This window comes from Neolamprologus multifasciatus, chromosome 7 (genome assembly GCF_963576455.1).
Source record: "Neolamprologus multifasciatus chromosome 7, fNeoMul1.2, whole genome shotgun sequence".
NCBI classification, from domain to species: Eukaryota; Metazoa; Chordata; class Actinopteri; order Cichliformes; family Cichlidae; genus Neolamprologus; species Neolamprologus multifasciatus.
Window position 1 is genome coordinate 22,763,871 of NC_140445.1, and position 134,956 is coordinate 22,898,826.

The 134,956-nt window shown below is 41.7% G+C and overlaps 8 protein-coding genes and 1 long non-coding RNA gene across 28 annotated transcripts; 4 read left to right on the top strand and 5 right to left on the bottom strand.

Annotated features, from left to right (window-relative positions):
- Positions 1 to 590: 590 nt before the first annotated feature.
- sapcd2 (suppressor APC domain containing 2) lies at positions 591 to 19,469 on the top strand. 2 transcript variants are annotated; one of them, XM_085166534.1, is made up of 6 exons: positions 591 to 6,230; positions 9,235 to 9,368; positions 13,919 to 14,065; positions 15,883 to 15,984; positions 16,718 to 16,837; positions 16,940 to 19,469. In XM_085166534.1, the coding sequence occupies exons 1-6, from the start codon at positions 5,441 to 5,443 to the stop codon at positions 17,066 to 17,068; spliced, it is 1,422 nt and encodes a 473-aa protein (XP_085022660.1). In that variant the 5' UTR covers positions 591 to 5,440; the 3' UTR covers positions 17,069 to 19,469. The 2 variants fall into 2 exon arrangements, with proteins under 2 accessions (XP_085022660.1, XP_085022661.1); XM_085166535.1 differs by having other exon boundaries at positions 16,721 to 16,837.
- Positions 19,470 to 24,337: 4,868 nt separating this feature from the next.
- hcar2 (hydroxycarboxylic acid receptor 2-) lies at positions 24,338 to 27,476 on the top strand. Its single transcript, XM_085166536.1, has one exon. It carries the CDS (start codon positions 24,937 to 24,939, stop codon positions 25,819 to 25,821), a length of 885 nt encoding a protein of 294 aa, XP_085022662.1. The 5' UTR covers positions 24,338 to 24,936; the 3' UTR covers positions 25,822 to 27,476.
- Positions 27,477 to 29,018: 1,542 nt separating this feature from the next.
- Positions 29,019 to 32,397, bottom strand: LOC146514240 (uncharacterized). Its single transcript, XM_085166533.1, has 2 exons — positions 32,199 to 32,397; positions 29,019 to 31,026 (listed from the first exon to the last, which is right to left on the bottom strand). The coding sequence occupies exons 1-2, from the start codon at positions 32,395 to 32,397 to the stop codon at positions 29,435 to 29,437; spliced, it is 1,791 nt and encodes a 596-aa protein (XP_085022659.1). The 3' UTR covers positions 29,019 to 29,434.
- Positions 32,398 to 32,443: 46 nt separating this feature from the next.
- Positions 32,444 to 47,253, top strand: LOC146514241 (uncharacterized). Of its 15 annotated transcripts, none has more exons than XM_085166516.1 (20): positions 32,444 to 32,557; positions 34,269 to 34,385; positions 34,582 to 34,640; positions 34,785 to 35,143; positions 35,303 to 35,460; positions 36,164 to 36,809; positions 37,165 to 37,237; positions 37,346 to 37,676; positions 39,268 to 40,200; positions 41,354 to 41,434; positions 41,535 to 41,647; positions 41,747 to 41,805; positions 41,899 to 41,988; positions 42,080 to 42,123; positions 42,205 to 42,371; positions 43,987 to 44,057; positions 44,175 to 44,320; positions 44,418 to 44,562; positions 45,924 to 46,061; positions 46,136 to 47,253. In XM_085166516.1, the coding sequence occupies exons 6-20, from the start codon at positions 36,315 to 36,317 to the stop codon at positions 46,421 to 46,423; spliced, it is 3,174 nt and encodes a 1,057-aa protein (XP_085022642.1). In that variant the 5' UTR covers positions 32,444 to 32,557; positions 34,269 to 34,385; positions 34,582 to 34,640; positions 34,785 to 35,143; positions 35,303 to 35,460; positions 36,164 to 36,314; the 3' UTR covers positions 46,424 to 47,253. The 15 variants fall into 15 exon arrangements, with proteins under 15 accessions (XP_085022642.1, XP_085022647.1, XP_085022653.1 ...); XM_085166521.1 differs by having other exon boundaries at positions 34,310 to 34,385; XM_085166517.1 differs by having other exon boundaries at positions 32,457 to 32,557; positions 34,272 to 34,385.
- An 8,329-nt stretch (positions 47,254 to 55,582) lies between these two features.
- pax8 (paired box 8) lies at positions 55,583 to 65,497 on the bottom strand. Of its 3 annotated transcripts, none has more exons than XM_085166993.1 (12): positions 65,215 to 65,497; positions 63,227 to 63,380; positions 61,463 to 61,604; positions 61,134 to 61,331; positions 60,909 to 60,985; positions 60,604 to 60,729; positions 59,623 to 59,798; positions 59,423 to 59,543; positions 58,937 to 59,191; positions 58,624 to 58,725; positions 57,400 to 57,489; positions 55,583 to 56,633 (listed from the first exon to the last, which is right to left on the bottom strand). In XM_085166993.1, exons 2-12 carry the CDS (start codon positions 63,246 to 63,248, stop codon positions 56,563 to 56,565), a joined length of 1,380 nt encoding a protein of 459 aa, XP_085023119.1. In that variant the 5' UTR covers positions 63,249 to 63,380; positions 65,215 to 65,497; the 3' UTR covers positions 55,583 to 56,562. The 3 variants fall into 3 exon arrangements, with proteins under 3 accessions (XP_085023119.1, XP_085023118.1, XP_085023120.1); XM_085166992.1 differs by having other exon boundaries at positions 61,463 to 61,628; XM_085166994.1 differs by lacking the exon at positions 58,937 to 59,191 and having other exon boundaries at positions 61,463 to 61,628.
- Positions 65,498 to 72,239: 6,742 nt separating this feature from the next.
- LOC146514243 (uncharacterized) lies at positions 72,240 to 82,145 on the bottom strand. The gene is made up of 3 exons (XR_014875161.1): positions 78,007 to 82,145; positions 77,669 to 77,816; positions 72,240 to 77,538 (listed from the first exon to the last, which is right to left on the bottom strand). It is a non-coding gene; the product is annotated as an uncharacterized LOC146514243 (long non-coding RNA).
- Positions 82,146 to 87,550: 5,405 nt separating this feature from the next.
- LOC146514244 (ADP-ribosylation factor-like protein 3) lies at positions 87,551 to 91,269 on the bottom strand. 2 transcript variants are annotated; one of them, XM_085167000.1, is made up of 6 exons: positions 91,054 to 91,219; positions 89,777 to 89,920; positions 89,549 to 89,665; positions 89,416 to 89,466; positions 89,017 to 89,202; positions 87,551 to 87,827 (listed from the first exon to the last, which is right to left on the bottom strand). In XM_085167000.1, exons 1-6 carry the CDS (start codon positions 91,054 to 91,056, stop codon positions 87,777 to 87,779), a joined length of 552 nt encoding a protein of 183 aa, XP_085023126.1. In that variant the 5' UTR covers positions 91,057 to 91,219; the 3' UTR covers positions 87,551 to 87,776. The 2 variants fall into 2 exon arrangements, with proteins under 2 accessions (XP_085023126.1, XP_085023124.1); XM_085166998.1 differs by lacking the exon at positions 87,551 to 87,827 and having other exon boundaries at positions 88,529 to 89,202; positions 91,054 to 91,269.
- A 1,222-nt stretch (positions 91,270 to 92,491) lies between these two features.
- wbp1 (WW domain binding protein 1) lies at positions 92,492 to 101,902 on the top strand. The gene is made up of 4 exons (XM_085166997.1): positions 92,492 to 92,746; positions 93,820 to 93,922; positions 94,990 to 95,157; positions 96,119 to 101,902. Exons 1-4 carry the CDS (start codon positions 92,684 to 92,686, stop codon positions 96,637 to 96,639), a joined length of 855 nt encoding a protein of 284 aa, XP_085023123.1. The 5' UTR covers positions 92,492 to 92,683; the 3' UTR covers positions 96,640 to 101,902.
- lman2la (lectin, mannose-binding 2-like a) lies at positions 101,598 to 113,377 on the bottom strand. 2 transcript variants are annotated; one of them, XM_085166995.1, is made up of 9 exons: positions 113,009 to 113,261; positions 112,595 to 112,713; positions 110,253 to 110,370; positions 108,473 to 108,555; positions 108,336 to 108,368; positions 107,854 to 108,015; positions 107,628 to 107,742; positions 106,655 to 106,780; positions 101,598 to 106,572 (listed from the first exon to the last, which is right to left on the bottom strand). In XM_085166995.1, exons 1-9 carry the CDS (start codon positions 113,253 to 113,255, stop codon positions 106,430 to 106,432), a joined length of 1,146 nt encoding a protein of 381 aa, XP_085023121.1. In that variant the 5' UTR covers positions 113,256 to 113,261; the 3' UTR covers positions 101,598 to 106,429. The 2 variants fall into 2 exon arrangements, with proteins under 2 accessions (XP_085023121.1, XP_085023122.1); XM_085166996.1 differs by lacking the exon at positions 108,336 to 108,368 and having other exon boundaries at positions 113,009 to 113,377.
- Between the last annotated feature and the right edge of the window lie 21,579 nt (positions 113,378 to 134,956).

Sequence of the window (134,956 nt, forward strand, 5' to 3'; positions counted from 1 at the left end):
GACAGATGATAAATTAAATAGATTTTAAGTAGATGCTTGTGCATTCTTAAAGTCTTATATGTTGAATTGAACTCTGTGATCTGTTCAAAGCCTCCCAGTCAGTGCTGTTGTCCATGCCTGTCTGACTGTACATGATGTTATTAGCACAAACACTTTAAAGGTGACGTTTAGGACTTCAGCAATAATACAGACAGCAATGTAGTTAGCAATAAAACAGTTTTATTGGGAATTAACTTAAAAAACAAACAAACATCTGTCTCCTATTTTCTGTCACACAGGAAAGAAGCATCAATATCTGATGAGAAGACTTATTTATTTCTTTTTGGGTTTTTTTTTTCAACAGGAGAAGAATATCTCTAACAAGTTGATTTGTTCACATCTTAATTTTTAAGTGAAATGTGCATTTTGAGTTTATACACTATGTATATAAGGCGACCATCCTTTTGCAGTATTTTTGTGTGGTGTGTTTTTCCTGTCTTAACAAAAGGGGATCAAAGGTGTTTAAGTTCACCTAGGATGATTTGTTTTAATTTTCACATGGTCTTACAGAGGTGATGCGAATTGAAACATGCATTTTTTTTTTTTTTTTTGGGGGGGGGGGGGGTGCTGCTGGAAAAAAGCTTGAAAAGGGACCTTGAAAGTACTTAAAAAGTACTTGAATTTCACCCTGAAAAAGGTGTATGAACCCTGTATTGATATTTGGATGTGTTGGGTTGTCGTGCAAGAGTCGTTCACAGTAGCAGCATATTAATCCTGACAACATTTAGCTTTCAGCCCCTGGACGTCTAATGGTTCAGGTGTGCTGTAATAGAGTCTTTAGGTTACCTTTTTTGTCTGCATTACGACAGACTGAGAAGAATTCAGTGTTTTTCCTGTGGAAGTTTTTTGCTTTAACTCTATTCTGCTAATAACCTTGTAATATTTTCTTCAATAATATGTAAAAATTACAAAGTGTTCTGTTTTTCATTATTTAAACGATACGGCCACTATTTAAAATATACAGTACCAGAACCAAACATTTATTTCATACATTGCATTCATTCCACACGTCCACGCATCAGATTGAGGAAGAAAGGAGACTTAAGTGATTTTAAATGTGGCGTGGTTGTTGGTGCCAGAAGCATCTGAGTGTTTCAGAAATTGCTGGGATTTCCTCACTCAGCCATCTCTAAAATTTACAGAGAATGGTTGAAAATGAGAAAATGACTTATTGATACCAGAGGTCAGAGGAAAATGACCAGGCTACTTTAAGCTATTGTAGATGGACAACAGCAGCAGAAGACTGCTGCTATTAGGCTACTTTCATGCAAAAAGAAGACTTGCATTGTCATGCCAGATGCAAAACAAAATCTAATGTAAATATGAATAGACTCGAGCTATTTATATAACAACCAACTAAATACTGCAAATCCTGCATTACTGAGACTGCATTATTTTACGATTACAAGGATACCTCGAAACTGGGGACCATAAATATTCACAAAGATAGAATTCTATCAATATGGGATTGTTTAGTGGACGCAAACATGAGCAGTCTGACTATTCTGTTTTCTCCAGACTTATTTGCACAATAAGGCATTAGTAGTGTAAATTCTGAACCATGCAGTGCAACCCATTGAAACAATAGAGTCTTTCAAGCATACTTTTAATACCTTAAGTGAATGAAAAATCCAAAGTTCAAGCCTTCGAAATATAGAGGATTATTCTGAGAGCTGGAAACACAAACTCAAACCAGAGATGTGGAAAGCATGTTTGAGAGAGACAGCGGATATGGGAGATTCTCATAGTAAATGAAAATCTGAATAATGAACCATTTTGGCTTCGGTATAATATTCCTTTTATTTTTCCTACTGCTCAGCTTGAGTCAACCCCCACTCTTTTAATTCCTCTTGCTCTCTTCCTCCCACAATATTTCAGATTTGATTTAACACCTCCAGCATTTGAAGGTTTTGAAGTCTCTTTGTGTCTTTCCAAAAAAATAAAATAAAAATCATGCATCATGTACTGAATAAGCTCTCAAATCCTTTGTCACATGCACACCAATACTGCTGAAGGGGAAGACTTTGAGAATCAGAGCAAACAGGAGATAATGAGAGGAGAGAGAGTGTTACATGAGAGGACTGACTGGCCAGTGAAGCAGAGGATCAGTACATGACCACAAACCCCCCCCCCCCAAAAAAAACCTTAAACAGCATTATGGACTGGCCTTTCGGGCACCCTCAGCAACAACTGGCATGATTAACAATGCCCAGTGTTTGTTGGTTCGAGTCTGTCTGTGTGTCTGGCACATGCATGACAACATGAGAGGGAGAGATGGGGGAGAGCAGGAGTGAGCTCTCAGTTGTCTGACCCTGTGAGCAATTACGCTGAGCTGTAGCTGGACAGTGCATCCATCTCTCCTATTTCTTTCACTCTCTTTCAATGGTTACATAAAAATTGAGCCAGGGATGCAAAAAAATCCTAAAAAAGATCTTGGCCTCACAGTGGAAAAATCAAAACCTCTTTAATTTTTTGGCTCTTCTCTTTTGCCTGCAGTGGCGATCAATCCACAGAAATCGATGTGTTAAGAAGAAGAACTGGTGTGTGATTGACGTGCACTGGAGGGGCAGGGGGTGGTATTGATTATGTGTCCTGACTGTGCATTTGGTACACGAGGCAAGGAAAGCGTGCAATTTAAAATCTGGACCAACAGGAAAAATAACTGTAAAGTAAGCATTAGGTGGTAATTACAACACATTCTTTAGGACACGGCATGTTTCAGGTAAATCACCAGTTCGCCCTGTGTTGATGACAATGGTAAGGAAAGTTCAAGCCTGGGCAGGTCAGAGATAAACATACATCTGTGCACACAGTTTTTCCATGTTACTCACTGCTAAAGTAGGAGGAAAAGTGTCAGAAAAGATGATGTGTTTTGACTCTGTGTAAACATTGGATATAAAGACTGAGTCAACTCACTGAAAGAAAACCTTGTCATAATGCATGTTACATAATATTTAAGCTGATGTATGATGAAGGAAGTCATAAAGATGCATAGCACACCCTGTAACCTGATTTAAAGGTCAGCCTTTAAATCAGGTTACTAACTATTCCTATTTACATAGTGACAGAATCTCCCCTGTTAAAGGTGTATAACAATAATCTTTTATCTGATGAGAATGGTTCTTGTGCCATTTCAGTGTTGATGGACGTCAATCAACCATAACATTCTTTTAAAACATTTGGTGCTTGTGGTCAGTCTGCAGGGTCACGTTCTACATGGGTTTTCCTCATATTTGAAAAATATAGACCTTTTCTGTTCATGTGGGAAACCCTTATCCCCAGCTTCCGTTAACTGTGGTGTCCCTCAAGGATCCGTTTTAGGTCCTCTTTTTTTCATGATATATGTTACCTCCTTGGCTTCATCTTTCAAAAACACAAAATTGACAATCACTGTTTTGCAGATGACACACATTTTTATCTATCTACCACACCTAAACAGTGACCACTCCATTAAGAACATATTTGACTGGGTGGTTTGAAATCCTGAATGGCAAAAAAAAAAAATCCTTCAGCTAACGAACCGAAAAACTGAAGTTTTTCTATTCAGCTTGGATTGTTTTTTATCCAGATGTGGACAAACTGTAGTGAAAAATGTTGTTTTTTTAAATGTAGATTTCCTTGACTTTTAAATTAAATCTGGAAATTTTGTTATGGGAAGCTTTTACCATATGAGAACCATGACTAAATTAAAACCAGCTTTGACAACAAAAGATTTTGAAACAGTTATCCACACCTTTATTACCTTTTGAGTGTACTACTGGAACTCCCTGTAGGATTGCCCAATTCCACTCTCACTCACTCTGGTTTGCAGATAATTCAGAATATGGCTGTTTGTCAAGAACACAAAGGATCGTCTCACATAAAAAAAAACAACATTCTGATGATCCCCAGGCCTTTTGGGAAAATATTCTGTAGACTGGAGATAAAATAATAATAATAATAATAATTTTGGAAGATTTGTGTTGCGTCACATCTGGCATAAAACTAAAACAGCATTTCATAAAACATAAAAAGAGCAATGCAGCAACATGGTGGTGGTAGTGTGATGGTCTGGGGCTGCATTGTTGCTTCAGGACCTAAACAAAGGCATATTTGATGAAAACATGAACTCTGTTCTCTACCAAACAAATTCTGAAATAGAATGACTGGTCATCACGGGACAATAATCTGAAAAGATACTAGCAAGTCCACCTCTGAATTAATAAAATAAATAAATAAAATAAAGGTTTTGTAGTGGAATAGTGAAATTTCGGACTTCAATCTAATTGACATGTTTTAGCATGACCTTAAACAGACTGTTTATGCTCCAAAACTCTACAATTCTGCAAAGAAGTATGAGCCAATTTCCTCCACTGTGATGCAGAGACATGTTTCCAGATATTGCAAATGCTTGACTGCAGTTCTTGTTGCCAAGGTCGGCACAACCATTTATTAGGTTTAGGGGACACATATCAAGACCTTTAAATCATAATTTAAAAACAGCATTTGTATTTATTCTGGCTTTCTTTGTCTAATATCAAAAATATTGAATGATTAAAACATGTTAATGTGACAAATATGCAAAACAAAAATTAAGAAACCAGGAAGAGAGCAAATACTTTTATTGCAATACTTGGCACTGCTGCCTGCAATGAATATCTAGACCATGCATGCAGGCACCAGAATGACGAGGAGATGATAACTTGAATACCTGCAACAAGCAACTTTCTACTTTCTTGTAGAATACTTGCCTTTATTTTTGCCTGCTAGACTTCTTTATGGGGCACAGAAGTATTTTTTATGCACAGTCGGTATGTGTTAGTCAGTTTAATGCAGACAAAGAGATACAGTCTAAATGACTATTATTAAATTGAGATATAAGAAACTTATATCAACAGCCTATTTTATTTAACTTGGAAGTTTAAAGGTATTTAATGTTAAACAAAGGGGTTCTGTATCGGATATGACGTGTGTAAGGTGAAAGTTTGCACGTCTTTTTTATTTAAAAACGCCCTGTATGTAATTATATCCAGGCTTTATGAATAACGTCTGCGCAGCTTTAGTAATAACAAAAGCACAACTCAAACTGGAGCCTACCTCAGGTCAGAGCCAATGAGCGCGGAGCTCGAGCACACCGCGGCCAATGGCTGGTCCCGGGACGCTCGCGCACAACCGTTTGAAGGGCGGTCCTGGGCAGAAAAAGGAAAGTATGGATCTCAGAGCGGCGGAGGTAGTTATTCCCGAAAAATATGCAGCGGAGGCGTTTTGGAGGATAAAGGTTAATGAACATATATGTTTTCTTGCTCAGTAAGTAAGCGGGGGTTTATTTTACACTCTGTATCTCCAGCTTTGCGTTTACGTGCAGTTAGGCAACCCGTGTAGTGTGTTTTTGACTGATTAGCTGGGGACTATCAATACCTTCATGGCTTTGATCGCGACTGACCAGAGCTGCAAGCTGAACGGGACTTCAGTGATTTACGGCAGAGCTGGTTCGAGGAAAGAGGTGTTTCGGGGACCCGCGGACGGCTTTAAAACTGCCAAAATGCAGCCCAAAGAAAGTGAGTATTCAACAGATGGTTTGCCCAAAGCCTTTCTGCATAGCCTGAGGACCCTCTTTGACATTTTGGATGACGGTGGTCGGGGCTACGTCCATATCTCAGAGATCGAGAGCCGCTGGCAGGGCGCAGACACTCGGGACCTGCCAGGCGGAGTGCTGGGCTGCCTCAGGAGGGTTACACCACCGCATGGCTGCCTCACTTTTGAGCGCTTTGTTGCCGGGCTCCGGTACTCCATGCTCAACCCGGAGAACAGCTCCAACTTCAAGGCCCAGGCGGCCGTGCACCCACAGCAGGCTCCGAAGCAGCACCACAAACTCGCACCACTGTCCAAATGCAATGTCGGGACTCGGGTTGAGAACAAGGTCCGCCCGCTGGGGCCGAGTAACGTAACAAACACCCAGCAGCACCGGGCACCCCCTCAGCAGAACCGGGCCAGGCCGGAGGAAGGGTCCGGGTACCCGGCGTGTGGACCGGTGCGGTACAGCGCGGGCCTCGATAGACCCGGGCGGAGTTTGGAGCGGATTCCCATCGCTCCAGAGGGTGGGTGTTACCGCACCGACACGAGCCATGTTACCAACCCGGCACAGCACCAGCAAAGCAGGGGCAGGTCCATTGAGTCGCTGGCACTGGAGTCTCCACAGCTCCAGAGACCAAGTAAGTGCCACCAGAAAACTGCATGTGTGTGAGGGGGGCAGAGAGTTCATGCAGGACTCATTATGTCATCATTTATAACAGCAACTCATAACTGCTCACTGAAAACAGATCCAGATTTGCTCAGTTTATACAATATGCTGCTTTCATGTAATTATATGAAATTCCACGACCTCAGAAAATTCTAGCCAGAGCGATGAATCTTTTAAAATGTTAATAACTTACTAATAAATGCCAGACATAATTATCAAAGTCCAGTATGATGGCTTTAAATTAGTCTGACTGGCAGAGATTGATCTGAGGTCTGTAAAACAAAAACATTTCTGGCATTTCTTAATCAAAATTAACAATCATTTATTAATGTGCTCCCAGATATTTTGGGGGGGTGCATTAACTAAATCGATTTTTATTGTTCCAAAACTAAAGCATCTAATCTGCATCTGAGAAGCTGCTAATTAAGAACACCAGAGCTCAGAAGTAATGACACTAAATTTCTGTGATGAGTCCTTACATTGCATGCATAACCTGAGCTGATATGTCCACTGCAGTCCTACGCTCTTCATTCCCCTATTATAATTTGACTGGGGCTACTGAACCGTGATGTCCACACAAGTGCACAATATCTTCAGAGTTTCTTGCAAGTCACTGTTTGTTATTCAGCTGGGGTTTTCCACATGATCAAAAAGGGAACATTGAAGAGAGTCCAGTAACAGTCTCTGGGATTTTGATAGCACATTATGGCATTATGTCATGGCTTAAACAGAGGCTCTGCTGCAGTCACGAGTGCTTAGATGAATAATTGCCATCGTTAACCCTAAGATAGGTCAGAGATTATGTTAGAAACTATAGAGATTTAGAGTTTCATATGAGTCTTCAGTATTTAGCTTTCTGGTCTTACACCACTACTGTGGTGAAATTCTTTAATATATACATGCTGTCATATATGGAACAACAGTTCTTTTTGCCCTTTCATATAGTCACATACACTCAGCTTGAGTCTATTCGAGTTTGCATCATATCTGTACACTCAGGCCTGTGTGGAGCTACAATAAGAGTGACACTCTTGCCATCTCTCTGTTGAGCCCTCAGGGCTTTAACTGCATATACCATTTGAGAACAGTGTGAATTCTGATTTTCACTCATGCTCAGATGCAAAAAAAAAATTAGGTGCTGACTACGATCCGGATTCCAAAATCAGAAAAAGTTTGCATGCTGATATAATGGCGCATTAATGGCAGAAATATTAAAGCATCAAAGCAAGAGTGTGCAGCTTATGTGTCCGCACACTTTGGGGTATAATACAGACTGACCAGCAGTGTTCATGCTGTAATCTCTCACATGCAGCCAAACCCTGTTGGATTAGTCCAGATTACAGCACACAGGCCAGGACTTTCTGAATCACGGCAGCAGTGAAATCCTCCTCAACGCCGTGAACTTCATCACATATCCCAGACACTCACTCTGTCTTTCCCTGTCTCCTGGTTTACTGAAAGCTGCGCACTCAAATCTAAAAATCTGATGATGATAAAATACTACAGAGTACCACTGAGATGTGGTACATATAGATTTTGAATAGTTTGGAGATAGTGCCCACTTAACGAGAACCTGCATGTACTTCAGCTGTGACAGCATGATCTTGGAAAGAGGAAAACATTCACTTAACTCCACATTCATAGGTATAGAGGCCAGGAGAAGAGTTAAAGTAGATGTGGGCAAAAGAATAAGGATGATTTTTAATTAGATTAGACTGATACCAGCGCTGCTGTCGATTCAGTTCACAGCTTTGATTCTTTATTGATTCGCTCACTGATTCCTGATTATTATTCATGTGGAAAAAAGCAGGCCTGTGCAGATTTAGTGTCAGTGATGCAAGAGTTTCATTAACTCTGTCTGAATGGAGTGTAGAAACAGTATTTTAAAAAAAGGGCTTGACTGCCTCAAGTTTGACGTCACTGTTTTGCAATTTGCTACTGTTAGACAAACATTCAAGCATTGATGAAAGAATGTGATACACCTCAAGGGAAGAGATTGTGACGGATTAGACAATCTGGAACCAGTTCGCAACCTGAAACGCTTCTCTGTCCCTACAGAGAAACCTTATTAGATCTATAGAGTAACTGGAAGCAGATCTACTCCTGCTTGGACTGCAGTATGTGAAATCAAAGTCTGTCCGTTTTTTAAGAAATAATCCTAACCCGATGTCTTCTGTCAGTCCTTCACTTGTTAAACATTAAAGTGCTGCACACTGCTGGCTTTAGAAGCACCAACAAGGCTCAGGAAACAGCTCAGATGCTCTACATCCCTATAAGCATTCACACAAGGGACAATGACCATATGCACACTTTAAAATAAAACAGAAAATAGAAATACGGCCACATCAGTGCACATTTACAGAGTGCAGCTCCCTCCTGTGGTAAAAACTGGCAGCCCAAATACATCAGTTCAAGCATTTTCTTACTCTTTGTGAACTGTTAGAGTAACATGCATTCTCATATGCGACGTTTTTCATCTGAAAGTACTTTGGAAATCAGAGTATGACAAACAATTAAATAAATAAATAAAAAATCTTTTAAAATTACTGGAAAAAAAGCAGCTAGTGTCCAAAGAAAACATTTGATTTGGAAGACCTTCAAATAGCCTGAAGAGATATTGCTCAAGACAACAAAAAATTACAAGAAAGTTTCCTAGAAGGAAATGAGGAGTGGCTCAAGAGGAACAGAGTGTTGGTGTGACAGAGGAGGATGCTGAGGATAGTGTGAGATGGAGGCAGATGATCCATTGTGGCGACCCTTAAAGCGAGCAGCCAAAAGAAGAATAATTATAGAAGAAGTATGTCATAGTGCAGCAAAGAATATGAGTATTTTTACTTTACTGTGCAAGATTGTCACTTTTTCAAATGTTTTTACAGCGCAGTGTGTTGTGTTTTTAATCCACTGTCATCAGGAATAACTGAGTGCACGCCAGACTGCATTGCTATGCTGAAACTGTCTGTTTCACGTTTGTCTAGGTGTTGTGAAATCAGGTTTGCCGAGATCTCAGAGTGAATCAGCTACAGGATTTACCGGCGGCTCAAGGCGACACGGGCGGAGCCGGGAAGAGCAGAGGAGGCATACCATTTCCAATGGAGTGGATTACGGAATGGTTGGTGAATGAAAAGCACACAAACACATTCGTGTCAGGTTTTTATGAAGTTACCATGCAAACGGGAATAAACAGACCAGCTGGAAAATGTTACATGTTTAAGCCTGTTTGGAAAAACAAAGATAAGTTAAGCAGTGACCCTTAAGCCATATACTCGTTGTAGTTTAGCAGGCGGCCCTTTTCACTGTTTTATTTGTGCTGGAGTTTCATAGAGAGACTGAGGCCTGTGTGGAAACTTAATGTGAAACAGACAAATATCTATTTTGACAAGTTTAGAAAACATTTCCAGAGCAGGCTCTATTCTGCTTCACCTCCTATTGGCCCACACATTCCCCTCCCATCCCTCTGCCCCCTGCTTCCCCCTCTGACTCTGCCCCTCCCACCCTCTGGTCCAGCGCTCGCTCTCCCTCTCTCCCCCTGCCTCAATGTTTTCCACTCTTTCCAGCTCACCTCTTCTCCCTCTTCTTTTTGCGTGTTTTTGTCAGCGTCTCCGTGTCTTTCTTTTTCCCCTGGCCTCTGTGTCTGGAGAAATTTACTGACCGGCTCCCCTCCTTCCTCTATCCCAGCCCCTTTCCTCCTCCTCCCCTCACTCCCCTCTGTCCCTCCCACCCCAGGCCGGCTTGGCCCGCTGCTGCCCTGATGGTAGTGAGCCGAGTCGGGCCCAGGGGCCTGGTAGAAGTAGAGGACTCGCTTGGCAGGCCTGGCCCAGCTTTAACGGCTGTGTGGGCGGCCTACACTACCGTCTTCATCCCCCTCAGCAGTAGCCTCTACAGCAGCAAGGCCCTGCACTTTTTCCTCTGGGTGAGTAGGTCATGAGGGATGGAGAAGGAGAGGGAGAGATAGTCAAAGAGGATAGAGGCATTTAGAGGCTATCTGTGAGATGGTTACACTGTTGAAGATTTTGTATTGGTATTTAATTGTGTCAGCGTCAGTAAAGTTTTCCCAGTAGCTTTTTGATGTATGAGCTGAAATGGAGAGTAGAAATTAATGATTTGTACTTATGAGGGGTTTTTTTGTGCCCAAAATTGTGAGAAAGTTACAAAGTAACAAAGATTTTTTGGTGGTTACAGTGTCTCCATTGTGAGGATTTGATACAGTTTGAGTGTAAGTTTGACTTTTTGGGTTATGATTAAAAAAAAAAAAGTCTCTAAGAAGTCTGATTAATTAAAGAAAATGTAACTAAATGATGTGAGTTAGCTGGTTGACAGAGCATGCCATTTTAAACCATTTCTTCACCAATGTGTGCACTTCCTGCCTTAGTTTCTTTAATATTCAGGTATATTAAATATGTCAGGAAAGGAGACTTGCCAATTAATCAAATGATCAGAATAAGTCTTCATAAATATCCGCACGGAAGCACAAGTCTTCCATAACCCTTTAAGCTTTTTGCTGTTCTACTTCTTCTGTGAGTATTTTCTCTTTTTTGCACCCTTTGGGAGATTTGATACTGATGCTTCATTCTAAACATGGACTCCCCCCTCCGACCATTTCATTATCAGAGGCCCCCTCCTCTCCTCTTTATTTGTGAACACTCTCACTTTAGTGCGAGTGAGAGTGAGTTTTGATGAAGGTCGTCAGGCAGTGTTTCCTGCATGTTTACTGGTGTATGAGCGATGATCTGTGGAATGTAGGGAGCTGTGCAGGGTTGGCTGGATGGATGGAGCCATGGGTGGATAGATAGACATAGATGACACACCAGGTGGCTGAATGCCAACAGTGAGGCCTTGACTGTGGCAGCTTGCTGCATGGACAGCCTGGTCAGCACAACTCATTGCAGCCTTGCTGGGCTGCAAACACACACACACACACACACACACACACACACACACACACACACACACACACACACACACACACACACACACACACACACTTTTTCTCTCACACATCTCTTCCTCTCTGTCTCTCTTTCACAAACACTGGGGTGGCTATAGCTGAAGTGCTGTTTACCCCATTCTTAGGTTGCTGTGCGGTTGCCATAGGGCTGGGGGTGATTGCTCCTCTAAACATTGTTCATGATGGGAGAGAGTCCCACACAATTGGTGTGGCGCCATTGTCTCAGCCAGCACAAAAGAGCGTGCTGCGGATGCCCTTGTGAAAGGACTGGAGTTTGTCTACCATGCAGAGTGCTGGCAAAAAAATAAAAATAAATCAGTGATTAGATTTCATCTTGATTCGAAAGCTGTCTTAGGCTACATTCACACTGCAGGTCTTAATGCTCAATTCCGATTTTTTGATCAAATCCGATTTTTTTTGTCTGCGTGTTCACACTACAAATACAATGCGACAGCAAACACGCTCTAGTGTGAACGCTCAAAGCGGCCCGCATGCGCAAAAGAAGACTTCACACACAACGCGCTCTGTTTAGACCCAGAGCAAACAATATTGTTTGACAGATAGAATAGAATAGAATAGAATTCAACTTTATTGTCATTGCACATGCACAGGTACAGGGCAACGAAATGCAGTTTGCATCCATCCAGAAGTGCTTTAGTGATATAGATATATTACAATATATATTAGCAATAATATAGATATGTAAGTATATTACAGAAATGGGTCTATTATGGTATGTTATAATGTACACGGTATGAAGTATGTTATGAATATTCTATAACTATAAGTATGTACAGGCTGTAGTGAGTACAAGCTATGTACAGGCTATGAACAGGATATAAATATGAAATAAAAAACTATACAGAAATCTGAGATATACAGTTACACAGAAATGTGAACTATGCAAGTTATAAACAGTTGTAGGATTAAAAATTATCGTATGTACAGAATGATTATTTACACAGAGCTATACAGTAGTGCAGTTAAGATAAGTGAGATATGTGGATAATTTCTACAGAGGCTATATAAAGTGCTAGTGGTTGTGAGTGGTGGTTCAGTCCATGTTATTATTGTGTGTTTGAGGGTACAGTTGTCCATTGTGTGTGTGTGTAGGTGGTTGTGGGTGTGTGTATGTCCAGTCCATGAGTTTAATGTGGGTCAGATGTCAGGAGGCAGAGTTCAGGAGTCTGACAGCTGTGGGGAAGAAGCTGTTCCGGTACCTGGTGGTCTTAGTCCAGAGGCTCCTGTAGCGCCTCCCAGAGGGCCGGAGGGTGAAGAGTCTATGTGATGGGTGACTGGGGTCTTTGATCATTTTCCCAGCCCTTTTCAGACACCGCTTCCTGTAGATGTCTTTTATGGTAGGAAGTGGTGCTCTGGCGATGCGCTAGGCGGTTTTCACGACCCTCTGCAACGCCTTCCGGTCCGAGGCAGAGCAGTTCCCGTACCAGACTGTTATACAGTTGGTCAGGATGCTCTCGATGGTGCAGCGATAGAAGTTCACCAGGATGTCTGAGGACAGGTGGTTCCTCCTCAGAGTCCTCAAGAAGAAGAGGCGCTGGTGAGCCTTCTTGACCAGCTTGGAGCAGTTGGTCGTCCAGATGAGATCCTCGGAGATGTGGACTCCCAGGAACTTGAAGCTGCTCACACGCTCCACAGCCGTCCCCTTAATGTGGATGGGTGGATGTGGGTCAGCATTCCTCCTGTAGTCCACGATGAGCTACTTAGTCTTCTCGGTGTTAAGCAGCAGGTTGTTTCTGTCGCACCACTCAGCCAGACGATCCACCTCCTCCCTGTAGGCGGCCTCATCGTTGTCACTGATGAGGCCAATCACCGTGGTGTCATCTGCAAACTTAATGATGGTGTTAGAACCATCAGCAGGTCTGCAGTCGTGGGTGAAGAGGGAGTAGAGGAAAGTGGATGCCATGTTGGATGAGTGGTGAATACCTAGGTGTGAGGAACAGGGAGAGATGGTCCGATTGTCCAATGTGGGGGAGGGGTGTGGCCGTTAAGATGGTCGTTAATATAAAGACTTCGGACTTTACATTTTCCAATTTTTGCTTTAAGTCATTTTGTTATTTACATAATAATGTAAATAACCTAATAATTATCCTTATTGCTGTTTAAGAGGGGAGCAGTACTTCAAAGGATAGTTGCAGATTTCTGTCAGAATCTGCAGATTATACAGTACAAATAAAATGTTCACGTTTCTCCAATGTTGTCTTCCCAGCAGTTTCACTGACATCTACACGGGATGGCCAGGAAGCGATCGCGATGTCTTCTCGGGCGCTTCTCCGGCACTGATAATTGGCTCCTGTCTTGTGTTGGTGACGTAAAAGACGGATTTAATGCGACCTGACCGTTCAAACAGCCGTCGCTTTCTAAAACATCGGATATGTATCGGATTCAGTACCACATACGAAAGTGACCCAGATCGGATTTGAAAATATCGGATTTGCGCCGTTCACACTGTCATAGCATGATCGGATATGGGTCGCATAGGGTCAAAAAAATCAGATTTGATGCGCTTTCGCCTGCAGTGTGAACGTAGCCTTAGTGATGTCACGAAACTTAAATGTTTTATTCATTAGAGTCTCAGTGGGGAATATATCCAGAAATTAACTTCAGGCGAGTTTGTTTTAGGTTCTTAACCAAGCTTTTCTCTTCCTCTTTCTTTTCACTCTCCTACATCTGCTTTTCAATTTCAACTCACGCAGTTGAAGCAAATGAAAGAGCTGGAGCAGGAGAAGGATTCCCTGCTGGCGGGCCTGGAAGTGGTGGAGCGGGCCCGAGAATGGTACCAGGACCAAATCCACAATGTCACAGAGAGACAGCGGCACATCGGCCAAAGCTCACACTGTGCGGTCAGTTCAAACACTACTGTGAAACAGCTACAAAGTGTGATATGCATTTAAAATAAAACTTACAGACCATGTTGCATCGCAAGACGGTGTTTCTGAAATATCTAGAATAAGGACTAATTGTTTACAACATACAATTATAAATTTTTAGTCTGTGAAATGAATGAAAACACTAAGAATGAGGCTGTGATTGTCTCAGTAATTTGTTGTGATATTGCATTCAGTGTGAACTGGAGGTTGCACGGTTTGAGTGCTCTCCTGGCTCTTCGTGAAAATTGAAGTAGGCAACATGTTTTATTTATTTATTTTTTCAATTAACACAAGTTGCCCAACAGGGATCTACGACCATGCACTATTTCAGGCTTTAGAAAATCTAGTTAATTATGGGCGACTTCAGGGAATCACATTTCTTAAAAGATCAGCTGAATATTATGAAGCATTAGAAAAAGTACAAAAGACTGTATTCTATTATTGTAAAGTCTTTACCTTTCAATATAAAGCACCTTAAGGCAACTGCTGTGATTTCACGATATGAATAAAAATGTGAATATAAATAATAGACATGGTGATGGAGCTGATTAAAGAGAGGACTTTCATGTCAGAAAGTTGGGTTTGAAATGTTGTATTTATTTGTTTTTTAATTGAAGGGCTTATAGTAAGCTGCAGGATGATGGTAGACTCTTTATTTTCTTATTTCTGCCTACTGCAGCTTTGATATGATTTGACTTTGCTTCAAATCAGTTATTAATTAATCAACTTTGCTCACCTCGTGTCACAGAAGTATGACATTTTTTCAGTCATTCATATAGACTGTATATAAAAGATGGATGTGGCTAACATCTGATACTTTTTTGAAGTCACTAAATTAGTAGTGCATTGTTAGTCACAGAGTAAAAGAAAGTGCTTACTGAGCACATAAATCAAAGTCACTTTCACAGTGGTAGGCTGTAATGGTACTGGAGGTGGGGTGAGGGGTCGTAAGTTTTTTTTTAAAAATATAATAATAACAACAACAATAATATGAATAATAAAATATATAAGATTATATAAGAAATAAGAATTTAAGATTTTAAAAAATATATAAATACAAAGGAATTCATAATGTTAAAAATGGCAACTTAAAAAAACTAGTAGCATAAGCTCATATATACATATATACATTTTTTCCCCCATTATGTTTTTCTTTTGAAATCCTGGGGGAAAAAACATTGGGATCTAAAAGTGACTTATTATTTTTCATTTTTCTGACCAATTTTTGATCTTAAACTTGTCTTATCTTTTGTTATTAGCTTGAAAGAAATTTAAATGAGAAAGTAAGGCTGTTGATGGAAAATCATCAGGATTAATGAATGAGAACACATAGGAAATGCTTTATTTTCCACAGAGTCTCAGTTTTAAGGTTGGGCGGATTAAGCAGTGTGAAGTTTGGGAATGGCTGCTACATACAAAAAGAAGTGACCCCCTGCTGGAAATTAGAAAGAATGCAGGTTTAAGGCACTACTTCCATCTTTTATATACAACTTTCTGCTATAGCCTTTCCAGTCACTGCTTGTAAATGTGAGCGAGAAATGCAGGAAACTGATAATTTAAGGGCAGGAGAAGAGTAATTCAGTTACCTCAGACAAAATAAAAATATGTAACAAAGCTTGGTTTATGTCTCTGCAACTGTTTTTCAAGCACTTTTACCTGATTGGACACAATTTTTCACCTGAGCTTACAAATGCTTTGTCAAGTCACCATCCCAGCTTGCCATGGGATCTTTCTTTCTCTTGATGCTTGAATGTCATCCTGATCGTTTTTTCATGCTCTCTTGTTTGCAGGATTTTTTCACAGAAGCCAATCAGAGTCGCATGAATGCTCTCATTCCCAAATTACAAGAAGCCAACCGCTGCCTTAATGAGCTTATTTCCTGCACGGGAATGGTGAGTTTATCTTTTGTTTTTCTTTGTTTTAGGATTTAAGTAGAGTCAGGCATTGCTAATGATTTGGGATTTATTAGTGTAATCTAATTACAACCCCTAAGTTTGGATTTAAACTTTTCTCGACCTTTTCAAAATATCCAATAGCCAGAACATGCTTAGCACGCCCAGCTCCTGAGGAACTCTTTATGTGGGGTTTCAATATTGTCTTCCTCTGTTGTCTGTAGATAAAATGCAATGTCAGCCTGTGTAAATTGTGTAATGTTGTAATGTAATGTAATGTATGTGTTTGTAATGAGCCAACCACAACCCTACGGGGCCTGAATATTTGCTACTCTAATGAAAGACTTGGGGTTAAGAATCAGTACTTTTTAGAATAAAATCCCAGAGAGTCACAAAACCTGAGAAACAGTATGCTTATAATCATTTAGCTGTAATAAAGGACGTGGGTCTCGGCATTATCAGAGTTTTATTAAATGACATCAAATGAAAGAAATTACATAAAAATAAGTGGAATGTATTTAAAACCTAATTTTGTCCTACTCAGAGTATCTCTTTTCTTTTTGTTACCTGGAAATGTTGAATGCAGTAAATATTTCTAAAAATAATAATAAATAGCCTGAAGCAGGCAAAGCAGTTAAAGGGAAACCAGGTTAATGTTCAACATTTTAAATTTGTTACTCTGTGACACACTGTGGCAGAGCTGAAGTGTAACAGGTTCCTGTTCGTTTCTTAGCAGCCATTTCCTTCCAGCGGCGCTCAGACAGCAGCTCTCTCAGCTAACGCCCAGCCTCCTGCTCCAGCTCCTCCACAAGCCATCCAGAGACTGAAGGACCAGAACCGCCTCCTCACGCAGGTTTTATATATTTAATGTGTCACCAATAACCAACCAAACATACTCTTTGTTTTTTTGTTTTTAAGCCTGCACACTTATTTTCTCTTCTACCTTTTCTTTAAGGAGGTGACGGAGAAAAGCGAGCGGATCACCCAGCTGGAGCAGGAGAAGTCGGCTTTGATAAAGCAGCTTTTTGAGGCCCGAGCCCGCAGTGCACAAGACACAAGCACCTTGGATTCCACCTTTATCTGAAAAAAAAAAAGAAATAAAAAGGAAACTCCACCCAACACCAAACGTCAGCTAGGAGACATCACGATGATGTCATATCAGCACGCCGGTAATCTGAAACTGACTCCTGTTTACCCAGCTGCCCATTCGGGACAGTGATGCACCTTTAGCCATAAATGCGAGCACTCCAACCCAAATCAAACCACGCACTGCTGCTAGATGCGAGCGCTCCTGATCCTAACCCTGATCCTGTCTAAATCCGTTTTCTTTTTTTTCTTTTTTTACTTCTCGTTGTACGAGTACTGCAGTAACACTCCTGGTAGGGTTAGAAAAAAAAGAAGACTAGAACTTGAGGCTCATGGTCCCATCACTCCATTTCTTGCAGGATTAGAGGATCTCCACTGCACAACAAACAAATAACAAGAACGTTTACATTCACCGGGAGTCCACCATCGCTCCTTAAGTGGCGGTTTGAGAAGCTATTGGACAGTGGAAGTGGCAGGGAGGAGACATTTCTCTTGGAATAAAACGCCATACTCTTAAAAAAGGAAAACAAATCATTAGCTGGATACACTTGCTGTGACCTACATACATTTTTTTTAAGTTTGGTACTTTTATTTCAATCTGTATAAGAGACACCGTGTCCCCAACTTTCAGTATTTCTCCCCTTTGATGTAAATGAATCCTCAATAGCACGTTTCCCTGGTTTCACAGTGTTTGATTTCAACTGCTGACAGAGATGAATTACTGAAAGAGCGGTTTGTATTTCATAGTAGCGTGTTAAATGTTCCTCAATTTTTAAATGTTATTATCTTTTTTTAAAGACTGGAGAAAAAAAAATGGAAGGATAGCTTACTATCCAATGAGATGCAGCGGCAGAGGTGGATTAGGGAAATTTGGAAGTTTGCATGTGGAAGAAAGCTGCGGAGCATGAACGTAGTATATGGTGAATGTTTTGGAAAAGCTGCTGCCAGAAAAAAAACCCAGTAACCCAGTACAGATAAACAAAATAAGCACTGATCACTCCGATACAATGGAGTGTTCTGTTGGGAAATATTATTCCCTAGAATTTGCGCTGGTGTTGCTTTGACTTATAACATTTGCCTAAACACTCCTGATGGTTAAACTGATAGCAGCGGCCTGCCACTCTGCAAACGCCGCTGAAGATGCTCAAGGAGCATGGCAGACATCTGGCTTCCAGCCTCGCTGATGCAGGACAAGCTAGGGCTGTGCGATATGACCAGAATCTCATATCCCGATATAAGAGTTCTATCGTCCGATAATGATATAAATCACAAAAATGTAACATTTTCTGTAAATTCTGTGAATCTCGGGCAGCTCGACTTGCGGGAAGTGTTTCCAGCTGCGCGTCATGTAGCTGGAGTCGAGTGTTTTAACCGATGCATGAAATGATACATTTTTAGACATAAGTTGTAAAGGCCGCCGTTTTCTTTGTGAGTATTTATTACACGGCGTGCTGCGGGGAAAAGCCTGTTCTAACGTTTGAGTCTAAGGTTTATTTTTTAGCACCTGGCGGCTCTTTTTTACTTCTCATCCGTAAATAATCTGCTCTTTCACGTGATTCAGTTTATTTTGAAAAGTCTCAACAGGATCTTGAGCTTTATTGTGAAAGGTTTATGTGGAACATAAACAAGCGGACACGCGATGCTGTTACCGTCGTTGTTGCTAACGACAACGCATAAAAACAGGCGCTTGTCCGTCTGTTGTGTGGTTATATTAAATATAAGAGAAAGAGAGAACTTTAAGAAATTAATATAGCCACTACAGTGACCATCAAAACGATGAAAAAATATTGCCGTAAACTGTTTATTTTGTGACACCAGGAAACAAACAATAGCCTAAAATGAAACGATAGACGTTTTTATATCGTCATCCGATATATATCGTTATATCAAACAGCCCTAGGACAAGCTTGATCCACAGAGGCCCAAACGATCTGGTGCCAGACACCCCTGGAGGACCTTCCTCGATGATCTGAGGGATCAGATTTTAGGATTTAGAAGCCAGGTGGGGGAACTATACTAAATCACTCTATTCTCTGAAAAGATTTCACTTTGAATCTTAGAGATTAAAACGCTAGCACAGATGTGAAAACCCTGTTTTGTCCTTTTGTGTTTTTGTCCTTTTACCAGCAGTCTGCAAGTTTACAGGAGTACTGTTTAGTTTGTGGGTGGAAATATAAATAATTAAACACATTATGGTTTAATAGCAACTGTATGGTACTGCTGGGATGTCTGCGTATAACACAGTTTCTGTGCCGTGTGGGTGTCCAGCCCCAACTTGTTTGATTGTATGTTTCTTGCTGCTCAAATTGCATGATGTGTGAAACTCTTTTTCCTTCTGCTTTCTATTGAGAGGACTCAGACTTCAGGTTAAATGTCAGAAATAAACATGACAGTGATGACACTGGTTCTGTGATTCTTCAAGATGCACTTAAACACTTAAATTAAAGAATAAACATTATAAAAACAGCACACTATGACAGAAACGGATGATAGTTGTTTGAATCTGAGCTCTTTTCATATCAATTATCTTTCAATGTGCACAAAGCTTATTTAAAAGAAAAGTGGATGCTGATGCAAACGCAATATCAGCTTGTCTCTATATCAGAAAAGATGAGCAGCTCTGTGGTCTTACTTCTCTTTTTCTGCTTCCATATTTTGATGCAGTTTGCTAGTCACGAACTGCAATTGCAATTTACACAACAAAGCAGTTAAATATCTTTATAAAAGAAAAACTCAAGTAGAACTGATATTCAAGGATAATCTGGCCCGTTTAGCTCTGCTGTGAATTCTGGTCATAATTCCAGGAGATTTCCCTTGTTGGCTGTTAGTGATGATTACCTGATGTAATTAATGCAACACATTTGCACTTCTCCCTTAGATGGCAACAACTCACTGCCTTTATGCATGTAGACACGATCCAGATGACCTGCTGAAGTTTAAACTGAACTTCAGAATAGGGAAGAAAGAGGATTTAAGTGACTTTAAATGGGGTGTGGGTTTCTTTTAGAGCCAAACAGGCTGACCGACTGGGATTTTCCCAAACAGCCATGCCTAAGGTCTTTTAGAGGATGGTCTGCAAAAAAGAAAATATTAAGTGAGCAGCAGTTCTCAGGGAGAAAATGTCTTGTTAGAAATCAGGAAAATAGACTGCTGCAAGCTGATAGGAAGGCTCAAATAACAGCTAATTACAACCAAGTATGCAAAAGACCACAACAAGTTGAACATTAACTACAGCATGAGAAGACCACACCGTGCACCACTCTCATCAGTTAAGAAAGCTACAATTCACATGGACTAACCAAAATTGGACAGTCAAAGTCAGGGAAAACCATTGCCTGGTCTGAAGAATCTGGATTTCTGGTGTGTATTTGGATGGTAGGGTCAGATTTTGTTGCACAGTACATGAATATTTAGGTTTGTGGTGCTGTAATGGTGTGTCCCCTTGGGACCAACTGAGCATCATTTAAAGGAACCTAATCCAAGAGAGGAACCGTTGTTGTATCTACACATAACTTTGGTACTAGCAGCCTGTTGCAAAAATGCATGATTTATTTCCATGTCTTTAGTTCAATCTGCAAAAAATGCCAAAGATAGCACAGTTTGACAGGCATAAAACAGTATTTGTGCACCAACAAGCTGATTCCCAAAGAGCTATTAACTGAAAACTTGGCATATGTCAGTGTGGTATGCAGTCTGTCCTTAAAAGATTTCTGGAAGATGGACAAGTGGAGGACAAAAAAGAACCACGAGGAATAAAATGAATCCTATCTACAGAAAACGTACAGTATCTAAAGTTCATATCCTTAATAAATAAGACAAAGACACAGGACTGAGCGATACATCTAGACCTTCAGTGGATCCATCTACTGTTCACTGAAAGCACTTCAGAAATAGCTTCAGTGGAAAGGTGGAGAAACGCCTGAGGTATGCCAAACATCACAAAAACTGGACTGAAAACCAGTGACAACAGGTGGAGGCTCTCAGAGGTGTTGGAGATCTTGTGAAAATCTACAGAATTACACAGAAATGTGCCGTCAAATTCTGATCCACTGTGCAATACCATCTGGAAAACGTTTTATTGGCAATGGCTTCATTTTTTAGCATGACAATGATCCCAAACACATAGCAAATGCAGTACAAACATAACTGGATAGAAAAACAGTGAAGCATTCATGGATTGGCCTCCCCAGAGCCCAGACCTCATCATTATTGAAGCAGTGTGGGATCATGTGGACAGAGAACAGAACAAAAGGCATCCAACATCCAAAGAAGAGCTTTGAAGAAGCCTGGAAAACTATTCCAAAAAACTATTTAAACAAAATACAGGAAAGCTGCCTAAGAGAGTTCAGGCTGTGTTAAAGAATGAATGTGAATCCTTCAATTCACACTATTTTCTCCTAGAAGAAATTGTAAATAAAATACTTTATAAAGACGCTGTACTGTCATGGACTGCAAAACCTTGGCGGTCCAAACAATGCAACTCAGTGTGACGTTTAATGTCAAACTGCTCGCAGCCAGATGGTCATACGATGCAACAGATGTGGAAACTCACACTGTTCCTGGGCAGGTCTGTGTGCGCACAAGGAGGCTCGCCAAGTCTAATTTATACTCGAGTCACCGTCGACACCGATGAGGGATATGAGTGTGATCGTTATCTGCACAGGAACAGCATAGATATAAAGGTCTAGGTCTAGGTGCTCTACAATATGACCAAGGTAAGAGTCTTTGAACTTGATGAAAAACACTAATATTCATTTAAAAGTTATGTGAAGCCACAAAAAGTGTCTGGATTCAGAAAACAGCTGACATGTTGCTGTCATTGCCATCTGCTTTTGTTCTTTCTGATGATAGAGTATCAGAGCAAACCTGTGGAAATCTTCCATCTTTCATGAGGGAGAAACACCTGACAACAACACACACACAAACTCAAAGGTAAACAAACTTCAGCAGGCACCTTGTAAAGCTGTTCAAACAACCCAAACCACTGAAACGTTATAAATGAGCAGGACGCCATGAAGGGACTGACAGAATGATTTACAGGCATTTACATGTTCAGAGACCGTAAACTTCACAGCGGTCTTTTAAATTTATTGTGATTAGTTGTGAAAAGGTCAAAGGTCACCTGAGAGGTAATTCTGTAATCCTCCACATCAAAGGTTTCCATAGATCCTCAAAGCATTCATGGTGTAACTGTGAATCACTGCGTGAGGTGACGTGCAGTATTTCAGTAGGAATAGGGACGCGTCCCCCGTTTGGCGTGCTTGATAACCCACCCGGTAGACATCACACCGTGAAACCTGACAGTCTCATGTAACCTGTTACACATGTTACACCAATCAGAAGTGATTTTTCTGGACTGTTGCATCAGTTGTTTACTGCCGATTTTCCGTCAGGCACCATTAGTTTGTTGCATCATTGCCAATCGCTGTGAATGGATGACGACTTGCCGCAACATCTGCTCCTCCCTTAATCTTTGTTTTAACCTGGGGTTTTTTTCTTTAGCTGTTTATTTCAAACCGCTTCAACTACCTTTCACCCATTCGAGAAATTACTTGCGTTAGTTTTGTCAGTGTTAATTTTAAAGGTGGTGCACGCGGGCCCAAAAAGACATCGTGGCATCCAGAGGGAGAGCCTCAGCCTCCACGCCCTCATCTCCACACTGTGATTGGATGATCCCCGAAGTGTTGGCTCATGTTCCTTCATATGTTTCTTAATCATTTAGAGGTAGGGGCTCTCAAACTGGAAAATACATAAACAGGAGACACATGAATGATTCGTGGAGATTTTGGGCACCAGCCGCTTCAGGAAGACATTAATCAGGTGAGCACCTGGTAACTCCCGATCGCTAGATTACAGTAGAAACAGTTTTGCTTAAGTGTCTGCATCCTGTGTTAGCTCATAAGTCTTGGTGGCCATGTTTTCTTCATTGGCTAGCGCTGCAACCTTTATGAGCACTTTTGTTCTGCATGAAATGGAGCTCTGTTCAGCTCAGGCTGCACATTTACATGCCACAAATACTAATGGTGTGGTGAATGGAAATATGCACAAACCCACACACACAATTCCAGCAGCTGTTTATTGAATGTTTTATAATATTATGCACAGTCACATCACAGCTCTGTGGGGGGGGGGGGGGGGGGGGGGTGTAAAAACTTTGTATATGAGGTTGCGAGGCTATTGAGGGTGTCATACTTGAACAGTTAAAGGCAAAAGAGGCTGAGAGGTAAGACGATTTCTGTTCATAACAATATGAATAAAGGGTGAGAGGTGTATTATTACTGAATTAATCAGCTGTAACTCATTCTGTTTATGATATTTCTAACATTAGCCAGCTGTTATTAGTAAAAAAAAATTAAATAAGACTTCAGTTTTACTTGCAGCATCAGGATGTTCACTTGGGTGTTGAAGAGTTTTTTTTAACCCTGTTAAAAAAAAGGTAAAAAAAAAAAAAAGATCCAACCAGTTATTCTTCACGTGTTCATTTATCTCTGGCTCAAGTGTCAAAAATACAAAAATAGATGCCGTGCTGCTGTAAATGCTAACGCATATATTGTGACTAGGGATGCAACGATACCAATTTTTTCAAACCGATACGATACCGATACTTGGATCTGAGTACTTGCCGATACAGAGTACAAAAACCGATACTTCTACCCCACACACACGCACACACAAATGCAATGAATTGGAAGACAGGTTTTATTTTATTCTCTGCTGATAATAAATAATATCTTAATAAAAATGACCACAAAAAAAATTCAAGTGAAAAATAAGCACTTCTGTTAAATTATTGTGTCCACATTGTAATTTAACAAAATATCACTGAACTATTGGCACTGTCTCAAGCTTTCGGAATAATAAATAAACACTTCTGTTTGGAATAAAATAAATACAAATTAGGTTTGAGAATAAAATAAACTTTTAAATTGTTGCAGAGTGTCCATATTGTAAAGAAACAAACAAAATAATGAAAGTATTTGGCATTGACCAACGAATTCCCCATCTGCCCTGGATCATCAGTCCACTGTGCCGTTAAACCGAGGACTGACATCGCCTACACACTGCTTGTCTTTACCTCTTTAGAAAGTTTTGGCACCATTATCTCCCTGATGTGTGGGCGGTTGGGAATTTCATATGGCAGCTCGAGTATGCTGAGAAGATGGTGCAATCCTATGTTTTCCACGACTGGCAGTGGCTGGTCGTCCAGAGCGATAAAATGAGTCAGAGCCTCTGTTATTTTAACTATTTTAATTTTATTTTAGATTTTCTCTTGACATTTTTCATCGCTTTTCCAAAACCTGAGTTAAAGTTGGCTGTTCCGGTCCACACTGCTGACATTTTGTTTAGCCTAGCTACAGCAGCCTCCAGTTTCTCTTTTTTTATCTGGAGCTGCCAGTCTCAGTGCCTAACCCTGTGCCTGTTTAGCGCGGGATGTCCCCCTAGTGGTCAATCTAAAAAACTACAACAGAAATGACAAGCCACCCTCTGATTAATGAAATAAGTCGGTATCGGTTCATGGTATCGGTTAACTTTTACGAGTATGAGTACACACACATTTTACAGTATCGGCCCCGATACCCGATACCAGTATCAGTGCATCCCTAATTGTGACAGTATAACTCCCAATATAGCAACAAAATTAGCCACACATATCTTAAGCTTAAAGAGACAGTAAAGTGAAATGTTAAAGCAGCAGTAGGATAGCAACAGCTCTATGTCAACTCGCCTCTACCAACCCTCACCCTGAAACACTTTAATACTGTGTTACTGCTTGACTGTTGATTCTAACGGGCCTTGCTGGCCTCTTATCTTACAGATCTTTGCACATCTTCTCAATACTTCCCTTTCTGATCTAGTTGAGAGGTCATGGAGGTTTTCTACGTCAATTCGTCTCTGCTCTTCATCTCTCAAAGACCGCTCAACTCCACTGCGGTTGAGAAGACAGTGTACGAGTCCTGCAGAAACATGCCTGCTGTACTTATCTGGTATCTGAGCCTGCAGTTCACTAACATGTTCCTAGGCATCCCAGCCAACGTCACGGTGCTGTGGCTCATCCACAAGAACAAACGCGACTCTTCCACCTCTGACATCTTCATCCTTCATCTGGCAGTTCTGGACGTCCTCTTCTGTCTCATCCCTCCCCTGGAGCTCGTAAATCTCGTCTTCCTCACCACGACTACCAGCACCTGGTACGTCCTGCGCTTCTTCTACGGCATGAAAGACTCCTCGCCCCTCTTCCTCTCCTGCATCTGCCTGGACCGCTACATGGCCGTGGTCCACCCCATCATCTTCACTAAACTCAAAGACCGTCTGCACAGGGCAGTCCTGGCCATTGTGGTCTGGCTGATCATTCTGGCCTATGCAGCTGCCAAATGCACAGGAAACATCGTTAACTTTGACAAGGTCTTCACGGTGATGATCCTCGGAGCGTTCGCCTTCATGGTGTACTGCAACGTAGCGATCCTCTGGGTGCTGAGGCAGCCGCGGCCTGGCGGAGATACCATGCATCCCGTGAAGAAGAAAGCCTTCAAGATGGTCCTCATTATCCTGGCCATCATAGTGTTCAACTACTTCCCACCTGTCGCACTCTTCCCCTTCAAAGAGTACTTTTCCCCCGATGTGTTTCGCTGCTATATTCACTACACCGCCTTCGGCTTGATGGACTTCAGCAGCACCATTCAGCCTGTGCTGTATCTGTCCAAGGAGGGGCTGCCATGGAGCATCACCTGCAGCCAGAGGAGCAACACTTAAATCCAGCGGGGCTACATGTATGTTGGATGTATTCGAACAAATGCACTGCTCCTGCTTGATTGCATGTTGAAAATTATGATTAATGAAACATTTACCAGTGAGGTAAAAAGATCTAAGCGCCCTACAAGACCCCAGAATTTTGAAGTTCTTGGTTTAATTAACAAGAAAGGTCAGACCTACAGATAGCTCTGAAATAATACATCTTTAAGGGCTGTGGGAAGTTGTAAAAATCATTGTTATTTTACTAGATATCATAGGATAATTAATAAAGGAATGAGTATCTTAGAGGTTAGTTAGTGACACCCTCAAACAGCAGTTACAGTGGGTGCTGTCAGTAGGTGTGCTGTGACACTTTATGTGATTTCACTCTGCCACTGTTTTCTTTAATTCAATTTTTAAAAGAAAACCATGCACACCTATTGCTTTATATATCTGATTAAATAAACCTTTTCGTCCTCGCGTGTAGCCATGTCCTCAGTTTGAGTCGCAAACTACAAGGAATCTAATGCACATGAGCGCAGACAACAGAGACTAATTGCATTTAAGGCAACGAGGAACGCCAGCGATAAAATTTCATGTTTGGAAATCAGGCAAAAACAATTGTGGACAGATATGAGCACACGTTGGTGAGATGAAGTCGCCGCTTCCTTTTGGCAATATTTTACATATTCAAACCTCAGATACCTGCAGTCTGACCGCGATGGGGCAACAGGTCATAAATCCCTTTCATAAAGATGATAAATTTTCACATGCAGCGTCCCTGAAATTCACGGTGCCACGATCTTCCCTTTAAATTCACACAAATACTTGATACTTGTAGCAGCAGTGGAATATTTGATGGTGTTGTGGAAAATCTAACAATAACCTGCAACACACCCAGTGAGCTTGATTTGAAGTGGATTTAATAAACACATTGCAATGTGGAGAGAGCATCCCAGTGAAACACTAGGTCCATCTCTGAATTGTGGCCACCGCCCTAACATCTTATATACAGAGACACAGACAAAGAACATTCCACAAACTCTTACATGTTGGCCCCTCTCACGGGGGGGGGGGCTATACCTCCTCCCTCACAGAGCCAATTAAGACCTTGTTTTCTGCTTGGCCGTCACCTAAAGATTTACATCCCTGATAAGCAGAAGGAGTCCCACTATCTGTTTAACGTCTCCCATTACAACGGCCTCACTGCGTTAACATTCCACATGCAACTGGTGACAGGAGTGCTCTTACTATAGTAAAGTGAGAAAGTGATATTACTGTAACTAATGTGATATGATTAAATGTGTGATTAATACATGAGAAAAGAAATCTGCCACCACAATGGCTGAAAGGACTTGAAGCTAGAAGACAGGGAATGTGTAACCATTTTGCACAGAAGCTATTATCTAATTATTCAAGGCTCCTTATTTTATGATTTTAAAATAAACTTTTTTTTAAACTATCAGTAAAATCTACACTCAGTAACTCTAAGGTGGGTTTTGTTTTCCTAAACGTATTAAAATGAAGCTCCAATTTTCTCACATTTGTTTAGTAGAAATCACTCTAGCTGCGCTTACAGCCCAGTCTTTATGTTTCTGCAAGCATTGCACACCTGGATTCTAGCACTGTTACATACCTATCAATGCACGAGACACTTCAGTGAAAGTAAAAGCAGTTCACCTTACCACAATCTGAATACCACACTGTGGTGTGTTTTATTTTCATCGTGCACTGAATGTGTTTGAATGTTACTGTGTTTTGTGCTTTTTTTAAACGTATAAAAGCTCAATAAAACATGAAAATCTGTTTTTGTTAATGCATCTCTTTAATTTAGACACAGATCACAAAAACAGGCTTTAAGTAGCACACAGACAGACAAATCTGTTTATATAAACTGATATACAACAAGCAGGTCCCACAACAATCATGAAGATGGGCTTTTACCCAGCCGTAATGTAACTGTTAGCAAGCCTAAGCTAATCCTCTAAGATCAGCATGACTTACAAAACAGTTACAATATTTATAGAAACATTTTTTTAGTGACGTTATTACACAAATACATTCCTCTCAGGTCAAAGGATCATGTGCTACTTCTATAGTTAAAGCTATATACAGCATTAAATTAATCAAATTTGACCACGCTGCTTATTATTAAGTGAATACGCCTGTGAGTGACATAATTATAGTGTTATTCTGGTGCTGCCCCCCTGTGGGCAAATCATGTTAAATTAAAAATTTTAGACAGAGCCACTGTTGAATTTAATCTCGTAGCAACGACTTAGTGTCTTAAACAAAGTCAATAATTTGTCTTTCAAAGTAAAGCATTTTTAAAAACAAGTCACCATAATGGTAACATAGAGGTACATTAAAAAAACAGTGTGTTATGACAGACAGGGCTACAAAGGAAACAGATTTTCTTCCATTTACAATAGATTAATACAGCACAGACTGGACAACAGTGTATTGCACTGAAACACACACACACACACACACATCCTCAACATCAGTATCAGTAGTTGCACAAATTAATGTTAACTTCAGTTCCACTTACAGGCTTTTTAGAGCTTTTAACCACAGCTCACAGTACTTGCTGTACTGTGAAGAAACCTTCAGAGTTTGTTGTTTTCATGCCAGAATTAAATGATAGATTTTTTTTTTCTGCAGATGAGGCTTTAGAGGTTCATACAATGAAGCAGGATTTGGGCTTATCAAGGTAACTTCAGGATTAACCCTGTGTTTTAGCATTAACGGGGTTCATGCTGAAACACGTGGTTAACGGGGGTATATCACTAGGGGTTTATCACTACGGTAACTCCAGAGGGAATAATCTTTCAGATCAAACTCCACTGACCAGTCAGCTCTCTGGAAAACCGGATCAACAATCCTGGAAGATCCCTCAGTGCAACAACACTAAGAATGTTTGTAGTTTTTAAAGAGCATGTAAAATCTTTATATTTATGTGACAAGCACCAGTAAGAAATACTATAAGAAAATTATATGCACATTTTTTCCTTTATTACAACCATATTATGACAATGTAACAATATTATTGTTTTATAAGCATTCATATATGGTCAACATATATGATCCTAGAGAGGGCGGTGTGTTCAAATCTGCACGCCGGCTAGTTTGGCTTTTATTTTCTATTACATTTTAAGTTTTTTAATTATGATAAGTCAAGTGATGGACTCGTGACCAGCGCCCTTGCAACCCTAAACTGGATTTTGTTTTTTCAATAGATGGAGAATTTATGAGACACTAGCAGAACAGCATTTACATTAGGAGTTTGTGCTTAGTGGTTCTAGACGACTTTGGCACCTGAAGTCACAACTGGCTCTGTTGCTTATGTAAATGCAAGGTTTTTTTTCTGCTTTCTGATCAAGTTAAAAATCCGCCACTTACTCAGCCTCCTGTCTCACATCCTTTCACTGGAATTCCCCCTAAGCTGAGATATAAAAGGTGACAGCTCATGCACCTCATTTACATGTAGTACACTCAAACTCTGTCTGCAGAAGTAGGCAGCTAGATGTGCTTAAAAAACCCTAAAAAAGCTTGTAAGTGTACCATTATCGCATTGATTACAGTCACATACAGTACTCATTGTCAGTTTTTAAATGACTCACCTCCTACAGTTTTAATTTCTAAGAGTGTCTGAAAGCATCTCTGAGGCTGCGGGTCGGTCCGAGTTCCTTTCAGCCCGACACGTGCCTCCTTCACTCTGAGCCTCCTGCTCTTTTGTTACGTGCATCTTCAGGTGCTTCTTCAGGGAGGACTGGTCAGTGTAGGTCTTCCCGCACTGACTACAGAGGAAGATCTTCTCCTTGGTGTGGACCAGCTCATGTCTCTTCAGGTGACCGGACCTGCTAAAGCTCTTGCTACAGTATGAGCAGCTGTACTCCTTCTCGCCCGTGTGAGTCCTCTGGTGCAATTTAAGGCTGCTGGCCACTGTAAACTTCTTGCCGCACTCGTTGCAGCTGTACGGTCTTTCCCCCGTGTGCATCCGCATGTGGATAGTGAGGTGGCCCGCCTGGCTGAAGGTCTTCTTGCACAGCTCGCAGCTGTACGGCCTCTCTCCAGTGTGGATCCTGTAATGTGTTTTCAGGTCACCCAGGCCGTTGAACCTCTTACCACACTGGGCGCAGCAATACGGCTTCTCACCAGTGTGGATCCGCTCGTGGATGCGCAGGTTTCCCGCGTTGCTGAATGTTTTGCCACACTCCTGGCAGCCGTATGGCCTCTCCCCGGTGTGGGTCCGCAGGTGGACTTTCAGCTGGTTGTGCTCGTTGAAGCGCTTCCCGCAATGCGAGCAACAATATGGCTTCTCTCCGGTGTGGATGCGTTTGTGTATCCGGAGCTGGCTGGGGTGAGCGTAGGTTTTACTGCACAGATTGCAGCTGTAGGGTCTTTCTCCCGTGTGAGTGCGCTTGTGGGCTTTGAGGAGGTCGGCCCGGCTGAAGCATTTTCCGCAGTAGCTGCAGCTGTGAGCCTTCTCGCCGCTGTGGGTCTTGATGTGGATGTTGAGCGAGGTCGCTCGACTAAATGTTTTGGGACAGGTGGGACAACGCAAAAAGTTGTCACAAACTTCTAAAAACTCCTCTACAGGAACAGCAGGTAAATCGTCTCCTTTAGGGGTCACTGCTTCTGGCTCAGACACATGCCTCCTCCCCGCCGCTGAATCCCCCTCTGCTTCTGGGTAATTTTTTGACGCATACCTCAGTTCATGCTGGTGGAAACTGTCCCCGTTCTGCTCCTCTTCCTCTGTCTTTATGAACTGACCATCCTGCATGTATTGATCTGAAACAATGGTGACTTTAACATCGCCTTCATCACCACCGTACTCATGCCTGGGCCCCGGGGATGGCTGCTGATGTGCGTATTCATCACGACTGTCACACCTGACCTCTGTGCTCTCATTTTTTATTGGCTTCATTGTCAAATTCAGAAGCGCTGACGCCTGAGAGAGATCAATAGCCTGGCTTTCATCCATATCTGACTTTATGGATATCCCAGTTTCCATACCTGTTGAGTTCACACACAAATGCTGTACTGTGTGGTTAGTCTGCAGAAAAAGGGTTGAAGGTGGCAATCCCCCCCTCATCTTTTCTTTGCTCTTCCTCTTGACACTCTTCTTGTCACTGCTGCATATGGACACCTTGAACATACCATTGGGATGACTCCCCCATTCTGCAGCTGAGAAGTTTTCAGTGGCCTCTTCTTCATGTCGATCTGTGAATGTCAAGCAAAATAATGAGCAAAGCAGCAGCTTTTAACACAGCTAAATGTATGAATAGTATACATTAGTAAGTAGAATTGACCTAACCCCACTGACTGCATGTCTCTGGACTGTGGGAGAACATCAAACTGCACACTGAAAAGCCCCGGCCAGATGGTCGATTTGAACCCAGGACCTTGCTGTGAGGCAACAGTACTTTCTTGCTATGTTTGCACATGTTTCAATAAATCCCTGCATCTACTTTCCAGTTTTTCTGGCAAAAAATATAAATAAATGATAGGTTGCTCAAGATGTTTCCATTTTTTGCTGGTTCTATACTAATTAGCATCCATACTATACACAGTATTACTACTACATATTACAGTTTCCATAATTGCCCTTTACAGCGTTGGCTATAAATGCATTGTGTGGTGAATTTGCGCATCAAAAATCTATTTTATGCACAAATATATAAATCCAACTGCTTAAACTATTGTTTGTTTGTTTTATTTTATAATTATGGTCATTTTATTTGGGGGAAGGCCTAAACCTCGTAGCACAAAATCTGCTTTTTACCTCATAAACATTTTGGCACTGAAACTAATTGCTGTGTTCTTTACTGATAAATAATTGGACAGTTTTGCCAATTATTCAGTCATTTTTTCGGCAACAAACAGTTGAAATAAGTTAAGTTTAATAATCATAATTGATAGAGGATTCAGTTTTCTTCTCATATTTCATTTTCTTCTTCCGGCTGCTCCCTGTAGGTGTCACCACAGTTGAACATCTGCTTCCTCTCTGTCCCTAGCATTCTCCTCTGTCACACCAACCCTCTGCCATGTCCTCCTTCACTACATCTACGATTCTCCTCTGAGGTCTTCCTCTTTTCCTCCTGCCTGGTAGCCCCAGCTCTTCATCATCCTTTGTCCAGTATATCCACTATCCCTCATCAAACCATCTCAACCTCACTTGTCTAACTTTGTCTCCAAACTAAACCTGAGAGTCCAGTCAAAAAAAGTAAAGTAATCAGCTGAAGTTGCAGCTGTAAAACACGCACAGCTCCATTATTTGCATGTGAATGTTCATGGGTATAGTGTCACGTGGTTCCCTTGTACATAAGTCTATCTGATGATGGTCCGGGGCATGCTTTAACTAACATGTCATGAGCGACAGCAGGTCACCATACCTCCAGGTGCAGACTCTGTGCTCGTCTGTGCAAAAAGCAGCCGCTTCAGGCCCTCGTTTTCAGACTCGATCCTTTGTATTGTGCCCTGGTACTCGGACAGTGTCCGGTCAACTGAGTCCAGGATGTCGCTCACCGTGGCTTTAAAAATCTCATTCAGTGAAGACTCTAGGAACGTTTTCAGATCCCCGGTCTTGGCCATTGTAGCCTGAGCGGACACAGCTGCACACACTTCACCAGATGTGTGTTTGCGCAAGGTTGAAAGTCTCTGGGTAAAAGTGGGTGTGTGCGACCCTGCTGCCGTGTGCGGAACAAACAAAGCAGAGAGGAGAGGACGATTCTGCTTGAAAGACGACTCCCAGGTTTGTAGCGCCCCTGCTGGTGTGGAGGGCAATTGACTGTTTGTGTTTGTACAATAGTGTTAAAGTTTCTTTAACAGCAACAAACGTACTTGTAGGAGCAGTAATAATCCGCATTACCCCAGCGGCAAGGATGTTCACCTAAAATGTTAGGTAATACTAATATTTTGATACCAAAGGCCATCCTGATGCTAATAATGCTAATAAATTTCTAGAGTATAGGTAACAAAGCAGTTCCTGGGGATTCATATTTATATGTTAAATATATAAACCAACTTAACGGTTTAAAAACTGTAACAGGGAATAAAAAACTTAGTAAAACATCAGTTATTCGTTAGCAAACTCTTGCTATGAGTTACTGCAGTTAACGTTAACTGCTAACGAAGCTAACAGAGTGCTAATGCTAATAATATTAATGACATTTAGAGACATTTAGAGATAAAAATTGACATGTTAATATGGCTATCACCGGACATTTTTATGTATATATTTGTAGGACTTTCAATAAAATTCTTCATCTTTACGTTGCAAATTAAATTGAATGAAACTACCATAGATAGTTGATCACCTAGCATTTTTTCGTATGTATACAGGAAACAGACGAACTTAAAGAAACATTTAATTTTATGAGCATTTTTCATGACTGATATGGGCAATTTTCACAAATGTAACACATATGTCAAAGTGCAGGCCCGTGCAGTCACAGAAGGAGTCACAGCTCCTTCATGGTACTGCAGCAAGGTGCCAATAATAACAATTAGATAGTATAGCTAAACATTTACACTTTTCATTCATAAACACAGAATTTGTATACACCCAAATACAGGCTATCCTCTTGCTTGGTACTTGTTGGACTGGCTTCTGTGAAAGAGCTGAGTAGACAGCTTCTAAAGGAAACATTACATTTGCAAGTCAGTATCCAGCCAACCTTCCAGGAAAACAGTAACAGTAAAACAGACAAAGTTGAGTGATTGATACCTTATCACCCTATTGATACCTTGAAAAGGTCTATAGCTAGGTTACATTGACATTACATTGATTATTGTTGCTCTATGTTTATAATAGATACTTGTGCTTGTGCTAGTTTTAGTTAAACAGGTGTATGATTGGATGTGGTGCTATCATTTGTAGGCCATTAACACTAGAAATTATACACAAACAACACCTGTCTCAATGGTTATTCTTGTTTTGTCACATAGGCAGTTTTTTGCTGGTTTTACAACTAGTGAGATACGGAGAGGCCATTTTACGTGGTTCCTCACCCCAAGTTTTTTATTTTATTTTTTATTTTTTAAAGATATTTCTTTGTATTTTACACCAGTGAAATAAAAGGCATACGCACAACTCTCTGAGTGATTTGATGCTAAATATAGGATGAATTAATATGAGAGAGAGGAATGTCTTAAAAAATGCCTTGTATGTGTCAAACAGGCTTTTCTGCTCACAGTTGGCACCAGCAGAAAGAGTAACTGCTAATGAGTCTGGATACCTTCTGGTTTTTCCACATTGTTCCTAGTGGCATCTGAAAGAATGAAGTCGGGCCACTCCCCTTACCTCACTGGTGTCTCTGTGGCTGTGTGTGTATGTGTGTGTGTTTGCATGCATGCCTTTAGGCCAGTGGGGCGGGGGCCAGGCCTCTCAGGTGTCCTTTTAGTTCCTGAGTCATCTGCCAATCACAATGAACCTTTCCTTCCTCCTTGTTGCTGCCATTCAGCAGATCTTTTCCTCCTTTCCCTCCCTTCACTTGCTGTTCAGAGCGAAAAAAACGACGCAGGGAGACGTAACCACAAGTTTGGTCTGGTCAATATGGACAGGAAGCATGATGAAGAAGGTAAGGGAAGATGGTCCAGACTTGGGCTTGTAACCTACACTTAAAGGCTGCCAGGTGGATATGAGACTTGTTTGCGATACACAGCTCTGAGGCTTACTTGCAGGCTTCTCTGTGTCTGCGTGTTGAGTGGCTGTTTCTGTGAGTGCACAGCGATATAAAGCCGGTATAACACAGTGGTTTGCTTTTCTCTCCACAGGACTTAAGAACTCACAAGCTGGCTGATCATATTGTGTCACTTTAAAGAACCCAGAGGGGGTAAGTCACGCTTCACATTTGAAAATATTCCTCCTATAATGAGATTGGTTTTACTTTTATTTCTCTGAATACTAGTGTTATTATTAAGCCATTTTAAAACTTTTACTTCATTCAACGTGCCTGTGTTCCCTTTTTTCCCTCTAGTATCTTTTTTTCCGTTACCATTTATACTTCTTCTTTAATTTGTGTTAACCATCCCCCTAGCATGTAATTTTGGTGAGTATATTCCCATGCAATCTAAGCAACTTCTCGTGACCACACTCAGCTCAGTCAAAATATGTCTAAATGTTTTGGCTGAAGTCACCAAGTTTTATTCTTGTTCTCTCTTTTATTGTGTCCGAGGAATGTTTCCGCAAAGCTTCACAGCCGTCTGGCTTTCACTGGTAAAGTTTTTATCATCAACAATGCTACCGCATATAATCTGGTGCAAAACTGTTGCTGTATGAAACAAAAGTCTATCAAGGAGAGATTGAAATCAGGACAGCGCCATTGATGTTCAATGTGTGAGGGCTGCACGTTACTTTTTAATTTTTATGCCGTGCATTTTTATTACCGTCTGGAGAAATTTAAAGAAAAAGAAAAGCAACAATTTAAGCATTTTGTTTTCAAACGCAATGTGACTCATTTAGAGTTTTCTCTCTTTGTTGCCTCCCATAATGTAGCGCCTGCTGCACACTGACAGGAACTGAGAAGTGAGCACCCACACAGGAAATGTGGTCTATCCCGGATGTTGGTTATCTGACGTGAATAAAATAATGAAGATAGACTGAAACTTGTCAATAAAAAGGCATCTTCCAGAGAGAGAGTGGCATAGATGAAGGTGACATTAAAGTAGTTGAATAATACTGATTATTATTTCCTCCCAAAGTGCAAAGGCAGATGGTACTTTGGCCTCTGTGTTGACAGGAGAGACACCCATGACACTCTTTTGTTTGTGTCGATAACAAGAATTGTAATTAAAGCAGAGACCTGGCTTTATCCACAAGCCAGGTTCGCAGTGCGATTTGGCGATAAAACGATAAACGCAGAATGTAGACAGTTAAACTGCTCACCAGAAGCAACCCCTCAGCCCCTCCCTAGGCCTCGATTCTCTATCCTCACCATGTACACATCTGACTCTCTCTTGCTTGGCTGATTTTCTGTGGTCAGGAAGTACAAGCGTGCTTCTGTGACATTTTACTTAAAGCCTGCTGCACTGCATAACTGCAAACACTCACCAAGAGTTTGAGATCCTTGCCAAATGAACATGATGGGATAAAAATAAAATTACAGACAAGACTGGATTATGTTGCCATACAAGTGGTGAGTGCAGTTTAACTATAATGATAATCTGTATTTGAATGGCGGCAGTTTCTTTACAAGTAAATATAGCAGAGTTTTATGAATGGCTTTTTGTCTGTCAGCTAATCATCTCCCCCCGGGGGTGTTTCTCCATTTTCTTTTTAATGCGAGATTCAAAGAGCTTTAAAACGTGGTAGTAGTTTGATCTTTTGTAATTTTTTCCTTTTTTAAAATTGTTACAGATCTGTGAAAGGCAGCACCCGGAAGGGGGCTCACCTTAAAAAGTTCCTGTCTGTCATTCGGCCAACGAGGACATTTTGTAGCCATACATCTGCAGATTTTATACCTCTCACCACAACCCACAAATACACTGATAACTACTGAGAGGCGCTTATGGAGGAGGACAGCTTGTGCACCTCTCAGACAGTTGCTACAGATTCAGTGCTTCAGCAAGAATCAAGTAACGGTATAGATCATCAGTCCATCAATGGGGAAGAGGAGGCAGCAGCATTGTCGGATCAGGCCAATCTCAGCCCTAAGGAGGGCTGTGATGCCTCTGAGGAGGCGGAACAGTGGGGCCAAATGATGTGGCCAGTGTGTCATGTCAACTGTACCAGCCCCCCACTTTCCTTTGCTACAGTTCAATGGGACATGCCCAATCCCGCTGCAGAGCCGCCTCTGCTCATGACTGACAGCAGCTCAGCCAATGAGCTGGACTTTGAGGATGTCAGCGCTGTGACGAATGAAGGCAGCACTTCCCCATCACTTCACGAGTCTCAAGAGGATGTCAGCGCTGAGCTTTTCAAAGCAGAGAGCAGGGAGGAAGAAGCTGGCCTCGATCCACAGCCTCTGAATTCAGAACCTGAATGGACAGGAAGTGACACTGAGGTAAGGTTTTTTTTTAAATTTTATTTATTTTTAGATAGATAAATAAATAAAGATAGATAGATATAAAGAAGGTGTGTGTGAGGTTGTTAGGTTGTTTAGGATTTTCTTTTTCCTGAGTGAATGTTCACACGTTTACCTACAGTTTCCTGTATCGTTAACCCTTTCTTTACTGAGCATAACTCAGCATCTCTGTCTTTGGGTTGTTGTGGCAGGTTGAGCAGAGTTAGGTGAATCAGGGTGGATGTAATGTTAGTCAGATGAGCCTCAGCATGTATCTTCCTGCTCGCAAACCCACGGGCAATCACAAGTTTTTCTCTCACAACTAATGTTCAGTGGCTCGTCTTGCGATTTTCAGCCATGTGATGCTGCAGATGTGCAAGAGCTGGAGACACGGTGGAAAGAAGACGAGCTTGTAGAGAGTAATAACGGTATGTATCACTCAGAGTTGTTGTTAAACATTCATGGCCTTGATGGCTTGCCTTTCAGTAATATTTTCTATAAGTTAACTGCATGCAGTCGTATTCACACGCTTCTAGTCCCATTGAGAGCAGAATCGGAAGAAGAGGAGGGTCGCTCAGTGACATCACATCCCGCTGAAACTGAGGAACTAATCGATACTGCTCTGGGAACTGGAAGCTCGGATGAATATGTGGACAGCTTTGTAGATTTAAAGCTAGAAGAGGAACAGAAAGACTCCTGTGTTCTGCTGACTGGGCAGGAGGAGTCAGGAGAGTCGGAGGAAAAGCGAACTTCAGCAAATGGTGACAAAACCGAGGAAGAGAACGAGCAGCGGGGCGAGGTAGAAGAAGGGCAGAGTGAGGCAAACGCATCCTGCAGTGAAGAAAGTGTCATTTGTCTGATGAATGTGTGAGTATCATGAGCTTGAAAAAGAGGAACAGGAAGCATGTGCTAACATTAAACCCACTGAGTGAAAAGTGTGAATAAATCATCTGTAAAACGCTGTTGATATTCTATATCGTCGCTTGATTCTGAAACCAAAAAACCAAGCTCGGTATGTTTAACACCGAATGCATGACAGAACATCGTTTAATCATTTCTGACACCAAGTCAGCAATGATTTTTCAAAAAAAGCTTTCTGGGTGAGGTCGACTTATTACAGTAACTAAATAAAACCAAGAAAAATCTTTAAGTCTACAAGATTGAGAACTTGACATTGTTCACAACATGTCAGTAAATTTAAAGGAGATTTGTTCAGCATTTAATGAAAAATGAAAAATATGTTTGTAGAATGGCAGCTCAAATATAATTATCACATTATTTTTCTTAAAAAGAGTGTGACTGGGTATTAGGTCCATACTGAAAGAACCAGAGACACAACATCTTGAAAGTACTAGTAAATGTTGTCTCGTCTCCCGAGAGGAGGATGTTTTCATACCCATACAAAAAATTTCTGCTTTCTGGCCAAAGTATTAAATTCTTACTGACCTTTTGATAGTCAATTCTGCATTTTATTTAAATTCCGGTAACAAAATCTGCCACAATCATACTCTCAGCTACTCCTGTCTTCCTCAAAGTGGGTCGACAAAGAAGGATCCACGCTAGCTTTTGACCCCATGAGGCTGGGTTTGGGTCTCCTCCCAGTCCCAATTCTACATTGCTCACTCAGAAAATTTAAGTTATTCTGACTGCTGTCCATTCACAAGAAACAATTTCTCCTAATTTAACCATGTAGTCTAAACTGTATGCAGATTTTCCAAGGAAACGAGTTTGCATAATTTTTTAAAGAAATGTTAATTTAGATATTATGATGAGGGAGTTGCATAGCAACATAACAGCTCCTATGCAACATAACGATTGCTGTGCAACTGAGTGTGGAGGCGATATATTTTGATATATTTCCTGGTAATTTCTAATAATAGCTCAATACTGCTTTTAATAATAAATGCCACCACTGTTGATTTTAGGTGACGAATATTAGAATAGTAGGTAGTTAAACTGTAAAAATAGAACAATGATGGCACTGACACCTATCAAATGGTGCTATCACAACTCCAAAAGACCCGAAGATTGAGGTTGGTATGTAATGGTATGTCTTTAACGCCTACGTGCTGTTAGCTAAATATATTTCTTTGACCGAAGACCTCCTACTCCTTATCCGGGTTTTTGTGATATAACATTTAATGGTTACTAATACAGAGTTTCTCAGCTGCATTTTGATGTTTCTATGTTGCATTTAAATTATTTTGTCATCTAACACCAAACAAGTTGCGAGCATGATTTATAAGAGCAGCTTTATTTAAAGTAGTGGTGTTGACAGAAGCCACACAGAGAAACAAGTCAGTAAATATCATGCAGAAGAGGTTGATTGACATCTCTGGCCCTTGCTAACTGCGTATCCTTCCATTGTGTGTCATGCAAGTTTTTTTTTTTTTTTTTTTACTGTATTGTAGTATTTTTTTGCAATAACTGCACTGCATATTTCGTGCACACTTTTTAGGGAGGTACATCCAGAGCCCCTTCCAACTGATGACACTGGAGTGTCGACAGAGGCAGATAAGCTAGTGGATCTGCCATCCCCAGAGCTTTTCGAGGAAAGCCTGCAGTTCAGCGCTGAAGAGGACCAAGAGATACTGAACCAGTTACATGAAGATCTCACCAGTCGGACAGAAATGTGTGAAGATGTCGACCAGAACGTGGAGCCTGAACAGCCAGAAGCTGTGGACAACGACGAGGGAGCAGCATTACAGGTTTTAGAAAATGCAGAGAGGATAGAAAACAAACAAGAGCTGGTTGAAAAACTGGAGGATTTAAATTGTTTAGAGCAACAAGACTGTTTTCAAACAGCTTTGCAGGACACAGACGCTTCACTGCAGCTTGAGGTGCAGGACAGAGAGCCTGAGCAGCTCGGGGTGACTGAAAACCCAGAGCAGATACCAGTAGAGGGGTCACATGAAATCGAGGAAGACGCTGACCACTTAGAACCACCCCAGCATCTGGAAGAGTCACCAGAGATGGAACTGACAGACCAGGTAATCCAACCTGACGATGCAGAGCAGCCAGAGGAGTCTCCTCAGTTGGAGCAGGCTGTTTGTGTTGAAGCTGAAGACCCTGGAAAGGCAGGGCAGCAAGAAGAGACAGCACCTTCAGAAGACGATAAGGAACCAGTAAATACAACCGAAACTCAGGAGGAGTTAAATCAGGAGGAAAAACAGGGTGAGACTTCAGATCTAACAGAAGATGTTAGGGGGACTGAGGATGGAGATTTAGAAACAGTAGTGGCAAACGGAAAGCAGCCCACGCCCCTGGAGACAGCAGTGCCTCTTATGAATGGAGGCGAGGTGGACAGAGAGAAGGCCCGCATCCTCGCTGAAAAGCTGTTCAAGTTGGACGAGATTCAACGTGGAGATGTGGTGAAGCACTTAGACAAAGAGTAAGAGTATATCTTTTAATAGATTTGAATCATTTTAGTCTTTTGGTGGTGGCTCCACAGAAGAGCCCCAAGATCCGTATGTTTGCAAATGTGTGCTCAAACACAACAGATTATATCTATGTCGAATTTTATTTTTGTGACACATTTACAGTTTCCAACTAGTGAAACGCTTTAAATTAACCATAACCAGGTTACTTAAATGCATGTTCAAATACTAAAGAAATCCAGAAGTGGAGAGTTCGACAAATCTTCACACCTTTTTAAATGCAAAAGCATCCATTATTATTATGATTATATTATAATTTAAGCGTGCATACGTGTAGTAAATATCTCATAATTTTAATCTACTTTGAGTCCTATCTGTTTTTGTGCAGAATACTTTAAAAAATGTAAAAGAAAATTCTGAATTTTGGACATATGTTTGTGTCTATGCTAGCTACCACCTGTCACCACTGCCAGGTGACAGAAGTAGGCTATGACGCACATATTATATGTTTTTTTTAAGTCAGCATATGGGTTTCACATTTTTTCAGATGTATATAAATAAATATAAATGTTACTAATCATCTAGTTTTCTGCCAAAGGCGGTGGGCCACTGCTATATATTGTATATTTTAAATTATTTCATTTATGATCTTAAATCATCATAATTTGCCCAAAAGAAACAACTTTGCGTTGTTTCAAAGGTGCTGATTTACTCTCAGCACCTTAGGGTTAGGCGCTGAGAGCAGGCAGGAGCAGCCAGGGATCGAACACCAACCTTCTGAGTAGTAAATGACCTCCTCTACCTCCTCAGTTGCAGCCACCCCAAACATATGAAACCTTAAGACCTAAAAGGCCCGCCTGAATTAAAGCTCACTCTGCCCTCAAATTGAAAAGGTTCTGTATTTCCACCTGTTGAGACCTTTAAATAAAAGCCCCATAACATTGAGTCACTGAAGCTGTTGCGGAGTGTGGTTGGGTAAGGGGGTTTGGGTGTGTTAATGCTTTGCCGTTGTATTGAAGAAGTCAGTATTTTTTCGTAACACCACATCCTTCCCCATGGAATAAAATTACAGATGAATGTGGCAGATAAATAAAGCGGTGACAGTGCTGACGTAGTTAATTTTTTCTTCTTCTCTCTTTTATTTATTCATCAATTGTTTTTATTTAGTAACGACTTCAGCCGCGCTGTCGGAGAGGAATACCTGAAGTTCTTTGACTTCACCGGCCAAACTCTGGATCACTCCCTGAGGTAATAAAACAAACAGAAGCTTGGATTGCCTCCACCGACATCTCCTTTTAAAACGGAGAGGTTCAGAGAGCGTCTCCTAGTCATTTTCTTTCTTTCTTAGGTCTTTTCTCAAAGTGGTGGTGCTGATAGGAGAGACGCAGGAGAGAGAGCGCGTGCTGCAGCATTTCTCCTGCCGCTTCCATCAGTGCAACCCTGACTCCTTTTCCTCCTCAGGTGAGCTTGTTGTGTTGTGCTGCGAGATACAGAGATAGTAACTTACATTTAACGGATTCTTGTGTCAACATAACTTTTCTGTTTTTGTAATGTCCTCAGGGGCTGTGTTGGCTCTGACATGTGCCCTGATGCTTCTCAACACTGACTTGCATGGACAGGTAGCAGACATTTGTGGCATTTAGAGCAACCATTGTAAGCTTTGTGCTGTAATCAAACATGTGTTGTGTGTGTGTGTGTGTGTGTGTTGACAGCATGTAGGAAAATCCATGTCGTCTTCTAAGTTTGTGTCAAACCTGGATGGAATGAATGATGGAGCGAACTTCAACAAAGATCTCTTGAAAGTAATACTTTCCTAGATTTTCAGTTTTTCCTTTGGAGAGCTCCTTGAGAAAAGTTCAGTCCTGATTGATGAAGCTTTTTCTCTCTTTGCAGAGTCTTTACAACTCCATAAAGAACGAGCCGCTGGAATGGGCTGTGTAAGTAAAGCGGTTGTGCGTTAGTCCTCCTCGATTTTAATGCGTGATCTCACTCGCATATTCTTCCATTTTATGTCAAAGTGATGAGGATGAGCTGAAGAAAGTGGTGAATGAAGATCCGGGCGACAATCCACGGCTGCGTTCAAAGGTTAACCCCTTCCTGGACGTTCCTCATGACAAAAAGGCTGCCGTCGTCAAAAACGGGTTTCTCCAGAGAAAGCTACACGCTGACATCGATGGCAAACGCAGTGAGTGCGACACAGATACACATCTGAGATTCACGCTGCAGTATTAGATACACCATCTACACATTACAGCTACAGAAGCTGCTCATGCCACGAAGCTCCCAGTGCACTGTTTCTGTGCACCAGAGGAGGTTTGGAGCTCTGCAGTTATTATGTCAACGGAGCATCGCTGACTTTTGCTCACAAAGCGCCTCAGCACACTGTGACTTCACGTGGTCTTCCACTTTGTGGCTAAGTTGCTGTGATGTCTAAATGCTGCCACTTTGCAATAATTCCACTTCCACAACTAGTCATGAAATATCTGTGAGGAAGGGACTTCCTAACAAAGTATTCCTTCCTCAGGATGCTTTCCATGTTTTAGAACACAGAGATTTCCCAGTTTTTTGATAAATAAGGTATGTTTTATCCCATCTGGTCTGAAACTGTAGATTTTAAACAATAAAAGTGAAACTGAAAAGACTAAATCTGCTCTGGAAACCAACAAAATCTTAAATTAATTTGAAAATAAACTAAAAATAATCCCTAAACTTTACTCTTTACTTGCTTCAAACATATAACGCTCTTAAAAAAATGGAAATAAAATGTATAGATGTGCGCATGAGTACAGTTATTTTGAATTATCAAGAATATTTTGTAAACGTTTGATGTTTTGTCGTTCCAGTCTGTTCCCCAGAGTTACCGCTTAACCTCGTGAGGCAGAACTCGAGATTTTACAGTCACTGGCCACTTTATTAAGTACACAGGTTCAACTGCTCGGTAACACAAAGGTCTAACCATCCAGTCGCATAGCAAAAACTCATGTGAATAAGATCACACAATGAAGTTCAAAACAAACATTAGAATGAAATGAGATGAGGTTGGTTGTTCATGACAGACGGGATCATCTCATATTTCAGAAACTGCTGACCTTCTGGGATTTTCCCCACACAACCACCTCTACGGTTTACAGTAAATGGGCTGAAAAAAGGAGACTGTGCAGTAAGCAGCAGTTGATGCCAGAGGTCAGATGTATTGATGCAGCAGCTGAGTGATGCTGTCATGTCAGCGTAAAGCGTAATCTCTGAGGAATGTTTCCAGCAAATTGTTGAATCTGTGCCATGAAGACTTAAAGCAGGTCTGAAAGCAAAAGCAAAGTGAAACTAATAAATTTCCCACAAAGGTTTATTTAACTAAACTGTGATTTAGCGATACAGTCAGATATTGTTTTGAACGCTTAGCTGTAAAAGGCTAAGCGTTCAAAACAACGCTTAGCCTTCCCTGCCGGGTGGTCGGCACGGACACCTGAGTTTATAAATGCAAGAAGTTGAGAATGAGGCGATGTAGGATTTGAAATTGACACCATAGGTGCATCTACTAAAAATCTCGAAAAACAGGTTTGAATCTCAGTGACCTTGAACAAGATTTTCAGAATGTTCTGAAAATCTTGTGAATGCGATAATTCGAGAAGGAAATCAGCTATGATTTTAAGATTTATACCATATGTGCATCTGAAGGCTGAGGGCTAACACTGACAGCCGCCAGTATTTTTTTGCAGGAGGAGGTTTGGCGACTTTTAAAGAAGTTAACGTCTCCTTTGCATGAGTTTTGTTACTAACTGTTGGATGTTTCTGTGTGGTAGCACCATGGGGAAAGAGAAGCTGGAAGACTTTTGATGGAGTGCTTAAAGGAATGGTCCTTTACTTACAGAAGGTCAGTAACTCCATTCCTGCTTTGTTAATAGTGTAACAGAGTCTATTATCCAGAATATTGCATCATTTCCTGCGTTTTGTGATTGTGCGTTTCTTTATGTTCCTTCTTATGTGTTAGAATGATTATCGAAGGGATCAGCACATTATAGAGGAGGTGGTGAGCGTGCATCACTCTCTGGCTGAACCAGCAGCCGATTACACCAAAAAGCCACACGTCTTCCGTTTGCAGACGGCCGACTGGAGGGTTTTTCTCTTTCAGGCCTCGTAAGTCGCAGCACGTCCAAGCTGAGCACACATATGTGGGTTTGTGCCAAAGAGTCCAATGGCCGGTGTCAGAACAGTCATTTGTTTTTCTTCTCAGGTCCAAAGCGGAGATGAATTCGTGGATCAGCCGCATCAACTTAGTCTCGGCTCTTCACTCGTCGCCTCCGTTCCCCGCTGCCGTCGGCTCCCAGAGGAAGTTCCGCAGACCGATCCTCCCCGCGTCGCAGTCGGCTGAGACTCTGGTACACACACACCGAGCTGTCCACTCAGACAAACCACCACTTTGTGTTTGTGTTTTGCTGTGGACATGCTTCATTAACCTTCACGTGACTGAGTAGGCCTGTTATATTTTAATTTGTTTTTAATGGCTCCATTTGTGGTTCCTTTAGTCTAGAATAATGTTCTAATGTATTTACTTACAGTTTTCAATCATCTTGAGACAAAAAGGAGTTAAAAATACCAAATTAGGTTTATTTAGATAACCCTTGTCTTTTACTTCTCATAAAACAAGTGTTCCTTCGTTCGATAATATTAGAAAAATTTACATTTTAATGTATTTTGGTGTCTCCCACGGCCAGCATAAACATAAATGCTACAGTGATATCACTTCTTTGTTTCTTAAGTCCTGTTTTGAAGATTAGCCTTTTCTGCAATCTTGGTTTCAAGAAAACGGATAACACGAGGAGGAGCTGGTTAGACTGGGAAACCACTGACTCAGTTGTCAGCAAATAAACATACCACAGATAATCCTCCATTTTGAAATATAGTATGACAAAGACTTACAAAATAAACCTCATTTTTTTAGTCATTATGAGCTGAAATTAGAGAGAATTAGACTCATCAGGAAAGTGTTTGGCAACCACAGCTAATGACCTCCAGATAGAATGCAGGATTTTAGGCCAGTCCACATGGGCTTTATTTTTTCCAACCTGGGAGCTACGTCCATGTTTTACACCAGCAATGTGTAACTCGTTTTACATCGCCCACTTTGACCTTAAGTGGGGCAGACCAGTGAAAATCCCCTTTTCAGTGTAAAGACGTTTAACTACACATTGAATCCCTCAGATATCGTCATAGGAGAAAAAAGAAGTGCAGTTACAAAAATGCTGCTGTAGTAAATGGAGGAAAGCTGTCAGCATGACTCTTTGGGCTTAAATTGTAAGAAATAGATGTGTAAAATTACAGAAAAAGGTTCTAGCGCATATGTCTCGATGCATGCTCAATCATCCGGGTAAGGGAATCCGTTCTAGGAACTAATTCATTTGTGACTTCACTAAATGTTTGTTTTGTTTGACATTTTATCAACAGGACAAGTTGTAAAATCTATGAAAATACAGTACAGTACAGAAGTCTATGCCCTCCTTATAATTTTCCACTGGGCCAGGTTGGCCCCCCAGCCCTATGTTTGACACCCCTACTGTCTGTGGTGGCTGTAAATATTGAAACCATTAGAGGCATTTTATACATTTTGTATTTCAGTAGACGCCTAGTGTGTCCAGCTATAGTGTGTCCGATAGTGCTTCCCTGCTGTTGTTTCTGTTGGTTCCTCACCAGTGTTTGCCACATATATTTACATGAAGCCTCTCATGTGTTCCCTGTGCAGGAGCATCAGCTTCAGTCTCATGCAAAAATGCTGGAGTCCTTCAAGGTGGACCTCGAAAACCAGCAGCAAAGCACGCTGGACGGCAAAAAGGCCAAAGCCCGGGATATGGAGGAGCACCTGCAGTATCTGCAGCATGAGGTGAGATGGACCCAGGATTTTATATCCATATATGATTATATTAATTGAGCCACTCATCAGCCTGTGTCCCACAGATATGTCGCTATGATACCTACATTCGGGTGCTGGAGGGGTGGAAGAGCGTGAAAAAGACAGGCGACAGCGAGTTAAACGCACCAGACCTGAACTCGTTTGATAAAGCTGTATGCGCTGACTCTCTGGGAGAGGAAGATGATGTGGAAGGCATGCTTAAAAAGTCCCACTCAAGCCCTTCTCTGGAATTGGAGGTGGCGCCTGCAACGGTGGTCAAAGTCAGACGAAACATCTCTGAGAGACGGACGTATCGCAAGCCCATCATTCCTCGATGGAACAAAGAGGTCTGAAAGCTGCTTCGCTCACAGATCACACGACCAGTTTATATCCTTTGAAAGTTTAGATTCATACACGCCGGAGGTGCGCTGACGTTACTCTTTTTTTAGTTTGTGGAAGCACCGAGCAGAGAACAAAGAAACACCCAAGTCTCATCTAAAAACTGCCTTAGCAACTTATTGATCTTGTGCACTTTTTAACCTCAGGTAATCCATAACCTTCAAACTCCCTCAGGACCGAGGGGAGACCCTGACCTAATTTTTTGAGTGACTTAAATTCCTGGACCTAATTTATTTAGTATTGTTTTAATTTTTGAATTTGAATTTTTGTTTTTCGGTACTCAGAATGGCACAGATGTTTTTCACCGTGCTTTGCACCACAAGAGGGTACTGTAGCACAGGATATTGTGATATGGCCCTGCCGTCCTGTCTGTTGTGAAGTGGTTTTTCTAAAGAATCCTCATTGCACTTTTGTTTTTCTATATCATATGTACGAAATGTTTATTTTCTCTCTCTGTTACATGTTTTGTTCAAATGAAAGGTTCCTTTTCCACAATAAAATATAACTTACATTTATTATTCAGTATTCTGGAGACACTTTTGGTTTCAGCTCCTGTTATTTATCATCATTTTTTAGCACATTTTCAAGACAACCTTGTTTTTATAGACACAAATGCCGTCACTGATATTAGAATATCTGCCATAAAGCTCACAGATACTTGTGTGGCACTTGTTTTCACAACAAAATGAATCTGAATCGATTTTTGGACTGTAATTTATTTGTTTTGTGCCATCTTATATATCTTATAATTGTATTTTTGGTCCATTAAAGACTAAAAGTTTAATTGATTTTATTAGTAACCCCTAATACAGTTAAACGTGGTCATTCCTAGACACCTGGTGTGTGTTTGTTGGTTGGATTTCTGGCCAGTGTACTCTGTTAGTTTGACGACAAAATGTGCTTTCTTGTAAGCTGTTAGCACACTGCATCTTATCTCCTCTATTTTTGTTTTTAACTACAAAACTCGGTCATAATGGACTCATCGGCCATGTTATTGGGCACACATTGTCAGGACGTCGTTGGATCCAGATTCCTCAGAGATTTTGGGCTATAGTAACATGAAAGCGTCACACAGGTGCTGCAGATTCGTCAGCTGCACATCCAGGATGTGAACCTCCCGTTCCACCACATTCTAAAGGTGCTTTTATGAACTGAGACCTGATGACTGTGGAGGCCATTTGAGTACAGTGAGCTCCTTGTCATGTTTATGAAACCAGTTTGAGATTATTTGAGTTTCAGCTGGGATCAGCATAGTCAACAGCAATAATCAGGTAGGCTGTGGTGTTTAAACAATGCTCAGCTGGTACTAAGTGGTCCAAAGTATGCCTAGAAATGATCCCCCCTCCCCACTATGCCACCATCAGCTGCCTGAACCCATCGATGGTTCAGGCTGCTGGGTCAGTGCTTTCATGTTGTGTACTCCAACCTGTGTCCCTACCATCCAGATATAACAGCAGAAATATAGACTCATCAGACCAGGAATTGGTTTTCCAATAGCCTCAGTTTCCTGTTCTTAGCTGACAGGAGTGGAATCCGCTCTTCTGCAGCTGAAGCCCATCTGCTTCAAGGTTTGGTGTGTTGTGTGTTCAGGTATGCTCTTCTGCATTTTTTCAGTTACTTTTACCTTCATCTCAGCTCGAACAGTCTGGCCACTCTACTCTAATCCAGAGTCTCCTGTTTGAACTTCAGCGTGTTGTCTTGATCACATCAAGCCACATAAATTTGTTTCTTGTAAACTTGTTTGGCTGAAGTGTATATATCACGTTTTTAAACTGTAAACCGTGAACAGTAATTTATGCTGGTCATTTACCTGATCATACCTTCTTCAGACTTTTGGACTCCCTGAAACTGAGGCAAAGAGTTTTCAACTATTGATCAGAGGATGATCAGAGGATGATTAAACCAATAAAATTATTCAAGGTCTGGAAAAAAAACAAAACCTGATACCCGAAGAACAAAAAAACCCTCAAAAAGTGAAAATATAAAGTCTGTCTGTGATGCCATGGTTACCATTAACCCATCTGTGCCAGGAGTGTCAGACAGCAGAGCTCAAGGTGTGTACACGTCGGTTCTTGTCTGTGTGTCTGTGCATGTGTGTGTGTGTGTGTTCCTGTCTAGCTATCTTTGTGAGGACTGGAAATCTGCATTCTACTATACTTGTGAGAACCAACAGCCACTTGTGAGGACACACTCACCGGTCCTCACAAGTTTGAAGGCCTTTTTGAGGCTCAAAATGTGGTTTTAGTGTCAGGGTTACAATTAGGTTACGGTTAGGTTTAGGGTAAGGGTCAGGGTTAGGCATTCATTTTTAATAGTTAGGGTTAGGGTAAGGGGCTAGGGAAACCATTATATCAATGAAGGTTCTCACTAAGATAGCTGAACGGGCTTGTGTGTGTGTGTGTGAGATCACTGCTCTCGGTGGCACGGGTCCTATTTTGTGATCTCTCAGGCTGACATGTCGAGCAGCGGCCGACCTGGGGTGACCAACAAAAGAGCAGGATGTCTAGAACCACCACCACCCCCACCTCTAAACACACACAAATTCCCCACACAGGAATGTGATGCGACAATAAGGAAACACAATGAAGAGCACAGACAATACAGACAAGCACACACCGTCCCGTCTGCGGGTCAGAATCGGATGAACGCACTGAACAAATGGACGTTTCATTGCACCTGAAGCTGTTTTTGTATATTTAGATCTTTTCCCCTCCTGGACGGACAGACATGAGAGAAACCCGGGATTCTCCATCAGGCGATGAAGCCCAGCTTGTCCTCTGAATGGAAACTGTCTCCATTCATTCACGGGAATAACAACAGCTCATTAAGATAAAGTCAGATTGTGCAGATGAGGGTGACTGATTGGCCACATGAGTGACGGGGGCCCGGGGCCGTCACAGCACCTCCAGAGGGGCGGGGAGGGGCCGACGCCATCTCGGCTAACCTACATGCTCTCGGGCCTGTGACGAAATGTTACAGCGAGAGGCAGCCATTAGCGTCTCCTGCTTTTCCAGCTCAGACACAAACGCTTTAATAATGGTTTACATTCCGGGGTCGCAATCTGTGCCGAAGGTGCCCGTTTGGCGCTGGCGTCGCAGAGGATCTCTCGAGTGGGAGCTCTTCTCACATGGCCTGTGGACCATGACTTCAGCCGGTGATGGTGGTGGGCCTGTTTTGGAGTGACCCTCTCTCTCCTCCTCCTCTCTAAGAACAATAACGAGCAGGCTGGAGCAGCAGGGGCTGCATTAGCTGCTGGGTTCAGAGGGCATCCTTTCCAAGGAAGTGGCCTGTTTTTTTTGTCCAGTCTGCGCCACTCCATTCTCGAGCTTGATGCGTCTCAGTCAGGCCTGGATGGGTAATTAAAAAGGCAAGACCTCAAGTTGTGATCATTAGGGGCCAATCCAGAATAGACCCTCCTTTCCGCTATGACTCGTAAGGCTTCCTCATTTCATTGTGCTTCTCTCCTCCCCTTGTGTGTACACGAGGTGGCTTAAACATTGCTCAACCTCCACCCTGGGTCGCACATAAACACCTGAAAACACCGCCAGCAAACATAAACTTCACCACAATCAATCCCGTGCCCCTTTTTTTCTGCCCTCAATGCTCCTCCTGATGCACATTCTCCATCTGCCGCTGACGCCTTGCACGCTCTACTTGTTACTTTTTATCTGCACTAACACTTCATTTCTCCCACTCTAGCTATTGAAATGTTTCTTTGTCTCCCCTCCACCCACCCACCGTCTCCACTGCCTCTGTCTTCACCCTCCGCTCTTGACTGCTGCTGTTGTGCTGTGTGGCTTTCACCGTCCAGGGCCCTTGAAGTCTCTTTGCGGTCCTCTCATGAGTTTCGTCTCCCCACTCAGACCCCACTTGCCTCTTTCACCGAGACATTAACTCCACTCTTATCCTCTCACGCTCTTATCCAGCGTCCCACGCTCAATATATTTTTTGAGGCAAATTTATCTTTTTGCATCGTTTTGGGAAAAGTCTTTTATTGCTGTAATCTGTTTTATAAGAAACAGGAGGTACTGTAGAAAGACATCTGCCTTTTTTACCCCCGTTTTTTTCCCTTTTAACTGCACTCATTAGTGTGGCTTCTCTAGTGGCCAGACATTCTCATTTTATTTGCCAATCAGACCCAGTCCAAAGAAGTAGAGCTCCTTTTCCTTTTAGCAGCAAAGGAACCTCTCTTGTTGAAAAGAGTTAAGCCAAGTGCCTTGCTTGAGGGCATTTTAATGCATGACCTCTTTTTACCCTTCATCGTCCACACACACACACACACACACACACACACACACACACACACACACACACCCACACACACACACTCAAGAGTCTGACGGTACTCCTCGGGCGCAGACTGTGGTTTTTTTAGATGCAGGACAAACAGAGGGTCAATGCGGCACGCGGAGCGGATCGGGAATGTTTAACTTCTTTATCTCGTTTCATCTTTTAGCCCGTACAAGAATAAGTTTTCGAAGCAGTTCTAGGAATATTTGCAATGTGTTCTTCCTTTGCTTGGTAATCTTTGATCTTCTGTGTGCGGTTGGAGGATAAATCAGCACAATCAGCATGTCTGTGTGACGTTGAATGAGGTGTTTGTCGGCCGGGTGTTTGACTGCACTGGCCTCTGCAGGTCAGTCCTCTCCCTCGGGGCAGGACCTGATACCTGGAAGATTTTATCCACCTCCGTCGTGTGTGTATAGTGCTGCATGTGTGTGTGTGCTTTGAAAGGTGCGTTTTTCTTGATGTCTCCTGGTCAATAGTAGCTTCCTGCCTTCGGGGTCTGAGTGTTGTTTAATAGGCCGGTATGACACAGGGCACCTGTGTTTCCTCCCTCTACCTGCTCCGACACAGAAACAGCCTCTGTTTGGCCACTTTGCTCTGTTTGACTGGCACATTTGTTCCAGCTGCATTAGAGTTAAAGATGGAGGAGATTAGATAACTTCTTGAAATTTGAGAGAGGTGATATCATTTGAAGTCTGCACAGGTGTTCTGAGGCCTCTTTTCGGGCCTATGAGAGCAAATTGACTTACAGCGAAATTTAGATGATGATTGCGGTAGGTGGTTTGGTCCTCCACCTTGAACTAGACAAAGGTCATAACCACAATATACAGTACTGTGCAAAAATCTTAAGCCACTCCTTGTTTCTTTCTTTTTTTCTTTTTCTTTTTTTTTTTGAGGAACATGGGAAAAGCAAGTTATTGAAACACATGTAATGGATGCTGGCAGCCTTTTGATCTGTTTTCGGTCAAATTGATCCCACACTGCTTCAATAATGTTGAGGTCTGGGCTTTGGGGAGGCCAATCCATGGCTGACAGTGTTCCAGGTATGCTTTCATCATTATCAGGCTGAACAACAAAGCTGTTGCCAATCAGAGACTTTCCAAATGGTATCGCATAGCAGATCAAAATCTGATGGTTTTATTACTCCATCAGACCTGTTGCCACTGATTTTCAGTCCACCCATATGGAAAAGAAATAGTAATAACTTATATGATTTACTCATTAAAGTGGCCACTTTCTCATTACTTTCATTTATTGTTTTAGTAAGTATCCAAAACATACAAGTTTCATTTATATAATTTTTCAAGGGATCTTATATCTGTTTTCACTCTTGTATGCTTTTCATACAAGTTACACACAAGACAGATACAAACTTTTTAAGATTTATATATATCTTTTCCATATGGGCAGTTTTTGTCTAATATGGCATACCTCAGCCTGCTTCTTAAGGAGATCGTTTTTAGATACTGTTAATACTGCTGTGGATAGTTTTTCAGAACGGCTACTTCTTCTTTTGTCCTCCACGCTGCACACTATACATAGATATACCAAGTTTTCAGCTAATAGCTCTTTGCGAATCACCTTGTTGATGCATAAAACAATTAAATGGGAACAAATGATGTGTGTGTGCGACAGGCAGATACAATTTAAAATGGGTTACTTGCTATTGTCTGTTGCTCTGTTATGTGTACACACTGCACAGGTTCATCCCTTAAGTTAAGAACTTTTTATGCTTGGATGAGTGTTAAGTGGCTTAACAAAACAATGATGATATTAATAAAAACATTCCTCTGAAAATGGTCAGGTGCAAGGATTGGACTGAATCCTTGTACCTGACCAATTAGTTTTACTATTGAAACTACGATACACCCCATGATATTGATCCTCAAAGTTGGCCGTAGAAAAAAACCTCCTCTCCCTCCCCACAAATGAAACCAAGCTGCTGTCTACAAAATGCACACTTAGAAGATCTGTTACCTTCTTTGTCCTGTCATTGTTATTGCTGGTATTGGGGTTTTGAATAGCGAGGGCTCAGAAATGCTGGATAATAATAATTAGTTTATCAGTAGTAGTGGAAATAACAACAAGAAGGCACAAGTATAGCATCCACATTAAACTGGGTTTTTTTCAATGCAACGTCAGTGGAGAGCCTTCACCACGCCCGTGGTATCAGTCAGCCGTTGCAGTGCAGCAGCAGACTGGTTGGACATTTTCTGATCAACTTCACCGGTGATTATATAGAAAACAGGAAAATGAAAGGTGAGTTTAACAACCTCAGTTCATTCATTCAGAGACACACAGTGACGACTGCAAGAAGCTTCTGACATGGCGTGTGACGTTTCCCTGCTTCTGCATGGGTAACAGTCAGAGAGTCAGCCTGTGAAATCTACGGAAATGTATGAACTGAGGCAGATCATACATTTCATACAACACAGCTAAATGTTCAATAAGTCCTCCCAAACCACCGCTGTGGTTCCTGTTATATTGGCACATAAGATTGCTGGATAGTGGTCTGGACTGAGTGAACAGGCTAAATACCTGTACGATGAATCTCACTTCCATTAGCCGTTAATCTACCCTACTGTGGGAAGTAGTTGCTATATCACAGAGCTGCACAGAACCAACACTACAGCTGCCAACGTCATCACACTCATACTCATCATTTTCTCGTCACATGTTATTCTCTTAAACGCATCCATGGGGTTGCACATTTCCCTGTAACACACTTCTGCCCCTTTAGCTCTGTTAAAGAAGGAGAAGTTCAGAATAATCATTCAGCGTAATTAGTGATAAGGTAATGGGTTCACTTACACAATCTGGGTCTAATCAAGGGTCACAAAGAGGCTGACCCGGGCGGGGCCCGCCTGGCAGCGCTGCCATTCACAGTTAAAAACAACGGCGTGTCCTGCAGCTCATTTGGGTGGACAAACTCTGCCAGCCTACATTATACGTATTCGTCAGGCTGAATTGGTGGGCCAGTATCTCGGGCCCAGAGATAAGTGGAGAACTTTCCAGATGACTGGAGCAGGACAACCCCAGCCCGTCATCCCACTGATTGCCACACACTCCTCTGTTGCCTTTTTGGCAGCAATTTCTGCTGGGCCCCCCTCCATTCTGCCTTTCACTTTGTCCCAGTAATGATAATGGGACACATGCCTTCACCGCCACACACAATGTTATATCACACAAGCACACACTCTCACTCTGTCTGTCCGTCTCTCGCACACACACAGTCACGGGCACAGTGTTAGTACGGTTTCTCTGTTAAATGTAGTAAGTCCCTGTCGCCCCATCCTGCCAGCTTTGTCTGCCCTCAGCTGTTCCGGCCCGGTGCCCGTATTGTGCTGCCGGGCTCATTACCAGAAGCACTGTGGCCCGAAACCTCCTCACTAATAGGCCCGGGGAGAGACAGAGAGGAGTTATTTCTGTTGTGTCGTCTGTGGAGCAGTTGTAATGTGTGGGGTTTTTTGGCAGCAGGACTGTTAATGTTTAACGCTCGCTGCTGTTATTTCTCTGGCCGGTCCTCAGCTGGCTGGAGAAGCTGAAAAAAGGGTTTCACTTAAAAGAGTTTCCTCATTCCAGCGAGGCACATGAACGCGAACGAAGCGTATATGGATGTGTATCATGTCTCTGCATGCTTTAGCAAGGAACTTGCAACCAATGAGCGTCTGGGTGGTTGATGGGCTGTCTGGGGTGGGCCAGGCCACTTGGACAACAATGGGATGAAATTCTGGTGTTGTTTAAAGTTTACAGAGCAGTGTGTGTGTGTGTACAGTGGTTTGGCTGGAGGAGAGAGAGGAAGTAGGGGGTGTAAAGGAGTGAGTCAGGAAATGGTGAAATGTGAGGAGATGGAAGACTTGAGGGGGGACAGAAAAAGAAAGAGCAGCGCATACTGTAAACAGAAACGTGTCAGGGCTGATCTTCATCAGCAGATCCCACTCTGACTGAGGACTTCAGGTGATTGTCTCAGAGAAAACCCTTCATGCAGACTGATTGAGGAGTTACATAATTAGACTTGAGGGTTTCTTTAAAGATGAATTAGGCCATGAACTGTGCAGAAGTTTGTGAACTAAAAAACGACTGCAGTGATCGCGGTGGTCTAATGAGAGTAAAGAGCAGCTCAGAAGATCCAACACAGGAGTTCAATCAGGTTCAAAAGCAGGTTTCAAAGAAATACTCTGATATTAAGTTACAAATAAAACAACAACAAAAAAAGTTAGATTAAAAAAAACATTATTATCGCATTTATTTTCATAATAATAATAATAATAAAATTAAAATGTATTTATTTTATTGGTCTTATTATTTTTAATATTAGGTTTTTGTTTTGTTTTTTCTAAATAATCAAAAATTTTAAAAAGAAATGTATTTTTTAAAAAAGGAAAAAATCGCCCCGACCTATCCATTAATCTCGCGGTATCCCGCGTGGAGGTGGATGTGGTGGTGGCACCAGGTGGGCCGCGGCACCGCCGAACCGTGGCCTCGTTACGGCGGCTCTATAATGAGGCCGCAAAGAGGAAAGAAATAATTGCAAATAAAAGTACATGATGCAGAAAATAAAAAAAGAAATTAGACAGATGCGCGTGTTTTTCGGGATCATTGACTGTGTCCTTTAAAAAAAATGCTGAGTAGAAAAAAAAAGCATTTCAGGTTTTTTTTTTCTGTTGTTGTTTTTTTGTTGGGGGGGGGGGGGGGGGGGGGGTCAGCTCACCGAAATCGCGTCAACGATAACGTCACCAATAATAATAATAATAATAATAATAACCGAAATTTCCCTGATATATTGAGCTCTGGAGAATTGAGAAAGCAAAAAGGGAAAAAGCACATAAATTTGTCATGCTTTAATTAAAATAATTCTTTAGAAATTCATTATGTACATCTGCAATAATATTAATAACAGTATAAGAAAAAATAGTCACAGTTTTTACCAAACATCAGAACATCAGCATGACAACAAACTCAATTTAACTGAAGCAAAAACAAACGTATTTCAAGCCTTGTTGGTTTTTAGTGGCCAAATCATCATCACCCCCTCCCCTCTTAGTGAAACTGCATCACTTCCCCCATAAAGTAATTCTTCATTTACATTATGTACATATTGCTGGACAGATATGTAATTGTCTTTGAGGGGCGTATGAAGGCTTTTCTTCTGTAACTGTGATTTTTTTCCCCCAACAGAAAAATCAGAATTTACAGTAACAAAAAATAAAATAATAATAATCACAAACTGAATTTGCAGGCAAGCATACAAGTAGATTAAGAATAGAAATTGATTCGTGGTGATAGGATAGGATTCAGTTTTTTTCCCTCTTCTTAAAAACAAAGAAAAAAAATAAAGGTTGTAAACAAAGCAGGCATAGTTCAATACAAAGAAGTTGCATATCCCTTATTCACTGGATCAGTGGAGTCAAGTTGCAGATGTGCCAGGAAAAGAAAAGAAGAAGAAAGAAAACAGTCTTTGGCCGAAACAGCGCTGAATAGATTCATACTGAAAATATGCTCCCGTGGAGTCTGTGGAAACAAGCCCTGGAGGAGGTCGTGGTTAGCAATGTGTAAACGTGCATGAGTCACAGCTACCCTGGGAAACGGTGTCTGTGACTGCAAATAAATACAGGAGCAGGCTTAGGATGACCGTGAGAGGACGAGAAGGAAAGAAAAAATGTGTTGCTGGGTCATCAGTAGAAGTCTCGAGTTCACATCCAGTTTAGAGCTGCGTGTCTCGGTCCACATCAGATCAGCTGATGGTAAGGTCTCCAGTCTTTACCGTGGCGTGGAGGCCCATCAGGACTGAGGCGAGCAGCGAGGACTAGAGGTGGTCGTAGGCGGCTGCAGATGGTGGGCCCGTGCGGGAGGCCGAGCTGTAGTAATAGGGCGAGCCTGCGGGGGGAGACACAGATGGAGCTGGATGATGCTGGTGGTCACAGCTTTGGCTCTGAGTGCTTTGAGGCTGAAGGCCCATCGCGACCTGCACGTAATGAGGGACCCGAAAACCCTAAAAGCATGAGTGATGCTGGGGTATGTTTCAAACAAGGTGCAGTGCAGAAAATCAGCCATCAAACCTCCACCTCTGTGTCAATTAATAAAATTTGGTGATGAGATGAGAATGCAAAGCGAGTTTCTCCAGCAATTAGACTACAAGATGCCTGCCTGCACTCCACAAAACTGCAGTAACAACACAACAATACAAATTCAGCTAAATACTGCATACACTGCTGTCTTTGAGGTAAAAATGAATAAATTTCAAGCTACTGTACATTTCAGTGTCGAGAAATGGAAATGTTAAAGGTTTAGATGACTTTTTGCTCATTAGTTAATGAAAAGTTGTTTTACCAGTTGTCTGATGTTATATTGTTTTGTCTGCAGTCCAGATGTGGCTTTTAATACAGCAAAAGTTTTACCAAGATAAATGAATATGTTAAAGAAAGGTAGGGGGGTCAAAAAGTGCATTAGGAGTCACGCGCACCACTTCCTGGTAGGCCGTCTATTAAATTCTAGTCAGAGTGAAATGTTTCTGAATCATAAGGTCAGAGAGAAAATTCTCGTGAACCGTTTGTGAATTCTGGAGAAGCTCCGCAGGGGACACGTTCGCCGCCTTAGTAACAAATATTCACGGGGTTAGGCTTACGTGTGCTCGGTTACTCACCCAGTAAGCTGGAGTTGGTGAACCTCCAGGCTTCGCTGTACGAGGTGTAGGGCGAGTGGCTGTAGGACTGACCCGAGTAGTCTGCACCTGCTGCAGAGAAGGAAAAGAACATTTTAAAAATAAAGTTGAGCAAACAATCCAAACGCTCCGAGCTGAAACAAGCTGGAGCATTGCAAGGAGCTCGGCAGGTTGTTTGTCTGAGTGCCAGCATCTGTTCAGCCTTAGCTCATAATTCACCGACAGTTAGTGCGGCCTGTAAACCATTAATCTGTGGTGCAGGTGGATGGCTGAGGGTAAAATCCCTCGGCCCAGTGGTGCGTGCACACAGCTAGCCTTTACGCCCTCTTTCTCCAGCGCTTAGGCCCCTTCCATCGTTCAGCCTCTGCCCTCTGAAATGCCCTCCTCCTCTCTCCATCCTGCACTTCCTGTCTGGCAACTCCTCTTTCTTCCATTTTTCTTTTCTTCTTCTTCTTCTTCTTTTTTTTAAACATTCCAATATCTAATTGGTAATTATGTTGGCTGGAATGAATCCCTGAGCTCCCCACCTCCTCCTCCTTTTCTCTCTCTCTCTCTCTCTCTCTCTCTCTCTCTCTCTCTCTCTCTCTCTCTCTCTCTCCCCCCCCCCCCCCAACTCGGTAATTGTGTATCAACGCTTCCTCACAGCGAGCCCACCAGAAAAAATAATAAATCAGACCCTCTCATTTCGCGCTTCGGAGGGCAGACTTCAAATAAAAAAAAAAAGGCAGATCGCACACATACATGCACATACACACACACACACTCTCTCTCTCTGCTCACATGCAGGCATCTTGACACACACACACGCACCCTGTAAAAAAAAACAACAAAAAAACCTTCTACTCTTCCCAGCTTTACGCCCCATCCACCCACAACCATTGCATCTCCCTCCTGGGCCCCCTGGTTCCCATGGCAATGTGTGGTCAGAGGTGTCTGGGTGAGGGGGTGTGGGCAGCAGGGTGGAACCCCAGCCAGTTCCCTGTACCCCTCCCCATCGGGCTCACGTGCACCCCTGTGCTCGTTCACCCTGGCAAGACTACTCATTAACTCAGCCCGTCTCCTGGTTAATCTACAAGCCGCCATCCTGCCCTGCTCCTTCTTTCTGTTTCCTTTCCTTCCTCCTCTTTCTCTCTCTTTCTTTCTACTTGTCTTTCCATTTTTCCATTTTTAAAACAAAAAACGTATTCCTTCAGGTCAGCTACTTACCTGCTACCATTCCCGTGATTGCAGAGGAAGAGTATCCCGTCTGAGCAGGGGAGGGGATGTGAGGTGGGTAGCCAGGGAGGGTGGAGCTCACCATGTCGCGCCCTGAAAGCACACAAAAAAGCCGCACATCTTTAACACCGAGGTGGATGTTTAGATTGGTGTTTAGTGCTGGACAAACGTGTAAGATGCAAAGACTGAATTGAAGCTGAAACGATAGGATCAGTTTATCATTTAACTTTCTGCAGCATTCAAATGCCAAAAAATAAACGAATGAGCAAAAAGTAAACAGAGATGAGATGGATGGCTGCGTTACCTGAGATGACAGACTGACTGCTGAATTGCCCGTACACTGGTGCATGATGGGAGAATGAGTTGAAGGCGTTGGGAAAATGGTTGGAACTGCTGCTGCTGCCGCTGCAGCTGCTGCTGCTGACAGAAATGGGTTTCTGCAGCGCCTGCAGCTCCACAAAAGCCAGGTTACAGGCTGCCATGTTTGGGGAGGGGGTTGTGCTGGTCACTTCTGGGGACATTTCCTGTTTTAGACAAAGTGGCAGGGTCTGTACGGGCTCTGAGGTGGCGAGAGCCAGTGTGCAGCGCGTGGGTAAGGAAATAAAAAAACAAAACAAAGCAAAAACAAATGGTGAACATGGGTGGAAGTGAAAAAAGAAAAAACACGCAGGACTAAAAGAACTGTGTGAAATGCCAAAACTGAACAAAGAGTGAGCGTCAGCATGTGGAGGGTTCTGGGCCCTGTGGTTAATGGAGGTCAAAGAGCATAATCCAGCATTAAGAGTCTCACCAGTCACCATGGTGTAGCTCTGGTGTGCCGACAGATTTCGTCCAATGGCAGAGCTGGATGATGAGAGGCTGCTCTTGGCTTCGTCTAGGCTACCGTTGATGAGGGACAGCGGGTACAGAGTCTGAGGATGATAAAGGCTGCTGTTACAAGTGCACATGTAAAAAAATGAAAGGAGGATTTTCAGTCCAAACGGTCAGTACCTGCTCGGTTTTGCTGTTTGCTGCCGATCCGAATGAATCCGGAGGATAGTGATGACGATCGAAGCCGCAGTCCAGATGTTGCGAGGCTGTGGGGAAGTGATCCACTCTCATCTGTTTCCTCGGGATGCCTCCGCTCCCCTGAGAGTCCACGCTGTGCCGACAGCTCTCCTGATCACCTGTGAGAGGCAACGAGGAGGATAGAGGAGGAGGAAAGCTTCATGTTAAACTGGCAAACAGTAATTTTATCTTGAAGGTCTTTAAATGTCCTCTGAGAAGATTTTGGCCCCTTCAATTATTTGAAAACTAAAGAGCTAAAGAGCTTGTCTCTTTGGCACAGTTCCTAAGTGGCTCTAATCTTAATTAACTGGTTTGTAGTTCTTTGTGGCCATCTGCGTCCCTCAGAGCTCCATCCCAAGTCTGCGCTCTCTTACTACTTCTTTGAATTTATTAGAAATCACAACATTAAAAATACTAAAGCAGGCCATAAATCACCGCTAACAAATGATTACACTGATATCAACGACTTGATTGCCTGTGTCCCTGAAAGACGTCAGCTTTTTAGTTATTAGAGGAAAAACTGAAATCTGTCTAAATGCTGAAGAACAGGACAGAAGCTGCTGTGTCACAGTGATTGGTGTTAAGCGTGCCCTGTTGTGCACAGGACCTTGCAAACCTTAATAAAGTAAAGCTGAATTTCCGTTCGAGGGACAACTTTTGGCCTGTTATACCCTTGCAACAGGAAAGTGTTCTTACAGGAAACAAGGTCAGATTAATGATTAAATAAAGCAGCTGGGAGAGCCATACTTGTTTTCATCGTTAAAAGTTTTAGAGTGCATGCCTGCAGAAAGCCTAGAAACAAGTTTTTCCAGCCATATTTGCCTTTGTTTTCTCAGTATTGTTAAGGATAGTGGGCAGTAACCCAGTCTTTCTTATGAATCAGCTTCAGATTGTGGTGTTTTGTTTGCTAGATTGATTTCTTACTGTCATCGTGGCTCCTTTTGCCTTCGCCGTTGGGTTGAGGAATACCCAGCAAGCCACTGATGGAGTAAGTTGAACCCAAAGAGTCCGACTGCGGGGATTCTGGAGGGGTGACCGCAGAACTGGGGACTGAGAGCGAGAGAAAGAGAGAACAACAAAGACAGATCTGAGACAACAATACTGCGCAGCTCTTTGCTGCTGATGTGACGAGGGCCCCGAGTTTAATCTTGCAGAGCAATGTATTTAATCCTAATCCTTTCCAGCATCCCTTGTTGTCGTGCATGTGTTCAGAAATGGTGCAGACTTACTCAAAGTTTGCCCTGGACTCAGGCCTTTTCCATCCAGAGGAAGGTTAAATGGCTGCTGGACCTTCGTTCGGATTATTCTGGAACAAAAACAACAATTTTTAATGGATTAAAGCATTCCCACTAATTATACCACACACACACACACAAAGGCAAAACCAAGGCAGCACACTGTTTAACCACCTGAACCCCGGCTTACATGATTTCATTCATAATTCAGTTTGGCACCTGTTAATGGAGCTCACGCTGGGCACTGTGTCACTGTCACACACTCCCTCCGCCAGCAGCCTGTCTCTGATTTCCCAGGCGAACATGGTGGGATTCTGCCTCTTGTACTCAGCGATCTTCTCCACAACCTTAGGAGTGGCCACTTTGGGCTTGGAGCCGCCAATCACACCGGGCTTGATGCTGCCTGTCTCATAGTAGCTGGAAGGGAAAGCTGATTTTGTAAGTGGAAAGTTTACACAGGACATAAAAGTGCTCCTGATGATTAAGCAACCTCTCAACTCTCGAGACTCTCATTAACAGGAACAATTAACAGGAAGTTGAGGACTCACCGTCCCAGGATCTTGCTGACGCAGCCGTGGCTGACTCGAAGCTGCCGGGAGATGTCACAAGGCCGAACCCCCTGATGGGCCATGTCCACAATGCGTTGCCGGATCACCTCCGGAAGCGGGCGTCCATTAACAAACATTCCACCTAGTTGGTTAAGACCCCCATGACCTGGGGGAGGAGGGGGGATGAACACTTATAAATGTCATGGAACTCACGTGCACCTGTCTGCACACACGCACACATGCATGTTGATTGAATCACACCTGCTGATTCACACATCATTTATCCAGGTTAACTCCATAAAAGCTGTTTGCATGGAAATAAATGATCTAAAAGTTCACACACACAGATTTTACAGATTCATACCAGAACTTTACTCAGTGTTTTAATCTATTTATATTTTACTTAAAATATAACATAAAAATAATTAAAAGAAATAAAAAATACTAATTATTAAATGTTAGTGCTATATTTTGCAGAATCGGGCATATTTCATTTATCTAAAGTAAACAGAATTTATCCCTAAAGCAAGACTGATGTTTTAGATTTAGATAATAAACAAGATGGCAGTGAGTGGGGGTTAGTGAGACCTTTTGATACTTGGATGTGGTTAGCGTCCGTCTTTTCTGGAATCTTGTTGTGTGTTTAAACGTTTTATAAATAGGAAAAAAGCTGATATTGATCAAAACTTCAGTTATTTTGGGTGTGAAATTGCTTTTGTGTTTAACACTGGAAACAAACAGAAATGCGCATTCTGGAAAAACTAATGGTTCTTTGATGATCCCACTGGCTAATCGCCTCCTTATAAATAACACCTTCAGGCTTTTCTCCTCACAGTTCCCATTTATAGGCCGCTAATTTGAGGCTCAGTTGGCTTCAGTGACAGTGACTAATGTTATTTTACATTTCAGGAGAACATGTCACTCAGTGAAGGGGCGAGGTGGGGGGGGGGGGGGGGGGGGTTAACATTTTAAACTGTGAAGTTCAAGTAAAAAAAAGAAAAAATCGGATTGTCTATACTTAGTTTTTATTATTTTTATGCGTTTCCAGCCTGTTTTTGAGAAGCATCTGTTCACATGAATTATTAAAGTTTAATATCTGTTCTCTGGCACATATAAAAAATATGTATATGTATTGTTTTTTACACTACAGAAATGTGACTGGAGTTCTACAACAACGTGATTTTTTTTTTTTCATTTTGAATGCACATGAAGCGGATTTTCTGCGCGCATTTACTACAAATTACGCACAAAGTGCTCCCCTGCTTCGCCCCGGCATATCCTCCATGTCTTCTCTAAAGGCTTGCACGGTGGTGACTCTGCAAGAACACCATTGCTTTTAATTTAACCCCATTGAGTCGCTCGTTTCTCTCAGCCTTTTCTCTTTTTTCCCCCCAGCTTTCATTTCCACATCAAACAGCGGCCGGACGAGGCCGAGGCATGGAGGGAGGGCAGCCTCTATTAACGCTGCCAGCCGAGTGTGGAAAAAAATCTCCCTGCCAAGCTTCATCAACCTGCAGGATATTAAAGCGGAGCGGCCCCGAGGCGGACAGGGGGGTAGTGCGTGAACGCGCATGGCGCACTGACGCCACGCACACACAGAAAAACAAAGCATAGATAGATAGATAGATAGATAGATAGATAGATAGATAGATAGATAGATAGATAGATAGATAGATAGATAGATAGATAGATAGATAGATAGATAGATAGATAGATAGATAGATAGTCCACGGTCTTCATAGAAGAACACATCTCAGTATTTACCTCTCCCGGTGTTACTGGACATATCCCTGAGTTTGTGATTGTTGCTCCACCAGCTGAACGTGACGCTCTCCTCCTCCACGCTGACCCGGTTAAAGTGTGTTTATACTCCTACCCCTGCCTGGTCTGGCATGAGTGTTCTCCCACCGACTTCGAGCTGCAGGACATCAAGGTGTTTGTGAAACTGGCTGCTGGTCATATCTGTGAGGCCTCTGAACTCCTACTAAACAAACGTTTCCTCTCTGCGCGTTCATCTCACACCGTTAGGTCTACCTGTGGCCCACCTGCTTGTGCTGGTGGGCTACGGTGTGATGATTGAACAGTCTGCAGGAGATTTAGGCCATATTCTTTATGGCATTATAAAGACTGTATTTGATTTGTCTTATTATAGCGATGATTTGTTTATTATAGCGATACATTTATGTATATGCAGTCAGTACCGAATGAAAGCCGAGGTAAACATCATGGCAGCAGTCTCTACGAGACATGGAGCTGAAATTACAGGACTTCACGTTGGATGTGTTAAAGTGAGAGGCCAGCTAGAGAGATGAAAAATAATAATGTGTTATCATTTCTCGGCTTAAGGACACGCAGGTCTGTATAACGATTAGCTGGCAGTTGTTTTTGGCTGTGTGTGTGTGTGTGTGTGTGTGTGTGTGTGTGTGTGTGTGTGTGTGTGTGTGTGTGTGTGTGTGTGTCTTGTCTACAGGCTTCATCTGTTCAGCTGCTGTACACTGAAGGACTTTTCAGCTCCGTGAAATTCTCACGAAAACGAGCAAAAACATCAAGTGGTAATTTATGAGTAACGAGGGAAGAAAAAAAAAAAAAGAAACGATATGACGCCCGTCCTAAAAAAGCAGGTAAGCAGAAGTGGATCAAAAGTCAATAAAGCCGCTGCTGGTTTCATGTTGTCATGACCTGCTGGGAGGCAGTTTTAAATGACGGACAGGACACCTGGACAGCCTGATTCAGTTCAGTTGACCTGCAATAACTTTAACATCCCAGGTAGTAATAATCCAACCTACAGGGCATGCCCAGGTCTAATTTACCTGATACTAATTCATTTATTATTAACTGAAAAACACTCTTTTAATGTCGCTGAACAAACCAGTGACAATTATCTACTTTTTTCATCTTTTTTGGTAAGTACTTACTTTATTTTACTTTATTTTACTTATTTTTGTTAGCAATTAGAAACATGTAATATTTTGAAACCTGAAAAATGTGTGACAGTTTAAAAAAAATAATCGAACTTCTAGATGATTATTAATAATGGAAATTGGAGGTAGCTGGTGAAGAAATTTTTAAAAGCATTTAAACTAATATGACATGACTCTAATGTAAAATTAAATCAAGTGTGTTTTATTTAATTTACTTCGATCAGGCCAAATAAAGAGCCGGTACACAGAGATGATCCACAGCGGGCTAACTTTTACGTTTGGACGTGAATGTATCATGACTAAAACTGTGTAATTATTAATTTAATAAGCTGCCCGCTGTTATCGATCGCTTGTATTAACGACGGTTATAAATGTTCAGTGGAAAACGTGATTTCAAGCAGAAATTGAAGGCCTCGCTGTTTTGCTCACAATTCCAAATTTAGCATAAAAACAAGACAGTTTGCGTTAATGAATGTATCATTGACTGTGATGGGGGTGCCTTTTATTTTAGGAGGAACGATTTACTTATTTATTTTAAGAAATCAATGCACTTTGGAAAATTAATAAGAATTATTCATCTGTTTTTGCGCAAAACAAAAAAACAAAACAGACACACTCTTTGTTTTTTTTCTGCGCACATTTTTCAACTTTAATTAAATTCTTTAGATAACGTTTTCTCTCCCTCTTTCACGGGAACAGCGTTAAACCCTGAGCTCTGTCTCGCAGCATTTTGCGGAGTGATTTCTCTCCGTGTTGTCAGGATTGTCTAACGTTCTCATTCAGACATGACAGATCACACAGAAAACATGTTCACTTTAGAAGAGGGCTTACCTTTCCACGCAGGAGCTCGAAATAACAGCGATAATCATAAAAAATGTTCCACAGCAAATATTCTGATATTATCCAAACAATCTCTGGTGGTGTGCGTCCGAGCCGCGTTGGAGGAGGATGGACCGCTGTTGTGCTGCGTTGTGTTGCGTCGTGTGCGCAGTCGGCACTGACTCAGGTTTTATCCAGCAGGGCTGCGCAGAGGATGGAGCACTGCAGCCATTGGACGAGGAGGATGGAGGAGGTGTGTTTTGGATTGGTTTTTGGTTTGTTTGTTTTTTTGAGGAGGAGAGGGGGAAAAAGTGGGACAGGATGACTGACCGCGGGATCTGATGGCATCACACCCCCTGAGTGAATGTACGGAAACACTTGTCAGGAGGCGGCTTGTTTCTATTCACCTCCAGCGACAGCCCCGCTTTGATTAGACGGTGAACCGGCGTGTGACACCGGGCCCGACTTCCACACGATATGCTGCGATGCCTCCCTGACAGGCGACTCTGGAGGATCCCATTGAGTCCCACTGAAAAATGTTTTGCAAAACTTTTTTTTTTAAACGGAACAAAGAGCAGAAAATGAAAGGTGGAAAATACTCTCAGGTCAGCAGGAGAGACTTTTATGTCCAAATTAAATTGGGGGAAACAAATTAATCTTCGCAACCAATGAAGAATCACGTTATTTATATAAATATAGTTTAACCAAAAAATAACAGTAATAACAATTCAAATAATTAGTCTTTACCAAAATAAAATACTCCGCGAATAATAAATAAATATATAATAAATAAAAACACGAAAATTAAATAAACCTCTGGTCCTAATCTTTTTGTTGTACTTCCTCTATATCTTATTTTTAAATGTTGTTCTCTTCCTTCATATTTAACAACAAATATTAGCCTGCGTGTCTTTAAAAAACGATACAAGGTAAACATTTTACTGGTTGCATACAGCATTAGAATAAAAACAAAAAAAAACAACTAAATATGATGAGAAAAAATAACATTTTTTGGCTCACACAGGAGACAGAGGGGCTTCTGAAATAAGCTCCAAGACACTAAAGAGGTTTTTTTTGCATTTGAGCTTTTTCCAGCTTTTATGAAAAGAACGCATCCGTGCCTCAGTGTGTCCACGTAGTGGTTTTGTGTAGTTGAAAAAAAAAAGTAGTTCTTGGTTTGACTTTCTGCACCGTACTTGCAGCAGGCCCCTGCGTGTGCGTGATGTGACAGCAGGGTGTCAGGATCCCGGTGAGTTTAAGACGCTGTTAAACGTTGTTCTCATGAGCCTGTAAAACAAACACAACACCTCTAATAAGAGACACCAATGGCACCGTGTCGTCTGTCTCATATTCAAGTGGCTTTACTCGGTCATATGGACTTAAAAGAATACGATCTGGGAAAGAAAGAAAGAATCAACTTTGCGCTCTGGAAATCGTTCATCCGTCGTCTTTGAAAAGCTCTGCCACTGCACATGGTCAGGTCAGAGCCGTTGCTGGACAAAGGGTCGAGTGTTTTAAAATAAACACAAACGCCAGCACATTAAAGGAATCGTAGTATTAGCTGAAAGCAGAAACAGTCCTCTGTAAAGTGATCGGAGCGCAGAGAAAATGACAAGTGCCTGAAGGGAGAGGTGGCAGAGAAGAGAGGGAGAGAGGGACAGAGAGGTTACCGAGAGTTTAACAAGGGATTAAAACTCAACGATTGGTATCTATCGCGATCATACTTTGAATTAAAATAGCCTTTAATTATACGACTCCATTTGCCAAGGGGCGAAATTCATACACGCCCCAAAATCCACCGGCCTCTCCGAACGCAGGAAGACCGACATAAAGTTACTGTTAAATATGTCAAAAGTTTCTTAACCTTAATTTTTCCCCAGCCGGAGAATGTCAAAGTTGAGGCTGTAAGATATCATTAAAAAGCATAAAAACACAAAAGTTTTGCGTTTTATTTGAAAACATAAATTACTGAAAAACATAAATTCGCATGGAAGATGTAAGAGGAGAGAAATGAATGCGATGGTCCAAGATTTACAATCCAAATGTTTTCTCTTAAACTATAAATTCAGTTTGAATTATTGCGCATTTAGGTGTAAAAATATTATAGAAAAATATAATATACTTTATTGTACAAGAAGAAGATTTGGCTTTACTTTATAAACAGCTCATCAAAAGGTTGTATTTGTGTAATTAACGTACTAAATCCAGTCTGTTTACAAGATAAAACAAGATCACTGCTAAAACTCTATTTACACGCAGACTGGCGCATTAGGCTGGATTTACTGTGTTCATTTTGAATAAGTGTTATAACTGCAAGGCTATCCAAATGCAATCCTCGCCAGACAAGATGTGCACTTGTATGAATTTCACATCACCCCTCATATATCCCCAAAGTGAACAAATGTTAAATCGTTATTCATAAAGACTCGCTAAAGGCTTGTTGGCAGACTTTTAAGCCACTCTCTGCTTCCTCGTTCAGTTTTCATGTCACTGGAACTCATCGTTTTCCCTCTTGATTGCTCTGCTGGCCAATTTAGAAAAAGTGTACTTATTTACCCTGAGCGATAACTGTGGGAAGTCTCTGAAACGTGCAGAAAATGTTCAGTGGAACACACGCAAGGGGGGGGCTCAAGAGCAGCTCGGTCTGTTTGGGTTAAAAATTAAGAGGCGCACTCACGACAAAAGAAAAGTTCCACTTATAGGACTATTTTATTTTTCTCCGGGTGTGTCGTGTTTGTTGTGTATCTCCGGACTGATTTCCCTGAGTAAAGTGTGTGTCCCTGTAAGAAACCTGGTGACCTGCGGCTACAGGTGGCAACAAAAGTTGGGGGTAAAAGGTCAGCCAGAGCGAGCATTTCCGACTCCAGCAATAGGAAATCATCCTCAACTATCCTCTTTATATTTCCTTTATATCCTAGAGTTTGTGAAGAAAATTGGACCTGGAAACGATCTCCAGGTTATTCAGGTGATAAACCTGGTCTCAACGCTAAAATATGTCATGAAAAGGAGGGTGGGTAGCACGGGATAAATCAGGTGTGCAAGGAGCCGCCGAATGCCAAGGACGCACAGTCCGCCTGGGCACGAGCTCGATTTCGTCATTTCATCAAAACACGCACGCACGCACGCGCACACACAACAAAGTTTCCACAAATATTTAACAGCTCAGACTCTCTCACTCAGATTAAGCAGAAGTGTGCGGGTGTCCGTCTCATTGTGCACGCGCCGAGAAATCGCCTTCTGTGCTTCTGCGCGCTCCCGTAAAGATAAATGGGAAAGGAAGAAAAAAAAACATCCACTTAATGACAACTTTAATAAATCTAAGCCCGGTGGGCGCTTGTCTCTTTGCGGTCAGCGAGTCGAGATGAGCCACATAATTAGGCCATAATAGCTGGAGAAACATCTCAGTATTGATGATCCCATTAGGGCAACGATTTTAGCGCACAACTTCTAAAACATACATTTTCTACCCTAATCTTATGTACAAGGGGCTTCTCACACTGATAAACGCTTGAAGAAAATATAACTGCTGCTTACATAAGAAGTATTTCTGTTATAATGAAATGTTTATTCACTCAAATTCGGACTTGATGGCTTATTCTGTTAAGCTGAAGCTCCTCAGGTGTGTCACTGGGGCCATGAGAGGGTTCATAGAAGTACAGATTCATTGGGGAGGAGTTTGATTCACACTTTGCCCACAAAGCTCCAGACATGTGAACCTTAGTGATCTACAGTGTAGCCTATATGTTACCATATGGCATCCAGACATGTTTAGGTGTCAAGCCTTCCTTCCTTGCTGTTACTCTCGTGATGCATGTGTTGCCAGCAGCTTTTCAGTGCCTCCTCTCTCTCTCTCCAACCAGCCTTTACCATCTGTTGTAGCTCCCCTCATTCTGTCATCTTTTTCTTCCCATCTTCCTGTGTTTTGTGCACTGTCCACCTTCCCTCCAGCTTTGTCTGTCTTAGTTCATCCCTGTCCATTGTTCTCCCTTGTTCCTCCCCATTTCCGCTTTGCTGTTACCCTCTGACCTCACCCCCTTCCACCCTGCTGACCCCCTCCATCACCACCACCACCGCCGCCATCACCCCACACAACTTGGGACCCCAAATCTTCTTGTTCTTCTCTTGACTGATTCCCCTTTTAAGTTTCTTTCGGAGGGCTAATAACTGTTGCCAGCAAGCTCCACACAAAATCCCAGCATGATTGCTATTGTGAGACGTACAATAGCGTGCTGGCAGTAATAGCCATTAGCAGCAGAGGGGCTTGGCTCGGACGTAATGTTGAGCTGTGTTTAGCCCACATGCAACTTGGACCGGTGGTCAGATAGGAACTTTCACTTTCATGACCTATCACCATCAAGTTTTTAATTTCCTCTGAGTCTTTTTCTCCAGTATTTTTCTTTCTTCCCCCCCTAAAACAACATAAAAGTGGAGGAACTTATTAAAACGTGCAGTTATTTCCTTAATAATTTACACAAAGCAGGAGGGTGGGTGATACAGGCCACAAACTGACAACAGCACTCCCTGGGTAAAAGAAGGAGACTTTGATCATAGCAGCTGGTGGACCTTGTCTTCATACCTGTCACTCAGAAGAGATTACCAAGGAGACGTGCATCACAAAGCTGGCAATTGGCTGCAACAGTTGAAGGGGTGTGGAGCCGAGTGTCCTCAGGGGAACTCAGGTGCTCTCCTTGCAAGAAAAAAAGAGTGAGACCGCAGAGCTGATCGTACGTAAAGTAAAAGAGCCTCGTTATCCTTGGAGTGCTATGTAGCCACAACGCAGAAAATATCAAAGAATGTGAAGCAAATGAAAAATCAAGAAAAATAAAGCACTTTGTGTCATCCTCTGGATTAGTGCCTTATTACTTCCTGCTTCTGATGAACTTGCTGAAGAAACGTGACAACAGGAACATGGCACATTGGGGTCACTTAAGAGAAGAACTTGTGCTGTGCAAAACTGCCAAGGAGAAAAAGTTAGTTTCCTATTTCCCTTTTTAACCAATAGTATCCCTGCGAAGTGTCCTTGGAGAATGATTTTATAGCTCCAGTTAAGTTGCTAGGTTTCTACAAATACAACCTGACTGTCACGAATGGATTAAAAAGGAGTGTTATACGGGATGTTTAAGGTTACCATTTTTGTGTGGATTTGAAGCAGACACGATGTTGCCTCTCAGCATGAATTGTATTAACGTTGGCGATCTGCTCTCCACATTAGTGCAGCACCGTCCATCACGGTGTCAGTTTCAGATTCTTCCAGCCTCAGCTGAGTTTCATGTTCATGGCTGATTAGGAAATGCTAGCATGTTACCAAGCTAAACTAAAAATGATGCACATGATGAACAGGATCATAGCTGTATACTGTGAGCATGCCTTAGACTCATGGATGCTGCGCGTAAGAGCAGCTGCACAGGGTATCTGGACAAGCCTAGTCATCCTGGTTTTGTTAAACTGGAACTTAAACATATCTGGATAGCCAGCTTGGTCGTCAAGGATCATTTGTATTAATTATGACATTAAGGGCTGTGCATATTTTCACCAGTAACAAAATGTGCTCAGAAGAAAACCTAAAAGCAATGTTTACTAGGGTACAAAAAAAAACGCTGAACAGGACAAAATTGCACCTATCTGTCACCAAAGCAAACACTTCCTTTATTATATACAATTTCATGGGCAAATTTAATAAAAATAATAAAAGTTTACCTCTCTACTGTTACCCTAAAGGGAAAACTGATGTTTTTTTTTAAACTAGGCTGTAAACATAATTATGTTTTCATTTAGCATGGGAGTCCATAGAGACTTGGATTTGTAGCCAACCTCAAGCAATCACTGCAGAAACGTTTAAATACTCACTAATTTTAAATACTCACTAATTTAATGAGTCACAAATGTTTTAAATCCCTTTTGTCCATCAAGATGTGGCACAGGAATGATTCAATTCAATTCAATTCAATTCAATTCAATTCAATTCAATTCAATTCAATTCAATTCAATTCAATTCAATTAATATAGTGCCAGTTCACAACAACAGTCACCACAAGGCGCTTTATATTGTAAGGTAAAGACCCTACAGTAATAGCAAGAAACCCAACAATCACATGACACCCAGTGACCAAGCACTTGGCAACAGTAGGAAGGAAAAACTCTGTTTTAACAAGAAGAAGGCTCCCACTGGTTGGTCTGTGTTGGGTGTGATAAAGGACAGAGGACACTGTAGAGTACACATAACACCAAACCACCTCACCTAAAAAGAAGTAGATCCATATATAATTTGTGACATTATTTAGCAATTTAGCTGCTTTGCTACTTTAGGTCGGCTGATTATGCCTTATAAGTTTGGCATATTGAACAGAGCGTGAGCAGCTAAAATAAGAGGTTCAAGTGTGCTGTCAGTGCAGGCAGACAGAAATCCCACGCAGCATGATGGCTTAATGGTAAACAGGTTCAGCAGGACATAAAAATTACTGTAGACATGGGGCAAAGTGGGATATTCATCCTGCAGTATCCTGGTATCTCTGATTTTGGTATATTACCTGTTGTCAGCTGCCAATAAAGTGAAAGAAAAGCGAATGTCATAATACTAACAGGCATTAAGAGAGACAGACTGTGTGCCTGTAGATTTACAGCGGCGATGTCCAACTGATGCGTTGTGTTTGACTATTATGAATAGCCCAGGGTAATAGCAATGTAATTAGGCCTTTACTGTCGTGTAATTCTCTGTCAAGCACACTGTCGATATCTTGGTTGATGAGGTTGAAAGTGAGATTGGAATCCAGTGACCCGGGCCAGCTGCTGTAATAACGGTGCACGCGCACACATGCACGCACACATGCACGCACACGCACACCCATACACGGTGCTTGTAATGCAGTGTTGATGCTGTGATATTTGCTTTTGTCCCAGTGTTGATATAAGCTGACATTATGCTGTACGGCAATGATCGCTGTTTGTCTGAGTGTTACATTTGTCATCTGTGGGAGGGCAAACGAGGGATCAGGGGGACTGGAGAGCCAAGTGAGGGAGAGCTTGGGGGGGTGGGGGGGCTTGGTAGGTGTACGAGGGTGGGGGAAACAGAGGGAAGGATATGAGGGTGGGACAGCGGTGGTGCGTGTGCTTATCTTTTGTGTGTCAGTTGCGGATCTGCTGGTGTGGAAGCGGATCTTTTCCCTCAGTGACTCTATTAATTTACCTCATTTATCTTAACCACCTCCCCCTCCCCCCAATAAATACTGGAGACCTCAGAGTGCACGCGTGAGAGTGTGTGCGTGCATGAAAAACCCTACATCTGGATATGTGTGCGTATGTGTGTGTGTGTGATGGAATAAAACCACAGCAGCTCCCCTTTCTATTCCCAGAGGACAAATCCGTGGCGGAAAAACTCATTTTCCTGCAAATAGTTTGTCAGCCAAGCTAGGAGGAGTGATAAATTATCACAGACGTTAGGTGAAGGAGGACGACAGGAAGAGGGAAGCCCCCTCTCTCACTTTCTCTCTCTCTCGTCTCTCTCTTTTATCCAAACAGCTACTTCCTCTATTTCATCCCATCATTTCTATTTACCTCTGATTTCCCTCATGCTGCATCTCAGCTCTGATTACAACAGGATACATGGCTTTCATGTTCATATATACACACTCGATCATGAACACAAACAAACACACATAGCTTTCCAGTCCAAGTTGGAATTGGGAAAATGTGGCTGCCCCTACAACTCAAGTGTGACTCCCCATTCCAAATGATAAATTGATGGCCAGAAAAATGGATTTGTTTTCAACTGGTAACACATCAAAGAAATAATAATTCTGTGTGGGGGAGAGTGGCGGGATGATGAATGGGGGTGGACAGCTGGATCACAGTAGAGCAATGGAGTGAGTGAAAGCGAGGGAGAGAGAGAGAGAGAAGAGAAAGAGAGAGATGAAGTGGCACGGTGTGAGTAAGAAAGTGCAAAATCAACAAGCAAAAAAAGAAAAGGTTTTATATGTTTTGGAATAAGCTAACTTTGTGACATGAGATCATTTGACCTAAGCAGCACACCCATATCTGAATACTGGACACTTCATATCAGGATTGTGCCGCTAACAGGCTTCAGTCTCCTCCTGGGAACAATTCCCAAGAAAAATGCATTCTCTGTCAAAAGTGTATTAGCGGGGCTGCTCACTGATGTTGTGAGAGAAGTTTGTCTCTCAGTCACAGCTCTGATTCACCCCACAGGTGCTGGATGAAAAGGTGGGTGGGGGCGACTCTCTACCTGACTTTGCAGTGTAGGAGTTCTCAAAATGCTGCCAAAAAATTGGATGATAACAACATATCACATCGAGGTCTCTGATTATTATTGTATGTTGTACTAAATAAACACCCCCTCAAAAAATATAGCAAAAAATAGTTCAGCTTAGATGTCCTTTTGCCTTCAGAGCTGCCTTAATTCTTATTGCAGAGATTCAACATGTTGCCGGAAACATTTTTCTGAGATTTTGGTCCATATTGTCACACAGCTACCGCAGATTTGCCAGTTTCACATACATGATGTGAATCTCCTGTTCCACCACATCTTCTCTATGATCTTCACTGGAAGCAGCAATCAGAAGATGGGTACACTGTGGTCATCATGGTCGGCAGGTACACTGTGGCGGATCCCCAGTTGGTACTAAGAGGTCCCATGTGTGCCTAGAAAATATCCCAGCCCGAACTTCTCATATAAACCAGGATGGATCTGTGTTTTGATGTTTTATATGCTAACTTTTTTTCCTACCACCTGAATGTCACTGCAGACTCATCAGACCAGGCAATGTCTTTTAAATCTTCTGTAGTACCTGTGTGAATTTCAGCCTCAGTTTCCTGTTCTTAACTAACAGGCTCAGCCGTCAGTGTGGTCTTCTGCTGCTGTAGCCCATTTGCTTTAGGCTGGATGTGGTGTGCATTCAGAGATGCTCTTCTGCATACCTTGGTTGTAATGAGTGGTTACTTGAGCTTTGTGCCTTCCTATCAGCCCGAAGCAGTCTGGTCTTTCCTCTGACCTCTGGTATCATCAAGGCATTTTTACCCAGAGAACTGCCGCTGACTGGATATGTTCTCTTTTTCAGACTGAACCTGGGAGATGTTTACATGGGGAAATCCCAGTGGATCACCAGTTTGTGAACCACTCAGACCAGCCTGTCTGGCATCAACCACGATCCAAGGTTTAAATTCACTTAAAGTGTGAGTTTCTCCATTCAGTTTGAACTACAGCGTGTCATCCTGACCATGTCTGCATGGAATAGCTGGTGTGCCATTGGCTGATTAAATGTTTGAGATAGCAAGCGGTTAAACAGGTGTACCTAATGTAGTGGCCAGTGACTGTAATTGAGTTCAATTTAAGATTACATTTTTAAAAATAAATAAATAAAATAAATAACAATTTTTTTTGAAAACATGCTGAATGTTTTGCACAGTAATCACATGACTGGTTAACTCAGAGAAAACTACAGAAAAGTGTCCGTAGTCTTGACAATCACGTTTTTCTCTTAAAAACATCATTAAAGTTTTAACATTTCTCACCAGCTCTTTTACAAACATAATTTTAACAGCTTCTAGGATTTAAACTTTGAAAACTTTCACTGGATTTTTGTTTTAACTTCATTTCCCATCACTGTCACTAGTGTAACTATTGTAATTTTTTCCCATAAACTACAATTTAAGTCATCTCTGAGTAAAACTCACAGCAGCCAGCGTTTGAATGAGCTGACACTTATTTTTTTTAAGACAGTGTGCACAGACGTTATTCTTTCTTATGCTGGGTAATTCAAAAAAGGGGCTTCTACTACATGCTCTCACATGAGGTTTTGTTTCTACAACTAGGAAAACAACATTATCTCTACCTCTATCTCTTGCTCCCTTTTCATCTGATCACATGTAGTGACACTTTTACAGGGCTTGGTGAGTAATTACTGAAGCCACAGTGACAAAGAAAAGCAAAATAAATTCTCTGACAACCAAATAAAAGGAAAAAAGCTCAACTCAAGTAGAAATATAACTCCCAAAAACTACAAAATAATTTAATAAATAAAGTGAAACTTAACCACAATCACCAAAGAAAAACGTTTTTTTATAACTACCTCACATTTTTTAGATACCTACTGTATGTTAGATTAGGCACATACAAAACTTTTGGCTCCTAAACTTAGCAAACACTAAATTATGTTGCTCTTGGATTATATCCGGTGGCTTTGCGCGCCCTTTGATGGTTCTTCACATGTAGCTTTGTTGTTTTAAATCTCTGACCTCCCCCTCCACCGCCAAGCCAAAGACACGTCTAAATTTTTGCGGGTTTTCATTGAAAACTACAGAAGATATAAAAATTCTCATAAATTAACTGTAAATGTCTACTTGCTTGTAAAAAGGTCATCATTTTATCTTAAAGGTGACTTTGGTGACTGCTGACCCCTGTTATCTAGACATCTTAGCAAAGCTCCAAATGCCACAGATGTCTGCAGGATCAACATACAAAGATGTTAAATCTGCAATCCTCAACTAAAGCTACTTCCAACATATATACATCGAGCACCTATATCGTAATAAACCGATGTAAATATCAGCAGATGGAAAACACCAGTTTAAATACTAAAAAATCCTCTTTATTCCTGTGTCTTGCACTCCTCCACAGCGGCAGGCCTTCCCACTCAGGTAGTCATCTGGCTCAGGTAATAACATAAGTGCTGAAATGAGATCATCATAATCATCATTTTCTTTATTGCCTCAGATCCCAGCAGAGGATCATCATAGCGAGAGCCAGAAATAACACAATTACGTCCATATATTCTCGCAGTTTTCAAGCACTTATTTGGACTGTCGGCGCTCTCGGTGGATCATTAAATGTATCGAGGTGTTCTTCCCACTCGTTTACTCACTTCCCCTCCAGCTTCCTAAAGCTGTTCCTGTACAATGTCTGTTTTCATCTCGCTCATTTTTTTTCCTCAGCCATATCTTATTTTTATTCTTTTATCACCCTCCCTCCACACGCTCCCTTCCTCTCCCTTCGTGGTGATTGATGGAGTTAGGCAACAGTACACAGAGCAACGTGTGGCCAACAGTCCAAGACAGCCTGCGTGAGAGGGAAAGAGAGAGGCTGGTGTGGTGAGGAGGAGGAGGAGGAGGAGGAGGAGGGGGGTGGGGGTGGGGATTAAACGAAAAGAGAGGTGAAAGGAAGGGAAGGAAAGAGGAAGCAGGGAGTCAGTGAGTGTGTGAGAGAGAAGGGGAGGGAGGAAGAGGGAGAGGAGTGTATGAGAGGAAGAGAAAGAGAGAGGGAGAGAGGGGAGCTCAGCTGAAAGCCACAGACTTAATTCTATGCATCATTAAGCAGTCTCACTCAATGCAACATCCCCTATACATCATCCACGCTCAGTAAACACAACGATGACATTACATTAGCAACTGCAAATGAATTTTCTTTTTAGAAGGAAATTGAGAATACTCTCTTACTCTCCCTCGTTTTTTTTCCAGCCTCTCTGCTGCTTGCAAAGCTTGAGTGTAGGACATAAAAATACAGCGAGATATAAACAGAATAAAAACACAAACAATATTTCCCTTTCCCCTCTCTCCGGCACACACTCTCTCTCACTCTGTCACACAGAGGAGACCTCTGAGCACAAATACACACCTCTCCTTAGGCGCTCTTCCGAAATGTTTTTATAATAGGCGCTTCGGAAAGATACCTTATTTAAAGATAAGGTATCTTTGAAAATGCTACACGAAGCCATTTGTTCTCGCTTTGCCAAATTTAATCGAGCACTGGCTGCACCGGCTGCTGCTACATTTCAACTTAGCTATAGCTAACGTTTGCGTTCCTACTGGGGGATCGTTTGTGCATCAGTAATAACCTAGATCTTGCAATGTGCACTCCAACGTGCCAATCTTAGTAAAAGCATGAAACGGATTGCTTTCAAAAGATTTTGGGGTAACATAATTTATACATGAGGCACAAGGTACTGAAAACAGGTTTAGCCCGCAAGAGGTGTAATTGTTTAGATATTAAAAAAAGTCAGAAAGCACACTTTGGTTTCACGTGTGCTGCTCCAGACTTTTATTCCATTACACCTAACTCTAAAAGCTTTGATTTATAAAAGTTTGGAGATAAGATTTAAGTCTGAATGAGTCTCTGAATGAAGCTGAAGGTGTTTTTCAAGGTAGATCAGGTATAAAGGAGCCCAAAAAGTTTGAGGTAAGTTCTTGAAACCGTTAAAATACCTCCCTTGATAAGAACGTCAGCAGACACTGGATTAAAGTGGCGATGGGACAGAGAGGCACAGCTTAATCGAGGAAAGCCAGCACCCCAACAGATACTCGTGCCCAGGTGTCATGACTGTCACAAACCTGCAAATACAAGAATGTCATAACAGGGAGATGCAGTTAGGCATGATCAATTATTAGCTTGAAAGAAATATAAAGAAGTTAAAAAGAAATTAAGGAGCCAGGAAAATGCTGTGATTAAGTACTACTTTACCATTTCAGTTGTTATAAATCAGGCTGTGTCCAGTAACTGAGGTAGGTTACATCACTCTTCTCTCTATGAACGAGGTCAGCTGTGAATCAGTGCTTTCCCAGCTCCTCTTTGTGCTGGTGTCTCTCCTCCTGTCAGAAATCCTGAAGTGCTTTACAAAAAAATGAAAGAAACAAAAGATGTGTAAAAGTTGGTATATAGCTGATGTCCATCTTTATTCTGAATTTATGTGTATATAATAAATAATCTGCATTAATTTCATCATCTAATGCTTTGTCGATGTCCTTAAACGCAAAGCAAATTTCGACACAGCTCTGTGCCCTCCTTTAATAAAAACTTACCAGTGTTGTAGATATTAGTAGGATGGATCATCACCAGGGAGGCCTCGCAGTAAATGGGTGCACACTGCTGTCACATCTGGTTTATAAAACAACAAACCACAAATCAAGTACAAGACTAAGAAACGTTAATAATCCACTAACTGCAAACTGTGGTCAAAGTGAGTTTATATGACTTAAAAATGCAAATATTTTGTTAACCTTCACTCTCCTGCTTTTATATATTTTGTTATGTTAGTCAGAGGGCTTTTATGTAAGATAGAGAGAAGAAGGAGGATGGTTTGGTTTTGTTATATTTATTTAAAATAAGGTGTTGTCCTCAATTCAGTGAAATATTATTGAACTACATCTGTCTCTTCTTAGCTCCACAGACGTGAGCACCAAAATGAATTAATTAATTTATTTTCCATTTTGTTTTTCAGGGCCTGTTGTCCTTTAATAATAAATGCCGGCAATTCAGTATACCTCTGTTCTCGGCTCTATTTAGGTTTAACATTTTATTTGTATAAAGTTTATTAAGGTGTTTAGGTGGAGTATGACATCGTCTTACACATAAAAGAATAATACCTCAAATTGAGGTTTAAACTCCATGACGTATATGTAAGTACAGGTAACAGTTAGTCAATAGATAACTGAATTTTTGAAACCCACAGATTTATGACAACACAATCTTTACATGGGTTAGTTCCTCCTTGTACACATAGGAATTTTAATTCTTAGATACTGTACAATACTTGGGTCAAAATATCAACATAGAAATAAAAACAAAATCAAAAACAAAAGATGTGACTACATCTTTTTATGCCTTTACATATTTGACAAGAACATTTAAGCTGAATTGTTCTGTGCAAGTTGAATATAATAACAAGGAAGTGACTTATCAGCCATGTAAATTTAACTATAGAATTCTATTTTAATTCAAGCTTCAAATCTTAAAGTCAAATATGTCCTTCAATTAATCACCCAAAGTTATTACAATAACTAAATTTCATTTAGAGCTACCTTTGGAGCTATCACTGTGACTACTGCCTTTATTTGCAATTATTTCTCTGCTGCAGACACCAGGAGGGCCAAACTGCATTCATAGTGTAAACTTCAGCAAAGCTACATTTCAAATTTGTTGACTTTTCACTTTATACGGGAGCAGTGAAAACTTTTTTGGGGGGCACTGAAGAGAAAGCAGTAAAGATAGCTCGTAGTTACCGCCAAATATCAGCCAGTATGATATTATCCCTGTAACAGCCATTAGCGCTAGCAAGCTAACGTTAATAAAAAAAATGTCATCCGCTGTGAGAAAAAAAACACAACTTATTGCTAGTTTTATAATTTACCTTATTGGTCCTCAAAAAAAAAATTGTTCCTCTTCCACATATTCAGAATCCAGTTACTCTGTCTCTCTGATGATCCTACAATGACTGTCAACATGTCTTTCGCTATGACACTTGACAAGGTAGCCAACTAGGCTACTTGAAGTAGCTTTTACATGCTCAAACCCAGCAGACTAGTTAAGGGCACTGCTTCCTCCTGCTTGTGGAATAACATATTTGTTTCCTTTGCTGTTACTGGAACGCTGGCCTTCCAAAGTCATTCAAAAGCAATGAGTAAACTGTTCATCAACAATTAGCTATAACGTAATAACAGGTAGTAAAATGCACATGAGTTATAACTAAGTCAAGTTATTTCATGTAAGCAAAGAAAGATATTAGTCTATAATGAAATTAGCTGTATCTTTGTATTTAGTCAGTACCAGTTAAATGCCAGATGTAACTTTTACTGTTTATAAATGCCAAAAATAAAAACTTACTTGAATCAGAATAAAAAAAAATTGAATTGGAATAGAAATACCTAAAATATCATAATTTTATGTCAAAGTTAGCCAAAAACCCTTTAGGCTTGCTGACCAAATAATAGCAGTTAGCTCACTGTTAGCCTAACTTGATGATTATGTGAATACCACAAACAAATTTCTTAAAATATGTATGTGAAAGAATGACAAAAGTGTACATTTAGAAAGGACTTTTCCACTGTTTTACGTATTTCTTAGTCCTCAAAAACATATTTGTTTCATGATGCTTACCCCTTCATTTGATTGCACAAGGTTACTTTCCCCTCTCCTTTTAAAAAAACATAGTTAAATCTCTTTTAAAGAAGCCAAGCTTGGACACTTAAATAATACAGGCTAAAGTCAAACCTTTTTTAGGACGGGCTTTCAATGCTAATAAAATCCTTACTTTATTCAACTCACATGCAGATTTTGACACAATTGATCATAAACTCTCTAATCTCCATCTCAAGCAGTGGGTTGGCTTTTCTGATAGTTGTTGAATTCTAACGTTCCTGAATGGTTTAGATCAGACATCACAGATAGGAAATGTTTCACTGGCTGTGGAGATCAGGTATCAAGCACTCATTTTTCCTGTGGAGTTCCCCAGGGAAGCTATCTGGGTCCCTTACTTTTGTCCTTAAACATTCTGATACTTGGCAAACTTATCAGCCAGCATGAAATTTGTTACCAGATTAGCACAGATGATGCACAGCTATGCTATAACAGAGAACACATTAGTCCAGTTTTAGCAGAGCTATACTCGCCTCCAGTATCATACAGAACCGATTTTAAAAATACTCTTATTTATACTGCATATAAAATCCTTAATGGTCTTGAACCTTCTAATATCTCTGAATGTCTGTGACTCTTTGTCCCGACTTGCTATCTTAGATCCTCCACTGTGAAATTATTAGCGATCAAAAAATTGGGGATGCTACTTTCCTAGTTTGTATAAACAACATCTCTGGAACAACATTCCTTGAAAAATTAAGGAGGCAAACTTTACAGATAATTTCAAGAATTTGGTAACGACATACCTTTTTTAATCTGACATTAAACAAGAGCTTAGGCTTAATAATTATAATAATACCACTATACAGCCATACTATCTGAGTTCAGCCACATTAAGTAATCTGGCAGATAAGACCATATGCATAACTTACTTCTAAGGTTTATATTTTTCTCTTTGTTGTGATAGCATTATTACTATATGAATGTGTGTTTAGGGGTGCATGTGTATTTATATATGTCTGATGAGTTGCTGGAACCTCAGTTCCTGATATGTTTTTGTGCCTGTGAAGCCCTTTGAACTCTATAAGAATAGTCTTTAGTGTGATATTGGGTTATCCAAATAAAATAAACTGAAATTTCATAGCAAATTTCATAACATACTGTTTTATACATACCCATACACTTCAAAAGTTTTAATCACTTCATGAAACTAGTTAGTGGATAAGAAATTAGAGACAGTGACAATTATGAGTGTGTGCACACAAACACACACACACACATTTTAGTTTAATGTCTGGGAACACGCGAGTAACGTAAATTATCAAGCAATTCACATGAATAATCATGTTTTTATTGCACAGATTATGGCTTTTTCCCCTAAACTAGCCTGGCTATGAGGCCTGGGAAATCTATTAAGGCGATGCCATAGATCATCCCATCCACTGTGGCGTGTATACAGATCGGCCGGCTCATTTGAGAAATATTGAATCGGTTACAGTAAAGTAAGCCCCTGGATTGAGTCAAATGTAAAAATCCAGGCATGTGTGAGGAGCTGTCAGCGTGTGCTGTAATGACGGATGGAGCCGGGTCTCCCTTTCAGCAGGAGGTGATAAAAAGTCAAATTATGAACGCCGGGGAGGGACAAGACAGCGTGCAAGGGGAGGAGGGAGGGCAGCGACACGGAGAGAAAATTGGACCAGATCCGTTAAATGATAAGGGCAATCAGTTAATCAGGGGAAGACGAGGGAAAGTGTTATTTCCTCCCAGTGCAAGGGTCAGTGAGGGGTCAAGAGTATAACCTTTGACCTCAAACTACTGACGAGAACGAGACCGGTCAGCGGGTTATTGATTCATGCTCTTCAGTTTACCCATGTTATTATCTATCGGACTAGACTGGTTTACGGTTTTAGTGATTTCCTGTGAAAGTGAATTAAAACAAGTAAAGATCTGTTTATCTAATTATTCCTCAAACTGTGAAAAGCTCTTTAAGCTCCTGGAATCATACAGTGTCACCTTCTTAAAGTCACTTTGTTGAGGTTTTTTGTGACTGCCGTAAAAAAAAAATAATAATAAAATGCTTTTATCCCCCCCCCCCCCCCCCCCCCCCCCTCAAAGCAGTGTTTTCAGAGGAAATGCCTCATGTTCATAAAAGCACCGGGGCCCAGAAGCATGATCTGGACCAGGAGCCCAACAAAAGCTTCTGATAGCACCCGCTGCATTACTACACAACTTCTTAGTTCATCCTGACACAATCTCTACCCCTCTGCTTTCTGTCTCAGGTGCATCAAACAGAGCCCTGGACCCCCTCCCAGGCCAACCCCTGAGCTGACCCCCCTCCCAAGCTTTGAAACTGACCCGCTCTGAGGTGTGAACTTCTGTCCCTCTGGCTGATAGAGACTCACGATTTTTATAGACCTCATCCCTCGCTGTTTATGACTCTGCAGTTTGATTATAGCAAAGGGGACTCGGAGAGGTAGGAGCCCTGCAGAGGCACACACACATCAAAGGAGCTATGAGAGGAATGTGGGCATTTGTTGTTTGCTTTATCATCCAGTACCACCACTTATCTGCTTAATCATAAAGGATTGGCCTGGGAATGAGGCAGGATGGACGCCGCGCTGGCCAAACAAACTATTCCCAACACAGTAATTGCTACTAGAGGGATGTGCCAGATTCATAGTGGTTATAGCTGCTTGCATGGGAGTTTTATTTGAAGAGGAGAAGAAAAAAAGACTATGAGAGGCTCCAATTTGGTTTAAAATTAAATCCTAGAAAAGTATGGAGTGTTGCTATCAGAGTAAAGACTCGCCTGAGTCTACATGAGTTTATCCCTGTTTTATTGAGTTGAACAGGAACACATGCTGCAGGATGTTTTCTTACAGAATATTATGTAAGGAGTTAACACATTATGATATATTATCAATATATATAGATAATAAAGAATGGTTGAGAATAGGACACCAACTCACTGATGAACCTCGCTGTTTGGCAATTTATTAGTTGTATGGCATTTGTTTGTATTTTTCTGTAATGGTGCAAAGCTCAAAGCCAGATATGTGAGGAAATAAAACTAGATTTTCACCTCTTTATTACGGACTCATTATTTCTAGAATTGCTTTTTTCTTGCCCTTTACTACATTTTACTGATTGTTATACAACTACATCTCACTCTGTTCAAAGGCCTAAAAGGATCTCAAAGTAAAAGCAAAGTCTTAACGCTATGTATGCAAAAAGATTCACTTTTTTGGGACCACTTCGTGTATATATGGTACCCAACCAGTGCATAGATTACCTGTGTTTTAGTGCCACAGCAACAATGATCTTACCCCAAAGATGCAGAAAAGTTTATGATTGCCTCACTAATTTCTGAAAAAGCAGCCCTTTGTGGTATTTCTAATGTATGGCTACTGACTGACTGAACCACTGCAAGTTATCACTATTATCACTATCACTATTAGCAGTGTAGTCCCGTTGGAGAACTCAAAGGATGGAGATAAAATATAAATATGAATAGTTTAAATAAGTTCAGAGGAAGTCCCATTCTAAATGTCACTCTCTTGTATGGATTCAATATCTTTGAATAAAAAAAAAGGGTATGAGTTGCCAGATACACAACAGTTTAATTAAGTCACAGAAGCTCTCTCCTGGTTTCACAGGCCCTGTGAGTCAGTTAGACCCTCTGCCCTTCATTTCCCCTGTGTGGGAGGCTTGGAGTGCCGGCTTGAAAAGCTGGGAAAGTCCTGTGATTTATGGCCTTTTGCAGGCCTGACTGCCTCTCACCTCACTGATGATAGAGCCAAAGGTAACAAAGACTGGTTACTCCAATCCAATTACCTATTCGCTAAATTCTGTTTTATTAATTTTGGGTATTTAAAGCTACTCCACAACCTTTGCCATCTGATTTTGAGACAACTTGTAGATAAATCAGGAAAGATTTGTCCGATTCCTTATGTGTATAATTGGGTATATGTTTTACAGGGTGAACGACTATCACTTGGTAAAACTGTTAATGATTAAACAGTGCAGAGAGAAAGTAGGTCTTTTATCATCTAACATGTTAGACTTTCAACTTGTTTTTCCATTTTGTTTTTAGTGTTGATAGATTTATTTCAAGAAATTGACCCCCCTCTTGTTTCTTTATATTTTACTAGGAAATGAGAAATATGTGAAGCAATTTATTGAAACCTGTAAACACATCAAGAAAATATAGTATTTAAGGGAAATCTGGAAAATAAATCAATATTTTATCATAACCATCTTTCATCTTCAACACACACTGACCTCTCTTAAGCAAGCTTTCTCATAATTTCTTTAAATGCTAATCAATGCATTTGTTCTGTTCTCCGTCAACACGATCCCAGACTGCTCCAATAATGTTGTAGTCCGGGCTCTGACGAGGCCAGTCCATGACTGATAAGGATCCACTGTGTGTTTTTCTATCCACTTCTGTGGCACTGGCAGTGTATTTGGGATCACTGTCATGGTAAAAAAAAAAAATTAAGTCACCGTCTGATGCTTTCCAGATGGTGTGGCATGGTGGATGAAAATCTGATGGTACTTTCTTGTGGTTGTAATTCCATTAATTCGACAAGATCTCCAGCACAATTAGCTGAAACGTAGCCTCAAACCATGACATAGCCTCCACCTTGCTTTACAGATTTCTGTAGCAACTCACTATTGTGCCTCTCTTCTCACTTTTTTCATACAGGATCACAACAGCATTTTTTCTGAGAAGCTGAGTGAACAGTAGACGGATCAATTGGATATTTTCCTATTATTTAAAGAGATGACTTTCACATACAATCCATCAGTAGTAGTTTCTTCAGACATACCACTTTTTCTTCTGTCCTCCACTTGTCCAGCTTCCAAGTTTTCAACTACCAGCTCTTTAGGAGTCACTTTGTTGGTGTAAAAATACAGTTTTATTTCTGATAAACAGTTTTATCTTTGTCGTTTTGGTAGGTTGAGGGTGAAAAGTACTTTTGTGATAGGGAAGTGCCTAAAGACACAATTTAAAATTGGTTCTTTGCTAAAATGTGTGTAATTTGTACATAGAGCGCTGGTTCTTCTCTTTAGTTAGGTAACCTTTTATGTTTGAATGGTCCACAGGTCAGTTTCAATTAGTTCAACAGCCAAAACATCAACATGAACAAGAACAAGGACTAGATTGAAGATGAATGAAAATGCAGCCAACGTCCAAAGAAAACATTTGAAGGACCTTGCTTCTTGGAAGCAAAACATAAATAAATGAGGGCTGGGTCAGTGCTGTACGTGTTCTGTTGTAGTTTGTCCAGCAAGATCTGTTGTGGTTTAATATTTACCTCGTGTCTTCTAGTGTGTTCTAGTGCCCCACACTGCTATATCGACAAAATTCATGCATACTGTATAGCAGAAAACACACACAGGGAATGAGACCAAATCATTATGAGGTCCATTTTAAAGGCTTTGCACTTGTTTCAGTCTCCATCTGACGACCAAGCAGCTTTGGCATATTAAAATCAGCCAACCCTGTATATGTTGAGGGACACACAAGTGCACACACACACAACCGGCAGCAGGGCAGTAACTCAAGGCCAAAGGAGGAGGTTTATTTTTATCATGGGCAAAGGTGCCAAATCATGTTGGGTATGAAGGGGGCTATATAAATGCAAATTGTATTGGAGAGAGCTATTAGTCCTAGAAAAGGTTTGTATGTAAATGCCCTATAGGACCACAGTGGAGCACTCATCCAGTTCAGATTAGTGGGGTTTGTGGCAAATGTGCTGCAGAAGACAAAAAAGAAAAATAGACAGAAAATGCAATTGCCTTGTGGTAAATCATGGTGAACAAGGTGAGAAGTTGAGTAATTGAATGGCCAAGGTGTTTCTGTATGGTTTATTGCATATGCAAGAGAGATGTGTTGAGGTCTGTTTCCTGTGTGCAGACACAGGTGTGCGTGTTTTATGGTCATTTTGCTCATGATGTAGAGCTTCCGTACCTGAGCGCAGCAGCGCTGTGACAAAACAAGACATTTAAAGCACACTTTGAAATTGTAGAACATTGTATGAAGAAAAAAAATTATGTAAGCGACAAATCAAACATGGCAAAGGATGCAACATCACTGGTCAAGGCCGTGGGAAGCAGAAGCCCCACCCACCACCTCCAAAAGGCAGACGTCATAGCACCCCCACCTTAATGCAAAAAAATAAAATAAAGTTGTCAAAACACTTCACACACTATTCCTGCTGTCATTGGTTTATTTTGAGAAATATCTGAATTATGAAATTGTAATAAATGAGTAAAGCACAGAAAATTGACTTTCTTTCTTTAAAAGCATAATAAGCTCCAGTAAAGGAGAATTTTGTTGACTTTTGTTCTGAGTTTGCATGAGTGCTGTCTTTGCCAGGTTTCTCTTTTAAAAGAGATTGTGATCTCAGTGGGACTTCCTGGTAGAACAAAGGTAACCATAATAAAAACAACACCTAGCATCATGGTCAAATGACATTAAACAGAAGTCACTAATAGATTAAAACTGGTGCATTTCAAAGTGAGCTATCAGCTATCATATAAATGTGCAAAGATATATTTTTTTAACTACCAGCTGACAAAAAGAGCCTAACAGGAGTTTCATCCCCCTGAAAACTCCTGGAATTATCCCTCTTGGCCTCATCTGAGTAATCATTTTCCAGGCTGCAGTTAAAAACATGGTTACCATGACGCAGAAGAGACTCACACACAGGTCCCTGATGAATGCCATCACAGACATTTTGAACAACATCTCCTCAGTGCCCATCATGAGCTTTTATCGCCTAAACCTTTGAGCACCAAGTCACATTTGGATCATTATATCAGCACATTCTGATGAAGGTAACCTTTCATACAGCTACCTTTGCTGTAGAAGGGTACATGACTGTGTTATATGTTGCGCAAATTTGGCTTTTGGGCCGAGTAAAATATTCCGACAGATTCCAGCCAGCTGTGTGCAAACAGGCTGACTCTATGTCTTGATTACTGAGCCTTTAAAGAATTTGTAGTCGCATCACTGGCATACTTTTTAATGTCTTCATAATTAATTTGAACTGTGTGTGCGCCTGATGTGTCACAGGGCGGGGGGTTTCATTTTTGTGTTGCCTGTGCCTGAGTAACAGGCCAGTTCAGTTACGTTTTGGCTGTTTATTCTTGCCTGTGGCTTGAGTTGTGTTAGAATGTGACAGGATGAATGAAAAACTTTATCCTTACAGCTTATTATATATCCCCCACCTGCCCAAACACACACACACACTGCACCACCAGCGTCAAGGCCCTCCCCCTGGCTTTGTCATTGACAGAAAGTAAGAGATGTAATAATTTGGCATAAGGCTCTGATACACAAGACTAGCACCATATCGCCCTCTAGCTTCGACTGAAGAGACCTCCATTTTTCATGAATCCTCTGCACAACACCAAATGCTTATTTAAAAAAAACCACATTGTCTACAAAACACTGAGTTAACATAGTTTAATTATTTTAAAAAAAAGCGTGTACAGTTTAAATAAAACAGCCTATTTACAGTATATACATTTTAAGATATGTAATACAGGGCTGAGGGTTGTGTTGGACAACTGTGCTGACAGTGACTAATTATTTTGATGCCACATAAGGAAAAAAAGACACAAGTGTCTTTAAGAATTACCACATGATGTCATCTCCTGTCCTGAACATGAAACACTGGATATTCCAGGTGTAAGATGCGATTTTTCATGGCTTCTTCCGAAACTTTATATTTCTGCAAACCCAGGTCATCCCATCCTGAAAAAAACATAAATAAATACACAGAATTATATATTTTTTTAATTGTGGAAAATTAGAGAAGTAAAAATGAAGTGGACCTAAAAATAGCATTCAAAATATATCTCCAGAAGTACTGTGTGATTTTTTTGCTGTTTGATCATATTTTCCAGACAACCATTGTGATTTATTATTTATGCATTTAACATCATTTCTTACAAGGACTTTTGTGCTACTGATTACTTACCGCCACTAAAATTGATAAGAATACAAGTCATATATTTAAGCACGCAGTCACACAGCACTTTATCCTATACACTTCAAGCACTCAATCTACTTTACTCACTGCAGATGGGCAATTTGGAAAAAATACTTAGCCTAGCATGTAAGTGCTAGGTGTAAGGAACATGCACGGGAGAGCATGCAAACTCCATGCTCCACACATCACCATCCCACCCATGAAATTGAGGCAAAGCAGTGAAACGCGCAGACTGGCAGTAGCAAACTGTTTTAATGCACATGATAACACAAAGCAGCTGAGCTTCTTTAGTCTTTAGAAAGATGACATAACTGATCCACCCAGATAGGAAATCTTCTTATACAAGCATGTGTTTTATGATGGCAATTAAAGGAATAATGGATCTTAAGTAATCTGCTTCTTTTTCCTCTTTTCCCTGTTTAAATTCAGCACACTTTGGATTCCTTCATTAGCTGATGCCGAGGTCTTCTAAATGACTGTGGATATGTTGGGGAGGAGGATATGAGGCCCTCATGGATAATCGAGACCACCCTCTGCAGTGGAACACCTCCTTAAACATCTGTCTCTGCTCCATTGCCACAAAAAAGAACATATATCCAAGTTTGTGTTATATTTAGATTTGTATTCATTAATTATTCTGCATATTTCTATTTTATTGTGCTTCCTTTGTGTCATTTTACTCCATTGAACTGTACTGATTTTATTTTTACTATCTAAAGGTATTATAGGTTGTGTTTAGAAATCTACCATAACGCGGTTAAATGATTCTATTTTATCGTAACGTGATTTACTTAAACAAACTTCAGCCCCTCTAGCCTGTTTTTTAAGACCAGGACAGGTAAAATAAATCCCAGCATTCCCTGACTTCCGAAAGCGGCTGCAGGCAACTATCCCAACCCTTGCTGTGTGTGCGATGTTGCGTTTGCAGACTGTGTCCGTTTCTATGTTTACCTGAATTCCCTCTGCAGTGAGCGCCGAGCAGGCCTGCACCTGCCACATGCGATCCCGTATTGTGTGCAGATGGAGACTTTCTGCCAGCTCTGACGCTGGAGCAGCTGTCATCAGGTCCTGCTTGTTGGCGAAGATTAGCAACGGCACCGTGGCGAGCTTTTCCTCCTCCAGCAACTCAGCTAGCTCCTGTAACACGGTGCAGTCACATACACTTGCTCTAATGGTGTTTGCCAACAGAAAAACCACTGAGACGTGTTGAGAAGCAACACAACATCATACTGCCGATCATCCCTGATCAGCTTCTAATTCCAACAGCTCCTGAATGCCTTCTAACCTTCAACCTTATCAGAAGATGACTACTGCGCCTCCTTAAAATGTAAAAGTATTTATGGAGCTCACCAGACTTGTTTCTTCAAACCGTTTCCTGTCTGAGCTGTCAATCACATAGATCTGCACACAATACAGTCGTAGATATTAACAAACTGATCAGAACACAGAAAAAAAAATGATATTATGAAGACTACGTATGTACCAGCACATCTGTGTTCTCAAAATAATTTCTCCAGTATGGTCGGATTTTGCGCTGACCTCCAATGTCCCAAACGTTCAGCTTGAAGCCTGCGGACTGCACGCTCTTGATGTTAAAGCCCTTAAGAAAGGTATCGCAGATGCTTAATATCTGCAGCAGGAGAATTCAAAGGCTCTAAAAATGACAGGACTCTACATTTCTGTGCATGTGAGAGAGTGTGGATGTGTGTACTTGTGTGGGGGTGATGTGGCTGATGTCTTCGGCTGCCAGCTGTTTTAGCACAGTGGTCTTGCCGGCATTATCCAACCCTAACAGCAGCAAGCGTACTTCCTGCTCTGGAGCCTGCTTCAGCCGCCGAAGGATGGACAAAAGGCCCTGCAGGAGGATCAAAGCACATATTAGAGCTGATTAGTCTTAAAGGAACAGCAGCTTACAAGATGTCATAACACTGAGGAACCTGCAAGCATTTTCTTGCTTTTCCAGAGTCATGGCCTACGTTTTATCAGATAAAGCCTGAATAAGCTGCTGGACCACATCATTTTCAGCTCGCACCAGTTACAGTACACCACCCTGTTGGTAGAGTCTGTCACAGGAACATGACACAGTACACACAGCATGTTACACTCTCACCCAACAGCTAGAATCATCTAGAGTGTGAGGATTTAGCTGCAGTGACCTATAAATGTACCAGCCCTAAAGACCTCTTTAGCCATCCGAGGTTAGTAAGTTACTGAGTGGCTTCTGTCCAGAGGAGGGAAATAAGGAAAGGCTTTGGCTCATGCTATTTACTTTTAAGGCGACAGTGACCCCTCACCATACAAAATCTGCTCTGAAAAGACAAAACAATACACATAGCACTTTTAAAATCCATCTTCTGAGCCACTACTTTTTTGTAATTTGTGCATTTTATTTTTGTATTATAAATTATTATCATGTATTATTTCCCTCTCCATCTCTTTTACGTCAGCTTTACTCCCCATATAAAGTCTGTTTTAGCTCCAACTTTGAAAGGTACTCCATATATAAATTTAGTTTATATAAAATTATAAAAGTGTTTCTGTTTACCTTTCAACAAACGTCTCCATACCTGGTTTAAACTCTTTGCCTTACAATAAGTACCTTAAGGTGATAGTTATATATAGGTAAAAATAAACTGGGTTGAAAAAGTCCAAGTCTAAATATAAATAAACAGATATAATAAATATATATAGTTTAATCCTGGCACTGGCAAACAAAAGGTTTGAGTTATATCAACGACTGAAAGTGAAACAGTATTATGTTTCAGGGATAAAACGGCCAGTTTAATGACCAGTATGACATACACTGCCCTCAGTATTTGGCTAAATGTGACACATCATTTAACTGTTTTTAGACCATTGTCACCAATGTTTACCAGGTGCCAAAAGTAATTTCAGTAATTTTGTTTTAAATATAAAACAAAATCAAAATAAAGTCATTTTGCCCAACGCAAACAAAACCCGCTGCGGCCGTGAATCATTATAACTCACCATGTTTTTCTCGGGTGGTTTTGTGGCCCTCGCTCAGTGTGTGAGTGGATTAACGTCTTCTCTGACCACACGTGCTTGTTGGCCTCCTGGCAGAACGGCTGTCAGGCTCTGTTGCTACGGAAACGGTGACGTCAGCGTAAACGACGTGATCGCTGGGCAAGAGGGCTCCTGTGGCGCGAGGTTAAAAAATAAAAGTATCTTTCTAGAAAATAAAAAGAACATAAATAGTTAATTTGCTTTTTTTTTTCTGGTTATTCACTTCAGAGCTGATTTTGAGTTAATTTTCATAAAATTTTAATAACATTTTTTATCGTTATTATCATTATTAGCGATAATTGTGAACTACAGAGTTCAAAGATTAGAATACAAAAAAAATAGCATACAAATTAAATAAATCTTCACTCACCTTTTTTTTCACACTATGAGTTTATGCACCATTCTACATTCAATCATTAGTTATAATATGTCTTTTGTCCTGTATCCCTTCTCTTACCCTCAACCGGATGCGGCAGATGGCTGCCCTAGTTCTGCTGGAGGTTTCTTCCTGGTAAAAGGGAGTTTTTCCTTCCCACTGTCGCCAAATGCTCATAAGGTGTTGTATGACTGTTGGGATTTTTCTCTATTAATGTAGGCTTCTGACCTTACAGTATAAAACACCTTGAGGTGACTGTTGTTGTGATTTGGCATTATGTAAATTAAATTAAACTGAATAATTTGAGAACTTACATTTTATCTCATCAGCCTAATATGGTAAAATGCTCTATAGTCTTTTTCACTAAAGTCAGTGCTACAAAATAAGACCAAAATAAATGGTATCAGGTCTTTGGGCAAATGTCACAAAAAGAGCAGAATAGAATATTCATCCCTTGGGGAGGGACCATAATTTCGTTCCAGCAGCACAAAACCAGTTCACCATAAATACAAAGAAGAAAAAGAAAAAAAAGCAGGTACAAATAATTAACTATAGAATATCAGCATCTATATCTTATTTTTGCAGGAAGATTTAAAGCGCTGAATTAAATCTATTAATTATTTAAATTAAATGATCATTTTTGGAAACGTTTTTAAGTCAAAGTCCTTAACAAGTTTACTTTTATGGTAAGTATGAAGGTTGTCTTTTATGAAATGAATAGGTGCTTATTCATGGTATTTCTTTTTTTAAGCTTTGCGTTAAACTTTTATGACCTCAAAATGTTGATTGAAAAAAAAGTTTCAAAACCCAGTGCTTATAAATAATGAATGAGTAGTGCTGATTATCACTGCTTGGAGGGATCTTATCTTGTGGCTGAAGAGTACTCATACATATATAAAATTTGATCAACAAAACTTTACTGTTTGTTTGAAAGAAGTCATTTTCCTCAGTGAACTTGAACCAGCATTCTGTGAAGTCATATGCTTTCTCTTGCACCGCGACGGGCTCTGTTCCGCACACACAGCGCCCCCTGGTGTCCAAGGCTGCGCACCTTTTCGCCTCAGTACCAACACGGTACCTCAGATTGAGAACAACAAAAACATGTCCGAGAGGTTGAACCGTTACTAGCTACAGCCGACTGCTGTCACCGCAACAAGTCGTCACTTCGACGGACTGCTATATGATTCCCGTCGTGACAACGGCCGACAACCCAGAAAGATGGCACAGAAAGCACTGGGATCCATTGTTGGTCTTCTTTGCACCGGGACCTATCTTGTGCAGGTAAGCCTCCGTTCGAGCTCGCGGGGTCGGCGGATGCTTCAAGGCGAGGCCGCTGCTCGTGGGCTGGGTGAAGGCCGCTTTCTGTCGAGCCTTTTTGTCTCCTTCACAAAGGAAACTGGGCACGGCTCGCGACTGTATTGCTGGGGATGACGTCAGTTAGTAAAAGTTTTTCGATAAAATTTCGACAGTAAATTGTTTTGAGGGTTGGTGAAGCTGGGGGAGCTTGAGAGAAATATTTAATTTTGTCTATTTCTCAGTTTGGGTCGAGGTTGTAGAGATTAACATTAGCCGCTGCTAACTGATACCCGGCAAATGGACGTATTTATTCATAGTTGTTGATTTTAGCAGCACAGACGGGGCAGCCAGCCAGCCGCAGTTTGTGCCTGGCTTCCCTTACAGAGTCGCTATTTTAAATGTCGACCAAACAAACTGAAACGATTTGAACTTTTAAGCTTTTAAGCAATTTGCTGTGAATATATTTGTTTATAAATGCTTTTCGGCCTTGTTTTTGATAGCACAGTGCCATTATTTTATTACAGTTTACCATGAAAATGAAAGCGAAATTAGACGTAGCCTTACTGTCACAAACCAACCAGCCCATCCCCGAGTTTATTTTACATTTCTGGTGTTATCTGTATTATTTTGCTGTATTGCTTTTGTAAAGGTTTCTCTTATCATAATCTTATTTCTTCATGATAAACAGTTGTTGTCTTTATAGCCTCAGCTTTTCCTTATTTCTTATCTTAAATGCTTTGAATTGGTTAGACTTTGTAACGTAAAGGAAAATGATGTATGACGTATATTGTTATTACTTTACTATTACCACTATATCTGCTGCTCTGACAATGGCACTCAGAATAAAGGGGGTGCATTTAAGTGGCGTGTACTTTCGAATGTCTAAATATAGGTTACACGAAGGACAGAAAACTGGCACAGAAATGTGAGTGAGTCAGGTTAAACAGAAATCCTAGAAACAGGGCATTTGCTCAAGAGTTTGCTGTGCATTTTCTTGTTAACTTGTGCAATTGATTGTTGACTGAAGCCTTTGCTTTGTTTACCTTTGTGTATTTAAGGGGAAGGAGTTCTGTTTTGGGGTAAACAATGAGCAGTACCGCTGTGAGATGGGGTACTGCTGTGGTGAAACAGAATGCTGCACTTACTACTATGAACTCTGGTGTAAGTATAATTACTATTTTCTGATTATTCATTCATTTCATCATTTAATTCAGATACATAGCACCATGTGTGATATATAGATATATAGATAAATATATGTATGTATAATTCTTCAGACTCTGCTTAACTTTTGGAGTTGGCTTTACTTTCGCTGTTAAATGTATTTAGTTTTCATGTAGTGTTGAAATGAACCTACGTGAACTGAGAAGTAAAAGGGAAATAATCCTGTGACTGAAAAAAATGTCCTGGTTTATTTTAAGTGCAGAAAGACAATGTTTAATTGTTGTGGATGTTTTAGGTGTGCTTGATAGTGTAAATGTGGAGATGTTTAGAATCAGGCTGTGACTTTTGTCATACTGCAGCTTTGGTGCCTGTTCTTCTAGCAGGAACCTCACCTGAAAGGTCTCTTTTGGGTTCACTGAGGAAGACAAATAGCTAGTACCTACTCAGCTCGATACAACGCAACTCTGCTCGGTTTTGTTCGTTTTCCATTATGATTGAGTTTTCAGACTCTGGGACCACGGTGTTGGTTTATGAGTAGCCATTTGAAACCCAGCATTTTTGCTGTTTTGATTCATCGAGTCACACCATTTACTATCCAACTGACATGCAGGCTGTTGAAATCACATTTTTGGATCGATTCAGATTGCTCGGGACCCTGGCTAAAAAAGAGCCTCATACCAGTTACTACCACCTAGTGGAAAACCCTAAAGACTGAATAGAGTTGAGTTGACTAGTGAAAAAGAGTTATAAGTACTTATTTTAGGGTAGCTCCCTAAAAATATCTAGGCAAAGCTCAGCGCTAACTGGTTAAACTCAGAAAAGAGACTCTTGTCAACTCTGTTTTATCTTCTTAGACACCACCATCAGCAGTGATGAATTTTCCACCATGTATTTGAAGCTGTTGCAAAATTATTTCCTTCACCTCTGAAGTCCTACACTGCAGGAAAATAAACAAAAAAAAAAAACATTTAAAAAAACTCCAAAAGGCTTATAAGGGAGTTATTCCTGTGTGCCCCACATCCCCTCATTGGAGAAGTGGCTTTTGAGTTTGTCCCTTCTCACAGGGTTCTGGTTGGTATGGACCTTAATCATCATGCTGAGCTGCTGTTGTGCCTATCGACACCGGAGGGTTAAAATGCGTCTTCAGCAGGAGCAGCGCCAGCGGGAGATCAGCCTCATGGCCTACCAAGGAGCCTCCAGCTCCTTTATTTCACCTCCACCTCTCAATTTAAGTGAGTAGTTTTCCTCCTTGTGCTGAACATAGTCGTCTAGGTTTCTATGGTTTTGCAACCTGATGTTGTTTGTGAACCTCTAATTCATCCCTGAGCTGATATTTAGCTATTCTCAGAGTCATGAAAATCTCACAGCCTTCATATTTGCAGCTTCTCTGGGCACTGCTCAAAGCTCTGTATTCATAGGTGGTACATTGAACTCTGCTCTCTACCACAGATATGTCCATGGGGCAGCAGCACATCTTGGAATCTTTATCCCTAAAACATAATACTCCATGTTCTCCCCTCCTCCTAACAGATTAAGCAGCTGCCTTTTTCTCAAAGTCATGATCTTAGAATTGGAGAAGGTGATCATGGTAATCTTGTTATACAAAGCATGTATTACATAGTTATGGTCTGAAGCTGGCCGAGCCACAGCAGAGATGCCACTCTAATGTCAGCGATCACTGTACCTCAGCTTGAACATGATATGTCCATTGATATCACAAATAGGAGCTGGATAAGGTGTACACTTACCAGAAGCCCACTCCAAACATGCTTGACTTTATATCAAGAATGTGAACACAACTCTAACTGTGTGCATACTTAGACAGTGACTCACTTGCACAGGGACCCTGGCAACATGTAGTGTAGTTGCTTTTCACTTCAGATAAGTGTCGGCACAATAAGAAACTATTTCTGTGTAAATTCATAGATTTGTGGGATCCACATTTATATAAGTTGAAAGCCTTAAAAGGGAGTCAGAGTGTGCATCCCAGTGTGTGCTTTCAGGGTTGTTAGTTTAGACCCAAAAGTGACTGAGAGTGAACTTTTTTCCTGTCTAATCAACAGTTTGATAGATTTGGTTTTGTAGCGAGTGTTTCCTGACAAGTTTATGATTACCAGTTAGCAGATTAAAGTTGAAGTTAGTTGATTATAATGATGGTTCAAAGCTGAAGCTTCTGTATCTGCTCACTTTCAGGATTTTGGAATGACTGCAAGCTTCCTGACTATGAAGAGGTAGTTGGCCACCCTCCGACACCTCCTCCTCCTTACTCTGAAAACCCTCCTGAGTGTATCCCTGTAGTCGTTCCACAAGTGAACCAGCTGGACGCTTCTTCTGTGCCACAACCCCTCGCTGAGGCTGAGCCGAGGGTGGACTGTCAGGCCTCCGGTTCGTCATCAGACCAGGAGGCGGTGTCGCTCCCAATCCAAGTACAGTGTGCGGCAGAGGAGAATGTAGAGGCAGCAGAGGAGGACGAGGAGCTTGTGACTCGGCGTCGGCACGTAACCGGCGACTCAGGGATTGAGGTGTGCGTTTGCCAGCTTGACGTAGACGAAGGCTCAGGGCTTGAGGAGGAAAGCGAAGAGGAGCAGCGTATGTGTAAGGTCGCCGGGAGGGACTGCTGCTCCGCCCCCCAACAGCAAACCTTAAGACAGAAGGAGCACGCCTCAGAGCTGCCTAGCCAGACTAGCACCAGCAATGGAGACCACGTGGTGTGATCCACAGCGTAACCAACCAGCCAACTGGTGCAGCTTCCACAACCACAGGGAGACCGTCTTGTGTTTTAATTCTCTAAACTAACTAACTTAGACATGACATCTAGGTGATGATGATAATGATAAATAATCCGTAATAGCTCCAGATTAGGAAAAATTATTATAATGTGTGGACAATTTTTTTTCTTTGCTTTTCTAATTGGGGAGCAAGCAATCATGTGTTGTAGCCCCATTAGGTGTTTTTATTTAGTACTAACCATGAGAAAGTTATTGGGTGGTTAGAAGACAGCAGTTGATTGTGAACCAGAATTGACGTCATTGTGACTGTCCTTTAGCCCTGCTGTCATATTTCAGGCCTTGGTCAAAACATCTCCAACCATCCCTCCTGTCTGACATTTTATCTCCAGTGGAGGCGATTATTCAGGAGCGTATCAACGCAGTCAGCTGCATTCCTCTCGTATCTTCCCCCCCCCCCAAGCTACAACTAAGCAGAGGAAGCAGCAGCAAACATTTTGAAACTGTAGGATGAAGTCAACAACAGATTATCTTTCATTTTCCCCAAAGCTCTGTGTGTGCAAGACTGCGGCCTCTGCTGTGAAATCCAGGGCACAGCTGCGTAGTGATGTCACGTCTGAGGTCATGATCACCAGCATCTGGTGTGAAGACTTTGGGACTCGAGCGAGGAAGGCCGTACACTCACTGGTGGAAGAGCAAAGAGTTTAGTTCATTCTTAGGATGCTGAATGGCACACGAACCCCCCTTTTTAGATGACTTTCTCCTCACCCTTTGTGCAGTCTCCTCGGCCATGTCACCAACAGTCACCATGACATTTGGGATACTCAGCATTTCAGCGGTTTATGGATTGTGTGCATGTAATCTCACTCTGGTTGTAGATTGCATTAAATCCATAGTAGTGATGCCACCAAACTTATTACTTAATAAAAAAGCCTTGCGGTGGCTCTGTATTGCCGTGCTCAGTACGTCGTTTGGATGTTCATATAAAAGAATGCGGTTTTCATTTCGTAGCCAGCTGTGCTTCAGTAAATGCCACAGGTGTCACTTTTAATTGCAACAAAGCTCCAAACAGGGGCTGCTGGAGTGCGTCGTAGTAGTGGTTGTAGTGCTTGGGTGTTTCAGTGCAGTAGGGAAACATTGAGATGTGTGTCTGTGTGTATATCTTTCAAAGTGCTGTGTTGCCTGGTTGAAAAGACCTGAGGTGAGGTTACTATTAAAAGCACTGGTGTTTTGCATGAGGCATGGTTTATATGTGTTTATATATGAGCTCATTTGTATCCTGGGAGGAGATGTGGATCTCTTTTGGGTTTCTGTCAGAAAGAAATCATCAGCTAAATCAAACATGCGGAGCTACCCACCAGTGGCGACCCCCTTGTGAATAAGGGGACGGCCGAAAGTAGCGTTTTAGAATTTTCTAGTACTTGTGCTACTTGCTTTGCTTATTATTTTGTTGCAGTAATAATGACTGCACAAGTTTGAGCACCGATGTTGGGGGAAAGAAAGGGACTGAGGTTTAACATTAGCTGTCTGGATCGAATATTTTTGTGTTGTTTTGACCGTGTGAGCCATGTCGTGCTGATAGCTTGTTAGCTCAGGCTGCCTTGGCTCTCTATCTGGCCCCTGTAACTCTTGGCAGTGTGAGGGGATTTGCAGTGGTATTTTCCATTGGCAGCAGAGGGCCCGGTGCATTAGCAGGTTGAGATGGATGCAGGCTGTCCTCTGCAGTCAATTCGGTGTTGGTACAGCAGCCAAATCTATTGTGATTGACTACATGCTGCTTGCGCCGCACACCGTGCAGTTTGTGTTTAGAACATAGCCAGTCAAACCGGTTGTAGTCTTGTCTGTGCAAGATGAGCAGTAACTGATAAGTTAGCAAATATTTCATTGAGAGTTTATTTTGGAACAACGGTGAATAACTTTTTGTCTGCTCTGATAGCACGTGTCCAGAAGGACACAGTGTAGAGACTCAGGTCAGTCAGTCTGCTTCACACACGCACTCACCAAGTCCTGCTTCCATTTGGCCTTTATCACCAGTAAACGTCTCAGTGCAGTACTCTCTGTTCTAGATGATTTCACCAAGGGTAACAATAGTTCACATGCACTCTGTCTGTCTGATGTTGCTTCACAATCTTCACATGTGTTTTGATTTTTCCTTTAAATACCATAGAGTTAGAAGACATTTCCATCTGGCAAAGCGGGGAACAAAGGCTAGCCTTTCAAGCTTGCTGGTTATATTTATGCGGCTTTGAATGCTTCTTTATTTTCAGTGCTGAATGAACTCTGACAAGGACACATTTGAACTGAACATTGTTGGCCCTGTTAGCAGAACACAACACTTGAGTTCTGTGCACAAATATGTAATTTTAGGCAGCTCTGTGGCTCATGAATCAGTTTCGTTATTTCCCCCCAGCTAGCAGCAGCCTCTTCTGGTTGTGGCTGTGCATGCTAAAAAAAACCGAGAACAAGTGGGCCACTGCGTCAGGCGTTTGAGAGCAGAATGAAAATATGTGAATGCACAGCTGCCTGAAATTTCATATTCATTTAAACGGGCATCTTTAAACTTGCTGTGATGGCGTTATACAAGATTAGTTAGAGGTTCGCAGTCCGTGTGCTGTGCGGTCGAGCCGGTGCTTTAACATGAAGCCATACTAACACGACAGCGACCTTATCAGAGGAGCAGTCACACTGTGAGCATGGCTGCACACCCATTAGCATAAATGATAATAGACATTTTGTTTGCCAACACACCTCGAGCTGCCTTGGTGCATTTATACAGAGCAAATGTTTTGATTAAGGAGCTGCACAGTAAAATATAAATTATAACCTCTTTGTGCGTAAGCAGATGTGATACTGCCTTATTAAAGTAGACTAATAGTCAGGGGTTTTTTTCCCCTGTGGTAACATTTGTTTTTGAAGCATGGTTGCTGTAGCTAGAATATACATTTCTGAGAAAAGTGTGCTTGTGTCTTAGAAAAGGATGTGGTGGGTAAACATTAAAAAGCCACAAGATTTGAACTGTTCTGTACAGCGTTGTTACCGGAGGGGCGGTTGTAGTGACTTTAAAATCTGTGTGTAGTTAGCTGTGGCACTGATGGAGTATGTTCAGACCATGTAGTTTGTGCTCAGTCTGTTTTAGCTTTTTTTTCTCCTCTCTTTGAGGTGGCTGTTGGTTTATTTAGTGAAATATACTCAGTTGAAAGCATGAGAAGAGTAGAAAATGTCCTCGTTCTTGTTTTCTATGGCTTGTTTTCCATTTGAAGGACAAAAACTGACTCCAGAAGAGTTTTGTTTGTTGCTAAGGTGGCTCTTTTCTTATTTGTATACATATTTAGGGTAATAACAGAGCAGGGCAGGTGGGTGGTGGGAGGGTGGGGAATGAATAAGGGAATAGCGGTTTCTTCTGTGCAGGAGTGAACTGGAGGTTCATGGTTTTCCCCCATTGCCAAACAACTGCTATGCCTCCCTGGTTTTCACATGTTTACTGAGAGTAAGGGCTATATTGGTCAAGTCCACCCATTTCATTGAGCGATTCATCTGTTCTGCGTTGTTCTTTAAAAGCCACAGATGCTGAGATCCGCTACCTGAACGCGGTCAGAAGCGAGTCGCATGATCACCGTTTGGACTTGGCTGTCTTGTGATGTTGCAGTGGAGCTCGTATTTCTCTAATAGCTGATTGTATACGACCACATATGTTTGTTTTATAGACTTTAACTTTGCCTTCTTGTTTTGTCGACCTCAACAGAGATCCGTGATGCAGCGTAACCGACCGATCCCCACCCTCCCCACACACACTCCTCCGCCCCCCCAAAGCAGCGGCATGTTTTGCTCCATCGGCCATTTATGGGCTGCAACTCCACCAACCTCCACCAGGCTGCGTCTCGATAACAGAAAGTGTAGCCAACAATGTAGCTGCTCGTTTTATTCTCAGCTGCACTGCTCCTCAGATAGTCGACAGAGTAAACGTACCAAAGCCTTCGCCATTCTCACGCTTCACGGCTCATCACTGTTTCGTACTCTCAGGGTTACCTCTAGCGAGCAGCGCTGTAGTTTGAAATCGACACGTTTTTCACCCACGAGTCTCATAAAGCCAAAGCAACTGTTTCGCTTTTATTACTGTCTTGATATTTCTTGTCTGCATCACGTATCTCTGTGAAACATACTGATCTAGGCTATGCAAAAACATGAACTTACTGTTATATGCTGCGACCCCTCCGCCCCTGTTTTACAGTCTCTCTGTCGTTTTGTTTGTGGGCACCAGTACAAGCAATATAACTCTCAGTACTTGTGGCACTGCACTATACTGTAATCTACTTCGGTTGGTCTGTGTTTTATCTATTTGTTTAAGAAAAACTGTTTAAAAAGAAAGAAAAATACTTGTAATGCTACTACAGTGATGTGGGGAGTGTCTATTGAGGGGCTTGAGTTAAAATGCCATTCTAGTTTTTAAATATATATATATATATATATATATATATATATATATATATATATATACAATTTCCCCTCTTATTTTTTGGCTTTTTCTCTCTGCTTCCTTCAACCACTAACACTTCTGCTACAAACTTACGGATAAAACATGTTTAGTTGAGTATGCTGAAAGAGTTGATTATATTATTATTATTATTATTATTATTATTTGGTCTGTTTGACACTTTTCTGTCCCTCAACTTTTTATTCTCCATCTTCATGAAATTACAGGCTAAATATGTAAACATTGCCTTTAATCCCCAGTTAATACAGAACCACAGTTTTTTTTATCTATATCATACACATGAAAGACCTCAACATGGAACACAGTCAGCGTGGATCAGACCAGCCATTATTAGTAATACTTTGCTGAGCCCTCAACACTGTACTGAAAACATTTCAGTGTGATTGTGTCCATCAAACCTGTGAACTGTACTATTTTTTTTCTCAAACATAGATTATACCAGACAGATGGGAGGCACATGTCTTTGAGCTGTGTCATTTGTCTTTTCTGTTTTGTTTTGTTTTTTTGCCAAAATGGGAATCATCCACTTTTGAGAGGGAAGGCATCTATTTAAAAAAAAAGCAACTTGACTCTTTCTACATTGTTTTCCTAATAACTTAAAAAGAAAAGAAAAAAAGCCAAAATAAATAACATAGAAAAACAATAAGCACTGACTGACAGACAAAAAAATGCTTTGGTTTTGTAAGAAGTCTGCTGTGTACTCTTTGGGTCATCATTTGTATTTTATTTTTTTAATAAAACAAACATTGGCGCACTGCTGATCGACTTTGAGTTTGTCCTTGCAGAATCCCGTTTTCCTCGGGATCAATCAAACCTGAAAGGCTACAAAAGGTTCCCCGTCCCCTCTTGTACCCACATATTGATTTGGAGGATGATCACATGGTTGAGTTAATGCACCTCAGGCATTCAGTCTAAATTATTGATGGATGTCATTTAGCTGTTAGGGTAACGCACAGCCAGCCTCAAACACTGGGAAAACAGGGTTTAGCTGGCACACTTGTGACTCTTTAAAGTTAAAATAGTCAAACGAGTACCAACTGAAAGCTTTAACGATATATAAAGCTCATGTTCACACATGATTGCTGAAATTATTGTAATCATGATTAAAGTCTGTTCCCAACCACAGGGTTGGCACACTGAAAATGCAAAAGTTACGTATTTAATTCATACCAGAACCAGAGAACAGGCAAGTATTCAACACAGTTTATGCATATTTTAACCAAATCATTTGTATAAGGGTGGTGTGAGTGTGTGTATGCTCTTCCCGTCTGATCCTCTGGCTGTATTTGCTTAGTGTATTGAATGGTATGTTGAAGTCCTCATTTGCATGCCTGCTGTAGCATAAACTGTGCTGGTGTCTGTCCTGTCTGCCATTTTTCTTCAGTCATTTATTTCCATTTTGACACCTTCAAGATCATTTTAAATGTTTCACAAAGTTTCTAAATGCTGAATTCTCCAAAAGTTGATTCTGTTCATCTGGACGTAGCGTTTTCTGGGAGAAACGTTTCGTCACTCATCCAAGTGACTTCTTCAGTCTCAGCTGACTGCAGGTTTCCCCAAACTTATAAACAGTACATTTGCATAATGACTGAAACCAGCCCACTGAAGGAATAATGGGCTGTGAGGTCAGTTCCTTAATCATAATTATGCAAATTCTCATGACCATTGATCAACAACCACTGACCAAAACCCACTGATCAAAGACCACTGATCAATGGCCATGAGTACCATTCACAGAGAGTTGGGGAATGGCTGCAATCACAGCATTGTAAGATGGCGAAAGATGTACCCTTAGGCCCCCTCCTCGATTCAGAGATGGTCTTTCCCTTTTCACGTAAATGGCCTCCTTGACTCCGCGCTCAAACCAGCGTTCTTCCATGTCCAGGATGTATACATCCTCATCTTTGAAAGAGTGTCCACTAGCCTGTAGGTGTAAATAGACTGCAGAGTCCTGGCCTGGCCAGGGCCTGACGAGGTAGCTCTTCTGTGTTGTGCCATCCGCTTCGCCAGAGGTTGCTTGGTTTCCCCGATGTACCCCGATGTATAAATCCTGGCAATCCTCCTGGCACTTAACAGCATACACTATGTTACTCTGTTTGTGTAAATGCTGAATTGTATGTTCATGAATGAAACTGATTCATTGAAATGAATTCAGTTCACAAATTTGCAACCCAATTGACATCCCGCCATGTGCCAACGAACCCCAGTCACATTAAGGCATCAGACCTCCCCACTGATGTTATGATGTTCTATCATTTAGAACAGACTTTGAAATTATATATTAAATTATAGCTGAATCACTATGAACTAAAGTCAATACAGTTTCTATACCAGAGCTCAGAATTGGAAAGTAACCCTTACTGTAGCAACTTACCTTTCAAGTTTTTTGCATTGATCGGTGTCATGAGGAGGAATAAACTTAAACAGACATAAACTTTGACCCATCTCAGCGTCCTGGTCGTGTATAGCTCTATAGAGAAGGCAGATTGTAGCCAGTCACCTTTTTGGCAAAACTGATAACACGCTGCAGCCTTCCTTAGTCACTGGCGTTTGTAGTGCATCTTCTGCTGTGCATTCTTGATGAGGAAGCTGATTTTTAGCTCCTGCATTAAATTCTGGCAGATGGCGGTTCCCAGGAAGTGAAAAGATTTCACTGTCAACTGGGCAGCGATATAGAGAGATGAAGTCTGTAGGCGCTGGTAGTAATCCACAATCACCTCCACTGTTTTGACAGCACTAAGCTCCAGGTTGTTGTATTTACAACAGATCACCATATTAAGCCTTAAGGGGAACCAGTGCTGACAGACGGAGAGCCCATCATATGTCTGGCAGTTTCACATGCTTCTGCCTCCTGTCAGGCAGGAAGTCAGCGATGCAGCTGCAGGTACATTCAACTGGGACGGCTTGTCCTGCATGATGGTGTTGAAGTGGAAATAGTCCATGAAGTAACCTGGAAAAAGTTCCTGTAGAGTTCAGGTGCTGGAGAATAAAGTGCAGTGCCATGTTAACTGCATACTCGTGGAGATCATCTACCAGCATGCTGGCTTTATAGGCAAACTACAGGGGGTCTGAGATGGGGTCAGGGAGATATGACAGCAAAAGGCACTCTTTATAACTACAGAGGTCAGAACATTGGGTCTGTAGTCATTAAGGTTTATGATCCTTGATTTTTAGATACCTGGAGAATAATGGTGTGTAAAGAAACCCTCTTACAGTCAGAAATAAAATAGAAAAAAAAATTGTTTTTCTGTGCCCCAGCTACAGACATATGTAAATAGTACGGTAAAAGGATGGGCTCTTTTATAGTGCTTTTTTACTCGAGCACTCCAAGCACTTTATACAACTTGCCTCATTCACATAAGAACTTTTTCTAGACCTAAGAGCTTTCTATCTAACATTCACACTTGATGACACACTCCTGAGCCACCCCAAGCTTACCGCACCTGGTACTCCCAGGCAGTCTCCCATCAGTGTACAAACCAGGCCTAAATCTGGTTGGGGAGGTACAGCGAGTCATCTGCTAACACTGGAAAATTGTGCCACGTCCCAAAGTATCCTTGGGTATCCTGCTCTCTGATGCATCCATTGGAGTGTGAATGTTAGATAGAAAGCTCTTAGAAAGCACTATACAAGAACCACTTCATTTATCATTTAGCTTCTGAGATTGGGCGTGTTCAGGGTGGCATAGCCGTAAACAATGAAAATAGTAGGGCTCTACTCATAAATGTGTAAAAACCTTAAAATGCAGTGAGCCATCGTAACAGTGCTCACTACCCTCCATGACATTAAATACATCAAACACTTCAAGACACAGAAGCAAGATAAAAACTGCTAAATTTATTGTAAATCCTAAGTCACTGACTGCATACATGAGGCACAGTTTCATAAAAAACAATTTAAAAAACATAAATAAGGTAGTGTGGTGGATAAAGTGGTTACAGCAGCGGTCCTCAACCCCCGGGCCTCGGACCGGTACCGCTCTGTGAGTCGTTTGGTACCGGGCCGCGAGAGTTGAGGCTCAGGTGTGAAATGTATAGTTTTCAGGGTTTTTATCGGTTTTCAGCGTTATTTTGTTATCGTTTTTATTGTTAACTCGGTTGCCCTTGGTCTTTTCACGTGTGTTATGAATAAATCTTCTTTTTTTCGGTACCGGTACTAGTTTTATTTTGTTGTATTTATCCGCGACACCTTAAAGGCCGGTCCGTGAAAATATTGTCGGGCATAAACCAGTCCGTGGCGCAAAAAAGGTTGGGGACCGCTGGGTTACAGAAACAAATGAAGTTTCCAAAGACTGCACAATAAATAAAAAGCACCACCTAAGAGATATGATGACGTGTGGTGTAAATGAGAGTGTGGTGTCAGGAAGGGTGTGACGTGCTAAATAGAAACAGAGAAGTGGCTGAAAGAACCATCTTCTAATAAAATAAAACAAACATAAAATAGCAGTATTGAAAATAAAAAAAACATTTTTTTAAATGCACACACAGACTAGGGTAAAGGTATGAAATATAAATAAACATTTTGACAAAGCAACTGACTTAAATTGATAATTTCCCTGAAACACACCGATCGCTGCCATTGACACATGCTATGTGTAGATAGAACGGCTAAAAGCTCACACATGATGTTAACAAAGCAGATCACAGACTAACCCACACAAACGCCATGCATGCTAAAACAACAATAAGAATATAGAGCACATAATACAGCACAGTATAAACTGAGAGGCTTTTCTAATGCAAAGAAGCGGATCAGTGGCTTTTGCTAATTTGGTTAGCACCTTGTACTGCAGGTAGTTAATGGACTTGCAAGCAGGAACACATCAGCTTACTTAAGTCGATTTCTTAAAGCTGCAAAATCAACATCAGTGATGTGAAAACCAGTGAAAAAAATATCCTCCAAATCCAGCAAACAGTACCAAAACACACAAAAAAATAGCTGCTCATGAGAAGTCAGTGACAGTGCTGCACATCTGCTTTGTATCAGGTACAGAGGTGGAGATGGTAAGGCCGAGTTGGTGCGCGTCAACCGGGGGGGGAGGGACAAAGTGTGAATTGAGATCCTCCTATTGGTTCATGGCTACTGATGGCAAAGTTGGAGTATGGCTTTTTGTGTAGCAGGGAATACATCCACTCCACTTCCTGTCAAACTGAGTTGTCCTCGGGATTTTAACAAAACAAAACAAAAACAAACCAGTGCCGGCTGACAGCAGCGTCTCACTTTCAGTGCAGTTGTGTCCGCGGACCACGACAGCTTTTACAATCGCCGTCTGCTTTGTTGTTGTCCTCAGTAGAAGCGCTTGCGTCTGTTCTCGTTCCAGTGGCTGTACACCACCAGGCCGATAACGATGAGGAAGATGCACCCCAGCATGGAGAAGAGCACGGTGAAGAAAATGGCTATTCCGCTCATCCCCTCATCACTCTGACCCACTGAAAGAGAGCACAGCAGTGAGCGAAAAGCACACCCTCTGATGGAAACTCCACTAAGTGATGCGTGACTGTGTTATCTCACATCTGATGAGCTCCATGTTGTCGACACTGGGTATGGTTATCACGTCGTCTTCCTCCTCCTCTTCTTCCTTTTTGCTCCGCAGCACCGTCAGTTGGTAGAGTTTCATAGAAATTATATCATGGTTATCTATTAAGTAAGAATCAGCAAATGGAAATGTGAAAAAGTTAAACAGAAACCCAGAGATTAGAAGCTAATATGGAGTTCTAGGAATCTTCTTGCACTGTAATTCAGCTCAAGTGAAGCTGGTGTTGTGAATCGATGGTGAGATCATTATTTAACTGCTGACTTAAAAGTTAAAATCCCAGCTCGCAGCGCTAAATATTCACAGCCCTGAGGCCATAATTTAGAGTTTTAATATCTAAGTAGAGTGTCCTGTTACACAAGGCCAGATAACGACAATAAACAGCATCAAGTTTCTTTTTTCTTCATATTTTTACGTTTCCTAATCTCATTTTTACTACAGTTTTACAAAATATACTCTTGTCTGCATGATGGTGGCGTGAGAACTGACAGGTCTGCTACTTGGTGTTAGACTGTGATGATCAAATGTTTCCCTAATTCTTTGGAGAAGTGGATTTTCACATTTAAACAGCTTCTCCCTTTACAGTTCACCACAGCAGATCTGTCTCCATCTCTACCATCCTCTCCTCACACACCAACCCTCTGCATGTCGGCCTTCACTGCATCCGTTAACCTCCTCTGTGGTCTCTGTTTTTTTGTGTTTCCGTCTCTTTTTTGAATCCATTATTCTCAGAGTGTCATTGGTTCACTGAGTTTTTTCTGTCTGTCTCTCCCTATGTTTTTCCTTTATTTTGTACTAGCTTAAATAAAGGCTCAATGTCACTTCATTCCATTGTTTCTGCGTCTTGCAGTTGGCTCAACACCACACATGGCCTCTAAAGCACACAACAACAGTTTTAAAAGATAAAGATAAAGCTAAAACCAGCCATTGCATTACTCTGCACTTGTTTACCTGAGAGATCTCCAGTGATTGCTGAAGCGCCAAAATAATAGCCTTGTGGCAACCGCACGCCGGGTAGGTCCAGGCAGTCCCTCCATTCATGCTGCCCGTCGATATCTATCATCACCTGGGCGACACATTTCCATTAACTTCTAAGGTTCACCACTTAGAAACAACTTATATGATACAAGCTGATTTTTCCTGCACGCCAAAATGATTCAAAGGCTGTGTCTCTCACCGTGAGCCTGCGGCGGACGTATCGGATGAAGAGGAAGGTATCGTGCTTGAGGTTGCGCACCATGGCGTTGCAGCCACCCAGCTCTGTGGGCCGGCCATCCCGCTCGTGGTCGTAACTGATGGTGCCATTCCCCACCATTGCCAGGACGAAGGGGAAGATCCTCTTGTGGTCACAGGAGGAAAAGCAGAGAGGGAACAGGGCATTTTAACAAGAGTGAATCCACATCAGTATGACTACAGTGACAGCAGCAAGCTGGGAAAAAGAAAAAGGGCTAAAGGAGAAGAAGAAATAATAAAATGGAGAACAATTAGGACATGCAGGCTCACTTCCTATTATGTGATTGTTTTGTGTAATTTCATAACATTTTATTAAGTATGACTCAGCTGTAACCACAAACAAACCACGGGAGGGGAGAAAAAGGGTTAAATGAGAGTGGAGGCCGGATCATAGGGAGAGGGTCAGATGTTAAAAACACTGGTTACCTGTGTGCGAGGAGTGTATCTCTTCTTCTGCGCCTGTATCCAATTGTGTGCACAAAAGAAGAAAAATACAGCCCCTTTTACATAAACTGTTAATCCCACAGTGCACCCACACAGTAATCAGAACCACAGCAGCGTACCTCTATGTGTTTCTCCTCATTGGGGTATGTGTCCACAAAAACGCCCAAGCCGGTGAAGTTGTCCTTATTTCCAAAAACAGGCCCTGGAAAAGGATTTAAAGACAGTGCTGGTAACATATAAACACTAGTTCTTGTAGTTTATTTAGCACCATGGTTAGGTTTAAATTACATCCCAGGGCTCTAGACGAACTTTTTGACATGGGCGCACCGGTACGCCTAACTTTAAAAATTTAGGCGTACTGGCACAAGAGTTAGGCGCACTCAAATTTTTCAACCGCATCGCTTAACACCGCAGTTTTACATGTTCACTTTCTTTGGGGGGAAAATCCATACAGACAATATTCATTTCTAAATTATTAACAAACTTGTGCTTAAAGTGCTTTGTCAATATTTTAGAAAATGTTAAACTTAATCATCATCTTGGCCTCCTCTGACAACCTGTTTGCTGCTGTCTGCTGCTGAAAGGCAGTGGGGAGAGGGGACACTTGGGCAGTGTTTCCTGGATACACTATGCTTTTTCAGCATTCAAAGATTGATGGCACCGTGTCAGAGCACTGGCTATGAATTTCAGAAGGATCAGGCCTTAACTTAACAAAAAAGTTATCAATCGTTCTTTTCATCTTTTCTTATCACCCACAGCTACATCCACTTCTCTCAGGCCTAGGCTGCTCACTAGGGCTGGGTATCATCACTGATTTCTATAATCCATTCGATTCCGGTTTGAATGGATTCCTGATTTGATTCAATTTAGCCTCAGACAGTCAGAAATATTATAATTCTGATTATTTATCAGTACTGATACACATGAGACTTCATCAGAATTGTGAACATCACAGCAGATGCCTTTGTGTGAAAGTAACTGAGAATAAAACACAGAAAAACATGAAGGAGATTTTCCTGGTCTGGCTTTTTATAGCAGATAACCTTAAAAATATTCTGCAATATTCTGCAATTTTGCAGAATTTTAAGAAGTTTAAATTTCTTCAGTATTGAACAGCAGAAATTAGGCTTTCTTGTCCGAGGTCATTTAAGTGAAAAAAGAAAAAGACAGCGCTGTAAACAACGGTAGACTGGTGGGTAATAAGCGAATGAATAATGCAGAAAACAGATTTGAGACGGGAAACTGTTCCTGAAGTACACACAGAGAGAGCGAGCTGTGCATGAAGTGTGATTTTTATCGTGGTGGAAGTAAAACAGCAAAAGTCAGAGGGAATTCATGACGACATTGATCAAATGTGAAGCGTAGTTTGCTGCTTCTTTTGCTGCTGGCGAATTTTGGTTGGAGAGAGACAAAACCTGCAGCTCAGAATTAGCGCAAAAAAGACGTAAACACAGAGTGGACCCGACGCATCAGAATCGCTAAGCTCCGACAGCGTGTCCGTGTTCAGGCCGTCGGGTGAGAAAGCCGAGAAAGCCAAAGCTGATTCTGATGCGTCGTGTCCGCTCTGTGTTTATGTCTTTGTGTGGAATCCGTTAATGAATTGATATCGCTTTATTCAAGCTACTCACCTCTCTCTTCCACCTGCACTTTCAACTGGACCACGGCCAATCAGAGAGGTCCCGCCCCTGACTATCTCTGATTGATTAGTCCACGATAGGGGCATAATGTGTGTCCGTTGTTGACCACACGGAGAGTTGCAGAGATTTTTTTTTTGTTACCCGAACAGTTGGTCGCACAGGTGCGACCAAATATTTATTTTTAGTCGCACCACTGAAAAATTTGGTCGCATTTGCGACCAAATTGGTCGCACTCTAGAGCCCTGCATCCTGTAGTGCTTACCTTTCTGCATGCGTTCCTTCGTGTACCAAATGGCCAACCCGTCACCGTTCAGGTTCTTCTTTCCTTGCCCGTGAATTTTAAAGTGCACCTGCACCTCCCAGTCCTTCAGATGGCAGGGCTAAAATACAACAAGTCCAATAAGCTACAGAAGTATAAGTTAAAAGTCTTTGGTAGGCCTAGTCCTGTTCCACAGTCTGGTTTCCTTTTGAGTAAATAATGTTTCATTGCCTGCTACATTTGATATAGAGCTTTATTACGTGTAGGTGAGGTGACTGCATGGATAACACTTAAGGATGGGTTGAGATTAAGCTAAGAGGAAAGGAAAATAGAAGCAGACTTCATCATTTTAGTGAGTCTACTAAGATTGAGGTAGATGCATGAGGTTTTTAACCCAACCACAGTCACAAGCAGCAGACGGTGAGGATGTTTGTTTACCAGTGTGAGATAAAATCAGCAAGGTTACAGTAAAGATGATAGTGGACAAGCAGTCAAGCCTTTGTTGAAAGCAAAAGCCAGTGACTGAAGCTTCTTACTGTAATGAACCACATCTAACCAATTGTAAAACCAAATATTACCATCATATTGTGACTGAGCATAACAATGTCAAAAAGTTTTTTAAAGTCAAAACAGTTCCAGAACAAAACAACTTAAACTGAAAACGTAGTAAAGCCTCGCCCACTGAAGACAGGCTGTGGTTATCAGTGTACAGCAGCTCTTATCACAACCACACAGTCATAGCATGCATTTGTACAATAACTATAGGTCTAAACCTTCAATGTTTCTTGCAGCAACTACTGAAAGTGGAAGAAACATTTGTGCTTTACTATGGAGCAGGGGTGTGAAACATAAGGCCCATGGGTCAGAATTGGCCCAGCAATGACTCCAATCTGGCCCACTCTTTGGAAAATGTAAAGGAGGGCATACATTTAACTGTATTTTCGTAAATTTTACAGCTGATGAAAACTGCACCCAAAGTCTTTCATACTACACACGAGTAAGAGAAAAACAATTAAATAACAGAATAGACAACAGAAATGAATGTTTTTACAATGTCTTCACAATAAAATAATAATAGTAATACGTGAGAGCGATTGTTGAAATGACACTTCTTTTTCTTATAGCGAGATATAGGGATTTTTACTAGTCCGGCCCACTTAAGATCACAGTGCACTGTAGGTGGCCCCTGGTGTAAAATGAGTTTGACATTCCTGCTTTAGAGAAATCTAGCAAAACATTTTCATGACTGGGTACTTTTGGATGCTCCCTTACTTCACCACAAAGTATGGATCTGCATATTGGCATGACAGCATAACAATCATTGGCTCTCACACATCTCTCATTTCTAACCCTAGTATATCTTGCTTATTTACTGTAGTAATAATCAGGATTTACTGCAGGGCTGGGGTGTTAGCCTGTGTTGCTGTGGCTAAGTAAACCTTATAAACAGGAAACAGAGTGCACGAGTCTGTTTAACTTCATCAGGCAACACAGTGGAAATTACCCTGCAGGATTTCAAACTAACCCTCACCTCTCCATCTGCAGCTTGTGTCTCTGGCTCTTACTGTAAATGTAAATACAGAGGTAGCTCCTCTCTTTTTTATTTGAACCTGCTGTTACAAGTACAGCTGAAACGACACAATATATTGCCAAAGGTATTGGGTCGTCTGTCTTCACACACATACAAACTTGGGTGGCATCCCATTTTTAATCCATAGGGGTTTAATATGATTTTGGCCCAGCTGTTGCAGCTTTAACAGCCTTTACTCTTCTGTGAAGGTTTTCTACAAGGTTTAGGAGTGTTTATGGGAATTTCTGGTCATTCGTCCAGAAGCTCATTTGTGAGCTCAGACACTGATTTTTGCACTCTGCGCAGGCCAGTCAAGTTCATCCAGACCACACTCGTTCATCTTCATGGACCTCGCTTTATCCACTGGTGTGCAGTCACGTTCCCACAAAGCTGGGAGCATGATATAGTTCAAAATGGATTGGTATGATGAAGCATTAAGAGTTCCTTTCACTGGAAATAACTCCTGAAAAACAACCCCACACCATAATTGCCCCTCCACCAACTTTTATACCTGGCCCAATACAGTCCGACAATCACCGTTCTCCTGGAAACAGCCAAACCCAGACTCGGATTACCATCGGATTACCAGACAGAGAATCCATTCCAGAGAGCGTGTTTTACACCACTGCATCCGACACTTAGCATCGAGTTAGATGATGAAAAGTGATTGTAACTTAAAGCAGTTAAGTCAAGGAAATAACTCAGTCACCAGACTTGCTGCTCATGCAGTATACTGGGAGTATGCAAACTTGTACACAGTGCAGCCTTTACTCACAATGCGGCTCCATATCGCCCCCTGTCTGCTCTGCATGTCAGGTGTCAGGCGCACCGGCTCGGTGGTTACCATGGCATCGCCCATCAGCTCCCAGTGGGAGGAGCTTGAGGAGCCCACACCTGGTAAAACAATCAGCTCCCATTATAATGACAGCAAAACACAGCTCACTGAGCCTGAGATCAAAGTGCTTTGTCAGTGAGTGGGAGGGGGACACGCGCATGAAAGATAAGAAAGCACAAAATATATAGCGAGTATGTCACTATGACAATGCCACTAGACGAGTTGCGTGAGAAATAGAGTGATTTCATCTTAGAAAAGCGGCTAGTGCGTGCACGAGTTCATGAGTGAGTACATTATTCTGGAAATATCTGTCCTCGCCCCTCAGCCCGCGTCCCCCTCCTGTACCACAGGTACCTTGGTAAGGCTTGGAAAGGGAATGCTCCCGCTTCAGGAACTCCTCCATTTCGTGGTCATCGTCGGCAAAACACCGGCTTAGAGTAACAACCAGAAAAGCGATTGTCCAGCGAAATTTCAAAGGCATTTTCTTCCCTTTGCATGTAAAACCGAGCAGTAATTTGGAGCCACTGTAGAGACTGCTGCTGCTGGCGGCGGCCATCGTTGCTCTAAACCCAGCCCACTGAACCGTCACCTTCGCTCCCATTGGCCCGCTGGGTTGCATGGCTCGTGACCATTGCTCGGTTTAGCTGTCAATCAAAAGAAACGGTTTTGACACGCTATAGGACTATACAGTTGTTTTAAACAATTAACGGGATCGTATATTGTGGAAATATTATTCTAATCGTCACATTTATGCTTCAAATACTTCACTTCACAAGACTTCACAGCATTCGGGAGACTTTTATGCATTAAAGTGCTTACTTTGTGCATTATTTGACTGTAGAAATATATTTATTCATATTAGAAAAGGCTAAAGCTGGATGAATTAGACAGCTCAACAAACACTGGAATATAATCCAGTGACGCCCCTTGGCAAACAATAATATTCCAAACTTCACCCAACATTATTACTGACAGATCTACTCTTCGGACCTGTTTTGTGTGTATCTGCTTCTGGTTGTGTTGGCCTGTCTGATATCACGTTGCTTTTGTGTATTTTTATTTATTTATTTATTTTTTGCATGTGTCACTTGTTTACATGACTGATGGCACGCGCTCATGTGTGGCTCAGATGTGTTTCACACCCCTGTCCATATTCAAACCTCTCTGCACTTTTCATAGCTGCTTTGTCATTTCAGATCACGCACTGGTTTATGAAGATGCTAAGATGCACACTGTAGCAGGTTAGGAGCAGGGATACATAAATAATTGCATCAAAAAAGAAGAATTAATGGATTTTTCAGGGTTTATGTATAAGACCACACCACATACATACACCTCTTTCATATTGATTTTTGATTTATTTATTCACTGAACTTTCTTTAAATGGTCTGTATTTATATAGCGCTTTACCAGTCCCTAAGGACCCCAAAGCGCTTTACATATCCAGTCATCCACCCATTTGTGATGGCAAGCGACATTGTAGCCACAGCTACCCTGGGGCGCACTGACAGAGGCGAGGCTGCCGGACACTGGCGCCACTGGGCCCTCTGGCCAACACCAGTAGGCAGTAGGTGAAGTGCCTTGCCAAGGACACAATGACCGAGACTGTCCAAGCCAGGGCTCGAACCGGCAACCTTCCGATTACAAGGCGAACTCCCAACTCTTGAGCCACGATCGCCCCTTGATCTTTAGGTCAATATAAATCAACAAATAAATTGTGGTGTGATTCAGTTACAGTGAATTAGGTCCAACTGTATTCACACTTTAAAGACTCATATATACTCTATATAGAATTATATAGAGTTTGATGTATATTTTACTCCAGATCATTTGTACTTTCAGTAAAAGTCTATTTTTATAGACTCTACATATACTGTGGTGTTACAACTTATAGAACATAAATATAAAGTATAGGATACTATATTTTGGACAATTTAATGCTCCCATAAAGGAATCTAGGATTGGATACTACTTCCACAGCTTTAAAAAGCTGATCATCAGTATTTTATCACAGCATTTGTGCACTGTTTATCAAAACAGCTCTTTAATATTGTTCTTGCTAGTCTCTTTATGAACACTATTAAGACTGGAAAATAAGCAAATATAGAAAAATATCTAACTAAAATTTTAAAAATGTAAAGAAAATTGTAAAAGAAATATTCTAGCAGTGACAACAGACAGATGTGTGGCATTTCCCTGTAATCTGCAGGCCCAAGGCAGGAAACCTGAGTGATGGACAGCCATAACAACATAGCTAATCTTCTGGCTACACAGAGACAACCACAAAGCATAAAAACATAGCACACCCAGCATGCAGCAGCTACAAGTTAGCACAAAAAAAATAAGGAAATTATTTATTTGTTGCGACGATACTTTTTGGCAAACCAATCCTTTACAAAAAGAAGCAATAAAACACTATGAAAAGACCTCACCAAACATAAAATTATATAATTGTAAAATTGTGCACAAAGTATCAAAGTAAAAATATTATTCTGCAGAAAAATGTCCTCTATCAATGTTAAATGTTTTTTTAAAAAAATAATTTATATTATGTTTAATGTTCAGCATTAGACCAGTGTGTGACATGGTTAACAGTCATCTACAGGGGTGATTAAAAGATACAGTTTGCAACAGGTCAACTTGCTTGTTTTATTAGACCAGACATGGTCAGAGTTGCCATCCCCTCTCCATAATTCTCACAGCTTTCCTTGCTAATGTATTTTCAAACTCGATCTTCTCTACATCACACATTTTGGCCAAGCTGGTTAGCAACATGAAACTCATCACAGAAACTTGTTTATTTGCTAAATCGAGCTGCTATGAAATGAACTTATCAATTGTCAGCAAGAGGGCAGCAACTTAAACAGATAATGTCCAGGGTGGGAAGGATATTTCATGAGGTTTGCAGCACTGCTGAGGAGACAGACATGACTCATTCTTGTGCTGCATGGAGTTGTTTTACAGTCAAAACCAGATCATATGGGATTATCTTTCACAGGTAAGATTGAGCAATTAAAATTATTATTTTTTTTAAATTCTATGTATGGGTATTAACTGGGGCAGTTCTAGGTTCAAACTTTTACGGCTGCTAAGCTCCCAGTTATCATGTCATGCATACAGTGCCTTGTAATAAATATTAAAGGAATACGCTGTTTGCAAATGTAATCAACCCTATTAACATTGCAAACCTCAGTTCAGTTGAATAAAAAATGCCATGTTACCTTCAAAAGCAACCTAATTAGTTGGATGGCCAATTGTAGTTACTTTCTAAGAATAATTTAGGGTGAATTATCAGAGATTTGAATCTGATCCACCTGTTTTAGGTTGGCCTTTAGTTATCAAATTCCAGGCAAAGACTCAGTCATTAAAGAAGTTAAACATGATAGATAAGATGATAGAAGAAGATGATAAGATGAGAAATATGCACAACATTATTTCAATGTCTTAATCACAGAGGCAGTTCACCAAATCATCAAGCACTTAAAGTAGCATTATTCAGTATATTCAAGGCAGACACTGGAAAATGACCTGTACACGAGGCAAGGTTAATAGAGTTGTTTTATATTAAAGTTCTTGAATTCATACATTAGTTGGTTGGCAACTCACAACATACCAGCAGACTAGTGGATCAGAAGGTTAAAATTAGCTGATAATCTCTAGTTATTTCAGCTAAATTAGCTAACGTTTTTGTCACTTTTAGAGAACAAATAAAAATAAGCAGGCACTTTATTAGTCACAGGAATGTCCCCGCATTATCAGAAGTTTGAACTTTTGCTATATTTCAGTTACAGAGTGTTTTAAATCTGCATCCCTGATTTGTGTCATGAAATTACCTCTTTATCTTTTTCTTGCTGCAGCAACAAAAGTCTTATTTAGGCTTTTAATGACAAAACACGCTGTTGAAACAGCAACGCCTCTGTGTGAACGCACTGTAACATCATGACATCAACAACCCTGGACAGAAAATATGTTTTCATTCTGTCCTGTGCTGTCGTCAGTAGAAAAGTTAGGAAAATGTAATTAATACTATTAATAGTTATTTTTAGGGGTGCTCTGATATAATTTAGGGCCACTTGAGTACCCAAAGGGTCTAAACTCACCAATGGGTTTTTCTATGGTAACTATTGTCATTATGACATCCAGCCATTCAGCTTCTTTCCCCCTCTGATTTTTACACCAGTCCAAAACCTAGATAAAGGTTAGCCAACTGAACAAACCAGACAAAAATAATACATTTATTGTTCTTCAATGTTTCTTATTTGAGTGAGCTTAACAAAGGATTTCTGGTATCTGTTTGTTGTTTATGTGTGTATGCTTTTTTAGGGGGCTGGAATAACAACCCTTCACCAGGCCAGTTCAAGGCCATTTTCAAATGTCTCATTGTGTGTGTGGTGTGCTACTAAACACATCAGGAAATGTGGCAACACAGGATGAGACTGTGTCCCAGTCTGCTTCTGAGCTGTCCCTTTCTCCAGCTGCAGAAGAAACTGGGGAGCTGTGGTGGACCACTAGAGGGCTCCACTCACACCCAGTGTTGAGGAAGTGTGTTCCTGTGTTTTGTGGCGCGATATGTGCAGTTGATGTTGGAGACGAATAAAGAAGGAGTGAGAACTGAGAGCTCTGTGTCGTCGATGCTTACCTCCACATTGGAGACCCCTGACTTGAGCATGCAACGGGCCGCAGATAATGCAGACTCCGCTATGGATGCATCAGCGGCCGCCGGACCTCCGCCTCCTGTTGCAGCTACGTTCGCTGTGGCGCTGAAACTGCCGGACTTTTGGCTCCATGACCCCCCGTCATCGTTCGTACACGTGGAGGCTCAGTTCGCCCTTCGCGGCGGCACCTTCCACGCCGCCACCTGCCTCCCCCGGAGCTTCCGCCCCCTTGCTGACGGCAGGGATTGCTACACGCCGGCACCGCGGAAAGAGCATCTGTTTCTACCATCAGCGTTTTGGCGACAGAGCGCGTCGCTGCCTGCCGCCTTGCGCTTTCACGGCCCAGGGAAACAGACCCGCCAGCGCGCTGTAGCAGCCGCGACTGCTGGCAATACAGAAAGGCTGCTCTTCATAGAGGACTCGCTCTCCGGGAGACGTTTTCTCGTGGACTCCGGCTCCCAGAAGAGCCTCCTTCCCCCTAGCGCTGCCGACGGACTAGCAGCGAACTGTGGGCCGCAGCTCATTGCAGCTAATGGCTCTCCCATCAAAACGTTTGGGGAAAGGTTGGTGACTTTCATGGCCGGGATTTCCAGTGGAACTTTGTTGTTGGCGCTAGCTCTGTACCTATTTTAGGTGCTGATTTTCTGTGTGCTCATGGACTGCTTGTCGATGTTGCTAACAGACGTTTAATTGATGCTCTCGTTTTCTTTGCTACCCTGTTTTACTCGGGCCGCCGAGCCTCTGATTCGGGCTAATGTAGTGACCTCCGGGGATGCTTTTTAGCGTTTGCTTTTAGAGTTTCCATCGCTGTCTGTCCCTAATTTCTCTAGCACGGTAACGAAGCATGGGGTTGAGCATTATATTCCCACGGTCGGGCCCCCGGTGTTCATGCGCGCGCACCGCCTCGACCCCGCAAAACTGTCCATCGCTCGGGAAGAGTTTGCAGCCATGGGTACAGCGTTCGAACAGTGCATAGGCCTCTCCGCTTCACATGGTGCCCAAATCGGACGGTCGGTGGCGGCCATGCGGAGATTTCCGCCGTTTAAATAATGCCACGGAGAATGACCGTTACTCCATCCCCCACATTCAGGATTTTTCTGCCAATCTCGCCGGAACGTCGATTTTTTTCTAAAATTGACTTGGTGTGGGGGTATCACCAAGTTCCCGTGCGCGCCGAAGACGTTCCTAAAACCGCTGTCATTACCCCCTTCGGCTTGTTCGAGTTTTTGCGCATACTGTTTGGCCTGAAAGGTGCTGCCCAGACCTTTCAGCGGCTGATGGACTCCGTTTTGCGTGGGCTGCCGTTCGTTTTTGTTTATCTGGACGATATATTGGTGGCCAGCTGCTCAGCGAGCCACCACGAGTCCCATCTGCGCCAGGTTTTCCAGCGTTTGGCAGCGCACGGCCTGATCATCAACCCTTCCAAGTGCCAGTTTGGGTTGCCGGTTCTGGATTTCCTCGGGCACCGCATTTCCGCTGAAGGTGTGGTTCCGTTGCCCGACAGAGTCCAGGCCGTTTTGGCTTTTCCGCATCCCACGTCGGTTAAAGCGTTGCAGATGATAAATTTTTACAACCGCTTTCTCCCCAGAGCTGCCCACCTGCTACAGCCACTCTATGCTGCCTTAAAAGGTAAAACAGCCAAAGATCCGGTTGACTGGCTGCCGGAACGTGTCCATGCGTTTTCCACAGCCAAGTCTGCGCTGGCTGACGCCGCCCTGCTGGCACACCCGTTTCCGTCGGCGGAGATTGCGTTGACTACCGACGCGGCAGTGGGTGGGGTGTTGGAACGGCGGGTTTCAGGTCTCTGGCAACCGCTTGCCTTTTTCAGTCGTACACTCCGGGATGCTGAACGCAAGTACAGTGTTTTTGACAGGGAGTTGCTGGCCCTGCACCTCGCGACACGACATTTTCGTTTTTTCCTCGAGGGTCGCAACTTTACTCCGTACGTTGACCACAAACCTTTGACGTTTGTGATGTCCAAGGTCTCTGACCCATGGAGCGCACGCCAGCAGCGCCAGTTGGCGGCCATTTCAGAGTTTACCACAGACATTCAGCATGTGGCTGGTAAGTCCAATCACGTCGCTGACTGTCTCTCACGTGTGTTGGTTTCTCCAGTGTATGTCGGCGTCGACTACGCTGCCATGGCCGCCGAGCAACGTGCTGACCCGGACGTCCTTGCCCTTCAGTCAACAAAAACGGGCCTTGTGCTGGAGGACACCCCGATGTGGGACGGCGGTCCGCACCTTCTTTGCGACGTTTCCACCGGCCGCCCCCGTGCGGTGGTTCCCCTTTCGTGGCGTCGTCGTGTTTTTGACTCGGTGCATGCCCTCTCTCATCCCGGCGTCCGGGCCTCGGTCAAGCTGGTCAGCGCCAGGTTCGTTTGGCCGGGCCTTCGCAAGACGGTGAAAGAATGGGCGGCAGTTTGTATCCCATGCCAACGCTCAAACCCCTGGCGTCCACGACAGCAGCCAGAGCATTTTTGTCAACGTGGGTTTCACGTTTCAGTCCCCCTGCTGACATTACCTCGGACAGGGGCCCCCAGTTTGTTTCTGAGCTTTGGTCTGCTATGGCTGACGGCCTGGGGGTCAAGGTCCACCGCACCACAGCATACCACCCGCAAGCTAACGGGATGTGCAAACGGTTTCACCGGTCACTTAAGGCCGCGCTCCGGGCTTCCTTAACAGGTGGCGACTGGGTCGACCGTTCTCCGTGGGTTTTGCTGGGATTGCGTAGCGCAGTTAAAGAAGACCTCGGGGTTTCCCCGGCTGAACTGGTCCTCGGCCAGCCCCTCCGGGTCCCCGGGGAATTCTTACCTGAGAGCCCTCCCCCATGTTTCGATACCTCTTTGTTGCCTTTTCGCCCCCCAAGAGACTCATTTCCTGTTCCTGTGCACCACTGCCTGCCTGACACTTTTGTTCGGAGTTCGTTGGACTCTGCTCGTTTTGTTTTCGTCAGGCACGATGCCCGTAGGACTCCGCTGCGTCCACCATATGACGGGCCATACAGGGTTCTTAAACCAGGCAACAAACATTTCATTTTGGACTTTGGGGGTCGGCAGGAGGTTGTCTCTGTGGACAGACTTAAGCCTGCACATGTAATGCAAGAGGATCAGGTGGTCCCGGCCCAGGCCCCTCGCCGCGGCCGCCCACCTGTCACCGGGCTGATGGATTCTGTTTTTTCCCCCAGGAGCGACCCACAATCAACGGAGTCCGAGTCGTCTGCATCTTTTTCTGACCGCCAGTGCCAGCCTCGCTCCCTGGCTGGGTTGCCCTCTGTCAGTTCCCCACCCCCGCGGTTCAGCCGTTTGCTTAAGCCCCGGGTCCTGGACTAGTTCTGCTGGGTGTGGGGGGTGGGGGGTGGGGGGGGGGCATGTGTGGTGGACCACTAGAGGGCTCCACTCACACCCAGTGTTGAGGAAGTGTGTTCCTGTGTTTTGTGGCGCGATATGTGCAGTTGATGTTGGAGACGAATAAAGAAGGAGTGAGAACTGAGAGCTCTGTGTCGTCGATCCTTACTTCCACAGAGCTTCCATTCCTGAAACTATGTGTGACCATAGTTATCTACCAACCCACTTGGGTGTCCTTGTGGAAAATGCCCTTGTTTATATTACGGGGGTAGAAGTTGTTTTAATATTATATTCTGTAGTATGGTTTTATGCATGTTTATATATATTTTGCATGCTTTTATTTTTAAGGGTATTTTTCTTCCTACCCACACCATAATCAAAGTAATTCTCCACACCTGTTCACACTGCATAAAAGATGGGAGGTGAGGGCAGTCAAGAAGAGTCCCAGAGCAGTTGGGAGAGGAGTGACAGAGTATGCACAAAAGTGGCACAAGCATGAATACTGCAGCTTTGGCAAATGTCCAGCTGGGATAACCACATTTACTCAGGGCCTTCTTGATGTGATGTTCTTCTGCTTCCCTGGCCGCTGTGTCTGTGGGGATGGTGTTTGCTCTGTGTTGTAGCGTCCTGATGACACCCAATTTATGCTCCAGTGGATGATGAGAGTCAAACCTTAAATACTGATCCGTATGCATAGGTTTCCGGTACGCATCAGCTTCTGGTACACTTGTTGTGATAGTTTCAGTCATTATGCAAGTGTACTGTTTATAAGATCTGGGAAACCTGCAGTCAGCTGAGACTGAAGAAGTCACTTGGATGAGCGACAAAACGTTTCTCCCACAAAACGCTACGTCCAGATGAACAGAATCAACTTTTGGAGATTTACTTACCTGGATGATTGAGACAAATGTTATCTGCTACTCTTGAGTTTTGTATTTCTTGGGTGCACTGACCCCTTTATTTTATTCTTTTAGCTGCTCTCCACCCAATGGAAAAAGACCTCCCTCTTCCTTCTCCTTTGGCCTCATTACATTTAGGTACATTCAGGTTTTGTCATTGTCGTTTGGTGACTGATGCTGTACCCAGTAGCGGTCCAAGCCTGTTTGGCTCCCTCAGCCATGGTGGCTCAGGGGTTGAGCCACGGTTGGCTGTGGCTCTGGTTTTTGTATTATATGATTTATTTATTTATTAAATTTTATATGGAGTGAATAAATAAAAGTATATTTACGGTGGCTCCTAGAGACAAAGCACGTACAAACATCAAAACATGTCCGAACTCTGAAGCACGTACAAACCCTGGAGCAAAAACTCCAAAACACATAAAAACTCCGAAGCATGTACAAACTCAGAATCACATACAAAAGACAACAGAAGTGTTCCAGAATGCTAGGCCCAGTGTTGAGCTTTTGTTACCTAGTGGCTACACAAGCCAGCAAGTACCAACGACCGGATTTGGTGTGTGGTAGTAACAGGTAAATGAACATTTTTTTGAATTATTTGAATATATATGAGTGATTGTGTATAAATACACAAACAATACACACATGCTTTCAATTGTGTAATTTAAGTGATTTGGTAGCTCTGTTTTGGAAGTTCAGTTAACGCTAGAAATGTGTTTTGGAGTTTGTACATGTTTTGTCTCTAGGGGCCACCGCATATATTTATATATAAACATTAGGGGTGCAACGATACACAAAATTCACGGTTCGGTTCGGTTCGATACTTTGGTGTCACGGTTCGATATTTTTTCGATACAAAAAAAATGTTCATGCCTTTTTAATTTGTCATTTATTAAAATTATAAATATATATTTTAAGTCAAAAGTACAGTTTTTAAATTTAATGTTGCTGAAACAACAAAGTAATAAAAAAATAAATCTATCTGATGGAGAAATCACTCATCTTTGGAAAAGAGAGTTTATTACAGAGAAATGGCTCTTTCCAAAATAAAAGCTGTACTATACCTTCTTCTGGGGTATATTCTCAGCAGCATATTAAACATATCAGGTCCCCATAAGGAGAATCATGTGCTAACGGCTATCTAAATGACTCGGGTAAAGTTTGTAGCATGCCTGCTTGTTGTTTTTGTCTGCTTCCACTTGTCTTTGCACTAGGATGATGTTGGCGTAAATGTGCAGACATATTCGTTGTGTTCCCACTAGTGCTGTCAGCGTTAATCTGAAATGACATTAACGCCAAAACACGGCAAATCTCCGTTAATGAGCTACCACAGATCGCCCCATACGTGGGGCTTGACGGCCAACACGTTAACGAGCTAACTGCGCTAACGCACTAGTTCCCACCCATGTAATTGAGCATTGCGTGGCACATCCGACATACTGTTTTACTTTTGTCCATGACGTGCTTACCTTCAGGGTCATACGTCACATGAAAACCAAAATAGTTCCAAACGCCAGATCTGAATGAGGGTGGGGGAGGTTCAATTTGCCATGTTGCAACAAGAGCTTAACTTCTGTCTGCTAGCTTGCCTTGCGCTCAGTGAATCTGCGTTCGACTACTCCGCCTAGGCTGCACTGTCGAGCGCAGATCCACTGAGCGCTCAACACAGACAGCATCATCAGAATAAAAATTGATCAAATAAATTAAAAATTTTGTATTGTTCGATACATATGCCTACCGAACCGAAAGCACTGTATCGAACGGTTCAATATCGATACGAATATCGTTGCACCCCTAATAAACATATATAAATAAATCCACTCTTTTTTTACATTAGTAATTCCTTTTGTGCATAATTTTATATTATTGTTAACAATAAATTAATTAAAGCAACAAAACAACCTAAAGAGCCAGTTCGGAGCCGAAAGAGCCGGCTCTTTTTAGTGAGCCGAGCCGAAAGAGCTGGTTCTCTAAAAAGAGACGGAAATCCCATCACTATTCTGTAGGCACTGTAAAAGTAATCGGCTCAACTGAACGTTTAATTTGCCAGTCAGTGTCAGGGCAAGCTGTCCAAATACAAACTTTAAGCCTGGCCGTGTACTTGCGTTCTCGTGGACTTGTGATACATCGTCAGTCCGAGACCAAGTACTGTTCCAATTCAAAGTATGCATCAAGCCAAGTATGCTAAAAATTCCTGGATGTGTTCTTGCTCCTCCCATTTTGTCGAGCATGCATCAGTGGTGACTTGTGTGGACTTGGTACAGCCAAATATCCCAGAATGCATTTTGTCCAAAACTCAAATGCGGCAATGGTGGAGGAGCGCCACCAAAAACTTTTAAATATTACTCTTTCTGGATCACAAAATAAACTTTTTAAGTTATTTTCAGATGTCTGTTACCCACCAGCTCGATATCTGACTGGGAGGTCAAGGCTCACTAGAACAGTGGACAAATACAAAAAAACCCCTAAAAAAACCCCTATGATCCGAAGCCAGACTCTTTATCGATCTGATCAGCTGTTCTCGTCACTTCCTACGGTGGATTATATCTCATCATGTTGTCAGCGTGACCTATCACATGGACCTGTCCAACAACAACAGGAAGTGATGTTTGTTTTTTTTCTCTCTACGCTAGCATTTGCTCTCATTCGTAATGTTGCAATCACTTACTTGGAAACTTACACTCTATACACAACAGACACTCAATACACACTTTCTACACCTCTACACATGAAATTATTATGCAGTCAAAATCCGGACACGCCAAACCTTGCGTGAAGCTTCGGATCTCATTAACGCCCTGCCTGAAGACGGTGGCCATTTGTCAGATCCTGATTCTGCCGACAGTGGGGATGAAACCGACTTCATCAAAGGGATTGACCCTTGCCAAAACAAGTATGTATATTGTTTGAAAAAATAGTTTTATGTTAGAGAAAAGTAAGAAGAATTTCGTGCGGAGAGGAATTTTGCGCCGCAAAACATTTTTGTGCGAATTACGCATCATTATATTACTTTCGTGCTGGACAAATTGAACACAGTGTTAAATTCTTTTGTGTATAGTGTTGATAATGTTGAAGATGAGGGAACAGAACTGAAGTCTCCTGCTCGACTGAAGCAGCCTCTACTCCGGAGGGAAGTAGAGGGAGAGGAAGGAGTCGGATGAGTTGTCCTCTGGCAAAAAGAGGCAAGAGCTTCAGGTCAGAGTCACTCTCCAGTGATGCACAGCTACCTGGAAGAGTGATAAGGACCCAAACAACTTGCCTCAACCTGTCTACCGAATTTCTTTCTAAAAAGAAAGCCAGATGTGGAGCCGCCATTTTCAGTATGTGTGGACAGTCCATCTCCATCTGAACTGTTCAAGATTTACTTTGACCATGCTGCTATCAAAACACTGTGTGCCAACACAAACAAAAATGCAGCTAAAAATATTGCTGCAGGCAAAAAATTCAAGTGGACTGAGCTCACAGAGGCTGAAATGTACCATTACATTGGCCTAACACTCTACATGGGGATTCTAAAGCTGCCTACAATGAGAGATTTTTGGCATGTGAATTCGATTTTTCATGTGGAATATCTTTCCGAGGTCATGTCCAGACACCGGTTCCTCACCATCACTTGGAATGTTCATATAAGTGATCCTCATATGAAGGTGCTCTCAATGACAGAAAAACAGGCACTGGTGATTATGATTGCCTGCACAGAGTACGTTCCCTGTATGACGTTTCCGTGTAGCCTGCAAAGCTGTATACTACCCACAGCAAAACCATGATGAGCTCATGGTCTATAACAAAGCCAGAGTTTTCCTGAAGCAATACATAAAAATCAAGCCAACAAAGCGGAGGATAACACTTTTTGTGCTGTCTGACAACACAGGCTACACAGTGGACTAACATTTATACAGGGGGGTCAACTGTGGTAACTGGGAAGGGGCTGTCATTTGCTGGGATGGCACTTATAAACAAAAACTACCTGGGAACGGGATATCACATTTATTGTAATAACTTTTATACCAGTCCAGCACTTTTTCACCACCTTCATGACCTGGGGGTTGGAGCATATGGCACAGGACTGAAGAGTTGGAGTACCAAAAACCAAAGTTAACGCCCTGACAAAAAAATCTCCGGGGACACTATGAAAAGGATCTGCAAGGTTGAAGGACGACACAGAGCAGTTGAGGTGCCATAGCCATCAGCTGTAAAGGACTACAACCTCATGGGAGGAGTTGACCTGTCAGATTTTTTTGTTGATGAAGTACTAAAATGCTTGTGTGCAAACACAAACAAAAATGCTGCAAAAAATAACGAAAAGGGTAAAAAAAATTTACTGGAATGAAATAACACCAGAAGAGCTACAAAAGTACCTGGGCTTGTTTACTTTACACTTTACAGTCTGCAATTTTCCAAAAATGTCAGACTTTTGGAGAAGAAACACAACTTTTCATGTTCCTTTTCCTGCCACTGTAATGTCCAGAGACAGTTTTATGGCCATCACTTCTAATCTTGGTATCAGTGATCCAGAAGAAGATGCGGCCAATGACAGAAAAAGGGCACAGAGGACTATGACATACTTCACCGAGTCAGACCTCTCCTTGAGATGATGAGAAATCGTTGCATAAGTAATTACCTCTCAGAGCAGCATATTTCAGTTGATGAGAGGATGGTTTCTTCAAAGCCAATATTAGCCATCAAGCAATGCATGAAGGCCAAACCCACCAAGTGGGGGCTAAAAAAATTTGTTGTTGCTGATGTCAATGGCTACACATTAGACTTCAAGCTGTATACAGGAAAATCAAAGTTTTCATTAGGGAAAGGACCCTCTTTTGATGTGGTTACATCACTGGTGGACAAAGATGATCTGGGATCGGGTTAAATTTTTTACTGTGATAACTTCTACACCAGCCCAGCTCTCTTTCAACACTTGAATAAGCAGGGATTTGGGGCTTGTGGTACATACCAGGCTGGGTGTTCCATCCACTCAGGAAAATGCTCTACATAAAAGATCACCAAGAGGCCCCATTTGGTGGATCAGGGACGGTGACCTTTTACTTGTAAAGTGGATGGACGGTCGAGAAGTCTCTGTCTGTACTACCGTCGACCCTGTGTCCACTGGGGACATAGCGTTACGCTGGCAGAGAAAGGAAGATGGACACTTTGAGAGGGTTTCTGTCCCCAGACCGACAGCTGTGACTGAGTACAATAAATACATGGGAGGAGTGGACACATCAGACCAGATGCTGGGAACAAATTTAGACCATCGCAAAACTAGAAAATGGGACAGCTTTCCAGCATCTTCTGGACGTTGCAGTTACAAACAGCTTCATCATTCACAAAGAGTTGTGCATCAGCAAGCAACAGAAGCACAAGACTCGCCAGGCCTTCCAGGGGGAGCTCGCTGCACATCTCCTAGGTGTTTGCTTGGATACCGAGTCCCCAAGTCAAGGACACTTTCCTGTCCCTACAAGCACTGTGGATATGGGAAAGAGGCAGAGGGCAAGCATAGGAAGGAAGCAGTGCACCGTCTGTAAGAGAAGCACTCCTTGGAAATGCCAACAGTGCACTGTAGGCCTTTGCCTGCAGCTTGAGAGGAACTGTTTTTTCGAGTTCCACCAGGGACCAAAAATACTTGGACTTGCATAGAAAACAGAGACCCCCAGAAGCAAAGTATAGTCCCAAAGTTCACATATTTGTTGTTGTTTAGTGTTTTATAGTTCAAAGTTTAAATTGCAAATTCTAAATATTTTATTCATGTACACTTTGTGTTCTTATTCAATAAAAATCTGTAAGATTGAATTTAAATTCGTTTTTTTTGTGTTTTCCCGTTATTATTCCCTTGTTACACATCTATAGCATACAGTAAAACAAACAAAAAAAAACTACCAAATGTTGAAAGTAGTAGTAGTCCTGAAAAAAAGGGACAAAGGCACACGCTTACAGCAGATTTTATGAGACTTTTACAGCTAAAATAACAAAATAATTCCAGGCAGCCTGTTTAATATAATAGGGTTTAAAGGGCTAACTTTGTGATCTAAGTTGAGCTAGCAGGCATGCTTTTGCTTATTTCATCCACATATATATTTGTGTCATCCAGCAGTTCAGCTGTAGCCTTAGAATCAGGGTCTTCATTAACCGGAGACAGTGTGTCAGCTGTGAGGAGTGCTTTGCCTGGAGTGTGTGAGATAGTATAACTGTACCTCATAAACCTAAGTCGGAACCACTGGATTCTGGGTGGAAGCTCAGTTAGTGCTTGTTGCTCCCCGTCTGACACCATGTTTTGAGGCTTAAGGATTAAAGCAACAGTTTGTAGAGCAACTCAAACTCGTACTTTATTGTCAAAAGGCTCCCCGAACCATTTTTCTCCTTAGCAAGCTGCCGGTCTATCCGATGTTCACGCCTTGTTAAACCTTTCACAATAAAACAGGTTACACTAAAACAGATAGTTGGCTGACAGTTGGTTGTTACACTCTGGAAATGGAATGAAGGTGAGTGTTATTAACCCTCTGGGACATGCTGCACCTCAAAATCACGTGACCGATTTAAGCTGACAGCAACAAGATGTCTTGGCCATTTACCGAATATATCTGTAGATGATGTTCATCGACTTGGCGATATTTTTCCCCCGCGCCTCAGAGCAAAACAGAGAAAGGATTCAAAGAAAGGATTTCTCAGTATTTGTGTACAGTGGTCCCTTGTTTGTCGCGGGTGTTAAGTTCTAAAAATAACCCGCGATAGGTGAAATCGCGTAAAGGCTGTAAAACCCCTCACTATATACTTTTTTCATACAGACATGAACATTTTCACACTTTTCTCTCTTGTTTAAACACCCTCAAAGTTCAAACCTTTGTAGAAAAATAAGTCCAGTTTTACAGAATGAAACCAAAGACCAAACCCTGTTTTCAGGTCCAGAACACGGGAATAGAGCAGCTGCGAGAGAATTCAACATCAATGAATCATTAATGAATCAAGGAATCAGAAGTCCAACTTTTTTTGCGATGGTTATCTTCCTCTGCCTTTTGGGTGCTACCGCAGATGCCTTTGATGGTGCAAAACGTTTCGTCGACATTGTTTTTGTTGGGAAGAAAAGTACAGCACTTCAGAGTCACACTGCTAGCAATCGATTTAGCGATTCTGTACGGCACAGGAGAGATGGCACGGAGGACATCAACAATGGTTTACAGCCGATCAGGACGCAGAACACAATGCGGTGTAAAAAAAAAGAAAAAAGCATGCAAAATTGCACTAAAAAAACCCGCGAAAGGGACCACTGTAATTTTGAAGATGAGTCACAACATACCCTTCGTAAATACTAATATATAGACGCCCTTACTAGCAATTGTTCATTTAATTTTTCTGTGGCTTTTTTCACGGTTTGTTGACATGTTGTGTTGGTGTGTACTTGACTAGCTAATATCGACTTTACGGGGGAAACATCTGGCTTTGACTATTGTTCACCTGTAGTTTGAATGCTGAACATTTGCCTGTTTAAATGATAAGAACTGTCACTATACAGAGATGTGCTTCTGATTGTGGACGATGTGTATTCTGATTTTGTAATGCAGTTCTGCTTGTGTTGAGTGATGTAAACAACCAATCGATCTACACTCTTCAAACGTCAAAATCAGTGTTGCCAACTTAGCAACTTTGTCGCTATATTTAGCGAGTTTTCAGACCCCCTTAGCGACTTTTTTCTAAAAAGCAACTAGCAACAAATCTGGCGACTTTTTCTGGTATTATTGGAGACTTATTTATGACGACTTTTTGACGTGAAAACGTGTATCGCTCTTACTCTCAACAAGCAGCGGTGCTGCCGTGGGCACCTCACCCGTTCCAAAGTGCTCACAGGCAGAGGATAGCCCTCCCCCGGCTGCTATCAGGGCAGGAGACGTTCACACCTATGCGTCCAATGAGCGAAGCCGCTGCTCCTGCACTGACTGTAACGCAGTCAGTTCTTCTTTTACTGTTATGCTGTTTTGTGAATCACTAGGTTTAAAACTACTAATAAACACACACACACACACACACACATATACACACAAAGTAACTCCACCAGAGTGCCAATTTCGGGTCACTTCTGCCAGTCCAAGCCCGGATAAAGGATCAGGGTTGGAATTGTGACATTAAAAAACAATAATTGCTAAAAGATATTTAATTTGTAGTTCTAAATAAATTCTAAATGCATTTAGGACGTTTTTTACTCACTTTGTCTCTTCCACTATGTTATTTCTCTTTCCAGCAACATAGGTTACAATTACATTAGCATGACCAATTATGCAAATTAGGCAATGATGTCATTTAGCGACTTTTAGGACAGCCAATAGCGATTTTCCTTACTGAGGAGTTGGCAACACTGGTCAAAATTGATCATTTGTGTGTTCCCACCTTCTGCTCTTTCTAATTTAACACAATCTTTCCGTTTTCGTGTTTTGGACATGATTTTGGGGTCCATCTTCGCAGTAGCGATTGACCGCAAAATAAAGCTACCGGAAATATACAACTCTGCATCCGGTCTTAAAGCAGGAAGTTAGCATTTTCTCGTGCACACAGTCTATTAAAATTTTTGTTTTTTTTAAAAATGGCAACACGTGGGATTTGGTTGTTTGGAAAGAGGGGATAGTTTTGTGAGTGATAGCAGCTAGACAGAGCAAGCGAGTGAGAGAGCGCCTTTTGAGATGTGAGAGATTTGTGATGTTTAGTGTGGAGTGTTTAGTTAGTGTGTTGTGTAGACGTTGTTTTGTTTTGTATGCCAGTGAGGGTACTAATGAATGTCACAAAGGCACAAAAACACTGTCTTGAGGTGGAAAACCGGACGAGTGATGCGCTTGCTGCTGTCAGACCTGCAGGTTTTATCGCTGTGGTGGTCTCCTCTGTCTTGTGGTGGACAAACTTTTTTTTTACTGTAACAAATAATTTGTGGGACATCTTTTTGTGACACCCGATTTGTTCTGTCATTTTAGTTTCAGTAGTAATTTGAAATGGTTGTACGAAAAAACAAACAAACACCAGATGCATTGGCTGCATTTTTAAATAAATAGTTGTATACAGTTTTCAAAATTTACAATTTATATTTCCATTTCAATTCATGAAAATAATTAACATGTTTGTGGTTTTTACAGTAAAAAATATATAACTACTACTAGGATTTTCTTTTTTTTTGAGGGATTTAAAATCAGTTGTGTTAATACAGTATGTCAATGAAAAAATGTGAAGTTGAGCTAAAAAGAATGATACCAAGCAAGGCGAGGCAAAAAAACAACAAAAAAACCCCACAAATAAAACAATTTAAAGATGAAATACAAAGGTAAAATCAAAAGTAGTGAAAAATGGACGACAGAGGGTTAACCCAACAAATCCTGAAAATTTAGGTTTCAGCTTTTGTTCATGACTCCAGATTTCTGATGTGTTGTGTAAATTTAAGCATGTAACAATTAAATTTTTTTTCTAACAAAAAAAGAGTGGAAGTTAAGTTAGACTTGTGTTTGTAAATGACCCACCGTGTAGCTTTCTGGATTTTTTATACTTATTGGGCTACATATTTATTTATTTATTATACAGGCTATACAGTACATAAAATCAAATTTCACAAGTTTTATGTAACTGAAATATTTGGGAAAGTTGGGGAAGAAAAGCATGCACCTGCCGACCTTGAGAAAATATCCCAAAAAAAGGAAGGCCTTTAAGATCTCGTCACCAGGAAGCTGACAACTAGGGGTGGGTTTTGATTATCGATTTATCGAGTAAAATCGATTCTGGTCTGGATAACGTGATATCGATTCATTGAAATCCTGAATCGATTTTTTAATATTAATTTATTTTGCCCGAAACGCCAGAATCTCAGGTTAAACCTCACAAAATAACTACAACCACCAAACAGCTTAAACAGTAAATGAGAGCAGGTACACGGATTGTGCACAAAGACGTAAACACAAAACGCGGACCCAACGCATCTGAATGAGTGAGATGTCGCCTTTCTCACCCGACAGCACGTACAGGGACACGTCGTCGGGGCTGAAAGCCAACAGCTCACTGATTTTAAAGCGTCAGCAGGTCCACGCTTTGTGTTTACGTCTTTTTTGCGCTAGATTCTGAAGCTGCAGGTTTTATCTCTCTCCAAACAATATTGACTGAACCAGCAGCAAAAGATGATCCAAACTGCACTTATCATAAACATCGTCACGAATTTCCTTAGTTTTGCTGTTTTGCTTCCACCACGATAAAAATCACACTTCATGTAGAGCACGCTCTCTCTCTCTCTAAATCGATAATAAAAACCCACCACTACTTATTAACCACCAGTCTACGGTGTCGGCAGCTGTTTTTTGTTGTTGTTTTTTCTTACTTCTGACAAGAAAGCCTCATTTCCGCTGTTCAATACTGAACAAATTAAAACTTTTTAAAATTATGCAAAACTGCAAAATGCTTTGCGGTGTTTCTAATCAAACCTCTGTAACTTTGCTCTGCTTCACTTCGTTTTTGACTGCACAATATTTTTAAGGTCATCTGCTATAAAAACCCAGACCAGGAAAACTGCCTTCATGTTTTTCTGTGTTTTATCCTCAGTTACTTCGACACAAAGGAATCTGCTGTAATGCTTACACCTTTGATAAAGTCTCACAAGTGTCAGGTTTCTTTTTATAGATATAAAAATATAGATATGTATTGATAAGTGATCAGAATTATAATATTTCTGGCTGTCTGAGCCAAAATTTCCCCGAATCGAATTGAATCGTGGATTGAATCGATTCAGGACCTTGTGAATCGGAATCGAATCGATTCTAGAAATCAGTGACAATACCCAGCCCTACTGAGAACCAACACAACCACGGTATCTAAAAGCGGAACGTAAAAATGTACCCGTTTTAAAAGGCCACATTGGCAAACACAGTATTGTTGTTTTGGATGAGGATATGAGGGTTCAGGATAATTTCATGCAACGCCACAAGAACCACCGCTCAAAAATCCTGATCGCCAAGCGAAAAGATTCTATTTGTAATTTTGGCAACACAACACCGAAAACCAACGCCTTTGTGACGAAGTAGAAATATTCCTGTTTGAGAAGGTCATGTGGAACAATTAAATGTATTATTAAAGATTTAAAATTGGAAATCATAGAAATGGATCGTCCTCATCATTTTGAATTTGTAACTTAAACTTCTGTGGAGCAAGTCACATTTGGAGTATTGTAGAACCACAGAAAGTGTCTACAAAATATACAGCTCTGGTAGAAGACTTGGGCTATGTCCACACGTACACGGGTATTTTTGAAAACGCAGCTTTTTCTATGCATTTGGGCCTTTCGTCCACATGTAAACAGTATTTTCCATCACTGAAAACTGAGGTTTTTAAAAGCTCCTGCCAGGGTGTTGATTTTTGAAAACGGAGATTTAGTCACGCAATGTCAAAGGTGTGCGCCTTTTTTTGACGTCACGCATTCTGCAACGTTATTCATTCAACACAGATGCTCTCATGACCCAAATCTGTGACGTGGTCGTCAGTTTTGAATAACTTTGTTTTTTTTAAATTAAATTTATGAATGCTTATTGCGTTTTGTTCATTTCTAAGTTGTGAGTCCACACAAAAGCCAAAATACTGTCTTTGGTTATTAACATTTGAAATGATGAAGGCACTTGACAAGTAACGCAAAATTAGCTGCCTTTTCAGAAAAACAAAAAAACTTTTAGAAGTACAGTGGTCCCTGGCTATAACGCGGTTCACCCTTTGCAGCCTCGCTGTTTCATGGATTTTTTTTGGGTGCATGCTCCCCCCCCTTACAGCGCATTTTGTTCTGCTCCTGATTGGCTGTAGACCAATTGTCAATCAATCTCGTGCCATGTCTCCTGTACAGTACAGAATGCGTTCAGTCTTGTCAAATTTACATAAATCTTCGATTACTAGCAGTGTGACTCTGAAGTGCTGTACTGTATGTTTGTATGTTTTCTCCCCAACAAATACAACAATGTCGACAAAACATTTTGCACCGTAAAAGGCAACCGTGGTAAACGAGTGACCGCTGTATATGATATTAGCACTACTACTCATTGTAGCACTAAGAGACAAAAAATAAAAATAGAAATTCAAAAAGTGAGGTCTGCCACTATAGCTCACATCAGCCATGTAATCTGTAGCTGGGTTGAAAAACAAATTAGTAGTAAGAAAACCAAACAAACCGCAAAATATACAACACATATATGAGAGGTACTTAAAGTATTTTAAGCATCCAGACTTCATTAAACACGGGTGAACATTCGCACAAAAAAAGAAAAAAAAAAGATAGACATTAAAGAAACAAAATCCAGGTTTCTCGTGTGCAAAACATGAGCCATTGAAGCATGGCTCATGGCAAACCACAAAATGTCCAGTACTCTCACCAAAGCCTGCTAGGAAAAAGCAATGTAGCAGAATACCAGTGGAAAACTTGGAACTCCATGAAAAAAAGAGCAGTTAGAAATACAGGTGCAATGTAAAAGACAGGTAATGTGGGAACAAATAAATGTGATGGTCCGTGGGAGTGTCTGGGGTTTTTCCACCTGTATCTGCCAGCCTCTTGTCCACCCCTTAGGGGTGGAGCTTCCTGCGTCTCACCTGGGCCTCATCCACAAGCAATAAGCAGGAGGGCTTCTTAAACTAGGCTAACCTGCCACTTCTCGCCAGTTCGTTATGCGCTTCCCAATCGTAACGAGGCAGCTCCTTTTTTGGGAATTGGTTTACCTTTTTCCCCCTACCTTGTTACATTTGGACTACTATTGTACCAAAGATGGCAACTACAAAAATACAGCTCTGGGAGAAAACTTTGAATGCCCTGAATGACAGCAACTGGAAGAAGCTCATGCCATGAGTGGCGGCTGTGTAGTCTGTAGCTGGGTTGAAGTAAAAAAACAAAACAAAACAACAACCCCCCCCCCCCCCCCCCCCCAAAAAAAAAAACAAAACAAAACAAAACAAAACATAAAACCAAGTGTCCATGCTTCATTAAACAAAAAAAAGAAAAAGAAGTTAGAAATAGAGCAGGGCGATATGACCAAAAATATTTATCACGATATACATTTGAAAATTTGCGATAACAATATAACTAACGATATAATTGACACTAGACAAAATACTTTACAACTCCACAACTTTATTAGTGAAAAAAAACCCATCAATGTATTTTCACTTAAACAAGCAGCTGTTTTTTATGTGCATTAAAGTTATATAAAAATTTAACAGTGCAAATGCAAATTCCTTGCTGATAGTTTAACCAAAAGGCATTTCCAGTGGAAATTGGCCAACATATCCTCAGCATAACCATGTGTAATATCCACAAAACTTAGAAAGAGGTTATACACACACATGGTAATTAGGGTACCGGTATCCGGTGCCATTGTGGAACCGGTTCTGACATAAACAGTAGTAACCAGACCGAAAAGCAGCG

Bases quoted from the DNA above. Each gene is read 5' to 3' on its own strand.
- sapcd2 (XM_085166534.1), top strand. From the start codon at position 5,441: ATGGCTTTGATCGCGACTGACCAGAGCTGCAAGCTGAACGGGACTTCA. The intron at 14,066-15,882 runs GTCAGTTCAAAC...TCTTGTTTGCAG, and splicing joins GCCAAAGCTCACACTGTGCG to GATTTTTTCACAGAAGCCAA. The intron at 16,838-16,939 runs GTTTTATATATT...CTTTTCTTTAAG, and splicing joins AGAACCGCCTCCTCACGCAG to GAGGTGACGGAGAAAAGCGA.
- hcar2 (XM_085166536.1), top strand. From the start codon at position 24,937: ATGGAGGTTTTCTACGTCAATTCGTCTCTGCTCTTCATCTCTCAAAGA.
- LOC146514240 (XM_085166533.1), bottom strand. From the start codon at position 32,397: ATGGCCAAGACCGGGGATCTGAAAACGTTCCTAGAGTCTTCACTGAAT. The intron at 31,027-32,198 runs GTATGGTGACCT...TGACATTCACAG, and splicing joins CACAGAGTCTGCACCTGGAG to ATCGACATGAAGAAGAGGCC.
- LOC146514241 (XM_085166516.1), top strand. From the start codon at position 36,315: ATGGAGGAGGACAGCTTGTGCACCTCTCAGACAGTTGCTACAGATTCA. The intron at 37,238-37,345 runs GTATGTATCACT...ACACGCTTCTAG, and splicing joins GCTTGTAGAGAGTAATAACG to TCCCATTGAGAGCAGAATCG. The intron at 41,648-41,746 runs GTGAGCTTGTTG...TAATGTCCTCAG, and splicing joins TGACTCCTTTTCCTCCTCAG to GGGCTGTGTTGGCTCTGACA.
- pax8 (XM_085166992.1), bottom strand. From the start codon at position 63,248: ATGTCCAGTAACACCGGGAGAG. The intron at 59,799-60,603 runs GTAAGAAATCAA...TGCCTCTCACAG, and splicing joins CAAAAGGAGCCACGATGACA to GTGATCAGGAGAGCTGTCGG. The intron at 59,192-59,422 runs GTGAGACTCTTA...TCGCCACCTCAG, and splicing joins GAGCTACACCATGGTGACTG to AGCCCGTACAGACCCTGCCA.
- LOC146514244 (XM_085166998.1), bottom strand. The intron at 89,666-89,776 runs GTACACACATCC...ACCTTTCTTAAG, and splicing joins GCCACATCACCCCCACACAA to GGCTTTAACATCAAGAGCGT. The intron at 89,467-89,548 runs GTACATACGTAG...TATTGTGTGCAG, and splicing joins TTGAGAACACAGATGTGCTG to ATCTATGTGATTGACAGCTC.
- wbp1 (XM_085166997.1), top strand. From the start codon at position 92,684: ATGGCACAGAAAGCACTGGGATCCATTGTTGGTCTTCTTTGCACCGGG. The intron at 92,747-93,819 runs GTAAGCCTCCGT...TGTGTATTTAAG, and splicing joins CCGGGACCTATCTTGTGCAG to GGGAAGGAGTTCTGTTTTGG. The intron at 95,158-96,118 runs GTGAGTAGTTTT...GCTCACTTTCAG, and splicing joins ACCTCCACCTCTCAATTTAA to GATTTTGGAATGACTGCAAG.
- lman2la (XM_085166995.1), bottom strand. From the start codon at position 113,255: ATGGGAGCGAAGGTGACGGTTCAGTGGGCTGGGTTTAGAGCAACGATG. The intron at 107,743-107,853 runs GTGAGAGACACA...TGTGTCGCCCAG, and splicing joins ACGTCCGCCGCAGGCTCACG to GTGATGATAGATATCGACGG. The intron at 106,781-107,627 runs GTAAACAAGTGC...CTTACTTAATAG, and splicing joins AATCACTGGAGATCTCTCAG to ATAACCATGATATAATTTCT.